Raw genomic sequence first — 134,801 nt, 5'->3', positions numbered from 1 at the left:
TATTGCTTCTGAACCTGCGCAATAAATCTCTCAGCTAAAACCCTCTGGAATTCGTAAGAGTCCTTTCATTTTCCACAAGATCTCCAACCAGATGGAACAAAAACATTGTATTCTGAGAGTTGGAAGGAGACTTTAAGGGGAAAAAGATTCCTAATCCTGCAGATATTTAAAACACACATTTTATCCTTAAAGTGCCTAACCTGTTTTCCAAGTGGGCCCTGATCCCATTTACTCTGGGAGAGCAGTCTTCAACATGTCATTATTTGGTCTTTTAGTGGAAAGAATTGCCCACTTTTTTTGTACAGTTTTTGAACATCCGAGTCATAGAGATATTTTCAATAGATACCACTTTTTACTAGCAAAGGTTTTTGTCTTAGACAAGCTCAGTTCTGTGTCTGTGTCTTCCAAGTCAAATGATAGGCAAGAATGGATTCAAATCAACACCACAGTGGTGGTGATAACTATCCACCCCCCCATCAGTATCTTGATTACTTTGGACACTTTCAACTCTTGACTTTTAGAAAACCATTCATTAATTTAAGAAGATAAGAGTAGGATGCTGCTGACCCAAATCATTGCCATGCCTCAGATAGCATTTTGGCAAACAATGGCAAACGAATGCTAATGTAAAACTCACTGAGCAGGACATAAGGAAGTTCTTTTCCTATAGATAACCATGAAATTTTTCTTTCTTTCTTTCTTTCTTTCTTTCTTTCCCTTCTTTTTTTTCTAGATACACTTTTAATTTGAGTTTTGTTTAAAGAAGGATTTAATCATGTGAACCCAGCCTAAAAAAATTCCTGTGTACCCTAGATAATCAGTTTGTTTTCTTAGTAAGAACTGTGCCAAAATCCTAGACTGCATACCAAATGCTCTTTTGGGGATTGGCTTTTTACAGCTGACTACTAAATAGTTAAGAGGGGGAGTTTAATGTTCTATATTTAAATTATACATTTGAATTATATTATTCTATTCTTTAGTAACTTCTTTGAGCAGATACAGGGTGAGGAAGGAAGGAAGAGAACGGGGAAACTGACTATTATGTTTTCCCTATTTCATCTCATACGTTGCTTTAATATTATTTTTTTAATGGTGCCTGAGGACCTTGTTATTCTTGCTGTGACACCCTGTGACTTGCCTATGGAACTAGAAGCTTCACCTGGGAATGCTAGCTATATGCCATGGCACATGTTTATTCCTAGACCTGTGTGATGGTTATCAAGTGGTCAGAGAGCTGTGATTCTGAATCACTCTTCTGCACCAGAATGAGTCTGGCATGAGATATATGTGAAATATGTCTGATTATATGATGAGTCAAATAAGATTAAGATATGTGTCCTGAGAAACAACACTGCCCTTAAATAAGATACAGTTATCAGGAGAGCAAAGATAAGCATCCCTAAATGGAAAAGCAGGGGATAAGTCAGCCATTCTTTTATCTGCTCCCTTATACTTTGAATATTTCATGTTTTGGTAGTCATGAAACATACAGTCATTTAACTTTTTTGTATATCAGTACAACCCTATAGCAGTGAAACTAATCTCCTTGATGATTACTAAAGGGATGTAAAAGAAATCTGCCAAAAAATATTAAGGGAACAGATCTGCCAAAATGGACTCTTCTCTGGTATAAATAGCAGCCCTGAATATGGTCTGCCAAGATCCATTAAAATCACTGGGAAAACATTCATAACGTTTCTATTCAGTGGCATTCAGTATTGCCACCTGGGTGGATGGGAAGAGTATAGGTAATGTAGTTCTTATGATCTCATATGTCCCCCTACATATGTATTATCCCACCTTCCCCTTTCACCCCTATTTATCCCTTCTTGGCTCTTTTCTTTTTCTTCCTGGTACCCATTTCCATTATTGTGCATGCTCACATGTACCCACAATACATTCCAACTCTCCCCCACATTCTCCTTGTAATCTTTCCCTCTGTATCTTCCAACAGCCTCTCCACAGTTGCCTATTGACTTCACCCCTTGTGCTGATACTATGGTCATCTCTCCTTCTTGTTACTCAGGCTTTCCCACAGCCTCTCCCTTTTATTGGTCTTGCATCCCCTTTTGCTCTAAAGCTCCATAAGTAACAGGATAGAAAACAAACATCAACATAAATATTTCAATATTTTTGTAAAATTCAAATTTATAGTAATCCTTGCAGTCCTAATTACTGTTTTCTTGGACTAGGAATCAGGAACTCCCTCTTCATTTGTTTTTTTTTTTTTAGTTCTGATTATGGCATACCACTGTCACTGCAACTTCATGGAATGTCCATAATTAATATTTGCTTGATTTGACTATTGTACACATTTGTCAAGTGGAATGTCTCATCATCAACAAAATTCCATTGGAGCTTTAGAAACCATTAGACCCATTATGGCCAAATAGAACATTGCAACGTTTTGTTCAACTCATCCTAATGGCCTATCACTTATAAAGGGAAACTATTTTGGATAGTATCTCCATAATAAGAGTAGTAAATGTTCTGCAGCTTTAAGAAAATAGTTGAAGACATTGTATAATACTGTGCTCTCAGTTAAGAGAAACAGTGGAACAGCTTACCCCCAGAAATCGTGGGTGCTCCATCACTGGAGATTTTCAAGAACAGACTGGACATTCACTTGTCTGGGATGGTATAGGTTCTCCTGCTTGAGCAGGGGTTGGACTAGAAGACCTCCAAGGTCCCTTCCAGCTCTATTCTATTCTATTCTATTCTATTCTATTCTATTCTATTCTATTCTATTCTATTTATTTGCTTTTATATCTCAAATACCTCATTCCTGAGGTAGCTAAGGATTTATTATAAACTTTTCAAAAAACACAATTTAAAACATCAGTAAAAAGAAAGGATGATCATCGTCAATTCTAATTCATTCCAAAAGTATTTCATCTTGTAGTTCTGTACCAGTGAGGCATGAAGTAGATGGAAGTCCCAAGGGAGGGAGTTGTATTTTCAGGAACCTACATCAGAAAAAAACCCTTATTTTATTTAATTATTTTTGTATAAAACATTTTAATACTGCTTCCTATCCAAAGAAACATTTGCAAATTAAGCATGGCAATTATAATTAAAAACAGCTAAAACAATAAAGATATATAAGACATTTTACAAAATGCACAATAAAAGTCAACATTATTCAACATTATTCCAACATACATTATTCAAAAAAATCAACATTAACTTGGTTAGAGAAAATAAAAACAGAAATAATTTTTAAAAATATCACAACATTAGCCCACAATAAGAAGCCCTGGCAGAATAAAATAAAATAAAAAAGACAATAAGGATTGTGCTAAGACAATGGAGAACATTCCAAAGGTGGGGAAGGGGCTAGTATTGGAAAGCCATTCGCCATATTTTAGTGAACCAGAGTACTTAGGTATGTATACAAACATACATATTAATTAACTTCTTTTCACTGCAGAGCGGAACAGATGAGTTCAAGTTCAAGTTTATTTGATAAGTGATGACCTAATCAATATAATCTATTAGAGAGAGATCAGACAATGTTTCAACCAATCTTACTGTATTCTAATCATATGACTACTGAACTACAGATTGCTATATCACTTGCAGCTGCCCCCTGACTAGCAATTTGATGAGCTCTGGGAAAAGACTGGCACTGCTGAGATCAGAAAATGAACAGTCTCTTTCCCAGTGTGATTGGGCTCTCCTGGAGCCCATCAAGCAGCTAATTGTCAACCTACTGGGAACAAAGGGCTGTGCAAGGGGTTAGAGCACTAGCAGTCAGATTTATACTGTCTACTACAGGTTGCTCACCTGTAAGAAAATACTAAAATAGGAAACAGTCCTTGGAAACAGGCCTCAAACTGATATGAGAGTGTGTGTATAAACCTAGGAAGAATTTTAGGCTGTACAAGTTTCTAATTTTTTTCCCGTGGCATATTCCTCTCCAACAAATTTCAAGAATCTAAGCTGGATTTGAGCAAGCAATTTGTGATAAGAAACCACAAAAGGTACAGTGGGTACTTCTGACTAAATTATACAAAACCTTTCCACCTGCAGCCATCATCCATCCGATCTCCCAAAAGCAGAACCAAATCTAGGAGCACTTCTAAACTGGTTCTAAATCTGCCACAGAGCAGCTTTTCTACACTCACTGAGTCATTTTTGCCTTTTTGCTCTAACTTTCAACTGATTAGCTTACTTTTAGCTTTTCGTAGATATCAGATTATTTATGTATTTGTTTGTTTATCACATATGGCTGCATGTCTCTCAAAAAAATGACTCTGGACAGAATACAACAATCAATAAAATAGCAATGTATTAAAAACAATTATAAAAATATAAAAGTCGTTAAAAACCAAAAAACACTATAAAAATTAAAATATACAAACCACATGGGAAGAACTAAAATGGAGCCATCTAAGAATATCTCCCCTTCTAGATATTGATGGAAAACTCTGCTTCTTTAAACTGAAAAAATCTGTTAGATTTGAGCATCATATCGGTACTGAAATCATAGTGAAGCCAAAATGTTCAAATTCTCCCTGTAGGTCCACAGAAATGTTTAAATATCCCCAGAGTTGTTCTGAGAGTGAGATAGGCAGTTTTTAAATTTGATAAATAAATGAAAACTAAACTAACCAAAACAGGTACAAACTGAATTTATATGGGACCTTATCAATTAGTGATCATATGTTGAGCAATATTTGCCCAGACCTCCTACTGAATCCTAGGATGGCAAACCAAAACAATGATAGTTGATATTTTCAGCCCCACTGTGGTTCTATGACCCAAAAGATACCATTGCTGATGGAAACAAAAACAATTGAAAGATCCAGCAGCCTCAGTGTTTCCCTCTTCCCCCAATTCTGATTTAGCTTCTCCATCAGATGAACTAAAGATCTTCATCGGCAAACCAGTTTAAAAATGGAAAAGTCTAAATAATTACCCCTGTATGGATTTGAAATTTGATTAATGATGGGCTTGTATTTCTTATAATAATTGGATAATTGAATTAGGTTATAATGCCAGATGGGATCTAAATATGGTTTATTCGGTAAGGTGTTAGCTGAGTTTTCTTAAGAAGTTTTGGTATATTTGGTATATTTGCATCACTTGTATCAGTTATGAAGAATGGAAAGGATTGGAAGGAAAAGGCTGATTTCATATCTCCAAGGATGCTGTCCACATTCTAAAACGGCAAAGGTGAGATCACCTGTTGAGGCAAAGGTGTATCTGCACTTGCTATTTTCTGGTCTTTTAAAGAAGTGGCAGTGTTGCCAGCTTTGCTAATAAGACATCCCTCGTGCTGGAAGCAACACAGAATCTGGCATACTCAAAACAGCTTCCAGCATAACAATCCCTGGGCATAACCTGTTTTCAGGTAGAGACTATCCTTACTAAATCAAAGGCAAATATAATTTTTAATTTTTGCTGAAATATAGTAGGTTCCCCTGTCCTGTTGTATTCAATTATAGGGTGCAGTGCTCATTCTCCATTTCTTGACCAAGAGAGCTAGCATAATTCAAAAATGTTTCTGTGGTCATGTGTTCACCATGATTATATGCCGAGGTGCACAGAACACTGTTTCTTTCCCACCCAAGTGGTACCTGTTTATCTACTCACATTTTCATGCTTTTGATCTGATAGGTGGGCAGGAGCTAGGGCAAGTAACGGGAGTTCACCCCACTGCACAGCGCTTGGGTCTCAAACCCAGCTGACAGCTTTTCAGATGACAAGCTCAGCATCTTTAACTGCTGAGCCATTGCACACCCTATGGAATATAGTAATCAAACTATAATAATCAGGAGATAATAATAATAGTAATGCTACCAACATGCATGACTATATAAGAAAAGCAATACTGTAAATTGTGAAACAAAGGAATATGATATTGTGCTATATAAATAATTAGATAGAAGTGTGAGTATGTCTCATAATAACTATAATTAAAGAGCTTTTCATAGTCTTTGTTAATTGAAGATCATTATAATTTCCATCTATCAGCATGTCTACATTAAATATTGATTGATATAACAGTGACAAAACTTAGACAGATTTTTATCTTTAATTTACTGAATTATATTTTAAGATAATATCCCCTATCATTGTAAGCCATACATTTAGAATATGCATACACTGTTAGCAAGGCAGTCTTTAATCTTAAAGAAAAGAATTTTTAAAAACTAACTAAAAATACAAAAGAAAAACAAAAGAAAGAAGACATATCTATGTTATGTTTTATACTTATAGTTACTGATTTACTAATGAATTCACTACTATAACAGTACAAAATATTGTTGTAAGATATCACAAAATACATGTATCTGCCATTGTAACAAATATTGCTGTATCCTTTGATTAGCAGAAAATGTGGCTTTTTCCACAATAGATAAATCATACATTTTTGACAATCATTCCTTGGTATCTAGAATATCACATTCCCAATTTTTAAATAGGATTCGTTTAGCTACCCCATGCTCGATATTGTCAGAATTCCTGATAAACATTCATATCCCAAAACTTTAGTATATACAGGTAGTCCTCAAAATATAACCACAATTCAGTCCAAAATTTCCGTTGCTAAGTGAGACAGTTGTTAAATGAGTTTTGCCTCATTTTACAATATTTCCTGTCACAGTTGTTAATTAGTAACACACCTGTAAAGTGAATTTGGCTTCCCCATTGCCTTTCTATGTCAGAAGGTCACAAAAGGTGATCACATGTCCGCAGGACACTGCAACTGTCATAAATATGAACCAGTTGCCAACTGGCTGAATTCTGATCATGTGACCACGGGGATGCTGCAATGATAGTAAGTTTGAAAAAAAAAAGTCATAAGTCACTTTTTTCAGCGACGTTATAATTTTGAATGGTCACTAAACAAATAGTTGTAACTTGAGAACCACCTACAGTTCAACTTTACCTTAACATCTTTAACATTTAAAGATTTTCCCATAAATCTACTTATATATTGTACATGAACACATTCTCCCCAAAATATATCAAATGACCATATCAGATGGCTCACTGAACTCTCCAATATGTTCACGTCCAGCATAACAAAATCTGATTCCCATCCTTTCAAAAATATTATTTGAGGTGTCCAATATGACCTAAATACATTTTTTTGAAGAATAAACCTAAATCTCAGATGTATTGATGCCATTTTAACATTTTTAAGGACACGAGTCCATTGATGGGACTTTATTGGAGATTCTAGTTCTTTAGTCCATGTTTGGAATATCCCAGAAATGTTCACTTTAAAAACATTTTTAAGACTTTGATCGAGATATCCTATAGGTTTTAATTTTTGATGGATTTCATCAAGTCAGAAAGCAGCTCAGGTGCCTTTGAAGCAGATAAAGTGTCTGGTCCATATTGATCTTCTAAGCATGCTTAAGTTGAAAATACCACTACTATCTTTACAAGCCATAGATATCATCATTCAAGTAGACAAACATCATTAAAGTAGAGTGTGTATCAAATGCAGCTGCAGTAATAAACACTTCCTACATCAAAAAAAAAAAAAAGACATAAACTAATTTTCTTTCCCAACAGTTTTTTGGGAAAATTTAAAAATGGCCAAGAGAAGACATGATGTAAGAGGAATACAGAATGAAACATAAATATTCAAATTAGAGATTGTTTTTTAATTAATACAGTGTTGGGAGAAATCATGACTATTAAGACATAGGAGGTTATTAAGTCCCTTTGTGAAATGTAACATTATGGAAGTGGTCCTGCATTAAAATTATTATCGTTATTATTTCCCATGAAATCATGAGGAATCTATATCATACTTTATGATATCTAGCCTTCTACCACCTCTGGTCATTGTGTGCACATTCTGTGTGGAAACTCTGAAGATGAACCACCAAGCATAACTGTGTAAGAACTAATCAATGACAAAAAACAAAACAAAATAAAGAGGAGTCCAACACTTCGTTTGTGTGCCATTAATCAGACTCTAGTGTTTTTCTTGCCATTCAGGCAATCAAAGGAAGAGCTTGGAGCACAAACACAGTTAAAGACATGAAATCACTAGATTGTTTACATGTTTGGATAATTAATGAACCTCAATGAATCTGTGTATTATACAAGGATGTGCTAGGGCTCCTAGGCATGTGGATATGACAGGTCATTGCTTATTTGCTGCTATGCAATTTCTGGATCAGTGTGGTCTGTGGGGGGGAAAAAGTCCTTAATCCTCACTCTCCTTCAAAAACATGCTGAGAAAAAAAATATGTTATCTGTAGAAAACAGCACAGACTTCCTGTAATAGGCTTCTCCCCACTGCTTTCCTGGGCAGCTTCTACTACCCCATGGATTTCCTACAAATCCATCCCCTGCTCTGTGAGTTGGGGAAGGGCTAGCAGCTCCCCGCAGCACAGCCTCCTCCCTCAGCTCCAGCCCTAGGTTAGGAAGAACAGTGAGTAGTTGCTTTTTCTACCAGCAGATTATGATTAGTGGGAAGAGAAATTCAGCCAGGAGGCAACCTGCAGGCATTTAAACTGTAAGAATAGCAACACTTGTTGGGCTGATTACTGAGGAAGAACAGAACTGGACATCATGGCACCAACCTTTCCACCAGCTTATTTTTCTTTTTCTAGGACTGATGCATTGCATGTTAATGTGGTTGTTGAGTTGTACCCTAAATGGAACTTATTCTGGATATGCTCAAAGCTTTGACCCATTATTTTCATCACTATTTTTCCATAAAATTTAGTCTCCATTTTGGATAAGCTTCTTCATTCTTCTTTGGTTTAGTCCTCTTTCTCTAAATTGAGTACTCATCCATGTTTCTCTGTGCTGTTGCACATAGGAATAAAGGAAATACTATTTAAAACAGATATTTTTGATGCCACTTTGTGTCCTGGAGAATGTGCTCTGGTAACATATCCCAGGTCTCTACAAACTCATTACCAATTGCTGGGATGAGATTAGTTTTCTTACAGAAAAGGGTAAAGACTTCAACTTTCTGACTGCCTTCCTCTTTGCTTTGAGGAGACTGAAGAAGGAAGGTGGCAGCACAAAAAAAGGAAGAAGCTCTGACCACATTCATGTCCTGGTGGGGCTGGCAATTCTGGTGAGTGAAAATCATTCTTTTTAGATAAATATCATTTCTATTATATGAGCCAGCAGTGTGTTGCAGCTGCCAAAAAAGCCAACACAATGCTAGGCTGCATTAACAGAGGGATAGAATCAAGATTATGTGAAGAGTTGATACAACTTTACAATGCCTTGGTAAGGCCACACTTGGAATACTGCATCCAATTTTGGTCAACACAATATAAAAAAGATGTTGAGACTCTAGAAAGAGTACAGAGAAGAGCCACAAAGATGATTAGGGGACTGGAGGCTAAAATATATAAAGAATGGTTGCTGGAATTGGGGATGTCTAGCTTAATGAAGAGAAGGATTAGGGGTGACATAATAGCAGTCTTCCAATATCTCACTGGAAGTTTTTAAGAAGAGACTGGATAGCCATTTATCTGAAATGGTATAGAGTTTCCTGTCTAGACAAGGGGTTTGACTAGAAGACCTCCAAGGTCCCTTCCAACTCTGTTATTCTAATTCTAACTTTAAAAACATTTTAGATAAAAATCATACAAGTCATTATCATTCAGTGACTGCCTCGTATAGGGACCGTTTGCTAATGCCAATTGTGGTTGTTAAACAAGGACTAGCTATAATAACTGTTCTCCCTCAAAACATTAGATTGGGCCTGGCTCTGCTGGTGTTTTGTAAGGCACTAAAGACGTCGTTTTATGCCCAGGTCTTGAGCCCCATGTGTATGAAGAGACCCATCTCCTGGTTGTGGTAATGATTTTTGTATCTCTCTTGGCTATTATGTATTTTAAAATTTGTAAATGTGATTTTGAATATTGTTCGCTACCTAGAATTCTTTGCTAAGAAGGGAGACAATATAAGTTGGCCAAATAAATAAATACATAAATAATATGTAACTAAATATTAGTTAAACCTGTGATAAATGGTTTCATTTCTACTTCTTGATTTGGTAAACTGATATAAGAAATGTCAAATATATACCTGAAGTTTCCTCCATGGCTGTAAAGAATGAAAAGCTTTAGCAAAATTGGCCAAATAATCATTTCCAGTATTTGCATGCCTACTGTGCAAAAGCAATCCCTGTCTGTAAAAACAAACATTTTTGAAGATCTGAGTCTACCAAACAAGAAAGTAAGTTGGACTGCCATCTTAATGAATGGCCTGAGCCAATTTTAACAGTTCTTAATAATTTTACAAAGGTAATAGATTAAAGTTAAGTCATACCTGGTGTATTTCCCATATTGAATAGCTGAATAGCACATTGAACATTTTTGGTTGTATAAATATTTTCTTCTTTTCCACGTGAATATATTTAAATAAAGAGCTGAATGTAGACTGTCTGAAATGGCAGTATACATTCAGTCACTACATTAATGGGAATGAATCCACTAATGCAAAAAATACAAAATACTTCGATACTTTAAGAAATCAACCTCTGTGATTCGGACACCTCTATTTATTTATGAATTTGTTCACTGTTATCCTTTTCCTCTGCTCCACTCCTCCCTTTTTTCTTCCCCCATGTTATACCTGTACGTATTTAGATAAAAGCACTTGGAGAATCAAAGCTTTCCTTTTTTTTATTGGTGCTATCTCGTAAAGCGTCATATATATGGATGATAAGATATCACATCATAACTGATAACAGACTGCCTTTTAGATTCCTTGCCTATACATCAGACTGGAAGCCTGCATTCATTTATCAGCTCATGATCATTTCATTTACATTCTCTTCATATGTCCTGACACGATTAGCATGTGAAAGAAGCATCACTGGATGTTACTAGAACTTAATCATGCAGCAACCTAAGGCCGAGCAAATTCAGTTCAGAGGAAATTAACACATAGGGAACTATCCAGATGGATACATTAAAGTTTATCCACCAGTCCTTGAGCCTCCAAACGGGATAGACTAAAAGAAGATTCTACCTCCAACCCAGGTGTAGCTTGCTCCTTCCTCTTCAACTTTGTCAATTTTAAGGTTAATTTTTCTAGTAATATTTTTTATTTTGTTCCTTTTACTTGTTGTAAGCCACCTACCTTGCCTCTGGGTAAGATGAGCTGCATATAAATTTCATAATAAAAAAAAATGCCAAAAGTTTGCTGCCACAATCACGGAGCCTTATAGTGTCACTATAATGACGCTGACCACATGTGCTGCCCTTCACTTTCCACTGCATCACAACCACATAATCAATGATGTGTGCTAGATTGTATCCATAGTATAAATTGTTCAAAAGAAAAGTTTTTACTTGAAAACTGGAACAGCCAAATGAAGTTGTCTCTGCTATGGACTGGAGATGAGATGAAGGAAAGGGCATTAAAAATGGTTATCCCAGTTTTCCCACAATTTGGGAGACATGAGATGAGCCTACAAACTGTTTAAGAAGTTTTTCTGTTTTTTTTTTAAAATCGAGACCAAATATAAAATCACAATAGATATGGTTAAACCTGGTGCATTTGCATATGAGCCGTGGTGGCGCAGTGGTTAGAATGCAGCATTGCAGGCTAATTCTGCTGACTGCCAGCAGTTTGATTCTCACCGGCTCAAGGTTGACACAGCCTTTCCTCCTTCCGAGGTCAGTAAAATGATAATCCAGATTGTTGGGAGCAATATGCTGATTCTGTAAACTGTTAAGAGAGGACTATAAAGCACTATGAAGTGGTATAAAAGTCTAAGTGCTATTGCTATTTCTGTATGTTCTTAAAGAGACTTCCCAGTAGACACAACTATATAGAAAATGGAATAGAAAAGCAGCATGGTAATTAATAACCATCTTAGACAATTTTCAGCCTCTCCAAGAGTCACTATTTTTAATATCAACATCCTAGATTTGTTGCTTAGAAAGTGTTGGTGAGGGGTTGTACAATTAGAAAAATGGGATAGCTCTGTTAAAGTGATTCTTTAGTAACAAGTCACATTCAGGGCAAAGGGATGATGAGAAGGGTAGGTCAACATGAGAACAGATACAGCTCCCACATAGCAAGCCTTCATCAAACAAAACAGACAAGAATAATTTATGGTACAGCATTGCTGTATCTCAGCAAAAGATTTCTTAATCAGAATTCTGTGTTTAAATTTGTCTTTTCATTTTTTAAAGCAAGGGGTAGGTACATACAATGTTATATATGTCGTGCTATCACAGCTTGGGACTCCTAGTTGCAAAGATTTTTCTTCAGATTTGACTTGCTTAATCTTTGAGCTTATTCTATGTGTGTTCTCACAGACTACCTGGTATGTATGCTGATGTGTCTATGAAATTTGGACTGAATTTACAACTTTGAGATAAACCTGATAATTTATTATATCCATAAAACAAATAAACATTGCCAGTTCAAGAGTTTTGGACAGTAGCTGTTTAAATAAACTTATAAACATGTATAAATTTACAAGCACGGAAAATAAAATATAACTATATAAATCTTGAAGTTTCTTCCTGAAAAACTAAGATTGTAGTTTTTTCTAAGATAAATATTATTAAAATACCCATACGTTGTTATAACTTAGTTGGGTTTTTTTTCATCTGTATACTTCCCATTTATTCAAATATTAAACACATCTTGCCTAGGACAAGATCTGTTTAATTTGTACATATTTGTATGTATTTTAATCTTTTATTTTATATTTTAAATTTTAGGTCATATAATATGCCTTATTTTAATTGTGATGTTTCTGACATGAATAAACAAACAATCCAAATATTTAAGAAGGGGAACTACCACCAAAATGCAAAATATATAAATCCTCCACTTCCTATAGTAGAAAAGCTACTATAACGTTTAAAAACAGTATTTATGTAGGATTAATGAGTTAGCTATTAACACACTTGCCAAGAAAGTCTAAAATATATAAACAATGCAGAAGTGAGATGGTTTATACAATAACTCAATCTTGAGTTGCTAGGACTTTGGATAGCTTGAAGCTGGCTTGGCAGCAATGTGCCACCAGTTCACAATACTGTGTATATTTAGCATGGCACCCCAATGGATCTCATACCTTTGAATAAAACACACTACAGAAATCTAATTTTGTGTTTGGCAATGCCTAAAACACAGCAGCTAGTCTGGTTTTCAAGAATATATACGTTTGGGGTATAACTAAAAGGAGGTCATCCAGGAGCAACTCCAAACTGCAACTTTGTTCAGGAGTGCTAGCCAGAAAACAGAGATTCTCTTAATTTTAAAATCTGGGAATAGCTCCTATTCTCAGTTTTAACATATTAACTTCACCTAAGCTCTAATAAGAATCTTGAAAGCTGGATCACTGATTTCACTATATAAACCCTCCTTTCACACAATTTAAAAAATAATTGAATTATAATTAATAAATAATATCAAGTAACTAAATGACATAAGTCTGATGCATAAAGAAATAAGATATAGAAAATACAAATTTACTGAAAAGTAAATAAAATGACAGATACAATACACATACGGATTTATCATATTATGGTTCATTGCTATTAAAATAATACTATAAAATCTACCCAAATTTGATAAACTTATAGTTCCTGGTTTAGATGTACCCTTATTTTAATTATGTGATGATTTTTTTAATGTAGCAATTGAAGAAGCCTTACTAATCTATATCACAATTGTTATATTATCTAGAGTTTTCCAATGTTGGGCAATTATTATTTCAACTGCTAAAATTGAGTAAATAATAAATTCCTTATTTTTAAGCCTGAAATTTGGTCCTAAAAATAAATATAGTAAGCCTACCTTTAGCATTCAATTATTTGTTTAACAATAATAATTTGTAATTATTATTTAATAATCTCCAAACCTTTTATGCAAAAAGGGTACACTGTGTATACCATCACAAACAAAAACTTTTTTATAACCTCTCCAACATTTGAAAGAATAATTCTGATATATATACATGTGCAAATCTAAAAAGAATCAAGTGCCAGCAACATACAATTTTCCACTGCAGTTCTTGCATTGAAGCTGAAGCAAATCCACCCAATTTTCATAACTCTTACTTGTATGAGTTTACCAAGATTAGTATCCTAAACTTGGAGTCAACTCCTATTTCTAATTGCAATAATAACTTATATTTTTTGAGATTGTTCCTTTTGACTGTTCTAAATCAGAGGTGTCAAACTCAATTTCACTGAGGGTGGGTGTGGACAGGGTGGGTGCAGCCTACTGGGTGGGTGTGGAGTGGGTGTGGCCTACTGGGTAGGCGTGGCCAGTTCTACATCGTTCGCATCAAGGGTGCCTGTGGGGGCCTGGGCAGGAGTGGGACAGATCTGAGGGTTTCTGGCAGAAGGGGGTGGGACCAGGGCAAGTGCCAAGGCATGGTCCACTGAAGAAGCCTCACTATTCCTCTCAGGCCATGCGGGGGCGGGGGCTGGATGGTGGTGTAGGCTGCCCAGAGCCCTGGGCAGCAGAGGTCAAACACCCAGCCTGGCTCTTGAACACCCACAGCACCAAGCCCAGCCCCACTTCCCCAAGGGGGTGCCCAGCTGCACTTACCTCCTCCTCAAGGCTGCTGCTGCGGTGCTTGCTCTCCTTACCCAGGTTGCTCATGATGGGTACGAGGGCAAAATCAGAGGGAGGCCCATTCCCTCTCCATGGGAGGAGACCCGGCTTTGTATCCAAAGCTTCCTTAGCAATAGGATGGGAGACCCCCAGGATAGGCCAGGAAAAGGGAGCAAGGGCAGCAGGGCAGGACTAAGGCAGGACTTCCCTCAGACCCTCCCTTTCCTTCTTTCCTTCCTTCCTTCCTAAGTACAGAGTGGTGGGAAAATATTTGAGATGAGGGAGGGAGAAAAACAGGCAAGAAATGCAGCTGGGGAGGTGTCACCCTTCGTGAGGAATGAAGAAATGCACCATCACCTGGAAGTGGCCAGCACATGGCCCTCACCTACTTCACATATCTGGCTTGGTGGGCTCTGCGGGAGGGGATGCCATGAGCAGCGTGAGAATTAACGTTACCTGCTCAATGCCCTCCAGCTCTGAGCCTGCCCGGTTTCGGCAGGCAGAGGGGCACTTTCCTCACAGTGCTGAGAGGTTGAGCCAGGTGGTGCGAAGCTCGCCAGCTTTGCACCTTGCTACCTGCTGAAACTGGGCAGGCTGGGGGCTAGGCAACATTGCACTTCTCATCAGATTTGCGCCACCCAGCTCAGCTCTTAGCACTGTGAGGAGAGCGCCCCGCTGCCTGCTGAAATCGCGCAGGCTGGGAGATGGGCGACCTCGTGTTTCTTTTGAGATTTGCACCGCCCAGTTCAGCTTCTCGACACTGTGAGAAAGCGCCCCGCTGCCTGCTGAAACCCCTCCCCCAGAGCCCATCAAGCCGGATATGTGAAGTAGGCGAGGGCCATTTGCTGGCCACTTCCAGGCAATGGTGCATGTCTTCATTCCTCACAAAGGGTGACACCTCCCCAGCATGCACCCAGGGGGTGGGGCCGACGTGGCAGGGGCTGGTTCCTCGCTGTTTCCAGACAGCCTTGTGGAACTAAGGCTGAATGCGTTTCAGCATAGATGGTCACCACAAAATTGTACATTGGCTCCCAGCCAGCCTGGGTCAGGGCCAAGGCAGCAGGGAGCGTTCCCTCACCGTTTCCAGGATGGAAACCACTTCACGGCCCCCGGGCCTTGTGTTTGACATGTTTGTTCTAAGTATTTAAGTATTAAATTCTGAATATTGATGTTAAGGTTGAATTGCTGAAGCTTTAATATTCCTATTGCCCAAAAAAGATTTGATTTGTTATCAGAAGAACCATCTAATCACTATTATAACATTTCATCTACTTGTTGCTCTTTCTGATATTTATTGTTAAGTTCCTGTTGCTATTAAAATCGTTTAGTCTGTAATGTTTGCATTCTCTCAAAAGTTTTATTTTAACCAGAGCACAGTGACTGCCCTGAACTATACAGGTAGTCCTTAACCTACGACCACAATTGAGCCAAAATTTATGTTGTTAAGTGAGAAATTTTTTAAGTGAGTTTTGCCCTATTTTATGAGTTTTCTCGCCATATTTGTTAAGTGAATCACTGCAGTTCTTAAATTAGTAACACGGTTAAGTGAATCTGGTTACCCCATTGACTTCGCTTGTCAGAAAGTGGCAAAAGGGGATCACATGACTCCGGGACACTGCAACCATCATAAATGTGAGTTATCAAGCATCTGAATGTAAATCATGCGACAATGGGGATGCTGCAACGGTCATAAATGTGAAAAATGGTCATAAGTAACTTTTTTCAGTGCCTTTGTATGGTCACTAAATGAACTGTCTATGTTACTAAAGGAGTTAAAGAGGTATCCTTTATCAGAGCTACATATTTACTTTTCCAAATTTGAAGCATTACTTTAGTGAAAGCTTTTTCAGTCTTAGCATAACTTTTTCAGTCTGTAGCATGTTAGGGCTGAAAATACCACTGATTTAAATTCTTTGATTCTAAAATAATTTCTATATAGATCTATATAAACTATATAGTATATGTAATTTATAATATAGAGTGTTAGTTTGATGTAGTGGTGAAGTTGCTGGCTTAGAAACCAGAGTTTCTAGAGTTCTAGTCCCACCTTAGGTATGAAAGCCAACTGGGTGACCTTGGGCCAGTAACTCTCTCTCAGCCCAACCCACCTCACAGGGTTCTTATTGTGGGGAAAGTAGTAGAAGGAAGGTGTATTACATGTTTGTCACTTTGACTTACTTATAAAGCAATAAAGGTGGGACAAAAATGTAATAAATATAAAGTTTCAACTTGCATCCATTTTTGGGAAGGTTCTTCCACAATAAATGGAATCATATGCCTTAACTGTGCTGCTTTGATAATATATTCTCGAAATGGACATGTCCCATACCTCAGCATCCTTTTTACAACATTGTTATACAAAAAAACCACCCCAAACCGTCTTCGAATAAACATCCCAGGAAAAAAAAAGTTAAAAGTCATGGGAGGAACGATGCTGCGCATGCAATATTTCGCTTCATACATCCAAACGTTTTGTGAGCCTTACAGTTAATATTGTGTAGTTGAATCGCGTTATGAAGCAGTCTTCGTAACCCTTTTCCCCTTTGCTTTACTGCATCTGACCCAAGCTAGCTCGTTTTAATTAATCGCTACTTTCATGTTTAAAGGTGCCCGCCAAGCCGGCGTAGAACCGTTCACGCTTGGCGGGTCTATCCAGCCTGAAAAACTACATTTCCCATACTCCTTCAGAGGGCGGTGCGTTTTTATGAGATCACCCTATCCCCGCCCCCTTTTATGTATATGTGTGGTGGAGCTACCGCTGACCCAGAGGGCTAGTTCTAGTCTCGAGGTTGGTTGATCGGGGAATTGTCTTCCTTCCGCCTCGTTCCCAGCCACAAAGGGGGCGAGCTACTTTGTTCCCTGGCCCCATCCCCTTCCAAGGGTTTGCAGGCGCGCGGCGGCCGCTTTGGTGCGAGCCGCTGGCAGGATTACCGAAAGCTCCGCTGCAGAATTGCTCTCCCGCCCTGCCTGCCTGCCTCGCATTCGGGTGAGGGTTGTTTTTCCTGGAGGTGATTGATTTACAGCCTTTCCCCCGCCGCCGCCGTTCTGCAAGGGGCCACGGCGGTGTCTTGTCTACCTGGTGTAGCAGAAGAGGAAGAGGAGAACGCGGTACCGAGGGACGCCACCAGTTCATACCGGGTCACTATCCCGGCTCTCGGTCCGTACAAGGTAAGAATGTATCGGTTTGACCGGGGAGGGGGGGAGGAAGGGAGGGAGGGGGAACGAGAGGAAATTTTAGAGCAGGAAGAATTGCTTCCCCCTCCTCCTCGCCGCCGTTTTCTCCTTCCTTGTCCACTCGCCCCCCCCCCCCGTTTGTTTTTAGCCTCCTGTTGTGTTTCTGTGTAGGTTTTGCGTTTGCATGTTCTTTGTCCTCTTTCTCAAAATGGAAATTGCTCAGGCGTCTGAGGTGAATATTTCCACATCCTGTCTTCATCTTTCTATAGCGAAAAGCTGATGGTGATCAGGGAAGGCTTTTGTCAGGGAGTTTTCGGATGGGAAATCTGTCTCCTTTTTTTTTTTCCTTTCTTTTTTGCCTTAGCAGCTTGTCACGGAAAGATACGTGCTTCTTGAAACTCTGAATGCGTTTCCTAATTTGCCGAGGTGAGCGAACAGGCCGAAACGTTAACTGATGCTTAAAAGGGGGTAAAACAAAGGAATCTTGACTCCTTTGTGCTGATGTACAACAACAGCTTGATTTCTTCTGTAGTCTGGTTACCTTTTCACCATCCTTTTGAATCATTACAAGAAATACATTTTTCAAACGATGTGATCTTTATCCTCTGTTTTAGAATTTTTATTTTCACTGCCCTTCATATTCTGTAAAATATTCCTAATCTGATGTGTTGGTAACAAATCTCTATTTTTCTAATTTAGCTAATTTTCTCAAAAGCCTTTAGCTTCAAATGGCTAAATTACTGCAGGGACTATTAGTAATTATTAGTTTTTTCTGCTCTTTTTTTCATGGAAGATGAGGTTGAGGTTTTTTTGTTTGTTTGTTTTACTTTCAGTATTACATCATTTCAGCCTCCAAAGAGACCACACTTTTACTTAAGAAAGAATGCGTTTGAGGATGGTAACTGCTAAATTGTATCTTAATTTTGAATTGTTTAGGTTTTAAAATCTGCAGTTGTTCATTGTAAAGCGTAGAGTATTTCCACGAGGAGATGTATGTAATCATGTACTTTCCCGTGAAGTATATTGTTTACAGGCAGCCTGTTTTGTCTTGGCTGCTAGTTAGCTGGTTACTTTTTGCAATCTTTGTGACAGTGTAGTAATTTTCTTGGTTTCCTACCAACAAAACTCCCAAATTCTCTGCGTTATGCAGTAATAGATTTAGCTTAATGTTTACTTTGAATTTGTACAGGAAGGAAGAAGGAGCCAGAAATCTATTTCGCTGACTTTAGTTTGCATCTCATAAACATAAAGCAGCAGCACAGAATGCATTGTTTTTAAGTCTTGCTTTGTATTTGGTATATGTTACATTTGGGCTGACTTGCTCTCTCCAAAGATCTTGTTGTAATTTATGGATACTTCAGATGTCATAATCTCATTTCATATTAATATTTCTCTGCTCACTTGAAAGCCAATGCTAAAAATATTTCTCTGACATTTGTTTTATTTTAAAAGTAGTGGTTAAAGTAATGCAGCATGGGTTTTAAGTAGCTCCTAATATTTTAAATTAATATGAAGAAAATATTGACATTTTAAGCCTGCTTGTTGCTTCAGTTATTTAGATAATAACTTTGGTTAAGTTATTTCATAGAAGTAACTTACATATTTTCTTTGGGTGTTAAATTAGCAGCTTTTGAAATCAGTCTGTTAGTAAATTTGATTCTGCAATTAATTTGGCATTTCAAGGTTTCTGAATACTTATTGTCTTAAGTGAAAGCCATAAGAAAATGTATTTAAACAAGTTAGAAATTTCTGTTTTCCGCTATGACTGCATTGCTTTCTCAATCCAGACTGAAAATGGAATGTATCTTTAGTCACAGTGTATTTACACACAGTTTTTGTTAAAGGCAAGGATAAAAAATACACCGATACTGCTTAGCAGCAGGGCCTATCCTTTTCATATAAAAAATGCTTATAATACTCATTATCACTGGAAGCCTAGCATTGATAACAGAATTCTACATCTTTTCCCTTTCATGTTTGGCTCAAGTATAGAAGAGTTCTGATTGTGTTCATTGGTCCTAAATAGTTAGCAGCATGACTGGAGCCTGCATTTTGAATTAAAGCATGTTTGAATTAGAACATTTGTTGTGAATCTCTAGCATTTTAAGCTTAGTGAGGTTGAAACTGGTTGCAGTATTGGCAGGCTATTTAAGAGTGTAGAATAGATCATATGATGCAGAATTCTCTTGTAATCCATGTACTGGATGCTAGTTATATAAATGAGGAAATGTGTTCCATTTGATTGATCAAAGCTGAGTATAACATAGGGATTGTATTTCCAGGAATTTATTTCAGCAACAGAAATCTTTACTCCAGCAAAAAGAAAAATGAGCATCAGTCTTAGTTTCATTTTAACTCCTATGTTAGCTGTACAGAGTTACATTTCATGAGTGGGATATCCATATAAATTGTATAAATAAATGTCATCCAGAAAGTTGATAAAATTAACCACAAAGTTTTAAAGTGTGTAAACATAGGACTTCTTGATTGTATGCCAAATCTTGCAGCAACAAGGTATCAGAAGATCCCATACACTAGATTAACAATATGCATGAAAAGATATTAATGTTATTCAAGTTGCTATGCTAAAACAAATATCACTTCCTGTTGTTTTCCCCCAATCTACATATAAAACAAAGTGTGCAAGAATTATAATACTGATTCTGTTGTAGCTTTGTAATGCATATAAAACTATGCTTTTGCAGTAAATCTACAAAAGGACTCTTCTATGTGGTTTGATGAATATCTTGTCAAGAATATAGATCATATTTGTCTAAAGATGCTTCCTAAACAAAAGGGTACATATTTATCACAATATTATAATGCAAATAAATACAGCCCTATGTTAACCCAGAACATCTGCTTACGCTGATCATATGTTTTTAATTCACTACTATTCTACTGTATAATAGCAATAGCACTTAGACATATATACTACTTGATAGTGCTTTACCGCCCTCTCTAAGCAGTTTACAGAGTCAGCCATATTGCCCCCAACAATCTGGGTCCTTATTTTACCATCCTTTAGAAGGATGGAAGGCAGAGTCAACCTTGAGCCCCATCAGAACTGAGCTCCCAGCAGTGGGCATACTTAGCCTGCAATACTGCATTATAACCACTGAGCCATCATGGCTTCTTCTATATTATGTTAATAGTTACATTTTATTAAAGACTGAGGCTACAGTCCTGTATCCAGTTAAGATGCCAAAATTTCAGTGAAGTTAGTTTGACTTCATAAATTGTCCATTTAATGGAGGACTACAAAACCCACAAAGAATGCTGTAACAATGTCTAAGTGGCCTTCAGTATTGATTATTTTTAATGCAGTTTTTGGATGATTCAATATCCCATACACACACAAAATAAAGAAAAGAAAAAGGAGCAACATTCAGAGGCTTTGGTAAAGGAAACATTTGGTGAATTTACCATTGCTTTATTTAAAACTTGTTCTGTTCTTTGATAAACATAGCTATTTATCATAGTTATTCATATTGCTTGAGGAGTTAAAAGGTGAATTATGTTATACAACCAGTGATGCCCCAGTCACAGTAGTACCTGGCCTGCTTTCAAATCAAACAAGATCAGGCCTGGTTAGTGTTGAATGGGAGATCACCAGAAAGTTCAAGTGCTTTGGACTAGAGTGGAAAGTTGAAAACGCATCCAGAAAAGGCCATTCCTTATTTTTGCTATGAAATCTACATGTTGTTCATCTTGACTGGAAGGAATCCTCAATTTTCTTTAATCAGTCATATAGGCTCACTATATATAACATCAGCTTATGTCTCACCAGTAATATTTAGACTCCCGATATATTTAATTGGTAGTCTTTATTCTACAGTTTTAGCTTGCCTAGCTAATTAATATATACTTTGAATTTTCTGATTTCTGCCCCTTATGCTTCACTACTGCATAAAGTAGTGAAGCCAATCACCTTATCCTGGAAATGCATATATTCCCACACTAGATCATCTGTGTTTCTCAACACTAAAAATAGCACTAGTTGCCTGGTACTTGAAGCTGTAATGTTTACATACATTCCTTTATTTTGCTCAATGATCAGCATAGTAATTAGTCTGTTTTGAGGAACATCAGGAATTCATTCACCTTGTTGATTTCTAACATGCCTATGCCGCAGTTTCTAAATACACAAATACCTTCCAGAACAGAAATGACAACAAAGTATTGATGTGTCAAGTAACATTACATACTGACAAGTAATATCTATAAGAGAAGCTCACACACTTTCTTTTGATTCACTGTCTTATCTTATATTTTATTAGATAAGTTGCCTTCTACATTCAGTCTCAATACCCATGTCACAATATATATTCTGAACTGGTGCACTGAATTTGTGAGTTATTTACAGAGTAAACTTCACCTGTCTTTTCCGGGTAAATTGATAAATGCAGGCTAAGACCTTCCATGTTCCATTACCTTCCATATCTTTCCTGGCCAGGAGGAAAGAACTCTAGAAATCAAAATTTCAAGACATATGGGGAGAAACAAATCGGGAAGACTGCCTTAGACAAGAGTTCAGATAATCCAAGCATTTTTAAAGTGATAGCTATTGTTTGATCAGTTCTATGAATTTTATTCTTGCTTTTGGAAGGTGGGAATGGAAAAAAACATTGAAAGAGTGTTCATTAAGGAAATAGTAAAGTTGCGTACTATTTTCCTAAATAGGGAAATGAAACATTTGCTACTGTTTTGAATGAATGCATGCATTAATACTCAAACACATCAGACTGATGTGTTAGATCTTAATGATCAACATCTGGATCTCAAGGTATAATTCAGTAGGATAAATATATGCTGATAAGATAATTGAAATATAAAAAAGATCTTGCCGTTTTTATGGACATACCACTCATTTTGTGAATATTCTTAATGTTGGTTTTAATGATAATTTTAGGATTATAGCATAAACATCAATATAAAATGTGTTCAGACCAAGACCCTTAGTCCTAAACAAATATATTTTTGAACAGGTAAATTTTAATTTCTTTAAAATGAAATTAGCATCCATATAATTTAAGTGATCATTGTTGTTGTTGTTAATTGCGAAGTCGTGTCCGACCCATCGCGACCCCATGGACAACGTTCCTCCAGGTCTTCCTGTCCTCTACCATCTTCTGGAGTCCATTTAAATTCACACCTACTGCTTCAGTGACTCCATCCAGCCATCTCATTCTCTGTCGTTAAGTGATCATAATTTTTTGTATTTTCTAAGTTTTCTATAGTTTTCTATGTTTTTATGTTTTGGAAAGTATTCAAGTATTTTTGGAATTGGAAGAGTTGGAAAACATGCAAGTTTTCCATACAGTCTAAGATGCATGAAGCATCTCAATTAGTTTATCTAATCAGTGAGTTTTGATTGTATGATAAGATACAAATATTCAATTGATTTGCATATGTTGGGATACATCTCCTTTCCTCTTTGAAGTTTTTCTTACTGCTGACAGGTGAAGCAGGCTAGCAAGCAAGCTGCCTTCTACACCTCCCACATTCAGACAGAATTAAAATCTGATTGCTTAGTTGGGATTATGCAAATACTCTGAAGTGATTTACTATTTCTTGTTTGATCTTCAGGATTGGGAGATTATTTACATGTGTGAATGAGCTGTTATTGGTCCAACAGCAGGTATAACATTTTCAAATTATCAAACTATTGTCTTGAATGCAGTATTTACAGTACAGCTGACTTAAATCTTCAGTTGTGAAACTAATGGTATGATCTTGGATTGAAAAGCTGCAGTTATTTCAAACTTAATATCAATATAAACTGAAATAAGAGTATTCAAACTTGTTAAGTTCTAGGAGAAAGTATGTTGAAATAGCAAATAGCTGTACTAACATTTGGCATGTGGCTAAAAAAGCATCACATATGTGGGCTTACTAAAAAAGAATCAATTTTCTTTTAAAACAAGCCATAGCTTTTGTACTTTAGTACTGTATCACTTGGAGCATGTTGTTAATTCTAAAAATGTATCTTTGATTTCCCATCATGTGCTGTAACATCGGTTCCTCCCTGCTTTTAAACTGATTTATGAGAATGTGTATTTCCTCTAATAGATGTTGGCATATAGGATGAAATTTTAGTAATTAAAGTGCCTGCTTCAGAAATCTGTTGTATTTCATGGATCAAGATAACTGTTGTTAAACCTTGCCTACTAACCTCAGAAGCATGTATAGTAGAAGGCATTAAATGTGAACTGTCCTTGGCTTTCAATTCCACTTTGCTTTGCAATCCCAAATTGTAGCTTTTTATTTTCCTATTGTGAGAATGCATTCAACAAAGTTTCATCCCTTTAGTCCAAATGAACACCTCTGGTCACATGAAAACAAAAGAGATTAATTGTGTAAGTCTATATCAGAAATGAGAATAACTACTTGGGAAAGAAGGTTTGTGGTACCATTCAGCTGTGTTACTTGTGTGCATTTGAATGCTTACAGACTGATATTTATAAATCAATGAACTGCATGAAAAACACAAGTAGCAATTCAGTGTAAGAATCGGTTTGATACATCAGTATAGAAGAATTACTTCCTGTTAAATATATTGTTCTTCTTGAAACCTATCAGTTGGCCTGTATTCTGACCAGGGATAATGGGTATTCTAATGCTAGGCATCTCAATGACATTAGGCTACAGAAGTTTACTGTCGCATGGACAAGAGAGGGAATGGTGATGTTAGAGATCATTTATGCCAGAGGTCCCCATGCTTTTGGGCACCAGGGACCAGTTCCGTGGAGAGAGCTTTTTTTGTAGACCGGAGGATGCGTGGTTTTGTGTGCTGCCTGTATCCCACAGATGGGGCTTTGCTTGTTTTTGCGGCCCGGTTGCTGGCGTGCCGTGGCCCTGTCCATGGACCGGAGGTTGGGGACCCCTGATTTATGCAATTTAGGATAACAGTGAACTTGTAAGTTTTAATAGCTTTTTATAACCTCTGTGACTATTCAAAATCACATTGATCAGACCTGTAGCAGTTTATGTACAGCCTTTCATAAAGCTAAAGATAACTCTAAAGTTGTAATGTATTTGGAGTTATCTTGTATTTGTGGTCTTTTTTAGAAAAATACTTCATATGGAAACAATAAGTAGGTCTGTTTTGTTCTTCAATCATAGTTGCTATATTATTGGTTCTTGGCAGACAGTATCTGCAAGCATTTTGTACTCAGTAGTGCTGGGGCCAGTTTTGTATTATACATACTGAAAACATCCAAATCAGAACTTGTTCAGTTTCACATTCTGCATTTAGTGTTATTGAATGGCTTACATTTTCAGTGTGGGGTTCTGGGTTCCTCTGCCTCTTTATGCAATATAGGAAGAAACCAAGCCTACCTCTTAGACAAAATGTAAGACAACTTTAATGGTATAGAAAAACAGGGAGAAGAACCTATCTCTCCCAGGGCATGTAAATTCTATTCTTGGATTGAAAGGCACTGTTCTAAGGATAAAAGGTCTCCTTTAAAATGGTAGAATGGATGGGTAGATGGCTCTTGTAAAACATCTGATTCAACCACCCACTTAATGCAGGAATCTACTAAACCAGTGGTTCTCAACCTATGGGTCAGGACCCCATTTGGGGTCGAACGACCATTTCACGGGGGTCGCCAAACAACTCAATTTGCCATTTTTTGCCCTTTTCCTTAGCTGTGCTACTCCCTTTTATTCTATTGGCTTTTGAAAGCCAATAGAATAGACTCTCTTGAATAGAGTCTAATTCTATTGGCTTTCAAAAGCCAATAGGAATTGTCCAGGCTGTCTCTGCCCTGCTGAGCCCGCCAAAAGTCCCATTCTGCAAACGGTGCTGCACCAGTTGAGTAGTCCTCGACTTACGACCGGTTGAGTAGTCCTCGACTTACGACCGGTTGGGGGGGGTCGCGGCATTAAAAAGGTTGAGAACTACTGCACTAAACCAACCGTGACATGTCCTGTCCTTATTTGAAAACTTCCAATGAGGGGGTGTCCACCCCTGGTTTAGGCAGGTTGTTCCATTATTTTAACAGTCACCATACTATAAAGTGTGGTATCTAAAATTGAGCATAATAATTAAATATAATAGATTTATTGCTCCCGTGTTCTGGACCCCCAATAGCTTTGTTAATAAAGCCCAAGACTGTATTAGCTTTGTTTAGTTCTTGCATCTCACTGCTTGTTCATGGTGGTGATATGCTAGAATTCTTAAATCCTTCTCACATATACTGCTTGCCAAGTCAGGTCCTTTCAATCTGTGGTTTTGATTTTTTTCTATTCAGATATAGGACCACATATTTGTCACAGTTGAGCACTCTACAGTATTGTATTTTATCCAATGAGCAACCTTGTCAAGATCATTTTAAGTTGTGCTTTTATTCCTTAAAATATTACTATATGTAAGTCTGATGACCTTGCCTTCTATTCCATTCTCTAGGTCATTTATAAAGATGTTAAATAACACTGAGATGAATATGGATCCTTGGGGGACTTCATATATTACTGTCCTCCAAGACAATGCTAAACCATTTATGAATGACATTTTGGTGTTACATTACTGTATTATCTAACTTGTTATCACGAAAAACCTTACCATTTTAATGGGATCAAGAAACACTACATCTATATTAATCCTTTCGACTATCAAACTAGTCACTCTACCCCCCCCCCCCAAAAAGAGAAAGTTTGCTCTTGACAAAATTTCTTGAAGTAAAATAATAAATTTGGAAGGCAATAATGTGAAATGTAATCAAACTCCAGAATAAAAAATATATAATTTGTTTCCAGAACTCTGCAGTGCATACGAAAATGAATAGTCAATAACATGGCAGAGAAATGTCACAGGCTGGCTCAATGTATATAAAATGATACCATGAAAAATAAACAATTTCTAAATATTGATTTTTCCTTTAGATAAACTAAAGGAAAAACATTTCTTTAGTTTTAATAGCGACAAGATATTTTCGCGGGGAAATTATTGGAAAATGTCACTAGAGTCAAAATAGATGTTAAGTTGAAAGTTGTTCAAAACACTGTAATTTATTTTTCAGAAGTTGTGTTCCAGATCAATAGTTCAAAAATTCCTTTAAATGTTTCAATATCTAAAATATGATGAGTAAAGATATATGTAGTAAACTCAGAATTTGTTTAAATGAACCATAATTAAAAATATATGGATCTTTTTCTAACTGGTGTTACATTCAGAAGACTCTTGATGAGGCTATAAAAACCTGAGTTAAGGATATAAAAGGCAAGAGTTTTATTTTGGAGACATAATGTTAATTATAAGGGAATCTATATAAAGAAGTTGAAGACAGAATATTCAATAAAACACCAAATGTATGATTTTCTAAGTATATCAGAATAAGGAAGCTCATTGAATAGGCAAGACAACTGCTTATCTAAGAGAATGGGGGGGGGGAGAGATAATTGAAAGCATGACTATAAATTAGTTCTGTATTGGTGAATTTCAGTCTAGGTACATTCTAGTTTACACCTCGGACTTTGTTTTGTTCAACCTCCACTATTCACCTACCTAAGCAAGTCACAAAGACTTATGCCTTATGTGCAATTAACGGGAATCTGCTGATCCAAGAAGAAATCGTATCGAAATTTCAGAGAAGGAATAGCCAGATCCAAAACAATTTGGAGCAGACCAAAAAAAGACTACATATATTGATCTTTCTAGCCTTTAATGGTACATATGTTCTCCAGTACAGGAGATGGATAATCCACGGATAATCCACGGATGGGTTTTCTCTGTCTGCCTGCTCTTGAGACCAAGTAGCCAAAGCTTGACACGCCCCCACTTCCTGTGGAGCCCATTCTTAACTTGGTCTCTGCTCGAGAAGACTCGTTTTGGCGTGGCGCTCAGCTTATCAGGTTAGACAAGAAATCCATTGATTGATTATCCCTTGATAATTGGCTTCCCCTTCCCAAAAAAATTGCCACCTATAGGAATTTAACCACAAAATTTTCTGGGGATCAGTCCTGATCTCAAACCTAAAATTAAAAAGGGGATTGGAGGGGAGGGAAACTTCCCCACAGATATCAGCCAGCCCCAGGGCTCTGGGGGGTGGAAAGGGGGGGAAGAAGGCATCAGCAGAGACTACTTGCTGAACCTTTTCCCCAACCACTAAGTTTTCCTTGGGATCATCCCTGATCCTATATTTAAATTGAAAAAGGGGGTGTGGGGGAGGGGAAACTCCCCACGGATCCCAGCCAGCCCCAGGGCTCTGGAGGTGGAAAAGGGGGGGAAAAGGCATCAGCAGAGACCACTTGCTGAGCTTTTCTCCCCAACCTCCAAGGGATTTTTTCCTCAAATTGGGGGAAAAAATAACAATCTCCAGGTCCGGATTCAAACTTGAATTCGGATCATCGGAGATTCCCTAGCAGCCCAGGGCAACCGCGGGCGCCATTTTAGTTGCCGTTTTCAGGCAACAAAGGCAATCCCTGACTGGGATTCCCTTAAAACGTCACCAGCGCGCCAAATTTAAATCCCCGGGCACAAGCAGCTTCTGGGAGGCTGCGGAGCTTATTTTCAGAGGGAAACGAGCCGCGGCCACCCTCCTTTTTAAAAAGCCGAAGCACAGGAAGGGAGTAAGCCCCAACCAAGAAACGGAGGCTAGAGAACCCTCCTGGGATCCGCAAAGCCCGTTTTCAGGGAGAAACGAGCTGCGGCTGCCATCTCTTGCCAGAGGAAGGCAAACCGAGCTTAAGGAAGCTCCACATCATATCTGGAAGTACTGATAGAGGCAGAATAGGAGCGCACAGCCAGCGCTCCACTCCCGATACACACATATAATAATAGGACAAAATATAATAATAATAAAAATAAATAAATAAATTTTAAAAATAATAATAATAAAAAAAATTAATTAAAGCTAAAAATTAAGCGACTGCAGGGCCAACAGGCCTAAAGGCAGAACACACAATATTATCATCATCACCATTGTTGTTGTTGTTGTTATTATTATTTTATTATTATTGTTGTTCCTATTATTAGTATAATAGTAATAATATTAATAAGAATAAATTCCGCTCTAGGTGACCGCCATTTGATACCTTGTTGTGTATTAAGTCAGGCCTACAGACCCTTTTGAGGTCGCCACTGATATTTTTTGCCTCCCTTTTCCCTTTTCTACTGGTGCACGTTGCCTGGTCACCTAAGGCCTCCGGGCGGAACCCAAAGAGTGGTTCCAAACGTGCCTTCGGTACCTCCCTCAGCTACCGTGACCTTAGCCCAGAGAGAATATTTTTGTTGTGGTCGGGTGATCAGGGGAACAGTCCTGGTACTTGTTCCAATTTCGCTCCCGCCAATACTTGCCTGCCTGAGCGTCTTCTCAGTTTTTCTGGGACTGCTCAAGCGGAATGGAGGGACCCTCGTTGCCTCAATCCATGAGCACGACCCCTCCACCTCCCAATTACGGCTGCAACACACCTTCTGACCAGAAGGCGGCAGGCAAGTGCAAAGCGAAGACAAAACACTCGCTCAAGAGGCCCTCCAAGTTGGCGGAAAAGCAAGCCAGCCGTAGGCACCAGGCCCTGGAGAAGGAGTTCTCCAGAGCGCAGAGGCAGGCCCAATTGGAATTGGTTCAAATAGCGGCCACCGAGATGGAATTACCATTGGGTCCCACCACATCAACCCAGAGCGTGTGGTCCATTCCAGGAACACCGCAACCACTGGATCCGCCATCCACATCAGCCCAACAAACAACCACGGCGGCAGGCACAACCACTGAGTCCACCTCTCCACCTGCGGTCACCACACCCAAAGGTAATGACATAGGGGACATCTGGGCAGATGGACGGCTAGAGGCCCTATTAACCAAAGTGGTGGACCGAGCCCTAGCACAGCACTCCGCCCACCACGACCAGGGGCCCTCCACCTCAGCCATGCCACACTCGGAACTCCCCTCAGAGTCCTCAGGCATTCAGGAACCCATCTCCCCAGCCCAGTCCTCCATGAGTGGTTATTCTTCACCACAAGAGGAGGATCAACCTGGGATCTCTAAGTCAGAGGATGAGGAACTTCCCCCTGAGCCCCCCTCAGGGGGATTATTTAATCACAACCGCTTCCTCACGATACTACGCAAGGCCACAGCCATTGCGGACATGGGGACGGATCAGTTTTCTCAGCCGCAAGCGACACCGGCCACCACATCCAGACCCGTATTTGTAGAAAAGGTGACAACGCAACACCATATACCTTGCCCTGCCATTTTCCTGAAAGGGATCAAGAAGCCATGGGATTCTCCCACTTCCTTCCCATCAGTGAGTGGTACGGACAAAAAATTATACAGCAGTGCCACAGACCTCAATGAGGCCTTAGAAATACCTAAAGTAGATGAAGCCTGGACCCCCTTGGTCTCCCAGACAGCCATGGCTGGGGACCTAGTGAAGGCCCTTAAGGCAGATGACAAAAAGTGGGAACAAGCCTTTCGCAAAACCCACCAGACAGCGGCATGGGCCATCAAAGCAGCCACCTCGGCCTCCTTTTTTGTCCGGGCCACCCTCATCTGGTTGCAACAACTACAAACCATAGTTCCTATGGAGGACATACGAACACACCAGGACCTGGCTAAGATGGTAGCAGCCACGGAATACGCTGCAGACGCAACGCTCCAATCGGCCATTTTTTCATCCAGATCCATAGCATCCAACATAATTGCCAGGAGAACGCTATGGCTAAAACACTGGCAAGCTGACACCAAGGCTAAGTGGCGGCTAGCGACCGCCCCTTACTCAAGCAACGGTCTGTTTGGGGAGGCCTTGGACCCCTATCTTGTAGAGAACAAAGACAAGCGGAAGGTCATGGCACACTTGAACAAAAGGTCAGACAAACGTACCACACCTTACTTTCGTAGGCAGTCCTTTCGCCAACCGACAACCACGCCTATCAGTCAGGCACCCAAGCCATTCACTCCCAGGCAGAACAAACCGTACGGCCGCCCCTACGACAGACCGGGGTTCCAGCCCAGACAACAAAACCAGTCGAGACGACCCTTTCGTGGAACGGGTCGTCCGTACCGGAAGACAAAATGACTCCTACATAGACCTACCCATTGGAGGAAGTCTAGCTCACTTCTTCCACCAGTGGGAGCAGACCTCCACAGACAACTGGGTACTACAAACCATCCAGTCCGGGCTGTCCCTGGAGTTCCTGGTCACACCCCCAGACCGACTCATCAACTGCTCGGTCTCCAGGAACCCCACCAAACGCAAACTCATGCAGGAGGCCATCCAACACCTGTTGGACATTCAAGCCATAGAACCGGTCCCAGTGGAATACAGAGGCAGAGGATTTTACTCCATCCTCTTCGTGGTTCCAAAGACTTCAGGAGGATGGAGGGCAATCCTGGACCTAAAAAACCTCAACCGCTACATCACATACAAAAAATTCAAGATGCAATCCCTTCAGTCCATCCTGGGAAGCATCAGAGAAGGAGACTTCCTGGCATCGATAGACCTCACGGAAGCCTACCTTCACATCCCCATCCACCCAAACCACCTCCGGTTCCTACGTTTCTGTTACGGGGGAAAACACTTCCAATACAGAGCTCTCCCCTTCGGTCTATCTTCGGCACCCAGGGTATTTACCAAGATACTAGCAGTGGTAGCCGCCAAACTGAGAAAAATCCCAATACGCGTCCAATGTTACCTAGACGACCTACTAATCCAAGCAACATCCCTACAGACAGCTCAGGCGGACGTAAGGACCGTCATTCGCGTCCTCCAATTACACGGATTCTCAGTAAACTTTCAGAAGAGCCAGACAGTTCCCTCATCCAGGCTGCTGCATCTGGGGGCCACGATAGACACAACCAACTGTATGGTCTATCTCTCCCAAGACCGGGTGGCCGGCATCAGGGAACTGGCTCGCTGGGTTCACAGGCAACGTTCAGTTCCGATACTAACACTTTCCCAATTATTGGGCAAGATGGTATCGGCCATAGCCATTGTACCCTGGGCCAGGCTCCACCTACGGGAACTACAGTGGTTTCTGCTCCCGTACCAACGGCAGAACACCAGCGCATCCAACCACCTAGTCAGGGTCACGGCACAAATCCGCAGGGCGCTACGCTGGTGGTGCTCTCGGGCCGTGACCAAGGGGTCACCCTTCAAGGAACCAGTCAGAGTTACCATCACTACAGACGCCAGTCTGTATGGTTGGGGAGCCCATCTGGACTCCCGGTTTGTACAGGGACGTTGGTCCGCCACGGATCTGAGAAACAACATCAACTGGCTAGAACTCAGGGCTATCCACCTAGCCTTGCAACAATTCAAAGACAGAATCAGAGGCCACCACGTTCTAGTCCTAACAGACAACGTAGCAGCCAAGGCGCACATCAATCGGCAGGGGGGGACCAGATCAAAAACCCTGATGACAGAGTCACGACTCCTATTCAGCTGGGTAGAGCCCAATCTGAAGTCACTAAAAGCGGAACACATATCGGGGGTCAACAACCAGCAAGCGGACTTCCTAAGCCGCACCACAGTGGACCCTTCGGAGTGGGGGCTACACCCGAACTTGTTCCTAGACATCTCCCACAAGTTCGGGTACCCGATCCTCGATCTGTTCGCATCATTAGACAATGCCCAGCTCCCCAGATTTTACTCTCGTTACTTCAACCCGCAAGCAGAGGGGACGGACGCTCTGAGAACTCAGTGGCCTCAGGGTCTGCTTTATGCCTTTCCCCCACTACCACTCATACCGGCGGTCATCCGCAAGCTGATTCAGGAGCGGGCAGAAGTGATCCTAGTAGCACCATATTGGCCACAGAGACTGTGGTTCGCCGACCTGATGAACCTGTCTCAGTCTCCCCCATGGAACATTCCCCCTCATCAAGTGTCCCTACACCAGGGAACCATCAGTCACCCGGAACCTCAATGGTTACAACTGACCGCCTGGCACTTGAGTGCCAGATAATGGCACAGGAACTCTTCTCTCCCGGGGCCATTACCATAATTCAAGCTTCACACCATCCGGCAACAAACCGCATTTACGACTCCACTTGGAAAAATTTTTGCCTTTGGTGCAGGGAACGGCAGTTTGACCTACACAAACTCTACATCCCTCAGATAGTAGATTACCTCTTGGAGGGACTAGACAGAGGCCTCACCCCCGCGACCATCCGCAGGCAAGTGGCGGCCTTGTCCACCCTCCTCACCTGCACGGATTCGGTTCCCTTAGCTCACCACCCCAGGATCCGCGCCTTTATCAAAGGAGCCTATAACACCAGACCTCCAGTAGTTCACAGGTACCCGTCCTGGGAACTACCGCGAGTCCTTCACGCACTCATTCGGTCACCATTTGAACCATTGGCGACCGTTTCCTTACGACACCTGCCGCTAAAGGTGGCGTTCCTGATTGCCATCACATCGGCCAGACAAATTTCGGAACTGGCCGCATTGTCAGTCAGAAACGACCTATGCATTTTCCACAAGGACAGGGTGGTCCTTAGGTTAGATCCTTCCTTCATACCGAAGGTGAATTCACTCTTTCACAGGACACAGGAAGTAATTCTCCCAAACTTCTGTCCAAATCCAACACATGACCGGGAGCGGCAGTGGCATACATTGGACGTCCGCAGAGCCTTGCGGCGTTATATAAAGCGTACAGAACCCTTCCGCAAATCGGAGGCCCTATTTGTGTCCTTCCAAGCGGGCACCTTGGGGCGGAAAGTTTCCGCGGGCACCATTGGAAGGTGGATCCGAAGCTGTATCGCAGAAGCTTACAATGTATCATCCCTGACGCCCCCAAGTCATCTCACGGCCCATTCCACCCGAAGCACTGCAACTTCGGCGGCATGGGCTACCCAGGCATCAATCGAGGAAGTTTGCAGGGCCGCGACATGGTCCTCGCCTTCCCCGTTTATACGACACTACAAGATAGACCGCTTTGCATCGGCAGACGCCTCCTTTGGTAGGAGGGTCCTCCAGCAAGTTGTCTCAGAGATCAATCTACCGGGCTTATCTGTTTCCCACCCCTTGGGACAGTGAGGCTTTGGGACGTCCCATCCGTGGATTATCCATCTCCTGTACTGGAGAAGGGGCGTTGGTCTTACCTGAACGCCTTTTCTCAGTACGGAGATGGATAATCCACACCCACCCCAAGGCCAGCAGGCCGCTAGTAGGGAGCTGAGAGCCAATACCTCGTCAATCATCAGCCAATTCGCCCTCGTTAAGAATGGACTCCACAGGAAGTGGGGGCGTGTCAAGCTTTGGCTACTTGGTCTCAAGAGCAGGCAGACAGAGAAAACCCATCCGTGGATTATCCATCTCCGTACTGAGAAAAGGCGTTCAGGTAAGACCAACGCCCCTTCTATGTGTTAATGGCTAGTAGGTGTGCCTTGCACGTGCAATCTGCCTTCTATCTCCCTTTTTATTCTCCTCCCATTCAGAATTTCTGAGAGAAAGGCAGTGTTGGCTCTCTGCTCCACTGGCCCTTCCTCACTGCATATTGCATACTGTGAAGATGATGATGACCTTACCTACTCAGTTGTGTCCAACTCTTGGCAATTCAATGGGCCATGTCTCTCCACATCTTCCAGTTTTGCACTACAAGTAGTCCTTGATTTAAGAACCACAATTGAGCCCACAATTTCTGTTGCTAACATTTGTTAAGTGAGTTTTGCCCCATTTTACAACCTTTCTTGCCACAGTTGTTAAGTGAATCACTGCAGTTGTTAAGTTAGTAACACGGTTGTTAAGTGAATCTGGCTTCCCCATTGACTTTGCTTGTCAGAAGGTTGCAAAAAGGGATCACATGACCCCGGGATACTACAATCATCATAAATAAGAGTCAATTGCCAAGCGTCTGAATGTTGATCATTGACCGTGGGGATACTGCAACAGTTTTAAGTGTGAAAAATGGTTGTAAGTCACTTTTTTCAGTGCTGTTGTAACTTTGAACAGTCACTAAACGAACTGTTGTACATTGAGCACTACCTGTACTTTTTTGAGTTTTTTTAAGGCTCTGCTGTCAAGTTTTGATGGTGTCCAGTCACCGTGTTTTTTGATGGATTGTATTCCTTCCCATTCTCTCCAACCAATCAAAGTAGGACAGTGTTTCCCAAACTTGACAATTTTAAGGCATGTGGAATTCTGGGAGTTGAAATCCTCATGCCTTAAAATTGTCAAGTTTGGGAAACACTGAAGTAGGATGTCTGAGAGCAGAAAGTTTCTTCAGGGGTGATCAGGATTGGCTTTTTTATCATTTCTGGCTTGGTGGCAAAAATTATCTCCCTATCCAGTTGCTAGCCACCTATAAGCAAGATTATTGTAAAGAAAGACTAGTTCTTTTGAGCAGCTCTGCTTGTAAGTGACTATTATCTTGATGCAGAAAAGCAGGAATGCTCTGAAGGTTCTGAAGGAAATGGGGGAAACCTTTCAATTCAAAGCTCCTATGGAAATGTTGTCTGTGGTTACTGATTATTTATTACTGTGATTTACAGTATTATAAATTGAGGAAGTGGTAGCAGATAGTAACCTTCACTGGTTTTGGAAGCTAAGAGGAATCAGCTAGGTTAGTACTTGGATGGGGGAATTGGCTGGGAACCTAGTGCTGTTGCTATAGTATGAACTAATTTTTTAAAAAATGCAGAAAACAATGGCAAATCATTTTTTTTTGCCAAAAAAAAACTGTGTAGGTAAGAGTTGGGCTCGATATTTTATCCTTTTTAAACATCAGCCTTAATTTACTAATGATTTGTATTTATAATTAGCAATGTTTTAACTATCTTGATTTGAAATAGGCAAGCTTGCAGAGGAAGTTATTGAAATCCGAGTGAAATGATTGGGCCAAGTCTAAATATTGTGGAAAGATATTCAGCATTTGGTAGAAGTTCAGAAGTAAGGTATTTGTAAATATAATGAAGTGTTGTCCCAAATATCTCCTAATCATGCTTATTCCAGATTTTCTGTGTAGGGACAATTATTATTCCATTAGCAGATAAGAGTTTGAAACTTAACAAACCTCTGCTGTGTCAGTGCTATCTCTGGTGCCATTTGGAGATAATAAGAATGCCCCAATAGTTGAATCACAGGAACCAAATCACAATTTCCATCCATAAGCTGAAGCATATATAAACATCCTAGAACAGTGGTGGTGAACCTATGGCACGCATGCCAGAAGCAGCACTCAGAGCCCTCTCTATGGGCACACGCGCTGTCACCCCAGCCCTGCCTCCCCCACGGCCCCCTCCTCACCAGCAGCCCTCCAGAGGAGAATTGCCCCCGGGCGTAGTCCACGTGGAGCAGTGCAGCCAAGGACATGGCAGCCGGGCAGCAGGGCCAAGACTCCGCCCTCGCGCCCCAACGCGTGCAGATGATGCTGCGGGACATGGGCGGAGGACGTGGCCACCATGGTGCTGCAGGACCATCTGGGCAATCTGCAGCAGGCCATGGAAGCGGTAGGTGGCCCTGCGAGCGGACAGGGTGGAGTGGGGGGTGGAGTAGGGGGGTGGCTGGGGGGACAGGGCAGTTTTGGGGCACTCGGTCTCTAAAAAGTTCACCATCACTGTCCTAGAAAGTATATCACTGAATAACCTCTGGAAGGTTTTGGCATGGTTTTCTGTTTTGTTAATAGACTATTACCTTGACTTTAAGCCTGACTTTTGTCTATGTTTGTTTTAAGCCTTTAGAATTTGCTTTCCATTTTTTTTTTCTTAAAAAGTTATTGAAGGTAAATAAAAAAAACCTTGCTGCTAAATACTTTCAAATCTAACTTGGCTGAAAATGAGTGTTTCCTTCTCTTTTATTTTTCATTTTCAATGGCAGAGTAGTTATCCTAAAGTCAGAGCAGTATGTCAACATTTAACAGACAGTGTTATTTATTGAAGATGAAATTTTGCAAACTTTGGAAATATTTTTTATTCTGACATTACTTTTGGGAGAGGCAAATGCCAAAGGAATGCATTTATAAAACTGGATGAAATACGTTTATGGGTATGTTTGTAATGTTTACATCTCATTTACTTGTAAATTAATTGGAATGGCTCTGCTCTAGCTAATTAGTATTTGGATGGGGAACCACCAGAACAGTCAATGTTTTAAACTATACTGGGAAACTGGAAAAAAACTTATTGGGAGTAAACAATGATAACCTTCTTCCTTATTGTTGCCAACAAAACAACATAGACATGTCCGTGTAGTCATCAGGAGGTGAGCTGGACTCAAGGGACACTTTACCTACCACAATGCAAGTAACTCATCTTGAAAATTCTAGAGTCTAATCTCATACTGTTTAGGCTACAACTATGAAAATGTTAACTTTAGAAGTATTTGAAGTACTTTTCAGAATATTCCCATAACAGAGTTTTTATATAACTGATTAGGAACCTTCTCAATTATATTCTCTTGGTATATGAATTAAGATGGTAAAAGATATAGCAATAGTTGTGGGGTGGGAATATTTATATTATTTTAGCTATCTGTTTTCAAGGAAAAGAGGCTTTCAGATATAACTTTTTTTGATTCCCATATTCAGCGACTGATCATTTTCCCAGAAATTTTGTACACTTAAATACCATGTTTAATAGATTTGGATGTAGCAAGTTTATTTCTTGATCATGGGAGATCAAAGTGATAGGAAAAGAATTAACTCCATCTTTTTTAGTTAGAGAAACCAGGCTGCAATCTCTTCCCTTGTTTATTCAATCTATATGCTAAATATACATTAAAGGAAACAGTTGGAAGTAGTTTAACATGATTTTAAAATTGGGGAAGACTCATAAATAACCTGCACTATGCTGAAGCAGAATAGGAAGAGTATTAACACATTTGAATTTTGTTTTTGGAGAAGATTCCTGAGAATATCATGAAAATCCAAGAAAGCAAATAAATGGATCATGAAACAAATCAATCCAGAGTTTTCAGTGGATGCATGACAGGCTCAAATTATCCTACTTTAATCATATTATGTGATCCTTAATTAACCAGCTAACCATTCCACTTATGAGTTGGATGATCGCATCCAATAGTCCAACTGTCGATGTGTCTACAGAATCCCAAGGGGCAACAGGAAACTTTCCTTACTATGATGATTATGTATCGCAAAGCTCAGTTCTCATACTCCATTTCCCAAGTAACCAAGGGAGAGTAGAAAATGGCCTATGACATCTTTAATGGAAAGCAAATTATATCTTCTACTTATGGAACTATGGAATACCTGGCGATACCTATCCAGAGACTAACTTTCAAAATTGATAGTTCTGGAAAAATCAGAGGTGCTCATAGAGCTCATTGAGCAAAGGAGAGCTCAAGAGTGCAGCTATTTTCTCCAGCATGACGAGTGGAGAATCCACCAATGGGTTAGCTTCATCTTCTGCCCGTATAGACTAAGTCAGCCAAGTTGCCACGCCTCTCTCCCTGGACCAGGAATCCAGTCACAACTTAGTCTGTCACCCGAGACACACGCTTACTTGGCTCTAGGCTTCAAATTGCCACGATCAGGTCGTATTGATCTTATTTCTTATTTCCCTTTAAAACAAAGAGTAGGAAACAAACAGCTGTTCATTCGCTGCAGTGCACAGCCACTCGGAGCAGACCCAGCAGGCTTCGGCTGAAGCCTTAACTTAAATCGGTCACTCGGCAGGCTAACAAAGACCGGTCACCATTTTTGGCACCGCATGGACAAATCAGCGCGGGGAGGGAGGAATTCTTTCCCCATCAGGATAGGCAGCCAGTCCACAGCCTAGCCATCACCGACCCAGTGGATCGCTTCTAACAGACATCGCAGCAAATTCCCATACGGGAGTGAGTTAAAAGTGAAGCTTGCGGCCGCCATTTTTCTCCAGCACCGGAGATGGAGAATCCACCAATGGGTTAACTCTGCCTTCCTGCCCATTAGACTGAGTCAGCCAAATTTGTCACGCCCGTCCTAGGGTAGCCACTCCCCAGTCTTGACTCAGTCTTCAGCCCAGACGGATGTGATAAATTGGCACCTGGTCTAAGGGAGGTAATAGAGATTAAAATATTAGTGGATTCTATTCATCTCACATCACAGCTACTTCAGCAGCTCTGGGACCAGGGCTGTTCGGAATAGCCTATGAAAGGCTTGGGGAAATGGGTTCTTTCCCTTCTAGACCTTCGGCTAGCATTGAGAGAATCACTTTTTCAACCTCCCCTCAACTGAACAGCGCTGGGACCAGCACTGAGGTTTCAGTTCCTTTCTGGTCCCTTTCAGGTGTTCAGCATTGGGACCAACACTACAGCCGGAGTTCTGAGGCTTTAATTCCTCCTAAAGCAAAATTATTCGCCAGCTACTCAGTGTTGGGATCAATGCTGCAGCCGCAGCCCTAAGATCTCAAGCCTCTCTAAGGGAAATCCTTAGTCAGCTGCTCAGCGTTGGAGATCAACTCTGCAGCCGGAGCTCATCCGCACCTCCGGAGGGGGATGGGGATTTCCTCTTCTATTTACGATCAGGAGCGAAGGAAGGAGGGACAGCTGATCGGCGGACGCGGCTTCTGAAAGGATTCCTTGCTGATTTCCCTCCCAAACCTTGTTGTGACCCTGCCGGCCGGCTTTCTCTCTCTCTGCTCATCATTCCCGAGCTGCCCAACCACCTTGTTGCCGCGCTAGGTCATCCCGATTGCCATTTTGAATGCCGGGAAACGTGGAGACTACAGAAGGCACTTCCACCTTCTGCCCCATTCTCCTCAAATCTCCCGCCAGTAGGACGGAAGTCCCCTCGTGACCAATCACAAAGCCGAAAGGGATGCTTCCGTCTTCTCCCCCAGATACAGAATCACCCCGGCCACCATTTTCTCTTGGCTATCGGATCAGGCACGGCAGCAGGCGCAGCAGTCCAGCAAGGCATTAAATTCCGGTGGAGGCTTAAGTCTCCACGGGAATGAAGAAACATTATCGGCTTTCATTTTCACCTCCGATAGGAGAACAGTGCGGCTGTTCAGCGCACAGTAGTGATCCACATCACTCTGCAGCCCCCCCACTTTATCTTCCACCTTCGTTAGTTCAAAAGGATTTCTGAATTAATTAAAGGGGCATAGATATAAAGATTGCTGAATTAATAAAGGGAATAGACGTAAATAATAATAAATGAATAATTAGTTTCAGAATAAGTTAGCAAATTAGTTCCCAAGTCTTCAGGGGATTGGAGGGCGATCCTGGTTCTCAAGGGCCTGAAACATCACATTGCCTATCAAAAGTTCAAAATGCAAACCCTCCATTCCATCTTGGGCAGCATAAGGCACGGGGACTTCCTGACGTCCATAGATCTCACGGAAGCGTACCTCCACATTCCCATTGCCCCCCCCCCCGTCACCGGCGGGTCCTCAGGTTCTATGCGGGACACCATTTCCAGTACATGGCCCTGCTGTTCGGTCTCTCGTCAGCCCCAAGGGTGTTTACCAAGATCCTGGCAGTGCTGGCTGCACACCTACAAACGATACCGGTGCATTTCCAGTGCTACCTGGATGACATTCTCATCCAGTCCCCCTCCCCTCAGGCCGCCCAGTTGGACCTAGCAGTGACAATCAGGGTTCTTTAGGAACACAGGTTTTCAATCAACTTTCAAAAGAATCAGACCAGTCCATTCACCCGTCTTCTACACCTGGGTGCAATCATAGACACACTCAGCGGCCAGGTCTACCTGTCACAGGAGCATCACGACAGCATACGATCCCTAGTCCTAAGGGTACACAGGGAACAAGTAGTTCCACTAGTCATGCTCTCCCAGCTACTGGGGAAGATGGTATCATGCATTGTAATAGTTCCCTGGGCCAGACTACATTCCAGGGACCTTCAATGGTTCCTCCTTCCATTCCAGAGGCCGAAACTCAGCTCTTCCAACAGGCAAGTAAGGGTCCCACCAGAAACATTGTGGTCTCTTAAATGGTGGTCATCACCAGCAGTAGCCAGAGGGTCACACTTCAAGGAACCCGACTGGCTCACATTTACAACAGACGCCAGCCTGTTTGGCTGGGGAGCGCACCCGCAGTCCCTATGAGTGCAGGGACAATGGTCCCAGGTGGATCTGGAACACAACATCAATTGGTTGGAGTTAAGGGCATACACTTGGCCCTCCGCCACTTACATAACAGGGTAGTGGGGCAACACATACTAGTCCTCACAGACAACATGTTAGCAAAGGCACATGTGAACCGGCAGGGGGGCACCCAATCCAGGTCCCTCATGGCTGAGGCCCAAGCTCTGGGATACTGGGCGGAGGCAAACCTCGCCTCCAGCAGGGCCGAACATATCTCAGGGGAGGCGAACAGACAAGCGGACTTCCTAAGCAGGTCGATCGTGGACCACTTCGAATGGTGTCTGCATCCAGACCTATTCGCAGAAATAGCGCAGAAGTTTGGGCGACCAGTCATAGACTTGTTCGCGTCCCCGACGAACGCCCAACTCCTGAGGTTCTTCTCAAGGTTCCCATCGTCGGGAGCAGAGGAAACGGACGCCCTGCATGGCCGAGGGGGCTACTTTACGCGTTTCCTCCTCTTCCGCTGATCCCGGCAACCATCCGCAAGATATTGCAGGAACGGGTGGAGATCATATTTGTGGCACCACACTGGCCACGAAAACCATGGTTCGCAGACCTGGTGAATCTCTCCAGGTCCCCTCCCATGGTAGATTCCCCCAGGCCAGATGTCACTCAGCCAGGGAGATCTGCAACACCCAGAACCCCAATGGCTTCAGTTAGCCACCTAGCACTTGAACACCAGATCTTGAGCGGGGAACCATACCCGCCAAGAGTAATCTCTATAATTCAGGCATCCCACTGACCGGCAACAAATCGCATCTATGACTCCACATGGAGAAATTTCTGCAACTGATGCGAGAAGCGACTACTCGATATCTCGGGTCTGACTGTTCCAAACATCCTAGAATATTTGCTCGAAGGCCTTGACAGGGGCCTAGCACCGAATACCATTCGCAGACAGGTTGCGGCATTATCCACCCTACTTACCTGCACCAATTCAGTCCCATTGGCACAACAACCCAGGATTCGCACCTTCCTTAAGGGCGCCTCCAATGCAAAACCACCCATGGTTCACAGGTACCCTTCATGGGAATTACCACAGGTCCTTCGGGCTCTTACCAAAGCGCCATTCGAACCCATCAAGTCTTGTACTCTGAGGGCCCTGTCCCTCAAAGTAAACTTCCTGGTCGCCTTCACCTCAGCCAGGCGCATCTCTGAACTTGCGGCACTGTCGGTCAGAGAAGATCTTTGCACCTTTCATCAAGACTGGGTGGTTCTTCGATTGGACCCTACCTTCATCCCCAAGGTTAACACCCTGTTTCATAGGGCTCAAGAAATTGTCTTACCGAATTTCTGCTCCAACCCGTCCCATGCCCTGGAACGACAGTGGTACACACTGGACGTTTGGAGGCATTATGACATTATATCAAGCAAACGATGCCCTTCTGCAAGTCGGAAGCTCTCTTCATCTCATTCCACCATGCCTCTAGTGGGCGGAAAGTGTCCGCCTCAACCATAGGCAGGTGCATCAGAATTTGCATTGCGGAAGTGTATCAATCGCTTTCTCTACTAGCACCAGGACAGATCACAGTACATTCCACTTACAGTGCTGCAGCCTCCGCAGTGTGGGCCACACAGGCCTCTATCAAGGAGGTTTGCAGGGCAGCAACATGGTCCTCGCCTTCCCCATTCATCCGACACTACAAGATAGACCGTTTCGCCTCTGCGGACACCTCCTTCGGAAGGAGGGTTCTCCAGCAAGTAATCTCTGCGGACACAGCTTCGGCCTCTTCTGTTTCCCCCCCATTGGGACAGTGAGGCTTTGGTATGTCCCATTGGTGGATTCTCCATCTCCGGTGCTGGAGAAGGGATGTTGTCTTACCTGAACGCCTTTTCTCAGCATGGAGATGGAGAATCCACTCCCACCCTTAAAATCAATTAGCTCATATTAGGGAACCGGGAGCCAACACGTCGAATTGTAGTCAGCTGCTTCGCCTTTGTCAAGACTAGGGAGTGGCTACCCTAGGACGGGCATGACAAATTTGGCTGACTCGGTCTAATTGGCAGGAAGGCAGAGTTAACCCATTGGTGGATTCTCCATCTCCATGCTGAGAAAAGGCGTTCAGGTAAGACAACACCCCTTCTAGCCACGAAATTCAAAAAGCTGAATTGCCAGCTCCCTTTGGGAGACCGACCAGCCGGTCAGCAGTTCACCCTGGATCGCATTGGCGTCAAACCAAAGCTCGCTAAGACCGGCACATTGTTTTTTTACTCATTTCCCTTAAAATTAAAGGCGTACAAACCGGAAAATCATAGACAGGGGGGAGGAGAAAGCATGCCGGCCCCCTCAACAGCACGATTACAAAAATAATCTCATCCCCGTTCCTTCTGAGTCACTGAGAATCCGATCCAAATTTTCAGATTATTGTGCTTTTTTCACATTTTTTTTTTAAAAAGGGAAGAGAGAGAAGGAGAAAGGAACACACACCTTCAGAAACAATCTGAGCCATCTGTCCAACATATTGTGTGCAGGTCGTATCATTAATTTGATCTTGCAGTCACCAACAAGGCAACAAGGCGTTTGCCACTAAGTGGAGCACTGAGGTGTGCCTGTACCATTAAGTTGGGTTTGCCACCTTGGCCTGGTATCAGTTATCACTGCATTCTGTACCATGAAGGCCACCAGGTTGCTCTGGCCTATTACAGGCTTCATCACTACAAGATTCCTCTCAGTCTCTTGTGGCAATGGCAGACACCAACATTGCTCAAACAGCACAGGATACCTCCATCAGTTCCCCTGGACTTAAGAGGTCAAGATCATCCAATCAGTGGGAAGTATCAAAGCCAAAGCAATTTCTGGCAAAAGATCCTCTAAGGCCGCTGACAAGGAGGCAAGACGAAGCACCAGGCTCTAGAGAAACAATTTTTCAGGGCTGAAAAGAGACAAAACACAGCAGGAGACGGACTGGCCTCTCCTGCTTACACAGAGGCTGAGGTATTTGGCCCTGTACAGCTATTCAGGAACCTCTGGAGGCAGAGGCTGACATAGAACAGGCAGAGAGATCCCCCTTAAGTGAAAGGCTGGAAGCCCAGAGGCACCCTTTACAGAGGGACTTCGACCCACAGACAGTCAGGGAGTATTATCATCTGAACACTTGCCATGATATTTCAGGCCATCGCTCAGGGCATAGCTTCCACAATGTATCATAGGCCCAGGGCTGAATCTGTAGTGTCAAGAGGTCGATCCTATCTTTCCCAAGAGAAAGCTATGGCATACCAGGGATCGATTTCTCCATCCCAATCATCTAGAAGCAGGAGATCCCCCACTGGGGACTATGAGCAGACGGATCGGGGGCTGTCAAAGGATGAAGATATATTCCCGGACCTCCCCCCCCACCATTCGTAGGCCTCTTCAATCCGACTCTCTTCAAATCCCTGCTCCACAAGGCCAGTAGCATGGCAAAGATTAAGGGGGCAAGGATCCCTCAAGAGGGACCCTCTACAAGCCAAGACACTAATAGCAGGGTGTTCTCTGAACCCACCTTCACACAGCAATATATTCCCTGCCCTCCTCTCTTTTCCAATACAATCCAGGATCCTTCTCCTCAATGGGGGGTGGGGGGCAGACAGGAAGCTGTTTAACATAGATTCTGCCTTATCAGAAGTGATAGAGGTCCCGGCAGTAGATGAACGCCTAGCAGCTCTATTTTCACCATCCATGGTGTCTGGGCATGTGGCAGAAGCCTTGAGGTCAGAGGACAAGAAGGCGGAACTTACCTTCCGCAGAATCCATCAGGCCTCAGCATGGGCGATAAGGGCAGCCATATCTAACTCCTTCTTTGCCAGAACCTCACTGCTTTGGCTGCGCCAACTCCAGGCCAGGGTTTCCCCAGAAGAGGAAAGAACACACCATGACTTAAAGAGGTTAGTGGCTGCAACAGAATTCATGGCAGATTCATCCTTACACACCGCCAATTCCGCTAGAACAATAGCATCCAATATCACAGCCACAGGTTACTGTGGCTCAGGCAGTGGCAAGTGGACATCAAGGCCAAGTGGTGCCCAACACAAGCGGACATCACAGCCAAGTGGCGCCCAACACAATCCACAGACAAGTGGCCGACCTGTCCACGGTCCTCATGTATGGCAACTCCAAACCACTAGCCAAACATCCCATGGTGCGCTCCTTTATCAAGGGCGCAACTAACAACAGACCACCCGTGGTCCACAGATATCCCTCCTGGGATCTGTCCAGGGTCCTACAGGCTATCACCTCATCTCCATTCGAACCTATCCGGACCTGCATCATACAGTGTCTGACACTTAAGGTCACATTCTAGTCGCTGTAACTTCAGCTAGGCGCATTTCATAGTTGGCAGCCTTATCAGTCAGGGAAGACCTTTGCATTTTCCAACAGATAGGGTAGTTTTACGCCTGGATCCCTCCTTCGTTCCCAAGATCAATTCCTTGTTTCACAGGACACAGGAGGTGGTACTGCCAGATTTTTGCCCTTAGCCTTCTCATGACTTGGAACGCAAATGGCATATTCTAGACATTCGCAGGGCCTTAAGGCAGTATATCAAGCAAACAGCTCCCTTTTGCAAGTCTGAGGCCCTCAGGTCTTGCATAGCAGGAACGTACCAGAAGCAATCGCTTCTTGTTCCAAACCGAATCATCGCCCATTCCACTCGCAGCGCAGCAACATCAGCAGCGTGGGCAACACAGGTGTCAATTGAAACATGCAGGGCAGCAACGTGGGCATCACCTTCTGCTTTTATAAGACACTATAAGTTAGATAAATTCACATCTACGGAGGCCTCATTTGGCAGGAGAGTTCTCCAATGTGTAGTATCAGAGAGTGGGACACATGCCCAGACTGCTTCCCATCCACAGGGACGGTGAGATTTTGGTACATCCCATTGGTGGATTCTCCACTCGTCATGCTGGAGAAGGGGCATTGTCTTACCTGAACGCCTTTTGTCAGCATGACGATGGAGAATCCACTCCCACCCTTAGGGCCTGTCAGGTCCTGTGTCAGGAAATTTTGAGCTAATACCTTGAATTATAGCCAACAGCTGCGCCTCAGTCGTGACTGGGTTCCTGGTCCAGGGAGAGAGGCATGGCAACTTGGCTGACTTAGTCTATACGGGCAGAAGACGAAGCTAACCCATTGGTGGATTCTCCATCGTCATGCTGAGAAAAGGCGTTCAGGTAAGAATGCCCCTTTTCCAGTGCTATCCAAGTGGAACACGAAGTAAGTTGCACAATGGATAGTGATTCATTCTGGCCTTGGAGGGCTTGATTCATCACACCAGTGGACATGAGGGAGGAATACCCATGCCCCTTACTGAAATGATAAAATATTCTAACCCAGGGTGCAACAATGCATCCAGGCTCATTGAGCAATTCCTGAACACAGATCTTCCAAGCTTGTAATAGAGTCTATCTTAATCGTAAGGAACTCTTTCTGTCAGTTAACTATGTGCATATTTGGAACAGTGGTACAAAAGGAAAACTTTTGATTTTCAGGTTTCCTGAAGGTAGGGCTGTATAAAGGAATACAGAGATAACCTCAAGGAAAGGAAGCAAGAAATGTTGAGCAGATTGTCTCAGTCTCGAGAAAAGAAAAAGTACAAGGGAAAAAAAGATAATTCTTCCTTCGTTCTGTTTGGTGTGAGGGGATAGTAGAGGAATATTCCTGAATATCCAAAATGCTGCTGTTATTCTCTATAACAATGAAATGGTGTTCTAATAATCCTTGGGTTGTCTGTTTTGTGATTGGCCTATCTCAAAAGGCTGACGGCCTGAAGAGGAGATAGAGGCAAGCCTGCTGCATTGACAGGCAGCCAGTTTCGATTCCGTACTCCTTGAGAGGCAAAGGGCAGTATTTTCACCTGCACCATTCCTTAAGGGTGTGCTCCTCTCACCTCCAGTGATTCACTGTTTCTTCACATGGGACTTGCCATGATGTCAGAGCCTCAATGACTTCCCTACTTCAAAACTATTAGAACGATCTCCATTACCATTAACAGAGGACTGCTTTTTTGATGGCTCTATTCTTGATTTGGAGAGTTAAAAAGCTAAGGGCACCTTCAGGAGAGATACAGTATACAACTGTGGTCAGTCTGGACAAAATGGTTTTAAAAAATGTTACTTCATGTTCAATTCCAGTTTCACTGAGCACAAGAGATTGTGGTTCTCAGCTTATTTTAGACTCAGTCCTTCCTAGAGGACAGAGGTGGCTCAAGTTGAAGGTTTGGGAGATTCTGACTGTCTACTTCAAATATACATTAAAAGGAAAAAATGCCTATAGACCAGACATGTCAAACACAAGGCCCAGGGGCCGGATGCAGCCCACGACGTGGTTTCATATAGCCCGCGAAGCCATCCTGGAAACAGTGAGGTAAAGGCCCCCGCTGTCTTGGCTCTGGCCTAGGCCAGCCGGGAGCCAATGTAGAATTTTGTGGTGGCCATCTATGCTGAAACCATTCAGTCTTAGCTCCACAAGCTCCTGGGTGCACGCTGGGGAGGTTTCACCCTTTGTGAGGAATGAAGACATGCACCATCTCCTGGAAGTGGCCAGCAAATGGCCCTCGCTTATTTCACATATCCGGCTTGATGGGCTCTGGGGGAGGGGTTTCAGCAGGCTCTTCCAGTGAACTATGCCTTGGCACTTGCCCTGGTCCCAGAGACCCTCACAGATCTGTCCCACTCCTGCCCAGGCCCCCATAGGCACCCTTGACGCAAATGATGTAGAGCTGGCCACGCCCACCCAGTAGGCCACACCCTCTCCAGCCACGCCCACCCAGTAGGCCATGCCCATCCTGGCCACACCTATCTGGCCCCCTGAGGACAACCACAATGCTGATGCAGCCCTCAATGAGATTGAGTTTGACACCCTTGCTATAAACTGTCAAGCAGGAAATCAGGTAAAATGAGTTTCTCCAGCAGGATGACTGTAGAGTCCAAATGGATGGATGAATGAATGGATGGGTTCTATGACGGCCTTCCTGCCTGGCAGACTGGGTAAAAACTTCGGCCACACCCCTTCCTTTGGGCGTGACCCCAGTTTTGACTCAGTCTCGAAGCCTGGTAGAAGTGCGAGAAGCAGCTCTCAGAACAAAACTAACTTAACTTAAAAAGAAAAAAAAAAAAAAAAAGGGAATCCCCTCTTCCTCCAGTTGAACGAAAATTTGTCTGGCAGCGGATAGGACTCGAGAGAGGCAGCCGGGATCGGCGGATTCGTGAGTGGGGCGTCAGGGACTAACGGGAGGCTTGGAGCCGGACCGGATCGCTCGCCCGCCGATAACCGGCCCACCGAGCAGCTGTTGGGGCGGGGGTTTTCACTACCGGATTGCTCGCCGCTCTCCGGGGCCGCCAAACAGCTGAGCGGTTCGGGCGATAGAACTAGGCGCCGCTCAGCGCCAAACAGCTGAGCCGCGCGGAAAGCGTGATTGGGGCCGATAGAACGAGGCGCCGCTCAGCGCGAAACAGCTGAGCCGCGCGGAAAGCGACTAAACCGCGGCGCCGCTCGGCATAGACCAGCGGAGCGGCGCGAGAGGCAGAACCAGCGCTAGAAGTGCCTTCTCCTTAGAGGAGAGGCGCGGTCCCTCAGAGTCAAAGATCCGCCATTGTTTGAACCTCGTGGATTCCCGGGCTAACATTAGGAGGCGTGGTTTCTTCCCCATTCGCCATTTTGAGCGAACGGACCTTCCCGCCGTTTTCCCTTGGGGGCGGGGCCATCCGGACTCCATTCCCTTGCAGACAAAGGGGCAGCCCTTAAGCAAAAATCCGGGATTATCGCAAGAAACTGAGACAGGAGGAAGGAAGAGGGAAAAGGAAGAGAACCTTTCTGATCGTGGTCTGCTGCCACAGCCACAGACAGGGGGAGAGAGAGGTATAAACTGCACTTTCTCTGGACTAAGTGAGGAGGTGAGGAGGAGTATTTTTCTCTGACTGTTCCTATAGTGACCTTTAGTCACTGCCTTGCAGGATCTTCTGTCCAAAGACTCCTGTCTGTCCGGCCATTGTTTGTATAGGCAGAGGAGGGCTCAGCCCCAAACATCTGCATCTGATCTGCGTATCCTGTCCCCCACTCCAGGCACTACCTACTCGGGGTGTCTGGCACAATGGCAGACAATGTCTCGTATTCAGTCACACAGGTCCCTCAATTGTCCCCCCCACAGCAGCAACAAAAACGCAGATCTTCGGAATCTGAGGTGGGGGGGAAGAAGAAAGCTAAAACAAAACACCTTTCTCAGAAGGGACAGTCTAAAACGGCTGAGCGAGAGGCTTTGAGGAGACATTTGGCTTTAGAAAGACAAATTAGCAGGGCACAGAGAACCAATGCCAATGGGACAAATTCGGTTTCCCCTGTCCCAGCGGTGGCACCCAGCACAGACCCTACTGCCGAGGAAGTGCTTAAGACTTGGTCTCCTCCTGGGGAAACTGAACAGTTAGACTCCTCCAACCCCTCCTCACCAGCTTCTTCACCCGACCGCACCCCAGCGCCTCACTCTAACGACAAAGCGCAGGAGGGCATTTGGTCGGCACAATTCCATGCATTCATGCAGGATGCATTCTCCCAGTTCATGGCTTCTAAGGGACAAGTGGCCTTTCACACACCCCGTAAGGGTCGGGCTAGGCCACCCCCTACCAGCACCTCTGAAACTTCCTCTCAACTGGGAGAGGGTGACTCAGTGGACCTCGACATGTCAGACATGCCCCTCTCGGAGGACGAGGAGACGGCACCTGAGCAGGCAACGAGCTCTGGACTCTTTAACCCAGCGCTCCTAAAATCACTCCTGGTAAAGGCTGTTTCCACAGTCAACCTAACATCAGTACAGGATGAGAAGCCCTCAACAAGCAAGGAGGCCAATCCTCTGTTTGCCAAAAAGGTTCCACAAGATAAGTACATCCCATGTGCGGAGGTCTTCATGACCACGCTGGAGGAACAATGGTCCTCACTTGCAAGCCCACCGGCACCAAACAGCGCGGAAAGAAAGCTTTTCAACCTATCTCCCTCCTTCTCTAACATGTTAGAGGTTCCCACTGTCGATAACCCATTAATCTCATTATTTTCTACCTCCGCGATTCCAGGAGACATGGCGGAGGTCTTGAGGCCTGAGGAGAAGAAATTTGAACACTCACTCCGGCGTTCCCATATGGCTGCAGCCTGGGCGGCCAGAGCAGCCACTTCCTCATCTTTCTTCGCGAGGGCCAGCATCATGTGGCTGAGGGAACTGCAAGGCACGGTGCCTCCAGACCAGGTCAGAATACACCAAACATTGGCCAAGCTCCTCGCGGCCTCGCAATTTGTCTCAGACGCTTCACTGTACGCAACAAAGTATGCGGCTAGATCCATTGCGGCCACAGTGGCCTCACGTAGGCTACTATGGCTCAAAAATTGGAAGACAGACCTGAGGTCCAAATGGCGTCTTTCGACGTCCAAATACAGTGGAGTAGACCTATTTGGTTCCATTCTGGACCCACATGTCAGCGAAGGCAGAGACAAGAAAAAAATCCTAGTACACCCATCAAAGAAGTTAGACAGGAGAGGCAGTCAGGACTTCCGGAGACAGGGTTCCCGCCCAGGAAGCCCCTGGGAATGGAGGCAGCCCTTTCGATCAGGGCAATCCTGGGACTGGCCCAGAGGCTCACGATCCTTCTACCCCAGACAGGATCGAACCCAGGATCGCCAGAGCCCGGGAGCCAGGGGCCAGTTCCAGTCCAGACGCCCATATAGGGGAGCGGGAGGCAGATCCTTTAAACGCACCAAGTGACGCCAAACAGGATACTCCCATTGGGGGTCGGTTAGGAAATTTCATCAGGGTCTGGGAGCAGACCACGACCGACTCCTGGGTCCTGGAAACGATCAGACATGGCCTGACCTTAGACTTCTGCTCTCCCCCACCAAACCGGTTCATCAGATGTCCCATCTCCAGAAGAGCACACAAGACGAGGCTGATAACTTCGGCTATAGTCCACCTCCTGTCAATTCAGGCCATAGAGAAGGTACCAAAGGAGGAGGAGGGAAGAGGATTTTACTCTATCCTCTTCGTCATCCCAAAGACATCAGGAGGGTGGAGAGCAATCTTGGACCTGAAGGGCCTGAACTATTTCATAAAGTACAGGAGGTTCAAGATGCACTCCTTAAAGTCCATACTAGCCAGCGTCAGGGAAGACGATCTACTATCCTCAATAGATCTCACAGAGGCGTACCTACACATCCCCATCCACCCCAGCTACCGGAAATTCCTCAGATTTACCTACGCGGGGCGACATTACCAATACAGGGCATTACCCTTCGGACTGTCGTCAGCACCAAGGGTATTCACAAAGATCTTAGCTGTACTAGCGGCCCATCTCAGGTTGATTCCGGTTCGCGTCCAGTTTTATCTGGACGACATCTTGATTCAGTCCAGATCTCGGGAACAAGCAAGGACAGATCTCAAGACCACAATCCGAACCCTACAGGGGCACGGATTTTCGGTCAATCTAAACAAGAGCCACCTCATTCCCTCAAGGAGACTGCAACACCTGGGCGCGGTGATAGACACGTCACAGTGCAGGGTATTCCTTTCCCAGGAGCGACTGATCAGCATATCCAAGCTAATCCACCAAATTCAAAAGATCAGGAGAGTGCCCTTGCTACAACTCTCGAAGCTCCTGGGAAAGATGATATCTTGCATGGGCATCATCCCATGGGCAAGGCTCCACTCGAGGGAGTTGCAGTGGTTCCTCCTACCCTACCAGAGGAGGAACCTCAGCACCTCCAACAGGAGTGTGCTGGTACCAGCACAGGTGATGAAATCACTAAAATGGTGGCTATCCCCCATGACACTCAAGGGGAGCATATTCAGGGAACCGAACAGGGTCACGCTCACGACAGATGCGAGCCTGTTCGGATGGGGAGCCCATCTGGGGACCCAGATAGCACAGGGCCAGTGGGGTCAAAAGGACCTGTCACACAGCATCAACTGGCTAGAGCTCCGGGCCATACACCTGGCCCTCCGTCATTTCTCACACCTAGTAACGAGGAGACACGTCCTCGTGCTTACAGACAATGTAGCAGCCAAGGCACATGTAAACAAGGAGGGAGGAACGAGATCAGTGGAACTAATGAAAGAAGCATTGGTTCTGGCTCGGTGGGCAGAAGCCAATGTGAGTTCCATCAGAGCGGAACACATCTCAGGGGAAACAAACACCCAGGCGGACTCCCTGAGCAGAGCCAAGGTGGACCAGTCGGAATGGCGTCTGGACCCGGCTCTCTTCGAGGAGATCTCCCGGAGGTTCGGACAACCGCACCTAGATCTATTTGCCAACCACAAGAATACACAACTCCCCAGGTTCTTCTCCAGATTCCCGTCCCCGGGATCGGAGGGAACGGATGCTCTCAGGTGCCGGTGGCCGGCGCAACTCCTGTACGCCTTCCCACCGCTGCCACTAATACCGGCAACCATACGCAAGATGATCCTGGAGGGCGCAGAAATGGTCTGCATTGCCCCTCACTGGCCACGGCGCCCGTGGTTTGCCGACCTCGTGGACCTTTCGATATCACCTCCGTGGAGGATTCCCCCGGACAGGGTAAAACTCAGTCAGGGCAAGCTTGTACACCCAGATCCCCAGTGGCTACAACTAGCCGCTTGGCATTTGAGCGGCAAAGCTTAACTAAACAATCTTATTCTGCAGGGGTGATATCGATCATACAGGCATCACGAAGGGCGTCCACCAATAGGATTTACGACGCTACATGGAAGGGATTCTGCAGGTGGTGCGCTTCGCTTCACCTAGACCCGACCGCAGTATCTATCCCCAATATCCTAGACTACCTATTGGAGGGTCTTAATAGGGGCCTGTCAGTCAATACCATCCGCAGACAGATATCGGCCCTCTCAACCGTACTCTCCTGCGACAACTTAACTTCCCTAGCACAACATCCAGCGATTAATGCCTTCTTAAAAGGGGCGTCTAACACAAAGCCCCCAGTCATACACAGGTACCCGTCCTGGAACCTGCCTAGGGTCCTTCTAGCCTTGACATCTGCACCCTTCGAACCTCTTGAAACATGCTCACTCCATCACCTATCACTGAAGGTAGCTTTCCTTGTGGCAATTACTTCGGCAAGGAGAATTTCAGAACTAGCAGCTCTGTCAGTAAGGAAGGATCTGTGTACCTTTTTCAAAGACAGGGTCGTTCTTAGACCAGACCCGACCTTCATCCCGAAGGTAAATAGCACCTTTCACAGATCTCAGGAACTTACGCTTCCTGATTTCTGTCCAAGACCCAAACATAAGCTAGAACACAGATGGCACAAGCTAGACGTACGGAGAGCACTGTGTTTCTACGTGAAACGCACCTCGGCTTTCCGAAAGACTGAAGCATTATTTGTGTCCTTTCAACCATCAACTATGGGAAAGAAGGTATCTTCTTCCACCATAGGCAGGTGGATCAGAGCCTGCATAGCGCAGGCCTACGTCTCACAGGATTTGCCAGCACCCACTCAGGTGACTGCCCACTCAACTCGGAGCGCAGCCACATCTGCGGCGTGGCTAACGCAAGCTCCGGTGGAAGAGATTTGCAGGGCCGCAACCTGGTCCTCACCTTCGGTTTTCATTCGACACTACCGTTTAGACTCCCTAGCAGCAGCAGACGCGGCTTTTGGCAGAAGAGTTCTTCAACAGGTCGTATCTGCTCAGAGTTCGGTAGCCTAGACATTCCCTCCCAGGGGGACATGAGGGCTTTGGTATGTCCCATCCATTTGGACTCTACAGTCATCCTGCTGGAGAAGGGGCGTTGTCTTACCTGAACGCCTTTTCTCAGCAGGATGATGTAGAGTCCAAGCCCACCCAGAGGATAGGTCTAGGCAGGGATATAATAAAGATATAATAAAGAGCTGCAAGGTTAATTCCAACAAAGTTTCTCGCCTAAGTCAAAACTGGGGTCACGCCCAAAGGAAGGGGTGTGGCCGAAGTTTTTACCCAGTCTGCCAGGCAGGAAGGCCGTCATAGAACCCATCCATTCATTCATCCATCCATTTGGACTCTACATCATCCTGCTGAGAAAAGGCGTTCAGGTAAGACAACGCCCCTTTTCTACTTCACAATTAGTAGATCGGTTGAAAAATGTCAACTTCTTCCAATGTGAGAGTTAGTTTCCACACAACTGGAGGAACACAATCTGGTACCAGATCTATTTGATATCAAAACAAAGAGATAGATGGAAATTGGGCCTCCAAGCCATTGCTTAGCTTGGGCTGGTGAAAGATGAGCAAGAATGTGAACATTGATTTCCTTATAGATAAGATTTTTGTTTGAAAGATAGCAGCTACCGCAATTCTATTGTAATGGCTTCTTGGCCATTTTCTGCAATGAATCTTCTTATCAACGGTTCTGGATTACAGTTTTCTTGTTTAATTGGTTCCAGTCCAACTTTCCAGGAACTCAGTATACTGAACATAGGACATTTAGGTTTCTGCCTTTTAGCTTGAGGTGATGGAATTTCATATTGATTCCGTCTTCTGGTAACCAGAAAAACACATCATAGAAGTCCAACTACTATTTACACTTTATATAGTGCTATACTTCAGAAAAAAAGTAGAACTTTTAAATAGTCATTCATATGGCAAGAATATTGTACTATTTGGTTGAACAACTTCATGTGCTACAATTTAAATACAGATCAGACATCATGCTGAACATAGACTTTCTCAGTGACATAGGCTTACTGTACATACTGTACATACACATATTTCACAAACACATTCCAGAAATAAGTATCTCAAGTTTTCCATACCCAAAATGTCATAGTGAAGGTAGGATTTTGATTCAGATTGCTTTTTGAAGGACACACTACAATAGAATTAACTTTCCTCCCTGAATGTAATAGTGATATGCTTGGGGATTTGATTGAAGCTAGGGGATTCTGATTTTTGGCTGGAAGAACAGGCTTCATGTTTTTGGGAGGGGGGGTTCTTCCCCAGTGCCTTCCATTGTAGTAAGATCGTAAGCTCCAGATAGTATGTTCTATATGTTCTATCTTTATACATCTGTTTCTGTTAACAACATCATCCGAAAAGACTGTCTAATCCAACATTCTTCTCCTGGAGTGCTTAAAAAATGTCAATCCAATCTTGTTGCTTGATTTCCCCCCCCCCCCCAAAACGCTCACACCCTTTTTGCTGTCTATTCCTAGCCATTGGATAAATATGGGAAAGTAGAGGGTTTCCCCCCCTGAGGAGCAAGGTTTGTCTTGTTTTCCAGGGGTACAGGTAATCCTCGATTTACAACCACAGTTGGGATCAGAACTTTCATTGCTGAATGAGGCAGTTGTTAAGTAAATCAGGCCCTATTTTACTACTGTTTTTGCCATGGTTGTTAAGCTAATTACAGTAGTTGTTAGGTAAATCATGTTGTTTTAGTGCATCCTTCTTTTCCCATTGATTTTGTTTGTTGGAAGCCCTTGAGGAAGGTCATAAATGATGATCATGTGACCCCAGGATGCTGCCACTATTGTAAATATATGCCAATTGCCAAGTGCACAGATTGTGATCACGTGACTGAGGGAACAATGTGGAGAAAAGCAAAGTTTTACATTTAGGGAGGACAAATCAAAGATACAAGTACAGATTGGGTGAGACCTGGCTTAAAAACAGTAATTGTGAGAGGGACGTTGGAATCCTAGTGGACGATCACTTGACTATGAGCCAGCACTGTGCAGCAGCAGCCAAAAAAGCTAATACAATCCTGGGTTGTATAAACAGAGGCATAGAATCAAGATCATGCGAAGTATTAGTACTGCTTTATAAAACCTTAGTAAAACCACACTTGGAATACTGCAGCCAATTTTGGTCACCATATCACACACAAAAAAAAGTTGAGAGTTTGAAAAAAATTCAGAGAAGAGCAATTAAGATGATCAAAGGCCTGAAGATTAAAACATACAAAGAACAGCTGTGGGACATGATAGCAGTATTCCAATAATTCCAATAATTGAGGGGCTGCCACAAAGAAGAGGGGGTCACGCTATTCACCAGAGCACCAGAGGGAAGGATGAGAAATAATGGTTGGAAACTGATCAAAGAGAGAAGCAACCTGGAATTAAGGAGGAAATTCCTGACAGTGAGGACAATTAACCAGTGGACCATCTTGCCTCCAGAAATCGTGGGCGCTCCATCACTGGAAATTTTTAAGAAGAGACTAGACAGTGTAGGATGATATAGGTTCTCCTACTTGAGCAGGGGGCTGGACTAGAAGATCTTCAAGGTTCTATTCTGTTCTGTTCCGTTCCGTTCCATTCCACTTTTTTCAGTGCCATTGTAACTTGGAATGGTCATTAAACAAAAAATTCTTAAATTGTGGACTACTTGTGTTTGTTTATTGATTCTGCTATTTGTGGTTACTTTGATTGCTGATACCTCGCCTTTGGATGTACACTATATAAAAATGAGCAGAGATGACAAGAATCAGTATTAAAAGGATTAGAGGGAATAATTAAATTTGTTGTGTGAACTCCATTGGGATCAAATCTCTAATTACTTTCCAAGCTTTTTACTTGAGAGTATGCTTTGTGTATTTCATTATTTATCGCTGTGGGCTTACTTGGAATACGTTTCTTTGTGTTAAATAGGACTTTCCATAGAAAAGACTAGTATTATAAGTGTTTGATTTTCTGTATTTATCTATATTGCTACAGTATTGTGAAATATTTAAACACAAATAAAACCTTTTTTTTTTTTTTTTGGTAAAAATTGATTCTTGGTAATTGTTTGAAGATGGGCTAGCAAATATCATCTAGGACAGAAGCAAGGGGTCTTTTTTCTTGTCCAAAACATTTTTTCTGCTATAATGAAATAACTTTGAAAGAAGTGGTGATGTACTCCTCCTAAAGAAGCCTGTTTTGGTAATTTTATGTAAGGCTGGAAAAGATTAAAAAAGATTGTTGAGAAAGTGGTAGGAACGCAATTACGTCCTAGGTGAGGTGGATTGTCTTGACCCCTTTCAGCAGTAAAGATTCAATTCTGATCATAGATTGGAAATATCATTAATTGCTCTAGATGATGATCTTTCTTGGAACTTGGCTGAGAGATTGCATCCCTCTTGGTCCTTTTAGATTTCTAAGTCATCAACCAGAGCTAAATGATGCAAAGGTTGGAACAGGGACTGTGGCAGACTGATTGAACCCTAATCTTTATGGATCTTCACATCCTCACCATTCCTCCTGCTTTGGGATAATGGCTTGGTAAATCCCTTTGTCCCATCCTATTTTCCAAGGGACAATTTCCATGGCTTCCCTCCCATAACCTAGACATAAAGATAGGTTCTAAGCTGGAGAAATATTCCCATTTTGGGCACTTCTCTCATTGGTTAAAAGAATGCCCCCCCCCTGAGAACTTCCAACATAAGCATACTGGAAAATAAAATGGTTTGTGAAATGTTTCAGTTGCTGAATTTTTTTTCACCTTAATCCTTTTCTCCTTTCAGTAAGTCTGAATAAAGAAGCCTCCAAGAGAACTTTATTTTTTGGGTATACAGTAATGAGCTATCAATAGCTTGACAATAGAAGTCTTATAATCTGTATTGCATTTCTGTTGATTCAAAGTAAACTTGCCCAAAAAATAACAATTCAGTAGTGTAAGCCCCCAACAGTGCAGCATAGAGGTAGGTGACTAAATGATTCAACCTTTCCTTGCTTCCTTGGGCTATAGAGGAATATCACCAGAGATCAACAAATCAAATCTTATTAAACAGAAGAAAACATAACACATAAAACACTAAACAGAGTATGAAAATGCAAACATTCAAAGAGAAAGAGAACAAATTCCAGAGCTGTTCACATGCCAGTAAAGCAATTGGTTAAAAGAAACAGAAAAGAAAATGCAATGCTCTAGGCAGAGCACAAGATTAGACTAGTTTCCTACAAATTATTAAAATGATGATGGATAGAAGTTTCAAATTAATGTTAGCAAATACAGTAACATTCATAGAAAATTTGTCTCCATACGCAGCCTGACAAATGAAAGAAAGGTTAAGGTAACATCCTTAATTTCATAATTTGTTCAGAGGAATAAAAATATTAAACTAGCACAACACAGAATAAATTAAGACCCTAATGCAAGTTCCTGTCTAGACTTACCTATTTCTTCTGAAATAACAGTACTTATAGCATCTGTTCCTCCGCTTCAGTTTTCCTGAATTTCCAAACTCTGGGAAATTCCAAACTTTAATTGGAAGCTGCTTTGAGATGGTAAACTTTACTCATTTCCAGCTTCAGCTAACGGCTTTGCCTCTGATTTAAAAAAGAATAAATCTTTTTTTCTATATTCAGCAGAAGGAGGGACTGGAGTAATCTGATTTGGTATATAATTAAGAGCCAACTCTCAAATTGAGAGAATGTGGATTGAATATCTGAGCTTGTCTTGCAAACAAATTGCACACAAACCAGAGCATTACGATGCTTCTACTTTACTTTGAATGGGCAATTTTAGTTGTGGGAAGGGGAAATCAAAGCAATAGTTACTGCCTTGGAATATGCTGTAGCATGTACTCTCTCCCCTGCCCCATCCCACCCCCAGCATAGCAGAATGAAGAAGTGATAAGTAGACCAGCTCTTCATAATTTCTTTCTGAACAAGAAGATGACTTGAGATTGCCCACAAGTGGTGCAGACAGTTTCTCTTTGAAGGAGACTGCAAGAGAGGGGTCTCCAGAGGGTTTAGAGCTCTGGGATATGAGGAAATATCCATTTGTAATTTTTAATGAAATTACTATTAAAAATACAAAAATATTCATTAATCAGTTCAGTGTGAGGTATTATTAAAATGCAGTTGATACTCAGATATACATCTCGACTCTAGGCAAGAGATGTGAAGGAGGTTCTGACTGTACGTTTAGAGGCTGTGAAGGACTCCATAGGAAGATACAAGCTGAACTGGAATCCCTCAAGGCACTGTTTGTCAATAAATTTTTGAAATAATGCTCTTCCTGAAGGAGCAAGTCTGCCCTCCTAGATTCATGGTTGCTAGACAAGCAGATGGTTAGTTGGGTTTTTGTTTGACTTTAGCTAGTATATGCCTTGTCTGAAGTCGGAGATACTGTCACCGGTTATCCTGACTGTATGGAGTCCAAGACTTGGCTACTATAATGCAGTACATACTACATTAAATACACAGCTGACTTTCAAGTTAGCTCAGAATGCAGCCATTTTGTCTATGGATGGGCAAGAGCTTCCAGTATCACACATCATCAGTGCAGTGATACTGCTTTGACTTCCAGTAGGCTTCTGAATTTTTGGTTTAGACCTATAAAACTCTTTATTGCTTGGGGACCTGATATCTACAGAAACCTCCTTTTAAACACATTCCTCCTTGTGCATGTTAACATTTAGAACTTTAATATGTTTTTTTTTATGTTGAAGAAATCTTGGTATTCATTCTGTATACTACCCACAGTATAAGAATGTATTCAAATTTTATTTCATGCTCATACTATTATCTAGATGTAGGCAGCAGTACAAACATTTGAGAATACATAGTAGTGTTACTTGAGAAGCTTTTGGTGTGAGCATTTTCTTTACTTTATAATCTGGTTTGAAATAATGTAATGTCAATGTAACATATTCGTTGAGATGTAGAAAACATGTTTTTTCTCCCTCTCTGGCAGGTACACATGGAAGAAATAAGCAGCATAGCAAAGTGTTTGTAAACTGTGATAAATGATTTATCAAAACAAACCAACCAGTGACCCAATGGTTTGAACCTGATTTATTGAGTTATTAATTAACTACTTAATTAATTAACTAATCATAGTTTTTAATTCACTGGTTTCCTAGGATTGGATATAACGCTAAAACTAAAATTCGTCAAAATGTAAGTGTCTTGTTGAAAAGAAGAGTACTATAGAAGAAATTTTGACCGGTTTTGTTTACATAATGCTAAACCATACTTTTGCTTTATGTTTTAACAGAGCCATTGATCTGGTATGAAGATTGGATTATGCCATAATATTTGGTTTTGATTTAGCCCACTGCTGTCTGAATATGGTCGATTTTTATTCAATAAACCATAATGCCTTAGTGCAATGTATGAACCCAATTATTGAGTCTTTTATCTTTCTAATAGTCTGTATCCTTTTAAGAAAATTAGAGCTAGAAGAAACATTTTCAATTTGCACTACAGCAGCTCTTTAAAATATATCAAAGCCTAAACAAGGATGGTTTGGGCTGAATGTGTTCTTTGTTTAGAACCTGGAAGTTTGTGGAATCTCTTACCATCTCTGGAGTGTACGGATAAATAAAATTGCTCCTAATGCCCTTTGGCAAATCTTAAGCTACATTCCTTTGAAACAGTTTGAAACCAGAGGTTACATCCAACAATGCCCCTGTTGGCTTTGGCTCTTGTTCTGTAATGAACTTTTCCTGTCTTTTCCTTGCTCTGACTTGCATGGCTGCAAAATCTGCTGTGGAGATTCCTGCAGCCCCAGAAAGAGACTAAGGACTCTAGAAAGAAATTATGAAAACAGAAGGAATCTGCTGTGCTGCTAGATCCTACTGTCAGCTGATAAACACAATAAAAGTTTATTGTATGCATACAATACAGTCATGTGATACCTCCATTTTTGCTTTTATACCTGAGGTGAGGAAGCCTTTTTCAACAGACTTTGGAAATTCAGTATATACATTATATAACATTAACTGTGGAAGCTGCCTGTTGATTTGGGATACCGCTACACGTTGACATCAGAATTTTGTCCTCATGTTACAAAAGCTGTGCTACCTTTCTTCACCTTGCTCCAAAGGATGCTTTGCAAGCTAGTAGCAAAAGGAATCAGAGGCACAAACCCCCAGGCTTCAGGAATGAGTGGGAGTTCATACTGATGAACAGTCTTGAAGCAGGTGGTGTGTAGGCCTTTCCTTCTGTGCAGTTGCTGGGGAATTTTTCTGTAGAGATACTGAAGAAGTGGGTGGAGAGAGCTGGTGGAAATAGAATTGTGGGGAATCATGCAGTGCACATTTAGGGATCATTTGCGCTCTTTTGGACTTGTGAGTTGTTTGGATTTCTGATAAGGCTGAATGCATAGAGTGGGTCATGTTAAGGACACCAATGGATCTTCCTACAGGTAGGGCTGTCATCTTTCGTTTTTCATTCTAAGTTTGCACCTGAGGAGAAGGGAATTGAAAGAGTTTATTTCTGGCTGTATATTGCCCACAGGTTATTAAACCTGGATGGGAAAAAGGTTGACTTGAGAGGATTTTTCTTCCCAAAGTATTGGCTTCCAGCAACGTTGTGTAAGTGTAAGCATATCTGTGCTGAAATACCTTAAATTGCTACTCGTATTCATTTCAGTTTCTGATTTAATTTTCATTGTTTAGGGTAACTCTTGATTCAAGCAATATAAAAAGTATGGGAGAAAGATAACAAATACTGCTTTTTAAAGGATGGGTATCAGTTTTACAACAGTTGCAGCATCCTGGAATGATGTGATCACCATCTGCAATCTTCCCAACTTGCTTCAGACAAGCAGTCAATAGGGGGAATTGGATTCACTAATGTCTGCATGATTCACTTAACAATTGCAGTGATTTGCTTAACAGCTATGGCCAAAAAGATAATAAAATTGGGTGTGGTTCACTTAACAGCCATCTTGCTTAACAACAGAATTCTGGCCTCAATTGTCATAAGTCAAGAGCTACCTATATGTAGTCTCTAAGAGCTGACATTGATTTGATAGCACACAATTATATTGCTGATATACTGTTGTGCTAAAAGTGTATGAATCAAGTTCAAATGAGAATGTATGATACTCTGCCACATCGTTCCAGGATCCATCCTGTTGTTGCAAACAAACTAGCCTCTCTTAGGACATGAAACCAGCTATTCATTCCTGAAGCCCTTTTCTATAAACTAATATTCAGAAGAATGCTACCTCAGACCCTAATAATTTTTATGATTTATGGCTAATGTGCATAATTAGCCATAATTAAAGGGGAAAGCTAACACAAGTGAGTTGGGCTTAATTCAGCCACTCATTCAATGGCTGAATTTACGATAGTGTTGAACAAATAGTAGCTACAACCCAGACTATGGGCAGCTTCCCCATAATCATGTGGAAGAGTCCTATGGTCACACGTAATAGTCTTCCAATACTTTAAGAACTATCAGAGGAAAGAGATTGGATTTATTCTCCTCAATTTAGGACAAAAACCAATGGTTCTGGACAGTATTTGTCCCACCAGACCCAACAGGGTAGACCCGCTCTACATCCTTTTATGACAAAGGATAAGTTACGCTGTGATGTTATTCGTAAGTATCTTGTGTGTTCCAAGTGATATGTTAATACAAAGGGATTTGCTTTATAGTAGAATATATAGTAAGGGAGGCACTAAAGATTAGTACTATGGAATCAGTTGTAGCTATTTTTAAAAGGGTGCTGAATAAAGCAGATTAGCTTGCCTGCGGGTTCCTGGTGAGGTTCACAATCGTTTGATTTGAACCTGTGTTTTCCACTGCCCTGAAGCCACAGCATTTGGACTGGAACTTCACATTGCTCACATAATGGTACATTTATTGACTAATGTTGAAACAGCAGACACGTCAGACTGGTACTTGATACGTATCTGCAAATGATGTAAGTTAGTTTTCTGGAAATGCTGGTTAATCTAGTTTAGCGGTAGGTCATTAACTGCAAAGTCTGCTGGAACTGAAGGCACTAATGGAAATTAACCCAAGCCTATTTTTGTGATATACTAAACCATAATCACTCTAGCCTGAAGACGTTTTTAAGCTGCTCTAACAAGAAAGTAGTAAATGCTTTTAGATATCTAATTTCATAATTGTACAGCACATAAAATGGTGATAGCTAGTAAGTACATGCAGAGAATTCAAAGTAAAAAGAACAGGGAGATGGCCAGTAAGTTCTCTGGTGAGGAATTTGGTGAGGCTTCAGAATAATTTGGAAACCTTTTCCTTTCATTGCAGAAAAAAAACTTTGGGGAGGGGGAGGAATTAAAACTCGAAAGGAAAAACAGAGTAGCTTTGATTTTACCTTTTTGATTTTGCTTTTAAATGTCAAAGAATCAATCATAATAACTCTATGATGATATCACTATTAATAGGTGCAGGTCCACTTGCTGTGAGTGCTCACAATTTATCTCATTGTTGCATTCATTCAGAACCTGCAGTAGACATCTTGGTGCTTAGGCAGAGTCATATTCTGGCACATATCCTCCCTACCCCATCCCCACAGTTTGATTCATCATCCAGTGTTATTAGAATTTCAAAAATGTGCCCCTTTACTTCTTTTTTCTTTGAGTTTTGAAGCTTTTCACTTACGATTTTTACCCCATGCATTCTTTCCTTGCGCATTTTACCCTATTTTCACAGTAATTTTAATTACATCAACATCCATTTTTGTCATATGGTAACAATTCTGAAAATTGTATTTAGCTTTAGAGCAGGTGCATTAGCTCATAGAGTATGCTTTTTTGTGTGTGCTCTTATGAAATCTTTTCCATTCCTCCCCCCCAATTTTTTTTGCCACCCCCCTCAAATATTATTTCCAATGTTCTTGTAGTCCTTGCAGTCCTGAAAACATTATAAAACTTTACAAAAGTAAGTTAATGAACATCGGCTTTATTCTCCTGATAAATTCATAGTGTGACCTTAGGTTCTGTTCAAATTCTGTCAGTAAAAATAGTCCTTTAAGTTTTTACTTTACTGCATATTAGAAATGAGGCATGCTTGACTCAGTCTTCTGGCAGTAGGATCACAAATTTGTCTGTTTCAAAAACTTCACTAATTCCTGCTTCTGATGACAGCTGAACAGCATGCCATTCAGTTGCTATATGAACATAATAGTGTGATGATGGCATATAAAAATTTCCTGTGGGTTTAAGCCAGTGGTTCTCAACCTGTGGGTCAGGACCCCATCTGGGGTCGAATGACTATTTCACGGGGGTCGCCAAACAACGCAGTCCGCCATTTTTTTCCCCTTTTCCTTAGCTGTGCTACTCCCTTTTATTCTACTGGCTTTTGAAAGCCAATAGAATAGACTCTCTTGAATAGAGTCTAATTCTATTGGCTTTCAAAAGCCAATAGGAATTTTCCAGGCTGTCTCTGCCCTGCTGAGCCCGCCAAAAGTCCCATTCTGCAAACGGTGCTGCACCAGTTGAGTAGTCCTTGACTTACAACCGGTTGAGTAGTCCTCAACTTATGACCGGTTGGGGGTCGCGGCATTAAAAAGGTTGGGAACCACTGGTTTAAGCAGTGCATTTGGAGCATGAAGGACCATAGAACTGACCTTCATGGAATTAGTCTAGCCCAGGGGTCTCCAACCTTGGTAACTGTAAGACGTGTGGACTTCAACTCCCAGAATTCCTCAGCCAGCCAAGCTGGTTGAAGAATTCTGGGAATTGAAGTCCACATGTCTTAAAGTTGTCAAGGTTGGGGACCTCTGGTCTAGCCTATTGAGCGCCTCTGAAACATTTTCTGTTTTCATAAGGCATACCATGTCACAAGCTCACTTCTTATTCAAGAACCTTGGAAATGATTTTTTAAAAAATTCTGCAACAGTAGGACCTCATATTTCCAAGGGAACAAGATTCAATCTTTTGAAATTGTTTGATTTGGAAATGTGCATGAGTTTTAGTGTGAATGGTAAAAATAAATCAGTCCATGTTTTGTTTTGCAATGAACAATGCTTCTGTATAAAATGTTTTCTTAAAAACAGGCAGAAGTAAAGTTCTGTACCAGCAGTTTTATTTACTGCTGTTTTCAGCTTTCATTCTTTGGCTTTTGAATTGTTGTAAAACTTCTTAACATTATTTCTAAAATAAAATATACTTTAGCTCTTCAGTTACTTTTCTGCCACACTGGTGAGTGCAAACTTTCTTTCTAAGTCTCCAAAAGGTTCATTTTGAAAGCATTATTTTATTGTCTGTGGGTGTTCTATTTAGATCAAATATATCAAGTCACATATCTATTTTAGTCTGTTTCTCTACTGTTTTGATCAACTACAGTACATCAATTGCATGTAGTCAATAGCTACTTCCATTGTGGTTTAGATCATTTAGTTCTCCTGCTTAGGGGAAAGTATTAAGTATTTTGAGAAGGATGGTAAGGCTTTTGACCACTGAATTAGTGGTAATGAATGTAGAATTCTTCTTATATTTCTACACTTATACTTAAAATTAGCAGCATTTTTCTGCCCTCGCCATGTATTTATGTAGCTGGTCAGATACAGTTGTTGTATATAGTATGTATGTATATGTTGTATATATGTTTAGGTGTGTATCATGTATGTGTTCACTTTGAGAGAGGCAACTAAATTTCATTTTTGATGTGTATCATTGTGCCCACAGTAAAAAATGACAATAAAGGTTATCTTGTTAAACCTGGCTGAACCTGACTTAAAGACCAAGGCTAAAGCTTATTGAATGGTCCTAATTTATTCTTTAAATTAATGGGATGGGACTAGAACAAAAGGCAAATAGAAAAATAAAGGACATGGAGTTCAGAATGATTCTAGATAAAAACACAATGATTCCTCAAGGCTTCAAAAGGAATCAGCAATAAATGTCTAAGGTTACTGAAGAAGCAACAATTCTGCTTCCCTGATGCTTGATTCAATGCCAAGTAATGACATTGATGCATAATGCTTTAAAGTGTAGTGTAAGATTGAGCCTTATATGCTTTTAAAATTATCTCCTCTACATTCTGCTTTGAATCCTATGGATTTAGAGACCACTGTTCGGGACTGGAATTACCTGGGACCCAACCATACAGAATAACAAGAGATGGAATGGTCCGTGAAGGTCTTCTAGTCCAACCCTCTGCCCATACAGGAGACCCTATACCATTCCAGACAAATGGCTATCCAATTTCTTCTTAAAAACTTCCAGTGATGGAGCACCCACAACTTTTGATGGCAAGCTGTTCCCCTGATTAATCGTTCTCACTGTCAGGAAATTTCTCCTTAGTTCTAGGTTGGTTCTCTCCTTGAGAAAAATTTCCATCCTCTATTTCTTACCTTATCCTCAGAGGTTTTGGAGAGTAGGTTGTCCTCTCTTCTTTGTGACAGTCTTTCGAAGATTGGAAGATTGCTATCATATCACACTTAGTCCTTTTCTTTGTTACACTTTATACAAAATTCCTGCAGCTGTTCATCATATGTTTTAGCCTCCAGTCCCCTGATCATCTTTGTTGTTGTTCTCTGTGCTCTTTCTAGAGCAGTGGTTCTCAACCTGTGGGTTGGGACCCCATTTGGGGTCGAACGACCATTTCACGGGGGTCGCCAAACAACACAGTCCGCCATTTTTTCCCCTTTTCCTTAGTTGTGCTACTCCCTTTTATTCTATTGGCTTTTGAAAGCCAATAGAATAGACTCTCTTGAATAGAGTCTAATTCTATTGGCTTTCAAAAGCCAATAGGAATTGTCCAGGCTGCCCTGCTGAGCCTGCCAAAAGTCCCATTCTGCAAACGATGCTGCACCAGTTGAGTAGTCCTCGAATTATGACCGGTTGAGTAGTCCTCGAACCACTGTTCTAGAGTCTCAGCATCTTTTTGTATCATGGTGATTAGAACTGGATGCAGTATTCCAAGTGTGGTCTTAACAAGGCAGTATATATCTGTACTGATACTATTCCTCTGCCGATGCAGCCTGGGACTGCATTGGCTTTTTTGGCAGCTGTAGCACACTGATGGGACTACTTAATTGGTTGTTCACTAGGACTCCTAGATCCCTCTCACAGCTACTGCTGTTGAGCCAGGTGCCACTTATTCTACCCCTGTGCATTTAATTTTCTCGCCTAAATGTAAAACCTTACTGAATTGAATTTTGTTGGATAGGACTTAGTGTTCAAGTCTGACAAGATTCTTCTCTCTTTACCAATCTTCTAAAGTGTTGGTTATTCACTCTTAGCTTCTCTTATAAATCATTTATGAAGCTGTTGAAGAGTACTGGGCCTATGACAGAAGCTTGGGGTACCTCACTGCTTCCTTCCTTCCATGTAGATGTAGTTCCGTTGAGACTACACCTATCTGGTGTGGATGCTGTCTTACCAAGAAGTAGATTATGGTCTACTTTGTCAGATTCCTTACTGAAATCCAAGTATACAATGTCCACAGCATTTCTCTGGTCCACTAATTTAGTCACTTTGTCAAAGAATGCAATAAGATTTGTTTGGTGTGATCTGTTTTTGATAAAATCCATGTTAGCTTCTAGTAGTAGCTTTGCTTGTTTTTAAGTGTTTGTAGATTCATTGCTTGATTATCTTTCCCAGGATCTTCCAAAGTATTAATGTCAGGCTGATTGGTCTGTAATTTCCTGGATCCATTTTTTCCCTTTTTTGAAGATGGGAACATATCGGCTCTTTTCTAGTCCTCTGGTAGTTTCCCAGTGTTCCAGGTTCTTTGAAAGATGTGGTGCACTGGTTCCAATATATGTCTGCCAGCTCCTTCAAAACTCTGGGATGTAATCTGGTCCTTGAGATTTGAACTCATCTTGAGTGGACGGGTGTTGTCTTACCATTTTTTTTTTTTTTGCCTATTTTGGCTTGTATTCCTAGTCTGTCTTTTACGGTTCTGCTTTTGGTAGATTGGGCTGCTTTTTCCTTTTTGCGTGAAGATAGATGCAAAGAATGAAGCAAGCATTGTTGCTTTCTCCCTGCTGCCTATCACTTCCTTGCCATCTTCTCCCATTAGTGGACCAATTGTTTTCTTGACTTTCTTCTTTTTTACATGTTGAAAGAAACTTTATTATTTTTGACATGTATTGCAAGTCTTAGTTCATTCTGAGCTTTAGCTTTCCTGACTTCATCTTTGCCTATGCTGATAATTCTGCCTTAGTTATGTGTTCCTTTTTTAGTTCTTATATTTGTCTTATGCAACTGTGCTGGCTTTTTTCTGGATCTCTTTTTTTCTCTCTTTTAGTGCTATTTTAGTGTGACAATATCATTGCTTTTTCCTTTTATATTAACCCAAATGCATTCAAGAAGGTTTTCATAATTTTTCTTTTTTGCATTTCTGTAGATGTGTAGCTATCTTAATGCAACTCCACAATTTTAACCCTATCTGAAAAATAGTATTATTCATTGTTGAGGACCACTTTCCAATTCTATATATATACCGGTAGTAGGTTCAAGACAACTTTTGGTTTGCTTCATTAGTTTACCTACTGACTTCAGAAGATGCAAGATTGGGGAAAGCTGGTCATCTAGTACATCTCTTTTTAGAACTATAGTTCTCCAGCACTGGAGATGGATAATCCACTCAGTGGGTTGAGACTGTATTCCTGCCCAATCAGATCAGTCAGCCAAAGTTGCCACGCCTGTCCTGGACCACGACTTCCCAGTCTTGACTGATCTTGCCCAGAAGATAAACGTCTCAACTTTGGCTCCTAGGCAGGTATAGTTTCTTTCCATTGGGGGATTATCTTCTAGTAGCTGAAATTGCTTAGTTTAAGAATTAATTGGAGATAATTTAATTCAATTTAACTGATTATTCTAAAATATCAAAAAAAATTCCCTTTACTAAATTGTAAGACTCAGGAAGTCATCCCTAACTCCCCTCCCTCACCTAACCCCCAACACCCCTCCCTCCCACATCGGGAAGCCAGAGCAGCCGACAGCTGCCTTAAACGAACGGGGAAGCTCTTGCAGCCCCGCACGTTGTAAAAAAAAAAAAGAAAGAAAGGAAGGAAGGCAAGCGATTAGCGAGAGGAGCGGAGGACAAAGGGAACACATGCTGGGAGGGAGATTGATTACGGGAAACAGCTGGCGAGCGAAGGAGCAGTCTCTTTCACTCACCAGGCTTCTCAGAGTCATTTAAACGAGGCGCCATTGCCTGGGCAGCTCGGCGCACGCGCGGCTCTTTGTTACAACCGCACGTGGCACAGGCAAGAGGGGAGACTTTCTGCGCATGCCCAGCAGCCTTTTTAGCACATGCGCAGTAGTCTCCTGCCTCTTTAGCATATGCGCAGTAGCCTCCTGGCCTTTTTAACACATGCGCAGTAGTCTCCTAGCAGCGGCAGCCATATTTTCGTGCAAACAAAGGGGGACTCAACACTCCCTGAAAAGCCTTTTCTCAGCCGCTGGAGTAAAGTAAAAGGCAAACAGTACCTAAGGTACTAGAGCACCTACTATTCATTTAGAGACATTCAAATCAGACACATAGCTGCTTGCTTCAGGACTTGGTGCCTTCAACCCAAAATAAATAAGAGCCTTTTATAACTAACTGAATTCTGTTGCCTCTAGCTCCATCCGGACTTTGGGCCCCCCATCAGCGGCCCGTATCCTTCTTTCCGGATTTAGCGGTTGGTTCCAGGCATCCCCAGTCACGTGCCTGTTCTTATCCACCACAGTCAAGCCGGATTCCAGGCATTCCCATTAGCGTGCCTGTCCTTATCCGTGCATAGTGACCAGCTCTGACCATTTGCAGAGTCTGTTCCTGAGTTCCAGACGCCCCCTGTAGTGTGCCTGTCCTTACTCAGTGTTGGAACTCTCCTACTACCTGGGTCCCCCTATCGTGGCCCGGTATTAGTGGAGAATGGAGGAAGCAATCATTCCCTCTACTGGAGCCTTGCCTTCAACCTCTGGAGCACCCGCTTCAGAGGATTCGGAATCCTCTGCAGCCCCTAGAAAGGCTGCAAGGAAATCATCAAAAAAGGCTGACAAACAGGCAATCAGAAGGCACCAAGCCCTAGAAAAAGAATTCAACAGAGCCCAGAAAAGGGCCAGAATTGAAAATAGGCAGAGCGGGGGGATAGCTCCTGAACTACCACTGGGACTCTCTTCATCCCCACGGGCCGTTTGGTCTACAGGGAACTCATCCCAGTCCCAAACAGAGGGCGGGATAGGCGAATTCTCATCGCTCTCCCAATCACCCTCTCCACGGAGGATACAAGAAACTCCGGTGACCACGCTAACCACAGCATCAGCAGGGTCGCAGGCAATAGTTACTCCTCCTGCATTGACGGGGGATCTACTAGCTACCCTAATAGCACAGGCAGTAGACCGGGCATTTGAGGCCAGGGCTCAGACCTCCAAGGTCAAGCCTCTAAGGCTTAGAGCGAGGCTTCGGGAGGAAACAGAGGACCATCAGGACCTCTCTTCCCTCTCAGACTCGTCGGTCTCCGAGGAACCTTACCTGGACCAGCCAGGTACGTCACAGGAGATCCAAATGTCCGAGGAGGAGGACAACTCACCTCAGGTACCGTCCTTCAACGGCCTTTTTAACCCTGCTCTTTTTGTCACCATCTTGCGCAAGGCGGAGGCCACAGCCCATCTTGGGCATGGAACAACAGTGGAACCTATCACAGTCGATACGGAGGCGGAGCCAACATTTGCCGAAAAGGTAACCACTCAACATCGCATACCATGTCCGACCATGTTCCTAAACACAATAAGGAAACAGTGGTCAGCACCTACCTCCCTACCTCTTCCCAGCAATGCTGAGAAGAAGCTGTTTAACGTAGTAAAGGAGCTGGAGGGAACCTTGGAGGTACCGGTGGTGGACGAACCCATAGGACCCCTGATATCGGACACAGCCATATCAGGAGATTTTGCAGAGGCTCTTAAAGCTGAGGACCGAAAGGGTGAATCCAACTACAGGAGAACACACCAGGCAATAGCATGGGCTACCAGGGCGGCTACCTCCGCATCCTTTTTCACCAGAGCCACACTCTGTTGGCTCCGAGAGTTACAAGGCCGGATTCCCATGGAGGACATACGTACTCAGCAGGAACTCAGCAAAATGGTAGCGGCCACGGAATATGCGTCGGACGCGACACTCTTAGCGACCAAATTTTCAGCCAAGGCAATGGCGGCAAACAACACGAGCAGGCGCCTCCTCTGGCTAAAGAACTGGCAGGCTGATACCAAATCCAAGTGGAAATTGGCTTCGGCTCCGTACCAAGGGGAAAAGCTGTTTGGTGAGGCGCTAACGCCATACCTAACGGAGAACAAGGACAAGCGCAAGGTCCTCAAACACATGCTTAAAAGACAAGACAAGAGACCCGGTTCCTGGGGAAGGAAACAATCCTTTCGTACGGAATCCAGGGTCAACTACTTTCAAAATTCCCAACCCTTCCAAGCTAGGCAGGATAGGGAAAAACAGGGGGACAGACAGAACACAAGACATAGGCAGATGCAGGGAAGATGGCCCTTTCAGGGGAACAACCGCCCTTTCCGCCGTACCAGATGACTCCCACCCAGACCTTCCCATAGGGGGCAGACTAGCAGGGTTTGCTCCCCAGTGGGAGGAGACCACCAAGGATGTATGGGTCAGAGACACCATACGTCACGGCCTATCTCTAGAATTTCTCTCAAAGCCCCCGAACCGCTTCCGCCCATGCCCCTGCCCCACAAACCCAACAAAGAGGAGGCTCATGAACGAGGCCGTTCAGCACCTCCTAAACATATGGGCCGTAGAACCGGTGCCTGTGAACCAGAGAGACCAGGGGTTTTATTCTATCCTCTTTGTGGTCCCAAAACCCTCGGGGGGTTGGAGAGCCATTCTGGATCTAAAAAGGCTAAATTTCTACCTAAAATACCACAAATTCAAAATGCAGACACTACACTCCATCCTTGGAAGCGTAAGGAAAGGGGATTTTCTGGCATCGATCGACCTCACGGAGGCATACGTGCACATCCCTATCTCTCTGGCTCACTGCCGCTCTCTACAGTTCGCCTACAGGGGGCAGCATTTCCAATACAGGGCACTTCCATTCGGCCTGTCATCAGCGCCCAGGGTGTTCACCAAGATTCTGGCGGTTCTCACAGTACACCTAAGGAACATCCCGGTCAGAGTCCAGTGTTACCTGGACGATATTCTAATCCAGTCATCGTCCGCCCAACAGTCTCAGGCGGACCTAAAGTTGGTGATAAAACTGCTGCAGGACCACGGCTTCTCGGTGAACTTTCCAAAGAGCCACCTAACACCAACTACGAGAATACTCCATCTGGGAGCGGTCATAGACACAAAGGAGTGCAAGGTGTACCTATCACAGGAACGCCTCAGCAGCATAAGGAAAACTGTAAAACAAGTAAGCCGTGGCCAGTCAGTGACGCTGGTCGGCCTCTCCCAGCTGCTAGGGAAGATGATATCGACCATAGCAATAGTTCCTTGGGCAAGGCTGCACTCAAGGGAACTGCAGTGGTTCATGCTCCCGTTTCAGAGACAGCAACTCAGTGCATCCCGAGAAGGGTAGGCATACCTCTGGGAGTACGACACTCCCTCAGGTGGTGGCTATCTCCGGCCCTCCTCAGAGGGTCTCCCTTCAGGGAACCAGACAGAATAGTAGTCACGACAGATGCGAGCCTATTCGGCTGGGGAGCCCACTTGGGGGCCAAGTGGACACAGGGCCGCTGGTCAGCGGTGGACCTCTGACACAACATAAACTGGCTCGAGCTACGAGCTATTCACCTAGCGTTAAGACATTTCCGGAGCAGCATAAAAAGCAAGCACGTACTAGTCCTGACGGACAACGTGACAGCCAAGGCACACATAAACCGTCAGGGGGGCACACACTCTCGCTTGGCCGAAGCCCTCCTACTGGGGGCCTGGGCGGAACAAAATCATATATCGGGGGAGGCAAACATCCAGGCAGATCTGTTGAGCAGATCAACAATAGATCACTCGGCAACTACACCCGAGGATCTTCAGGGAGATCTGTCACCGCTTCGGGCTTCCCCAAGTGGACCTATTTGCCTCTCCTTCCAATGCCCACCTGACTCGCTTCTTCTCCCGATTCCCATCCAGGGGAGCAGAGCAGTCGGATGCGTTACGGAGCCCATGGCCAAGGGAACTCCTGTATGCGTTCCCACCCTTACCTCTCCTTCCGGCAGTAGTATGCAAGATTCTGCGGGAAAGAGCCGAGGTAATCCTTGTGGCCCCTTATTGGCCAAGGAGACCTTGGTTCGCAGACCTGAGGAGTCTCTCCCGCACGAGTCCATGGCGGATTCCTCCGGAGAGGATCTCCCTCAAGCAGGGGGAGATTTCCCACCCAGAGCCACAATGGCTACAACTAGCCGTCTGGCACTTGAACGGTCAATTTTAGCCAAGGGGTCTTGCTCACGGTGTAATTAGGGTCATACAGGCATCAAGGCGCTCCTCCACGAACCGTATCTACGAGGCCACGTGGAGAAGCTTCCAATCATGGTGCTCTAAACAGGAATTGTTACTCAAAAGGATCACAGTCCCCAAGATCCTAGAATTCCTACTAGATGGTTTAGAGAGGGACCTGTCGCCAAACACGCTGTGCAGGCAGATCGCCACCCTCTCAACTATACTTTCAGCCAGCCCCGGTGAAACCTTGGGTAAGCATCCCTTAATACGATCCTTTCTCAAGGGAGCTGCGAACATCAGACCACCAACCGTGCACAGGTATCCATCGTGGGAACTACCACGAGTACTACAGGCTCTTACCAGAGCGCCTTTCGAACCACTCAAAATGTGTGACATTCGCTACCTGACCCATAAGGTAGCATTCTTGGTAACTATCACGTCAGCTCGACGGATATCCGAGTTAGCTTCTCTCTCAACGAGGAAGGACCTGTGCCACTTTCACAGGGACAAGGTAGTCTTAAGAATAGACCCTTCCTTCATTCCAAAGGTCAACTCCCTTTTTCACAGGGCGCAGGAAATAGTCCTACCAGACTTCTGTCCAAACCCAGCTCATGCCCTGGAGCGACAATGGCACACCTTGGATGTACGCAGGGCACTAAGATGTTACATTTCACGCACAGCGGAATTCCGATGCTCAGAAGCGCTTTTCATATCCTTCCACCCCACCACTAGGGGCCGGAAGGTCTCGTCCTCTACCATCGGTAGGTGGATTAGGGCATGCATCACTGGGGCATACCAGGCGGAATCCTTGCAAGTCCCCAGGCATATCACGGCCCACTCTACAAGGAGCGCTGCCACCTCAGCAGCATGGGCCATGCAGGCTTCTATTGAAGAGGTATGCAGGGCAGCCACTTGGGCCTCGCCCTCTCCATTCATTCGTCATTACAAAATTGACAAGTACTCCTCTGCAGAGGTCTCCTTCGGTAGGAGGGTTCTCCAGCAGGTTCTAGACCAAAGTTACACACGGGACCAGTCTATTCCCCAATCCAAGGGACAATAGGCTTTGGTATGTCCCACTGAGTGGATTATCCATCTCCAGTGCTGGAGAAGGGGCGCTGACTTACCTGAACGCCTTTTCTCAGCACGGAGATGAATAATGCACACCCATCCTTATAGACAAGGATAATAGGGTATATTTAGTTTGAGCCAAAACGTCTTACTGTCAGTCAATGGCTTCGCTCGTGTCAAGACTGGGAAGTCGTGGTCCAGGACAGGCGTGGCAACTTTGGCTGACTGATCTGATTGGGCAGGAATACAGTCTTAACCCACTGAGTGGATTATCCATCTCCGTGCTGAGTAAAGGCGTTCAGGTCAGTCAACGCCCCTTCACTGATCAACTCTTCCTTCTCCGCATGTAAACCTGTGTTCTTCTATGTACAAATCAGATGTATAGAAACTGAACATTCAGCCCAGAAAACCAGGAACTGTCAGGATAGTTTCTTAAAGTCAAATGTTTTTCAGTAATGAAGTGTGGACCTAGACATAGCTTCTGATAACTAGGGGTGTATATATTTATTGAAATGGATGAATGCTACATATCTGTGATTCACAATGCCTAAGGTGCTTTTGCTGCCTTTTAAAAAATATCTACTCATAAGAGAGCCATTGATGATGTGGGAAGTGAAGAAAGCTTATTTGTCTAGTAAATGCTAAATCATGTAGTGTGTATTGGTACAGTTACATAACATAAACTGACAAGGAAATAGAAGAGTCTCTCCAGCATTTTAATCCTGGCAAGCTACTATGTCTTTAGGAAACTTGCATTCTACAACCTCTGCTTCCTCCTTTCCCTTTTTGAAGTCTGAGATTAATTTTAGGAAGGCAAGCAAGATGCTAGCTTTGATCAATCAAGCTAAGCAAAATCTTCTAACGTCCAAGTGGTTATCCAGTTTGCAAAAATCAGACTGGTCTTTTTTTCAAGTCATCATGTATAAGCCCAATGGCTAAAGTAAAAGACACAAAGAAAGACTGACTGGAGCTGCCTGGAACATACCTGAGAATTGTGTAGATTTTATCTCTCTTTTTCATTATTTTTAAATGCCTGACTTCCCTTCCACTCCATTTTTTTCACTGACACAATATGAATGTTTTATATAGGGGATATGCAGGAACATAATAGGAAGGGCCAAAGATACTCAAATAAGTTTCTCAGTACAAGACGTTTTTCTGTAATTTGCTCAAAGATCCTGGGCAAATTAAGAACATTACTGATTATAAAAGGTATATGAACACAGGAGCAGATTTCATTTTTCTAATTTGTGTTCTAAATCAGTGGTCTCCAGCCTTTCTGGCTCTGTGGACCAGCAGCAACAGTGATGCATTATTTAATAATAATAACAATAATAACAACAACAAATAGCCTTACTAGGAACTGCTTCTATCCTGTGACGATATCTGTAATACCATCAAACATCTGCATCTGCCTATCCCAGGCAGACTCGATAGGTAGACAAAAATGCCAAATCCAGTCTGAACATCTGGCTGACTGTGCGATCATCATCATCATCAACAACAACAACAATTATAATAAAGTTGGAAGGGACCTTGGAGGTTGTCTAGTCCAAGCCCCTGCTTCTTAAAAACGTCCAGTGTTGGAGCATTCACAGCTTCTGGAGGCAGGTTGTTCCACTGATTAATTGTTCTAATTGTCAGGAAGTTTCTCCTTAGTTCTAGGTTGCTTCTGTCCGTGATGAATCTCCATCCGTTGCTTCTTTTCCTGCCTTCAGGCGTCTTGGAGCAGAGGTTCCCAACCTTTTTGGCATCAGGGTCTGATTTCATGGAAGACCATTTTTCCATGGACTGGGGGAGAGGGCGGTGGTTTCAGGATGATTCATTATATTCTAAATTTTCTAAATAAACAAATAAATAATGCACTATATTTCTATTATTATTGTATTAGATTAGATCAGTGACTTTCTGCTTCTAAGAAAGTGGGAAGGAAAAGAGGCAATCCTACAGTAAACTCAGCCTTCCAGCAAAACAAACCAAAGACCCAGCACATTGAGGAAGTGCTGAGAAAACCATTCAAAGAGGAGGGTAAGGAGGGAGGGAAAGAGGGAAGGCACTGCGCAAGCCCAGGAGCCTTGGAAAAGTTGCAGATGAGAGAGGGATTCCCTTGGAGACACAGTGTTTAAGGAGAAATGTAGCTTCTCTCCCCCCTCCCCCACTGCAAGCCAGGTAGGAGTGCGCTTGGCTTGCAAACTTGAGAACTGCACGAAGAAAGGAGTGTGAACACACACACACACAACAAATTAAATCACAAAAAGCAGGCAGGAAATTGCCAAAACATGAGGCACCTGGAGCACCATCAAAACAAAAGCAAAAAAACCTCAGCAGTTTTAGAAAAGGTGCAAACGAGAGAGAGATTCCCTTGAAGACGCAGTGCTTAAAGTGAAAGATAGCTTCTCCTTGCCCCTATTTGCATCCTGAGAATGCACCCTCACAAACACATACCTTGGGGATACACCGCCAACGAGGTTTTGGGGAAGCCCCCGGTTGTAAGCTGGGCTGGTGCGCACTTGCCTTGCAAACTTGGCACGAATGTATTATGAGCCCAGCTGGGTACTGGGAGAGGGAGAGGAGGAAAGCGAGGAAGAAGAGGAGGAACAAAAAGTAGCAGGAGGGAGAGGAAGCAGGAGGAGGAAGGACGCTGAACTCAGAAGTTTCAAGCCAGTTGCAAGTGCAGCTGCTGGAGAACCTTTGCACTGAGCAAGCTGGCTTCTGCTCTGCCACTCTCCCGCCCCTGCCCAGACCCCTGCAGACTCGCTGCATTCCTCCAGCTGTGTGGCCTGGTTCTTAATTGGCCATGGACTGGTACCTGTCTGCGGGCCAGGGGTTGGGGATCCCTGCTTTGGAGAATAGCTTGACACCCTCTTCTTTGTGGCAGCCCCTGAGATATTGGAACACTGCTATCATATCCTCCCTCATCCTTCTCTTCATTAAACTAGACATACCCATTCTCCAGCACTGGAGATGGAGAATCCACCAATGGGTTGAGACTATTCCTGCCCAATCAGATCAGTCAGCCAAAGTTGCTACGCCCGTCCTGGACCACAAGATCCCAGTCTTGACTGATCTCGCCCACTGGACAGATGTGCAATTTTGGCTCTAGGCAAGTACAATCTCCATTGGTAGATTCCTTTTCCGCAGCACAGTTAGATGAATTATTTTCTTTAAATTAGATCTACTTACCAAATTCTAAATTACTAGAGACAGCAGATTCTCCACATTATTGAGGAGGTATCAGACCTTCATTAAGTATGAGTCTCCTTCCTTCCCCCCCACCTCCCCACATTCCCCCCCACCATTCCAAAAGGGGGGAGCAAGCCCCTGAACTAACAGTCTGGACTAACGGCCGTTAGTCCAGCCAGTCGGGAAACGCGTTCGGGGAGAGGAGCTTGCGGCTGCAGCTCTGCCGAAGAGTTTAGTCACAGGGAAGGTTCCTCAGCTTACTCAGCAGCCGTTCGGGGGGCCGTTCTGGACCCACAAGCGTTTTTTCGGAGGGGCAGAATCTGCTGGCGAAGAGGGGTGCGCACGCAGGCTATCACGCGGAACAAGCGCGGATCAGCTGTCGGGCGGCTACGGGGAAGCCAGAAACTGGGACTGTTCCGTTTTTCTCCATTTAAGCAACTAGCTTCCAGGACGCTGGGAGAGCATTCTCTCCACGCGGGCCGCCATTTTAAAATCGGTGCAGTGCACACACGACCCCTTTGTTAGACGCACGTAGCCTGGATAGGCCAAAGAGTGCAAGCTCGGACAAGAGAGACACTGCGCATGCGCAGCCGCCATTTTGCGCATGCGTAGCCACCTATTCATCGCACGGCCTACTTAACTAAGCCTACCGTGCAGCCTACATAGGCCGACAGGTCCAGCAAGGGAGACACTTCCCAACCACCGCAGGGGGAGAACCCTGAGGCTAAGGCCTCACCAGGTGACAGTGCCGGACAACATTATCTAAATTAAAAGGTTAAGCAATTAGGCTTGAAACTCCACCGCGGGGGGGGGAGCGACCTCATCTGCTGACAATTTTATAAGGGCTAACCAAGGCAAATGGAGGCCTACCCTCAAAAAAGGACTCTAGGCTTCCCTAGCCCCCCCCCAAGGGCGATTAGATTGAGGTACTCCCTGGTACTCCATCTTTCAGGCCCTGGTGTCTCCTGGCTCCTATCCCATCAACATCTATGGATTGGCTCCATCCGGATTCCAGGCACCCCCTGTATTGTGTCTGTCCTTATCCGGTTAACAACTGCATGGATTCCAGGCGCCCCCAGTCGTGTGCCTGTACTTATCCACAGCTTACTAAGCTGGATTCCAGGCACCCCCAGTAGTGTGTCTGTCCTTATCTGTGCATAGCCATTGTGGTTTTCAGGCGGCCCCCATGCGGAGGCTGTACCTGGGTTCCAGGCATCCCCTGTAGTACGTCTGTCCTTACCCAGAGTTATATTCTCCAGATACCAGGGGCCCCCCTACCGTGGTCCCTGTACTATCGGAGAATGGAGGAAGCCATCCTCATCAGGTTTACCTGGTCCGGAAGGCATTGATAAGTCGACGGCCACTAAGGCCAGGTCTACCAAGAAATCTTCCAGAAAGACAGAAAAACTGACCAGCAGGAGACACCAGGCCCTAAAAAAGGAGTTCTCCAGAGCACAGAAGAGGGCCAGACTAGAAAGGATTCAAGCTGGAAGCATAGCCCCCGACTTACCCTTGGGGGCCCCAACTTCCCCCCTGGGAGTTTGGTCAACGGGGAATCCTTGCAGTCCCCGGCATGGTGCGGGACAGGTGAGTTCTCTTCTCTCTCCCAATCCTCTTTCCACGGGTGTCTCCCGAGGCCACCTTCACACCCACGGCAGCAGGGATACGCCCTAGCGAGACGGTCCCCTTACCCTCGGAGGACCGCTTAGCCATACTGATCTCACAAGCAGTAGACTGGGCCCTCGAGGCTAGGACTCAGGCTCCCAAGCTGGGAATGAGCACGTTCCGCTTCGTTCAATAGCAGGGGACGGAGACCCATCAATATCCCTCTTCTCCATCGGGGTCATATGTTTCCGAGGATTCTTATCTCGACCAGGCCACCATAGAACAAGAGGTCCAAATGTCTGAGGAGGAGGACATCCCTCCTGAAGTACCTTCATTCAGCGGGCTCTTTAACCCCTCCTTTTTTGTCACCCTACTACGTAAGGCAACATCCACCGCTCATCTCGGATCGGGGACTTCAACAGAATCAGTTCCTGTTCTCCCTGATGCGGAGGCGGACCCAAACTTCGTCGAACCGGTGACAGCCCAGCACCGCATCCCATGCCCCTCGTTGTTCCTGAACGCGGTCCGGAAACAATGGTTCTCCCCGGCTTCCCTCCCTCTCCCAGGTAACACCGATAAGAAGTTGTATAACGTAGCCAAAGAGCTGGAAGAGGAGTTGGAAGTACCAATGGTGGACGAATCCCTAGGGCCCCTAGTATCATCCACCGCCATATCCGGGGACTTTTCTGAGGCCCTCAAGGCCGAGGACTGCAAATGTGAGTCCACCTACTGCAGAACACACCAAACAACCGCATGGGCAATCAGGGCCGCAACATCCCCCCTCGTCCTTCTCTTCATTAAACTAGACATACCCAATTCCAGCAACCGTTCTTTATATGTTTTAGCCTCCAGTCCCCTGATCATCTTTGTTGTTCTTCTTTGTACTCTTTCTTGCATCTCAACATCTTTTTTACATTGTGGTGACCAAAACTGGATGCAGTATTCCAAGTGTGGCCTTACCAAGGCATTGTAAAATGGTATTAACACTTCATGTGATCTTGATTCTATCCCTCTATTATATGCGACCTAGCACTGCGTTGGCTTTTTTGGCAGCTGCAGCACACTGCTGGCTCATATTTAGGTGATTGTCCACTAGGACTCCGAGATCCCTCTCACAGTTGCAACTATTGAGCAAGGTACCACCTATACTATACCTGTGCATTTGGTTTTTCTTGCATAAATGTAGAACCTTACTTTTTTCACCATTGAATTTCATTTTGTTAGATAGTGCCCAATGTTCAAGTCTGTCAAGATCCTTCTGTATCTTAAGCCTACCTTCTGGAATGTTGGCTGTTCCTGCCAGCTTGGTGTTGTCCGCAAATTTGATGAGTTCCCTATCAATCCCCTCATTCAAATCCCCTCATTGATGAAGGTTTTGAAGAGCACTGGGCTCAGAACAGAGCCCTGGGGCACCCCACTACATACTTCCCTCCATGTAGATGTGGTTCCATTGAGGACCACACACTGAGTACGGCCGGTCAGCCAGTTACGAATCAATCTGGTGGTGATGCTGTCTAGCCGACATTTTTCTATCTTATCAAGTAGTAAGCTGTGGTCTACTTTATCAAATGCCTTACTGAAGTCCAAGTAAATTATATCCACAGCATTCCTCTGGTCCACTAATTTTGTCACCTGGTCAAAGAATACAATAAGGTTTGTCTGGCATGATCTGTTTTTGACAAATCCATGTTGGCTTTTGGTAATAACTTTGTTTGCCTCTAGGTATTTGCTGATTCGTTGCTTGATTATCTTTCCCAAGATCTTCCCAGGTATTGAGGTCAGATTGATAGGTTTATAGTTTCCTGAATCCATTTTTTTTCCTTTTTTGAAGATGGGAACTACTTCAGCTCTTTTCCAGTCTTCTGGTAGTTCCCCAGTGCTCCAGGATCTTTGAAAGATATAGTTCAGTGGTTCTGAGTACTTCTGGTTTTGAAAAAGTCTGGATTCAGCCTAAATAAATAAAATTAAACTGAAGGCATTATTGTTTACAATGTATTGCTAAGTTGAATGCTAAGAAATTTTCATGATTTCTTTAAATGAACAATTCAAACGCTCTTACTATTCATTTTTAACATTCTTTAGGACTCTTCTTGTAATGTTGGTAAAAATCGCATCACACCAAATCCATGTTGTTAGATCTGTTAGAAAATGTGTATAACTTATGGCTTCTTGTTCCGGATCGCGGCACCAGCAGATGTGCGGGGAGAACTCTCTCTCCACTGTCTGGTTTTTCTTCTTCGGAAGACCCTGGAAAGGATTGAACATCGCCCTGGAGGGATGACCACCATTGAGGAGGACCCTTGCTAGATTGTGGAGGGGCAGCAGCTCCTCCGTTTGATCCAAGGCAACTCCTCAGGACCGAAGAAGAAAAGATTGGCCATTAACATGGCCGATCACCAAGTCGCACCAGCTGAAAGCCAAAATTACAACTAAGCCCAACAAAGCACCATGGAGGATTTGAGTGAGACCCTTCTTTACCTTTCTTTTACCCTAACTACTTTCCTGTGAAAGCCTCCTGAAACTTCTCCCCTGCTCTTAATAAAGCGGTGTTTGCCTACTTTGGGAATTTAAGTCTTGAAAAGAAAAGAATAACTAATCTCAACAATTAAGTAACTGGATCTTTATTTTTTGGATACTTTGGGGTCTCAAAAAGTTCCTGTCATAGAGACCTATCATTTTATCTATTAACTTTGAAAAATATCTTTTTTTCCTTTTTTCTAACTGGATAAAAACTTAATGGGCGTCTGGAAAAAGAATTCTTAGTCTATGGGGACATCTTGTGATGAAGCCTGGTACAGCAACTGAAAATTTCTGCCTGTGAGGCCTGTTGACTCCCTTGATTTGTCCTTGACGTTATCTTAAAAAAAAAAGATAAGAGTTGGAAACAGCTGGGTGATGGAAACAACTTCTAGAAATTGTGGAGGTGGACACTGGCTGACTTGCTAAGCATAGCCTCCACTAAAAGACTATCTCTAACCACTATAGAAATGGAGGAATCTTATCCACAACTTAACTATAAACTTATACTTGAAAAAATCCTTGAAGCTACTGAGCTAATGAACTCCAAAGTGAAAGCCAAAGATGTTACCCCAAAACTACAAATTGAACTCCAGACTCCAACTGATCAACTTACAAGCAAAAAAGCAACAGAACAGGAATAAATTAATACTAAAGAGGATTCTATACAACTAGACACACAACTTATTGAGAACTTTGACAACCAAATACTGATTTCAACTAAAGTACCTATAACTCCAAAAGCAACAGGAACTGAACAATAAACACAATACACTGAGAACCTAGACAATCTAGACAATCAATTAATAACTACAACATCGGATATGATTTTTTACTCTAGTCAGATGAAACTGGAAAAAGAAGAAGACCAGACTGAACTAATGATAAACATTTTAAACCAAACATGGGAGATTGGAATTATTAGGGCAACAATCTAATAACCACAAAGGGTCCAGTTCCTTGGAAAAATTAATAACTGGCTGTTCTCCAGCAGGATGACTGTAGAGTCCAAATGGATGGGTTCTATGATGGCCTTCCTGCCTGGCAGACTGGGTAAAAACTTCGGCCACACCCCTTCCTTTGGGCGTGACCCCAGTTTTGACTCAGTCTCGAAGCCTGGTACAAGTGCGAGAGGCAGCTCTCAGAACCAAACGAATTTAAACTCAAAGAAAACAGAAAAAAGGAATCCCCTCTTCTTCCCTTTGCAAGAGAAACTTCCTGGCAGCGATTAGAACTGAGAGAGGCAGCCAGGATCGGCGGACTCGTGAGTGGGGCTAGCTGGGGAGGCTCGGAACGGGCCGGATCGCTCACCCTTTCTTCCGGCCCGCCGAGCAGCTGTTTGGCGCGGGGGATCTCACCGGGTTGCGCGTAGCCCCCCGGGCCCTCCCAACAGCTGAGCAGCCTGGCCGAGGGAGCTGAGCGCCGCTCGGCGCGAAACAGCTGAGCCGCGCGGGAAGCGGCAAACCAGGTTGCCGCTCGGCTGCGATCAGCTGAGCGGCGCGATAGACAACGCGGCAAGAGCAAAGCCGGCGCTGAATTTCCTTCTATCCAGAGGAAAGGCGCAGCCCCCTCATGACTAGAGGAGTCTTCCTGATTGCAAAAATCAGGATCCGCCATTGTTTTTGAACCTCGTGGATTCCCGGGCTTCCATTGGGAGGCGTGGCTTCTTCCCCATTCGCCATTTTGGAAATTGATCTTCCCGCCGTTTCCCCTTGGGGGCGGGGCCATCACCCGGACTCCATTTTCCGGCAAACAAAGGGTTTTTTTCCCTTGCAAGGATCTGAGGTTACCCAAGGAAATTGAGACAGAGGAAGGAAGAGGGAAAGCAAAAAGAACCGTTTTCCTATCGTGGTCTGTTGCCACAGCCACAGACTGGGGGAGAGAGAGAGATATATAAACTGCACCTTGTCTGGACTAGGTGAGGAGGTGAGGAGGAATATTCTTCCCTAACTGTTCCTATAGTGGCCTTTAGTCACTGCCTGGCAGGATCTTCTGTCCAAAGAATCCTGTCTGTCCGGCCATTGTTTGTATAGGCAGAGGAGGGCACAGTCCCAAGCATCTGCCTCTGATCTGCATACCTCATTCCCCCATCCCAGGCATTTCCTACTCGGGGTGTCTGGCACAATGGCAGACAATGTCTCGTATTCAGTCACACAGGTCCCTCAATTGTCCCCCCCACAGCAGCAGCGAAAACGCAGATCCTCTGAATCAGAGGTGGGGGGGAAGAAGAAAGCTAAAACAAAGCACCTTACTCAGAAGGGACAGTCTAAAACGGCTGAGCGAGAGGCTTTGAGGAGACATTTGGCTTTAGAAAGACAAATTAGCAGGGCACAGAGAACCAATGCCAATGGGACAAATTTGGTTTCCCCTGTCCCAGTGGCGGCACCCAGCACAGAACCTACTGCCGAGGAAGTGCTCAAGACTTGGTCTCCTCCTGGGGAAACTGAACAGTTAGATTCCTCCAATCCCTCCTCACCAGCTTCTTCTCCCTCACCCGACCACACTCCAGCGCCTCACCCCAGCGACAAAGCGCAGGAGAACATATGGTCGGCACAATTTCAGGCATTCATGCAGGATGCATTCTCCCAATTCATGGCTTCCAAAGGGCAAGTGGCCTTTCACACACCCCGTAAGGGACGAGCTAGGCCACCCCCTACCAACATCTCTGAATCTTCCTCTCAACTAGGAGAGGGTGACTCAGTAGATCTTGACATGTCAGACATGCCCCTATCGGAGGACGAGGAAACCGCACCTGAGCAGGAGACGAGCTCTGGCCTCTTTAACCCAGCGCTCCTAAAATCACTCCTGATAAAGGCAGTTTCCACAGTCAGCCTAACATCAGTACAGGATGAGAGGCCATCGACAAGCAAGGAGGCCAACCCTCTATTTGCCAAAAAGGTCCCACAGGACAAGTACATTCCATGTGCGGAGGTCTTCATGACCACGCTGGAGGAACAATGGTCCTCACTTGCAAGCCCACCGGCACCTAACAGCGCGGAGAGGAAGCTTTTCAACCTATCTCCCTCCTTCTCTAACATGTTAGAGGTTCCCACTGTAGATAACCCCTTGATCTCATTATTCTCTACCTCCGCGATTCCAGGAGACATGGCGGAGGTCTTGAAACCTGAGGAGAAGAAATTTGAACACTCCTTCCGGCGTTCCCACATGGCTGCAGCCTGGGCGGCCAGAGCAGCCACCTCATCATCATTCTTCGCGAGGGCCTGCATCATGTGGCTGAGGGAACTGCAGGGCACGGTGCCTCCAGACCAGGTCAGAGTACACCAGACATTGGCCAAGCTCCTAGCGGCCTCTCAGTCCATGTCTGACGCTTCACTGTACGCAACAAAGTATGCGGCAAGATCCATTGCGGCCACAGTGGCCTCGCGTAGGCTACTGTGGCTCAAAAACTGGAAGACAGACCTGAGGTCCAAATGGCGTCTCTCGACGTCCAAATACAGTGGAGAGGCCCTATTTGGTTCCATTCTGGATCCACATGTCAGCGAAGGCAGAGACAAGAAAAAAATCCTAGTACATCCATCAAAGAAGTTAGACAAGAGAGGCAGTCAGGACTTCCGGAGGCAGGGCTCCCGCCCAGGAAGCCCCTGGGAATGGAGGCAGCCCTTTCGATCAGGGCAATCCTGGGACTGGTCCAGAGGCTCACGATCCTTCTACCCGAGACAGGATCGAACCCAGGATCGCCAAAGCCCGGGAGCCAGGGGCCAGTTCCAGTCCAGACGCCCATATAGAGGAGCGGGAGGCAGATCCTTTAAGCGTACCAAGTGACGCCAAACAGGATACACCCATCGGGGGTCGGTTAGGAAATTTCACCGAGGTCTGGGAACAGACCACTACCGACGCCTGGGTCCTGGAAACGATCAGGCATGGCCTGACCTTAGACTTCTGTTCTCCCCCTCCAAACCGGTTCATCAGATGTCCCATCTCCAGAAGAGTACACAAGACAAGGCTGATAACTTCGGCCATAGCTCACCTCCTGTCAATTCAAGCCATAGAGAAGGTACCAAAGGAAGAGGAAGGAAGAGGATTTTATTCTATCCTCTTCGTTATCCCAAAGACATCAGGAGGGTGGAGAGCAATCTTGGACCTGAAGGGCCTGAACTATTTCATAAAGTACAGGAGGTTCAAGATGCACTCCCTAAAGTCCATACTAGCCAGCGTCAGGGAAGACGATCTACTATCCTCAATAGATCTCACAGAGGCGTACCTACACATCCCCATCCACCCCAGCTACCGGAAATTCCTCAGATTTACCTACGCGGGGCGACATTACCAATACAGGGCATTACCCTTCGGACTGTCGTCAGCACCAAGGGTATTCACAAAGATCTTAGCTGTACTAGCGGCCCATCTCAGGTTGATCCCGGTTCGCGTCCAGTTTTATCTGGACGACATCTTGATCCAGTCCAGATCTCGGGAACAAGCAAGGGCAGATCTCAAGACCACAATCCGAACCCTACAGGGGCACGGATTCTCGGTCAATCTAAACAAGAGCCACCTCATTCCCTCAAGGAGACTGCAACACCTGGGCGCGGTGATAGACACGTCACAGTGCGGGGTATTCCTTTCCCAGGAGCGACTGATCAGCATATCCAAGCTAATCCGCCAAATTCAAAGGATCAGGAGAGTGCCCTTGCTACAACTCTCGAAGCTCCTGGGGAAGATGATATCTTGCATGGGCATCATCCCATGGGCAAGGCTACACTCGAGGGAGTTGCAGTGGTTCCTCCTACCCTACCAGAGGAGGAACCTCAGCACCTCCAACAGGAGTGTGCTGGTACCAGCACAGGTGATGAAATCACTAAAATGGTGGCTATCCCCCACGACACTCAAGGGGAGCATATTCAGGGAACCGAACAGGGTCACACTCACGACAGATGCGAGCCTGTTCGGATGGGGAGCCCACCTGGGAACACAGATAGCACAGGGCCAGTGGGGACAGAAGGACCTGTCACACAGCATCAACTGGCTAGAACTCCGGGCCATACACCTGGCCCTCCGCCATTTCTCACACCTAGTAACGAGGAGGCACGTCCTCGTACTAACAGACAACGTAGCAGCCAAGGCACATGTAAACAAGGAGGGAGGAACGAGATCAGTGGAACTAATGAAAGAAGCATTGGCTCTGGCTCGGTGGGCAGAAGCCAATGTGAGTTCCATCAGAGCGGAACACATCTCAGGGGAGACAAACACCCAGGCAGACTCCCTGAGCAGAGCCAAGGTGGACCAGTCGGAATGGCGTCTGGACCCGGCTCTCTTCGAGGAGATCTCCCGGAGGTTCGGACAACCGCACCTAGATCTATTTGCCAACCACAAGAACACACAACTCCCCAGGTTCTTCTCCAGATTCCCGTCCCCGGGATCGGAGGGAACGGATGCTCTCAGGTGCCGGTGGCCGGCGCAACTCCTGTACGCCTTCCCACCGCTGCCACTAATACCGGCAACCATACGCAAGATGATCGTGGAGGGCGCAGAAATGGTCTGCATTGCCCCTCACTGGCCACGGCGCCCGTGGTTTGCCGACCTCGTGGACCTTTCGATATCACCTCCGTGGAGGATTCCCCCGGACAGGGTAAAACTCAGTCAGGGCAAGCTCGTACACCCAGACCCCCAGTGGCTACAACTAGTCGCTTGGCATTTGAGCGGCAAAGCTTAACTAAACAATCTTATTCTGCAGGGGTGATATCGATCATACAGGCATCACGAAGAGCGTCCACTAATAGGATTTACGACGCTACATGGAAGGGATTTTGTAGGTGGTGCGCTTCGCTTCACCTAGACCCGACCGCAGTATCTATCCCCAATATCCTAGATTACCTATTGGAGGGTCTTAATAAGGGCCTGTCAGTCAATACTATCCGCAGACAGATATCGGCCCTCTCAACTGTACTCTCCTGCGACAACTTAACTTCCCTAGCACAACATCCAGCGATTAATGCCTTTTTAAAAGGGGCATCTAACACAAAGCCCCCAGTCATACACAGGTACCCGTCCTGGAACCTGCCTAAGGTCCTTCTAGCCTTGACATCAGCACCCTTCGAACCTCTTGAAACATGCTCACTCCATCACCTATCACTGAAGGTAGCTTTCCTTGTGGCAATTACTTCAGCAAGGAGAATCTCAGAACTAGCAGCACTGTCAGTAAGGAAGGATCTGTGTACCTTTTTCAAAGACAGGGTCGTTCTTAGACCAGACCCGACCTTCATCCCGAAGGTAAATAGCATCTTTCACAGATCTCAGGAACTTACGCTTCCTGATTTCTGTCCAAGACCCAAACATAGGCTAGAACACAGATGGCACAAGCTAGACGTACGGAGAGCACTGTGTTTCTACGTGAAACGCACCTCGGCTTTCCGAAAGACTGAAGCATTATTTGTGTCCTTTCAACCATCAACTATGGGAAAGAAGGTATCTTCTTCCACCATAGGCAGGTGGATCAGAGCCTGCATAGCGCAGACCTACGTCTCACAGGATTTGCCAGCACCCACTCAGGTGACTGCCCACTCAACTCGGAGCGCAGCCACATCTGCGGCGTGGCTAACGCAAGCTCCGGTGGAAGAGATTTGCAGGGCCGCAACCTGGTCCTCACCTTCGGTTTTCATTCGACATTACCGTTTAGACTCCCTAGCAGCAGCAGACGCGGCTTTTGGCAGAAGAGTTCTTCAACAGGTCGTATCTGCTCAGAGTTCGGTAGCCTAGACATTCCCTCCCAGGGGGACATGAGGGCTTTGGTATGTCCCATCCATTTGGACTCTACAGTCATCCTGCTGGAGAAGGGGCGTTGTCTTACCTGAACGCCTTTTCTCAGCAGGATGATGTAGAGTCCAAGCCCACCCAGAGGATAGGTCTAGGCAGGGATATAATAAAGATATAATAAAGAGCTGCAAGGTTAATTCCAACAAAGTTTCTCGCCTAAGTCAAAACTGGGGTCACGCCCAAAGGAAGGGGTGTGGCCGAAGTTTTTACCCAGTCTGCCAGGCAGGAAGGCCGTCATAGAACCCATCCATTTGGACTCTACATCATCCTGCTGAGAAAAGGCGTTCAGGTAAGACAATGCCCCTTCTCCCTTGACTCAAACAATATATGTAGGAATGAAAGGAGACCTATTTGAGGATTTAAAGGCACTGGTATGGAAACCTGCCTGGCAAAAAAAGAAAGCCAGAGTTAGGTTTAAAAATGGGACTCTTTTCTTTTATCTTTTTTTTCTCTTCTTCTCCTTCCCTTCTTGATTGATGATGGAATAGCTCAAAATTCTGTTTAACGGGTTGAGATTCTTAGAGATATTGATTCATTTAATATTTAGGACCTAGATTTATAATGGAAATGAAAATTAATTGATAGATTATAGTTTTGAAGTGTAATATGGAAATGGGTTGGTGACACTGAAAGGCATTTTATTAGCAAATGAGCTATCAGGACGAGAAATAGAATATATTTGTGAAATAAAGTAAGAATTTAATTTTCGGAATAACGTGTATTCTAGATACGATAATTATTTGGTTATGAAATGAGGGAAATTGGGGTTACCCGAAGTTTAATTATTATGGTTATTAATGGCTAAATTGGAACATGGTAATTGGAATTAAGTAAAACTTAAAAAACAGGATTTGGATATGTATAAGTAAAATTTTACTGATAAATGTATTGATTGATTGAGCTCCATCTAGAAATGTATTAATTTGATATAAAATTTAAGGGAAATAGAGAGAGAACTTTTAATGAGATAACCTGAGATATATATGAATAATTCTGTTATTGGATTTTTGATTACCCTATTCCCATGCTGCTTCCTAATTACTTGGATGTAAAAATTGAAAAATTAATAAAACTTGTTTAAAAAAAAGAAAATGTGTATAACTTATGAAGAAAAAAGACACGTAATTGGTAATTTCCTTTCTGACTTTTGTATTATCCCGGAACTAAAGTGCAGCTCCATTTTCAGTTTCTCTCCACTGTAACATCTAACTTTCTGAAATCCAATCATCACAATATGTCTTGCTCCCCCCACCCCACCCACTATTATTTCTCAGAGGTAGTATGTTTCTAATCAGATTTTAATTTAATTATTTCAGTTTCATGACCACCCAACTCCAGTGATGCTGCATACAGTTAAAAAAGAATTTAAAAGAAAGCTATATATATCAAAGAAAAAGGAATACAGCTAGCAGGAAGACCAGCCTTATAATCAAAAAGACCAAAAGGATACCAAAAAACCAAAGGGGTTTGCTTACTATCCTTAACCAAGGACTGAAAGAACAATGGAAAATAATGGAAAAATATATTTGTGCCTACTCTTGCTATCATGTTGTTGATGTATGATAGTGTAACTATTCTTTGAAGGAGATTGTTAAGAAACTTAAATGAATTCTTTCCAATGAATTATTGCAGAGCATTTCAAATTTGAACCATTGTTTTCAAGGGGCAAATTAAAGCCATTGTTTTAGTAAGATTGATTCCCAAATAGAAATGCATGGGGCTAAATTTGGTGATGCATAAGATCACATACACATTTGATAGCACATCAGGGAAAGAATCAGTCCATTTGAATGGTAACTTCATAAATTAACCAATATCATTATATGAATGTCATTCACATAATACAGATAGATCTACTAAGAGTAGGCAATCTTGGCTCTTTTATGACTCGTGGACTTCAACTCCCAGAATTCCTGAGCAAGCATGGCTGGCTCAGGAATTCTGGGAGTTGAAGTCCACAAGTCATAAAAGAGCCAAGGTTGCCTACCCCTAACCTAGACTTATGACCATTCATTTAACAACTGTTCAAAGCTAGGACAGTGCTGAAAAAAGTGACTTGCAAACATGCCACCCTTGCAGTGTCTTCACAGTCATGTAATCAGAATTTGGGCACTTTGCAACCAATATGCATTTATGATAGTTGCATCATCACAGAGTCACATGAACACTATTTGCAACTTTTCCGGAGGGTTTCTGACAAATCAATGGGGGAAGCTGGAGTTGCTTAACAACTCACTTCCTGACTATGGCAAAAAGGCCATAAAATCAAGCACAACTCTCTTAACTAAGCGTCACTTAGTGATGGAGGTTCCAGTCCCAATTGTTTATATATTCTGTAGAATTATAAAGAACTCACATTTATTCAAGAAAATAAGTAGAAGGATAATATCGAGATGCAACGTGCAGCTATAATGACTGAGTTGGTCAAAGGATTAGACTAACTCATTGTCCACATGCTCAAATACCGGGGAAACACAACAAAGGAAGACTGTTGCCTTCATGTACACTGATCTTTCTAGAAGGATCTAGCTATATTTGCATGACTTAGGATCCAAAAGAACTTTTACGTTTCTTTGAGAGAGCTGTTCGGACAGCCCTATGTAATTTGCTCTCATTTGGTAATAATTGTTGTATAGAATATTTTGCATGACTATTCAAAGACATTGTTAATCTGGGGATGGGGTGGGGTGGAATTGAAGCATAGTACGTAGCCATAATATTCTGATACAAAAATAAAATTTACTGGTAGATGATAATATCAGGCTAACAAATTTAAAATAACCTTTCTGTGCAAAAAAGATTTGTAATTTTGAAAATCTGTCTGTGGGAAGTCGAGAACATTACATATAATATGTATGATGATATGTGGTTTCCTCAGAAGAGGATCAGCTGTTGCTCTTTCATAATTGGAAAGTGTTCTGTGGCTTTTCTTAAAACACAGTTTGTTTTGCTTTTTGTCCTAGTTACTTGCCCAGTTTCCTGACGTTAATATTTAGAACAAGTTATATTATAAACCAGTAATACGGCTGTAAGCTCCCAGAACCATTGCCCTAGCATAAGGCTCTTATATACTGATTACTTTGAAATAGTGAGGTATAATTTATGGAAATTGGGTTCTACTGTTTGCACGCTGTCCTTTCTTTCTTAATGGCCATAAAGAATAGATCAGAGTAGTTTATATACAGGTAGAGCCATTATATCAGAAAAAAGATGTCTGAAACCCAAGCAAACTTTTTAACAAGGGGAACATGCATAAAATGTGAAATGCAGTGCTGCTTGCTGACTTACCATCTGAGTGTATTGTATGCTGTTTGTATTCTTGATAGTTCTGTTTTTGTAGAAGTAGCTCCCCCCCCTTTAGAATGCTGAGACCACACTGATTGAAAATGATGGGATTTGAAACTCAGCATACCTAGAGAACCCTACATGGGGAAAATTTATAATAGATTCCTTCCTAGCCTCTCATTCATATGCCCGAAATCTGCTGGATTCAGAAACCAAGCTCTTTGTCCCTGCTTGATTTTAATGAATACTATCATTTTTTCAAAGCTATGTAATGGTCAGCATTTTTGCATGTAGTCACTCAGCAAAATAAGTCATGGGACTTTTTTTTTTTACATATTTGCATACCTAACTTTTGGGCTCTCAAAGTGAAGAAAGCCTTAATTACAATACTATCAGAAAACTATTTGGAGGGGGAGGGGAATCAACCAGTTCTTAAAGTTTCAGTAGCATCCAACAGAGTATAATAATGTTTGGATCAATTTAGAATCTAAATTTATCTAAATTTTAGATAATAATGGAAACTGTACTTCCAGGGAGTTTAACATATGATCGGTTGAGTGGTATTTCCATTGTAGCCTCAAGAAACAACTTGAACTGATCTGGCAAATTATAGCATTCTTTTTCTTTTTTCTTTTTTTACTTCTACAGGTAGCCCTTGATTTATAACCATTTGTTCATCAACCATTTGAAGTTACTTTACTGTTAAACAAAGAGACTTACAACTGGTTTGTCAGTGGGAGCAAGAAGAAAGCTGGAGCAGCAGAGTGCAGGGTGGCAGGGGGCTCAGAGTGCAGAATGTCGAGGGTGACTCTGGCAGGGACTGAGCTGGGATTCCCAGGTGTCAAGAAGCCCCTTTGCACCATGTTGCTGGATCAGGCTGAAGCTGAGCTTCACACTGCAACACAGTGCAAATTCCTTTGCGTCCAAAGCCCAGCCCCAGCCTAGCTCAGCAGCACAGTGTAAAAAGGTAGTTGTTGCTGTGCTGCAGCTCTGGGGTGGCAAAAAGCCCTTTTGTGCTGTACAGCTGTTCTGTGCTTTGCGCACTTGCTTTGTGTGGCTTGGAGTTCTTGCATCTCCAGAACCACACTGCACTAAGAAGCCCCTGAGCTGCAACCTCTTCTTTCTTTCCCCCCAGCTCCCCACACTCACATGCATGCGCATACCCTACTCCCTCTTTCCCTGGTCTCCCTGAACTTGCACTGCACTGCAACAAGCCCCCTTCTTTATCTGCACCCAGGGCCTCCCCTGTGGCACCTCCAAACTCCTTATTCTGGAACTTGCTCCGCTTTCCACTTAATGAATCAGATGTCTGGAGTTATGGCAACCGAGATGCAGTCACTTAATATTATACTTTACAACTGCATTGATTAGCAGCAGTAATTTTGATCCCAATTATGGTTGTAAGTCCAGGACTAATTTTATTAAGTTTTAGAACATCTTTTTGGCGGTCTTTCATGCTTTCAACTAAGAAGGTATTCTGATTGAATCTAGTTTTAGTTAAAGGAATCTTTAAAACATAGATCTAGTAGTACTAAATATCCAAATGCAGATATTATAATAAAGATTTTAATTTGGTATATGTACATCTTTTTTAAAAAAAAACAAATTTTATTGTTTTTTTAAGTTCTTAAAGCAACATATTCGGGACACACCATGGTGTTGGAGTAATCAAACATCTTAAAACAAGACATATATACATAATATAATCAATACGTCAAATATTCCCTCTCTTTTCCCCTCAAATAGCATAAAATATTTAGAATATCCAATTCTAGCTTAAATTTATTCAACCTGAACCTGTTTTTAAGCTTCATCAATTTCTACCACAATCAAATTAACTTTAAATAAAAACATTTTCAATTCAAATATCCCTTCCACATATGTTCTACTTTCTTAATTTTATCAAAATCTTATTTGTTTCTTCTTCCATTATTCTCCCTTATTTAGAGTAATTAATCTATCCTGTACCTATCAAATCTATCAATTGATCTATCTCTTCAAGCTAAAAAATAATATCATACCTTAAATCATGTCATTCTATTAAACAAAATTCAAATCTCCAATTAATTATCATGAGTAATAACATCCATATCATCAGAAAATCATATCTTATTAAATTTCAATTAACTATTAGTTCACTTCAAATCTGAAACATCTCTTCAATTTTCGTCATTCCATTACATCATAATTTTCATAGAAATAAACCTAACATTCTAAAAGAAACATTCCTAGTATTCTAAATTGTCTTTAATCCCTTATATAGAAAGATATCTCGTTTTTAAACAAAAATATTAATCTGTCCTAGACACATCTAAATGTATGTATTTATCAAACTATTCTATAGATATCTAATCCTTCACTTAATCAATCTCTTTGAATTAACAAATTAATATCAAACCTTAAATCATTTCAATCCTTTAAGTAAAGTTTAAATTTCACATGTTATAGGACAAACAAGTCATCTTATTTAATTAACATTCAATTAATTATTGATTCACTCCAATTCTAAGACATCTTTTTACTTCTAATTCCAAATCTCAGTCCTTACATTAGTCCATAGTTCTAGATTGCCTTTAATTCAATTTAAGAAATTTTAAATTTCATTTTTGAATCTTATTCTAGCTTTCTTCTTTTTCCAGGTCGGTTTCCATAACAGGGCTTCCCTTCCATATAATAGGTCTCTTTTTGTTGCTTGTAGTATCACTTGATTCGATACCGACCATCTTGGTCTCTGATTTAATCCTCTGTTTCTCTTATCCATAAAGCCTCATTGCTTCAGAAGTCCAAAGTTCGGTCTTTGCTTTTCCTGGTCTTGCTTTGTAAGGCAAAATAAGATTCTCCTTATCCTCAGTTAAAACTTCTTCTTGTATAGTCTGTTTTGTAGAGTAGTCAAGTGTAGTCTGCGAGTCAATTTTAAGTTTTAAAGTAGAGATTCTGGCTCTTAGTTCTGTAGTAGCCTCTTTTATTGTAGTACATATTTCTTCTTTAGCCTCATAGATCTTTTCCAGTATAAGTTTACAGTTTAAGTGTGATTGAGGCTTCTCCATTTTAGCAATAGTTGAAGAAGAATCCTTTTCCTTTTTAGTGAAGGTTACAGCTGAACATTATCCACCACCACAGATCACACAACTAGCTCAAATTATCTTTTTTCTTGAAAAACAGTGTTTGTTCCCACGATTACTAAAACCGCTTTCTCCAGATGGGGAAATAATAGCAGAAACAGCTTCTACAGGAAAAAACAGCAGGGGTATGGAGAGGAACAAAAGGGATCTCACCTGGATCATCCACGGTGGGTTGTTAGCACTTAGATGACGATGTGACTTTTGGCTGGTGTAGCAGGGTGATCAGCCATCTTACAGGCCGATCTTTGCTCTGTCGGCCCTAAGGAGAAGCTGGAGATTCGGGGGAAGCTGCCGCCCTCCCCTATCTACCAGCTGGCCTCCTCCTCAGTGGTCGCCCCTCCAGACCCTCGGGGGTCTACCGGCGAAGGAAACTCCGGACGGCCTGGAGAGAAGTTTCCAGGTGCGACCGGCGTTGCCGCGTTCCGGAACCGGAAGTCTAAGCAAGATATCTAGAGACATTTTTCTTGGTATGGTATTAATGTGAGTTGACTTCCCCATTCCACTATGAAATTGAGTGGCACTTTCGTAACAATTTTGATGTTTGCTTTTGCAACAGAGTGGTCATTCTCTCAATCTTAAATTTTTTACTTTACCACTTTGAGGACACTATGGTATGTAGCAATAAGACTGTAAAACTCGTGTCTTTAACCTGCTGTTCTAATGGTTATAATGGTTTTAAAATACCGGGGGTGGGGAGTGGGTTTGATTGTTCATGGACATAGAAAGTCATATGCAATCAATTTACAGGTGTGTATCGATCTATATGGTAAGATAAATAATGGCTGAAATGTTTGTTTCTCTTTGAGCCACCAGTAAAACAGATTGTAACAATTTAAGCTTGGACTGACTTCAGTTGTAAAACTTTTGGAGGAAAAATGGGGTGTAAATCTGTGACCACATGTGTGAATCAGATGGTATGCATTTATGTCAAAAGACTGCCTTCCCCTTCCCAGGCTTTTACTGTGCACAGATTTTAGTTTCAGAGCAAAAGAGTAAAAATACTTATTCAAACTTAATGATGTGATTTAGAGAACTAATTCTAAATACATGAGGGCAGAAAAATGCATATTGAATTCATGCTTGTTTGTTATATGTTCTGTCCTGCACAGTAGAGTTAAAGCTGGTAGATACGAAAGGAAAAAAAAACTGTTCTAGTGTTTGAGAAGAAGTCAAAACTGTTTTTGCTTTTAAATTGGCATATTTTCTGTTTTTTTAAAACTTATTTATTAAAATACAGGCAGTTCTTGACTTACCACCACAGTTGGGATTAGAATTTTGTTGGCTAAGCAGTCACAAAGCAAAGCATCATGTGATCATATCACTTAGTGACTGTAATCCCCTCAATTCCCATTGCCCTCACTGAGCAAATTTTACCATTCATTAGCCAAATACCGAAATCCAAGCCATTCCAAACTTGGTCCCTCCCAGCCTCAACAGTTTGACATTGCCACCAACTTCCCCCACCTACCTAACCCCTTTCTCCTCTGCCCTTTTGGCCCTGCCATCCTGCTCTCTACTGCCCCAGCTGAGCTGAGCTGCCATTTTCTTACTGGCAAGGCATGCCCAGCCTGACTGCTGGGTTGTAGGCAACTGGCTTTTCAAAGGGGGGAAAAAAGAGGGGGGGACATCTTAAAGAGGCTTGAATGTGCCAAAGCGCTCCTTTGCACTATATTCCTAGCCCTAGGCCACATGGGGCTGATTTTGCACTATGAAAATGGGAGAAAAAAGCCGAAAGCAAACTGCCATCCTTCTTTCTTTCTTTCTTTCTTTCTTTCTTTCTTTCTTTCTTTCTTTCTTTCTTTCTTTCTTTCTTTTTTTTTTTTTTTTTTGCACCACAAGGCCAGTCTTACTCAGGAGCTCTTTGCAAAGTTGCAGTGCAGGCAGTGGTTTCACCCAATGGGAAAAAGCAGGATTGGCTTAGCTTCTCTTACATGTGACTCCCTGAGCCAACCCCCAGCTGTTTCCTATTGGGTGAAACCACTTCCTGGCATTCTTATTTTCACTGCACTGCTGGGCAGTAATAATAATTGTTGGCTATGGAGACCATGAGGAAAAAGAAGAACGAACAAGAGGCAGGCCTGAGGTGAAAGCAGAGCAGTAGCGTTATGGAAGTGGCATGGCCAGCCAATGAAAAGTGGGGAGGGGGAGAGGAGAGTGAAGGTCAGCTGGGTGCATCAGAATCTGTGGAGTGTGTGGCAGTGGGGCTTTGCACTGTGGCACTGGAGTGGCTAGGTATGGTGTGGAGCTTGAGGCGGCACTCAGCACCGACACTGGGACTGAAGTAGAGGCCTGGGAGCTGTGGCAGCTGGCTGAGACTGCTGAAGGCCCTGGGTCTCTAATTCAGCCTCAGTGCTGATGCTGCCAAGGAATGCCTCTGTGCAGGGCACCAAAAAGGGCAGAAATTGGGTGAATATAAGCAGGTGGAAGGACTTGAAGCACCCCTGTGGTCATAAGTATGGGTGGACTACCAAATGCCCAAATTCTTTTTTTAATAATATTTTATTAATTTTCCAATTTTACATTTAAGTATTTAAAAAGCAGCGTGGTGGCTGGGTTAATCAATAGTTTAATAACATACAAAAATCTTTAGTACAAATCTCAAGTTACAACGTCAAATATTTCCTCTCTTTTTCCCTTGATATCTACTATCTCATATTTAAGCTAATACAATTCTTATTATATCAACTGAGTAAAAACATAATTATTACATTTATCAATAATTTTTAGCTTATACATATCTTAATTACTTTTACATTCAATCTTTATAAACAATCAATGTCCTGTTATTGATTTTTTCCCAATTTTTAGTTTCCCATCAATATTCAGATTTAACATTTGATATTTATAATTTCCAGGCTTTAGGTAACCAAATTTTCCCTTATCTCAATTCATAACAGAATCTAATATTCAAAATACACATCTTATCTATTTGAATATAGTCTTGTTCTATTTCCTAAAAGTTATCTATTTCCCACTATATTAAATCATCTAATTAATAATACAGAAAATAGAGGTAGAGGTATGGGACCTCTACTTCACATGTTTATAGGTAGTCTTTATAGTAGAATTCGTTTGTCAAGTAAGATTTTATAGTCCAAGGTATTTCATCATCTCATATAATAACCAATGTTTCTCAAATAAAGAAATAGAAAGGCAATTCCCCACATATAACTCTGAAAGTCAGTAAAGGTTTACATTTATAGTTCAAGCAGGCCAGTGGATGGCGCCCAGAAGTTCTCTTTACAGCTGAGTTTCTCACAGGTGGTATCAAGGTCGAAAGAGTTTTATTTAAAGTCTGGGCTTCAAGTCAAGTCTCTTTTTAGGCAATAACAAGTTGTAATACCAAAGTTCACCACAAGATGTCACTGATGCTGTTTAAAACTTTTTAAGTCCCTGTTTTTGTAATAGTTTTTCAAAGTTTATTTCTTTTTTTTTAGATAAAAATCAACGTATCCAGTAGAAATAGGAATAAGAAAACTTGTAAGAAAAATTTTTAGTCCCCAAATTTTGAAAGTTTATTCATCCAATTAGATTAAAGTTATTTTTATAATTGCTTTGTTTCCCCTGGGTAGTCAGTTGCCGCTGTTCTTAGAGGGTGGGGCAGGAATTCCCTTCCCTCTCTCCTCACAGGGGGAAAAATACTTAAAGCAGCTTTTGCAGGAAAGATATTTAGAGTCTTAAAGAGAAGATCAGATCGCACCCAGTTTCACCCGCGTTGCTTTAAAGGTGCTTGGTAGTAATTTTGACTTTGGCTGTCAGCAGCTTAATGATGAGCCATATTGCTATCACCGGTCTTTCCCCTGCTGGTTTGGAGAGCTGCCCCAGATCCAGCGGAAGGGCTGCCGTCCTCCCACGATCAAGCGGGGATCCCCCTCCTCGCTTGTCGTCCCTACAGGGCAACTTTCGACCCTTTCTAGAGTCCCCCAGTGGGATGAAATCGGACGCTGAAGACTGAATTTGCCTCCATGCATCCGCCGGAGGCGCCAATGGCAAACCGGAAGCCCCCAAATGCCCAAATTCTGATCACAGGGCCACAGGGGTGCTGCAACAACCTGTAAGTTTGGATGCAGTTTGTAAGTCCCTTCACTGAGCACTATCATAACTTCGAACAGTTGCTGAATGAATGATAAGTCAAGGACTCCTGGTTTACTAATTGAAACCATCCCCTGTCACTTGAAACAAATTAGGAAGAGTTGTCATTTTCAACTTTATGTAGCTATATAGTGCGATCTCTGTATCCAGCAAGTGATAAAATTAACACAAAGACACTTCTAACTTATTTAAAAACACAACATACTTTAGGAATCTCATCTGAAATTTGTATAGGTCATATTAGCTTGTGGATTTTGTTTACATAATACCGGAATCTAAGATCTAAGAATCTAAGATCATATTTCTTCTTTTTGTTTAGGAAATGACAAAAGTGTGCCAAGATTCTTGATTAGAGAAGTGGAATTTGAGAAAAGGGATCTAACTAGGCTCATGTTTTCGCCTGATCAAGAAAATCATCCATCAAAAGCACCAGTGAAATATGGTGAACTGATTGTGTTGGGGTAAGTATTCTGACATCTGAACCTCTAAAACAGGGGTGTCAAACTGCTGCCCCACAGGCTGGATGGGGTCAGCACAGGAGATTATTTATTCTTTAAATAAAAGTAAAATGAAACAGTGGCTCAATTTTCCCCATTCTACAAATTATACAGGGTATATAATGAATGAAAACTAATTGAAAATGATACGGCATTCCTATTACATTAGGCCAGTGGTTCTCAACCTTTCTAATGCCTTGACCCCATAATACAGTTCCCCATGTTGTGGTGACCCCCAACCACTTATACATCACCGAGTGCCAGGGGCATGGCCAAAGGGGGAAAAATGGCGGACAGCCTTGTTTGGCGACCCCCATGAAATGGTCGTTCGACCCCAAATGGGGTCCCGACCCACAGGTTGAGAACCACTGCATTAGGCAAATCTGTGATTTCGGCATTCATTTTGAACCTGTTTATGATATGTTTTAGGAATGCATAAGACTTTATATTTAGTAGATTTAACAAAATACTCATGTAAAGTATATAATTTGAAAAGTGTTTATTGGCTTTTTTATAATAACATCACTGGATGTGTACCATCAAAGCAATCTATTTCTGACAAGACTTTTAGCAAATATTTCATAAATTGGTTGCTAAATAGGAAAATATAATTGTAATTCTGCAATACAAAGTGCTGTATCATTTTCATATTTGGCTCTTAAATGCATCTATGCACCTCTGACATTTTGTAGTTTGTTGTTTGGTTGATTTTTCTTTAGAGATATGTGTTCTTACCATCCATTATGGACATGTTCAAAAAGTATCATGCATACTGCAGTAATATTTTAAAATATTTAGAAAGTTATACTTTATTTCTAAAATCTTCAGTTTTGCAGTATTATGTACAAATTAATTCTGAGCCTTTGTCACCTAGTAACCCTCCTACCTCTTTAATTCTTCCTGCTCTGCTTTCTACAGATATAATGGCTCCCTGCCAAATGGAGATAGAGGAAGAAGAAAAAGCAGGTTTGCTTTATTTAAAAGACCTAAAGCAAATGGGGTGAAACCTAGTACAGTGCATATTGCCTGTACACCTCAGGCAGCCAAGGTAAGCTTGATTAATGAGGTACCATCAGGAATAGCAGACTTTTTTTTTCTTCATCTACCACTGTAAATTAACAGCAGTTTCTATCAATGAAATTGTATTGTGTGTGTTTTAAGATGGCATCTGGCAGGCATTATGTTGAAGCTGATAGTGGATGATTGTTTGGGGTGAAGATGTTGTGGTCAGATGATGATGGATAAATGGATATATAATTGCTAAGTGCAGTGAGTTAATAGAAATTCATCTTTAATTGCGTACCCTGCCTAATATTATAGAACAGGCAGAGTTTACTCTTAGGAATAGAGTATTCTTTGGAAAATTGTGGAGACCAGAACTAGGTCATCTTAAACCAGTGTTTTTCTACCTTAGCAACTTTAAGATATGTAGACTTCAACTCCCAGAAATCCATACATCTTAAAGTTGCTAAGGTTAAGAAACACTGTCTTAAACAGTTCTCTCTGTCTTTTCTGATGCTGGGGTTGATAGGCAGACTGTGATCAAACTTCTGGAGTGCTGATAGCAAGTAAGTCCATTTTTAACTGTTGACCGAGTGCATGTTGCATTTTAATTTCACTGTAAGTTTCTGTGTATTGTGATTAAATTATGCTTAATTCCTGCCCATTTCTTTGCTTCCTTTTCTTCACGAACAGCAATTTAATTTTTGTTGAGTGTGGTTTATCATATTGTTCAGCCTCAAAAACAGTGGTTAAACCGTTTAAGCCATGGCTTAAGATAGCTTCTTATAATACAGCATACTTTATTAAGCAGTTTAGGTTTTGCATGCCATATCTAAATATTACATGAGGGATGCCAGACTGCACATGAATAGGGGAGGGAGAAGTGTGTAAGTCTTGAAGGCCAGTGTTGGTAATAAATAATAAATACAATCATATCTGCAGACTAAAATAGTTCAGTAATTAGAATTATTTCATATGTAGATAAGAAATAGCCCTATTAAGGAAAACCTTCATATACATGAATACAGTATGTAAAAGTCATATTGGTTGTACTCAAGTAACCTTTGCATATAGAAGGGTTCATTTTTATTAGCTTTGGCTGCTGTAATCAGAAATGAAGATTATTATTTTGGATAGTGATGTTTAAACTAAATAAAGATTTGTGTCATATTTCCCATATAACTTTATTCCTTTATCTTGTTTCTTATTTATTTATCCTAAGTGTTTATGCCATCCCATAATCATAAAAGAGGCATGAATACTAATATATGGGGCTCCAACAATATGAGTACAGTATTAGTAGTAAGAGGAGAAGACCTTTTGGATGGGGCAACTCTTCAAAAGAAAAGCTCAGTGCCATTTACTGGCAAAAGACCCCATCTTCTTACTGCATTTTTCAGACTATAAGCTTGAACTCATAATGGCAGTGACCAGCTATAAATGAATCTGTGGTAGCATCTCACCACCTATAGATGAGTCAAGATATCTGCCACAGCCCAAGTTATACAGCTTTAGGCTGTCAGATAGCTTTATCTGTGTAATAGCTCTTTCCCCCCTTTGAGGGAATTTCTATTGCCTTTATTTCATAATAGCACCCTTTTTGTCTAATTAATGTACTAATCACATTTTTTAAAAGCTGCTTAACTTTAAAACCTTCTTTTTACCCCAGTGTTCTGATAGGATGGGGTGGAGGCAACTTGACCCATCATGTTCAGGGCCTCATCTTTTTGTGCCTCGTTTTTGTGACATATGAATGCCTTGAGAATCTTAATCATTCTCCAGCAGGATGGCTGTAGAGTCCAAATGGATGGGTTCTATGACGGCCTTCCTGCCTGGCAGACTGGGTAAAAACTTCGGCCACACCCCTTCCTTTGGGCGTGACCCCAGTTTTGACTCAGTCTCGAAGCCTGGTAGAAGTGCGAGAAGCAGCTCTTAGGAAAGAAGAGTTTTCACAAAGAAAAGAATATCCTCTTCCAGTTTTTTTTTTTTTTCCCCCCTTTTTGCAGCAGCAGGGATCCCGGGCAGGAATAGAACACCGGCCTCCCAGGGGATCGTCGGGTGTGGTGAGGAGCCAGGGGCGGTTAGCCAGGGGGGCTCGGGCCGGTCAGTGATCTTCCGGATCCCGCCAAACAGCTTTTTTGGGGGATTTTCCCGGACCACCCGCCGGGCAGCTGAGTGGCACGGAGGCCACTCGGTCCGGCGGAGGAGCTGAGGCGCCGTTCAGCCCAACCAGCTGAGGCGCGGGAAAACAGCGATCAGCTGAGCGGCGCGAGAAGCGCAGCGCGCCCAAACCGACCGCAGAGCCTCAGCCGTTTTTTCTCCCCAGCGGAGAGGCCAGTAAGGACAAAAGAGCCATTCAAGCCGGTTAATTACCCTATTGCTGGCTATTAAAGACCCGCCATTGTTGGAGCCTCGTGGCTCATCCGGCTACTATTGGGAGGCGGGGCTTCCTCCCATTCGCCATTTTAAACAAGCAGTTTAGCCGCCGCTTTTTTCCTTTACATTAAGACACTTGGGCAAGAGGAAGGAAGAGGAATAAAAGATTAGAACCTCTATCAGTTCTGAGCGTGGTCTGCTACCACAGCCACAGACCGGGGGAGAGAGAGATATAAACTGTACTTTTGTCTGGACTAGGTGAGGAGGTGAGGAGGAATATTTTTTCTTTTCCTAACTGTTCCTATAGTGACCTTTAGTCACTGCCTTGCAGGATCTTCTGTCCAAAGATTCCTGTCTGTCCGGCCATTGTTTGTATAGGCAGAAGAGGGCACAGCCCCAAGCATCTGCATCTGATCTGCGTATCTCATTCCCCCTTTCCAGGCATTGCCTACTCGGGGTGTCTGGCACAATGGCAGACAATGTCTCGTATTCAGTCACACAGGTCCCTCAATTGTCCCCCCCACAGCAACAACAAAAACGCAGATCTTCTGAATCAGAGGTGGGGGGGAAGAAGAAAGCTAAAACAAAGCACCTTTCTCAGAAGGGACAGTCCAAAACGGCTGAGCGAGAGGCTTTGAGGAGACATTTGGCTTTAGAAAGGCAAATTAGCAGAGCACAGAGAACCAATGTCAATGGGACAAATTTGGTTTCCCCTGTCCCAGGGGTGGCACCCAGCACAGAACCTACTGCCGAGGAAGTGCTCAAGACTTGGTCTCCTCCTGGGGAAACTGAACAGTTAGATTCCTCCAATCCCTCCTCACCAGCTTCTTCACCCGACCACACTCCAGCGCCTCACCCCAACGACAAGGCGCAGGAGAACATATGGTCGGCACAATTTCATGCATTCATGCAGGATGCATTCTCCCAGTTCATGGCTTCTAAGGGGCAAGTGGCCTTTCACACACCCCGTAAGGGACGGGCTAGGCCGCCCCCTACCAGCATCTCTGAAACTTCCTCTCAATTGGGAGAGGGTGACTCAGTAGACCTGGACATGTCAGACATGCCCCTCTCGGAGGACGAGGAGACCGCACCTGAGCAGGCGACAAGCTCTGGCCTCTTTAACCCAGCGCTCCTAAAATCACTCCTGATAAAGGCAGTTTCCACAGTCAACCTAACATCAGTACAGGATGAGAAGCCCTCAACAAGCAAGGAGGCCAATCCTCTATTTGCCAAAAAGGTTCCACAGGATAAGTACATCCCATGTGCGGAGGTCTTTATGACCACGCTGGAGGAACAATGGTCCTCACTTGCGAGCCCACCGGCACCTAACAGCGCGGAAAGAAAGCTTTTCAACCTATCTCCCTCCTTCTCTAACATGTTAGAGGTTCCCACTGTAGATAACCCCTTGATCTCATTATTTTCTACCTCCGCGATTCCAGGAGACATGGCGGAGGTCTTGAGACCTGAGGAGAAGAAATTTGAACACTCCCTCCGGCGTTCCCATATGGCCGCAGCCTGGGCGGCCAGAGCAGCCACTTCATCATCATTCTTCGCGAGGGCCAGTATCATGTGGCTGAGGGAACTGCAAGGCACGGTGCCTCCAGACCAGGTCAGAGTACACCAAACATTGGCCAAGCTCCTCGCGGCCTCTCAATTCGTGTCTGACGCTTCACTGTACGCAACAAAGTATGCGGCAAGGTCCATTGCGGCCACAGTGGCCTCGCGAAGGCTACTGTGGCTCAAAAATTGGAAGACAGACCTGAGGTCCAAATGGCGTCTTTCGACGTCCAAATACAGTGGAGAAGCCCTGTTTGGTTCCATTCTGGACCCACACGTCAGCGAAGGCAGAGACAAGAAAAAAATCCTAGTGCATCCATCAAAGAAGTTAGACAGGAGAGGCAGTCAGGACTTCCGGAGACAGGGCTCCCGCCCAGGAAGCCCCTGGGAATGGAGACAGCCCTTTCGATCAGGGCAATCCTGGGACTGGCCCAGAGGCTCACGATCCTTCTATCCGAGACAGGATCGAACCCAGGATCGCCAAAGCCCGGGAGCCAGAGGCCAGTTCCAGTCCAGACGCCCATATAGGGGAGCGGGAGGCAGATCCTTTAAGCGTACCAAGTGACGCCAAACAGGACACTCCCATCGGGGGTCGGTTAGGAAACTTCATCGAGGTCTGGGAGCAGACCACCACCGACGCCTGGGTCTTGGAAACGATCAGGCATGGCCTGACCTTAGACTTTTGTTCTCCCCCACCAAGCCGGTTCATCAGATGCCCCATCTCCAGAAAGGTACACAAGACGAGGCTGATAACTTCGGCCATAGCTCACCTCCTGTCAATTCAAGCCATAGAGAGGGTACCAAAGGAAGAGGAGGGAAGAGGATTTTATTCCATCCTCTTCGTTATTCCAAAGACATCAGGAGGGTGGAGAGCAATATTGGACCTGAAGGGCCTGAATCATTTCATAAAGTACAGGAAGTTCAAGATGCACTCATTGAAGTCCATCCTAGCCAGCGTCAGGGAAGACGATCTATTATCCTCAATAGATCTCACAGAGGCGTACCTACACATTCCCATCCATCCCAGCTACCGGAAATTCCTCAGATTTACCTACGCGGGCCGGCATTACCAATACAGGGCCTTACCCTTCGGACTATCTTCAGCACCAAGGGTATTTACCAAAATCCTAGCTGTAATAGCAGCCCATCTCAGGCTGATGCCGGTTCGCGTACAGTTTTATCTGGACGACATCTTGATTCAGTCCAGATCTCAGGAACAAGCAAGGGCAGATCTCAAGACCACGATCCGAACCCTACAGGGGCACGGATTCTCGGTCAATCTAAACAAGAGCCACCTCATTCCCTCAAGGAGACTGCAACACCTGGGCGCGGTGATAGACACGTCACAGTGCAGGGTATTCCTTTCCCAGGAGCGACTGATCAGCATATCCAAGCTAATCCACCAAATTCAAAAGATCAGGAGAGTGCCCTTGCTACAACTCTCGAAGCTCCTGGGGAAGATGATATCTTGCATGGGCATCATCCCATGGGCAAGGCTCCACTCGAGGGAGTTGCAGTGGTTCCTCCTACCCTACCAGAGGAGGAACCTCAGCACCTCCAGCAGGAGAGTGCCGGTACCAGCACAGGTGATGAAATCACTAAAATGGTGGCTATCCCCCATGACACTCAAGGGGAGCATATTCAGGGAACCGAACAGGGTCACGCTCACGACAGATGCGAGCCTGTTCGGATGGGGAGCCCATCTGGGGACCCAGATAGCACAGGGCCAGTGGGGTCAGAAGGACCTGTCACACAGCATCAACTGGCTAGAGCTCCGGGCCATACACCTGGCCCTCCGTCATTTCTCACACCTAGTAACGAGGAGGCACGTCCTCGTGCTTACAGACAATGTAGCAGCCAAGGCGCATGTAAACAAGGAGGGAGGAACGAAATCAGTGGAACTAATGAAGGAAGCATTGGCTCTGTCTCGGTGGGCAGAAGCCAATGTGAGTTCCATCAGAGCGGAACACATCTCAGGGGAGACAAACACCCAGGCAGACTCCCTGAGCAGAGCCAAGGTGGACCAGTCGGAATGGCGTCTGGACCCGGCTCTCTTCGAGGAGATCTCCCGGAGGTTCGGACAACCGCACCTAGATCTATTTGCCAACCACAAGAACACACAGCTCCCCAGGTTCTTCTCCAGATTCCCGTCCCCGGGATCGGAGGGAACGGATGCTCTCAGGTGCCGGTGGCCGGCGCAACTCCTGTACGCCTTCCCACCACTGCCATTAATACCGGCAACCATACGCAAGATGATCCTGGAGGGCGCAGAAATGGTCTGCATTGCCCCTCACTGGCCACGGCGCCCGTGGTTTGCCGACCTCGTGGACCTTTCGATATCACCTCCGTGGAGGATCCCCCCGGACAAGGTAAAACTCAGTCAGGGCAAGCTTGTACACCCAGATCCCCAGTGGCTACAACTAGCCGCTTGGCATTTGAGCGGCAAAGCTTAACTAAACAATCTTATTCTGCAGGGGTGATATCGATCATACAGGCATCACGAAGAGCGTCCACTAATAGGATTTATGACGCTACGTGGAAGGGATTTTGTAGGTGGTGCGCTTCGCTTCACCTAGACCCGACCGCAGTATCTATTCCCAATATCCTAGATTACCTACTGGAGGGTCTTAATAAGGGCCTGTCAGTCAATACTATCCGCAGACAGATATCGGCCCTCTCAACTGTACTCTCCTGCGACAACTTAACTTCCCTAGCACAGCATCCAGCTATTAATGCCTTTTTAAAAGGGGCATCTAACACAAAGCCCCCAGTCATACACAGGTACCCGTCCTGGAACCTGCCTAAGGTCCTTCTAGCCTTGACATCAGCACCCTTCGAACCTCTTGAAACATGCTCACTCCATCACCTATCACTGAAGGTAGCTTTCCTTGTGGCAATTACTTCAGCAAGAAGAATCTCAGAACTAGCAGCACTGTCAGTAAGGAAGGATCTGTGTACCTTTTTCAAAGACAGGGTCGTTCTTAGACCAGACCCGACCTTCATTCCGAAGGTAAATAGCATCTTTCACAGATCTCAGGAACTTTCGCTTCCTGATTTCTGTCCAAGACCCAAACATAGACTAGAACACAGATGGCACAAGCTGGACGTGCGGAGAGCGCTGTGTTTCTACGTGAAACGCACCTCGGCTTTCCGAAAGACTGAAGCATTATTTGTGTCCTTTCAACCAGCAACTATGGGAAAGAAGGTATCTCCTTCCACCATAGGCAGGTGGATCAGAGCCTGCATAGCGCAGGCCTACGTCTCACAGGATTTGCCAGCACCCACTCAGGTGACTGCTCACTCAACTCGGAGCGCAGCTACATCTGCGGCGTGGCTAACGCAAGCTCCGGTGGAAGAGATTTGCAGGGCCGCAACCTGGTCCTCACCTTCGGTTTTTATTCGACATTACCGTTTAGACTCCCTAGCAGCAGCAGACGCGGCTTTTGGCAGAAGAGTTCTTCAACAAGTCGTATCTGCTCAGAGTTCGGTAGCCTAGACATTCCCTCCCAGGGGGACATGAGGGCTTTGGTATGTCCCATCCATTTGGACTCTACAGCCATCCTGCTGGAGAAGGGGCGTTGTCTTACCTGAACGCCTTTTCTCAGCAGGATGATGTAGAGTCCAAGCCCACCCAGAGGATAGGTCTAGGCAGGGTTATAATAAAGATATAATAAAGAGCTGCAAGGTTAATTCCAACAAAGTTTCTCGCCTAAGTCAAAACTGGGGTCACGCCCAAAGGAAGGGGTGTGGCCGAAGTTTTTACCCAGTCTGCCAGGCAGGAAGGCCGTCATAGAACCCATCCATTTGGACTCTACATCATCCTGCTGAGAAAAGGCGTTCAGGTAAGACAACGCCCCTTCAGTGTGTCTAGGCCAACATATGGCTAATAGTAGCCATGACTAATGGGCTTATCGCACAGCAACATATGTTCTATTATGAAATATTAAATGTGACCAGTTGGGATTGTTTTCTTGAATACATCAGTCATGCATTAAAAAAAAGTTTCTCTACAGTTCATTGTTTTGAAGTGACACACCTGCACATAATTAGCATCAGTAAGTTCAGAGTTTCAGTAAGCATAACAAGAGGCCAGTAATACTAATTTCAAATGCAAGCTTTGCATATGGTTGTGGACTGGGAAATAATGAAGGGTCTTTATAGCAGCTTCTGAAAGGGCTGGCACCCAAAGCACAAGAATACATGTAAATTACCTGTTTGTAATTCACTTTCCTTTGTTTATGTCACAGAATTCTGTTTGGAGATGATAATGCCGTAGCATTTCCTCCATAGTTGAATAAAATACGCTCATTGTAATTTATTTCATGATCCATGGTTTTCAGGAAACTTACTTTGGAGTCTGAATCCTGATACCCTTCATTGGTTTTCCTCAATTTGGTGCCTTCCAGCTATCAGAATAAACTAGTACAGTATACAGAGGTTGTTTCGGCCTTGTAAGGAATTTGGTACAGGAGAATTGCACACATTGTAAAATCCTCTGTGATTTGCAAAACATGAGCCTTCCTTGGATGGTTTGCACACTACATTAAGTTTAAAAACAGGTACCTATCACATTAAGGTTTGGCGTGATGTATGGGCTTCTCAGGATACCATAGTCACAGTGATTCAAAATCAACAAAATGAAGGGTTATAATGCAGAAGTCTGAACTCAATTTGCTTTGGGCTGTCAGTATTGTGAACTTCAAAACTTGATTTGCCAGAAGTGGGTGGGAATAATGTAGTGAATAATGTCACAGCTAGTGGCCACGTAGCAGGAGTGAGAATGATGATAGTCATATTGCAGGACAACAATTTATGAGTGACTGGTTCACAGCATGAGAAATGGGGAGAGACCAACATACTTAGGGTGGTTGGCATTAGTAACAACCATAACATGCTTCGCAGAATTGCTCAGAAGAACAGCTGCCTTTATGATGGAAAAGTGGGGGAGTGAGTCATGCAAAGAATGACTGGTTTTGTTACATTACAAAGGAACAGCCATAAAAAGCTGAGGGTTAGCTCTGAGAGAAGATGCTCTTTAAAAGTTTCCTTCCAAGAAACTGCCACAACTCCATGATTGTGCATCTTATTAAATATCACACACACACACACACACACAAATAGGATTTTTATAGTAATTATAGGATTTTATTTTATTTTATTGACTGAAATAACATGTTCAGGTGTATTTTAACTAGGGGAAGTAGATCAGATGGGAGTAAATTTACCATGCCAAATCATGAATTATTTCACCTAGTAGGACTGTACTCTGGTGTACTGTTTTACTAATCTATATATTTTGTGGATTTATATTGCTGAAATAGCCCCTCTTTTCCCTTTTTACTAGGCAATAAGCAACAAGGACCAGCACAGCATATCTTACACCTTGTCTCGAGTGCAAACAGTGGTGGTTGAGTATACCCATGACAGCAACACTGATATGTTTCAGGTACTTTATGTAAAGTATTCATGTACTGGGAATTGCATAAATTGATGAATAATATGGATAAAACTGCATAAATGTATATTGGAAACATAACATTGTAGTTATGCTAATAGGAAATAAAGAGTTTTTACTCCTTTGTTCAGGCCACTGATAAAATTTCCACAACTCTATTCCCCTGAACTAGAGTAAAAAGATCTGGGGATTTAAGATTAGGAATGGCTGGTAGAAACAGGAAGGAAGTGCTTCCTGATCATTTTTATTACAAACATCCATCTAGTAAACATTTTTGAGAACTCTGTTTTGACCTTCTTTATCTATGCTCTGTCTACATTTTCTGTTAACATACTCAATTCGGAGTAAACTTTAGCCCTACAACAAGTAGCAACTTGCTATCTAAATATATATTGGGCATCTATTTTTAAAAAATTGCTAGATTTTAAATGATAGACTCCAACATTGTTTTTTTTAATGAAAGTTTTTTATTTTTTCCATATAAACATTATATAAAAAAAGTATACAGTACAATTTTAAGATAAAATAAACATTATTACGACCTGCGCACTCCCCCCAGGCCGCGTCCACCCTCTCTTAAAACAGTCCCTACTTCCCTCCTCTTTCTCACCTCCCATCCTACTCTCTTCCCCTCCCCTTTTCCTCTCACTACCCTACTTCCTCTCTACACTTGCCCACCTCTCATCCCTCTCAAACCCATGAACGCAGCATAAGGGGAGTGCCCAGGCCGCACCCCTATAAGCAACCATTATCTATATTACACTTACCCAGACTCCAACATTGTTCTAGTTGGATAAAACATATCTCCAATCAAAATTTGATTAATATTTTTCACATAATACACTCCTCATGCATATTATTTCTTTTGGATTCTTTATTACATACTTTCTGGGAATTCTCTTTCTAGTGCTTCTTCCCCCCCCCTCCCCTGTACTTTCCCAGATGTTGCAATTTACATTTCAACAAATAATTCATGTTATAAACACATTTTCTTGTGCTCAGTGTTTAGTTTTGAAGTATACCATTGCTTAATAAAATATACCATGTAAAGTATAAACTGGTAAATATTTTTCTGAAATCGATTGCTTCAGCCTTCAACATATTCATCTATTGTCATGGTTAAAAAAACCCTTGCATATAGAATAGTAGCAAAAAGAGGCATTTATTTAGCTTTACTTGACTTAGCATAGTCATTTTTTATGTGTAAGGAACTTGAGCGATGTAAGCAAGTCATGTAACATAACCCAAAGCAATATATTTACTAAAAACAAATATCCATTTGAATCTTTTTGATTGTATTGCTGAGGCTATGCAAGTAAGAGCTGAATTTTATAGCAGAGAACTTACCCAAAACTTCTAATAGTTAAATAGTTTGAATATTTCCAAATTCTTCTTGGTGATCGTGACAGTGAAAGGCAATAGTGTACAAAGAGTATAGCTAATTCAAGTCCTTGTGAATTATAAACAATGTCCCCTTGTTCCTTTCAAGTTATTAATTAAACTAGACTATTTAAACAACTTATCGACAACAACACTAATAATGGAATAAAGACATAAGTTGTCTTTGTAACTCACAAGAACTAAATTAGTTACACTGAAATAAGTTCTGCTTTGCTTCATTCCTGTGATCTCTCTTTGAAGGCAAATGATTTGGTTTTGGATTGAAAAGTGATAGTTCCCTTATCATGTGGAGTTTTTCTGAGTTTAGCCAAGAAAAATAAACTATTCTTAGGCTGTTGTTTTTAGTCAGAAAGGTTGTGTTTACCTTGCATTATATAGTGTACATATGTCCTCTGTGTATACTATCTAAAGAATAGTGATGCAATGAGGTACCGGTAATTTTAAATTCCAAATATATTGCATTTGATAAGGTGGTATGTTAGGCCAGAGGTATCCAACATTCAAAGGCCACGTGTGGCTCACAACTCTCCTGATTAAAGCCAGATTAAAATGCATTTGGGCAATATTTAACAAAATAAAGCAAAACATACTTAATATTACATTTTAAAATTAAATAATAATAAATTTAGTCCCCAACTACCATAAAACCTTTTTTTTATATAAAGTGAGCTTAGAGTTCTGCATAGGTTTTGTTGCCTCAGCTTAGCTGGAGCCCTGACGATTACTTGCTGCTGCCACAGCACAGATGACCCAAAACTCAATGTGATACAAGTTCCCTTTCAGTCTCGCTGCAGCAGTGCTGCTGAAGTTATTAAATTAGGCAGTGAGCTTGTGTTTTTTCACCAAGACAGCAGGCAGGAAGCCCTGCAGTGGTAACTGACCTGCTCTGGACCCACCTCTCCAAAACAGGTTGAATTCTGTGGGGTCCTTGAGGCTCTGTGAATTTGTTTTCCTGCAGACATTTCCCTTCTACTTGCAAAAATTTTTTTAAAAAAAAATCCTTCTAAAACTGGTAAAGTGTGCTTCTGAGTGTAATTCAAGGTGCTGGTAGTTACCTTTATGGCTTAGGACCAGGCTACCTACCAGACAATCTCTCTCAGGTTGTTTCCATCATCGCACCTGGTCCAGCAAGAGGGGCAGCAGTGTCAGCTGACGTGGCCCAGGAGAAGGGATTTTTCTGCTGTGAAATAGGATCACCATTCCACCTGAGGTTAGGTTAGCCCTGACCAGCCTGTCCTTTCATAAGACCCTCCAAAACAGGTTGAAATTTATTTTAATCCAGCCTCCAAAAAAAGGTTTAATTAATATCTATTGATATGACCATGATTGTCATCTACTTTATAAAAAAAATATTATAAAAAATAATAAAGTTATTTATTATTTATTTATTTATTTATAAATACATGCAGGGAGGAAAGAATGAGGGAAATGAAATAGAGGGGGCAATCTAAATGCTTTTTATGTAATGCCTTGCTTTCTTTTTTTAATTTTTTCTTACGATACCAAATTCAAGGAAAGAAAGAAATTGAAATGTTTACAAAATATTGATTGCAGCTAGCAGTGACTAGTGAGTTTATATTATAATCTTGAAAGATGTATGTGTGGAGCCAGTTGGTGTAGTGGTTAAGGTGTCAGACTAGAAACCAGAAGACAGTGAAGTTAGTCCTGCCTTGGGCACAAAGCCAGCTGGGTGAATTTGGGGCAATCAGTTCTCTAACCAGTGGAAGGGAAAAAAACCTGCCAAGTCATTTCTGAAAAGTACTGCCAAGAAAAATGGGGAGAACACTTGCCAGGAGTCCAAAATTACTTGAAGACACACCTTCCAAGTGTCTATATTACATGCTATTTCTAGTTTCTATACTTTAAGAAATGTATAAATACCTTCACAGGCCACTCTTGTATGTATTTACTTAATTAAATATGTAATTTACTCACATTCTTATATTGTGGTGCACAATTTGTGCTTGGTTTGAGAAAAGCTGCAAAAAAGCATTATTTTCCATGCACAGCATATCAGAAATTAGAGGGGATAAGTAGGAGTATAAGGTGTGGAGATGGTTTTTGTGATTATTTGGCAATAGGAAGCTGGGAGGAACCTCAGAGTTGGGTGGTGGAGATACACACACGTTGAAAAAACAGTCAAACTTGTATTGTTTTTTTTTTTACATATTAACTATATTTAGTTCCTATCTGATGTTTATATGTTGATATATTAATAAAAAGAAATATATAAATGTGGTTTTCTAGATCAGCATATGGTCTGCAGCTGTGGTGGGATTCAAATATGTGAACAACTGGTTCTCTGTATGGATGCCGCTTCCGGAAGTCCATTCTGGGCCTGGGCAACAAAAAATTAGCTACCGGTTCTGCTGAAGTGGTGCAAACCAGCTGAATCCCACCACTGGTCTGCAGGAACCTTATGTAATGGCCCACATTTATATTTGAGCTTGATGTCACTATGTTAGAGTACAACCCACACACTCTTTACCCATGATGATCTATGCTCTGCAGGCTGGAAATTTTACTTCAACACATCTGGAGGGCACCATGTTCATTTATTTTGTTCCGTCGTATATTGAAAATTGAGATTTGCAACTGAAATTATTTAGTCTTGGATCACATTAACATATTTTAAAAACTAACAGAGTGCTTAAAGTTTTCAGCCAAACAGAGCAGAGGCCTCTTTAAACTCTATTTAGAGCCCTTTTAGAAATGTAGATGCAGTGCTTTTTTTGTAAAAATAAAAGGTGCCAGAACTCACATGTCATACAACCTGCCTTGCCTACCCTACAAGGTTACATCCCAAAAAGGTGCCGGAACTCCGTTCTGGGCGTTCTATGACCAAAAAAAAGCCCTGTGTAGATGTATATAAAATCTATAAACAAATCCAAAAATGATGAGATATTTTATGAAAACAATCACCTCACCCAGTTGTGCTGCAAAAGAAAAGTTCTATCAATTTTACTTTTTACTCAGAGGAAGGTAAGAAGGCTCCAGTGAATATTGCATGAAAAAATAAATTTTTGCATTCTTTTAACTGATTCTTAATGCTAAAATAACAGATGGGTAGTTTTCAGAATATTGGATGTTTGCGATATGTGTGTATATGAAAGATTAAATTCTGGCTTGATACAAATACTTTAATTACTTTAATAACCAAATCTAAATTCATTTTATTTTTGCTAGATTGGGAGATCAACAGAAAGTCCTATAGATTTTGTAGTGACAGATACTGTTCCTGGAAGCCAGAGCAATTCAGAGACTCAGTCTGTTCAAAGCACCATCTCAAGGTTTGCCTGTAGGATAATATGTGAACGAAACCCACCTTTCACAGCAAGAATATATGCTGCCGGCTTTGACTCCTCCAAAAATATTTTTCTAGGGGTAAGGAGCTTCTCTCCCTCTACTGCTCAAGGCAAATGTAACTTTTCAGTTTGCTTTCCAAACTTCAAATAGTAGTAACTTCAAAGCAGTTTTTAGACATTTGTTATCTCCCTCTAGGAAAAAGCTGCCAAGTGGAAAACACCTGATGGACAAATGGATGGATTAACCACAAACGGAGTCCTTGTTATGCATCCACGGAATGGCTTCACCGAAGACTCAAAGCCAGGGGTGTGGAGGGAGATATCTGTATGTGGGAATGTGTTCAGTCTTCGCGAGACAAGATCTGCTCAGCAGAGGGGCAAAATGGTAAGTCTAAGAAAGACTGAGGTTCTCAAGCAGGCCTTGATGACTTCCTGGGAGATTGTGAGCAAATTGGGGAAGCAGGAGACTTTTTCAACTTGACCATACAAAGATGGATCATTTTAAGTACTTTGCTCCAGATGTGATGAGAATCCTCCTCCTTTATTAGTTCAGCACAAGAGTTATAAGCTACACTGAAGTGGTTAGCTAAGTTGGGAAGGGTTACTTTGCCTTTTCCCTGTTGGCTCAGTGAGATTTGCACATACGGGAGGTGCATTGTGTTCTCGCTGGTGGTGTGGAGAAATGCTTCCTTTGGGTTGTGCAGGTGCTGGCACTGTGCAGGAGGCTTTCCCAAATGCACCTGTCTCCTTTACCTTTGGAGGTAAAAGGGATGGGTGGATCCAGCATAATGGTGATGAAGAGAAGTGCTCTCTCCAGGGAAAAGAATGAGCAATGAAGACAGTGGATTCTGGAAATGGAGGTAGTTCAGAATGCTTACTTGCAGAGAACCTCCAAAAGCCCTTATCTTTTGTGATCTACTCCCATCAATGATCCCAGGAGCAGAGAGTTACAAGAAGGGTGTTGCTGTCTTGCATGGGGTGTCAGGATCCCAGACAAAGTTGGGGTAAGGGTGGGGGTTGGTATGAAATGCACTGGGAGATGAGAATTGCATCTTTGGCTCTTTGTGGCTTCTTTTCCCCTTCTCATTTCTTCCTTGTGTACTGGAAGACTGCCTGAGTTAAGAAGCATAATTTAGAATGTTATCTCATTCTTTTAGCATGCCTTTGTTTTACCACAGCCTCCAGTTTTAGGCAATACCATCTTCCCAAGCTGGATTATTGGTGATGGGAGTTTCTATTCCTCCATGTGATGCTCCCTATGGCAGACTGGCTTTGCACACATTGAACCAGAGCCTTATATTGGTTGGTACTATTCTGCTTAGACAGGCCATGTGGTCTCATTTTAACAATGATGTGGAGCCCTGGGAGAATAATGGCTTGCATGTGAAAAGCTGGATTGCTGACAGATTTCCCATTTTGTCTGTTCAAGCCAGCAACAGGACTGAGTTCTCGCAAGGCTCCACTTTTCATGCCTAAGAAGGAACGGTTTATTGGTTAATGTTGTACACTGCTGTAATCACACTGTAGAATTCTGACAAATAAGGAATGGGATATGGAACCCATTGAGAACTAAACTGATAGCTGGAGCATTCACTACTATGAAATGCAGCTTATTAATTTCATTCATGGAGGGTCACTCGTGCAATTATTCCCTTACTCTCTTTAGGTTTAGACCTCTGCAGGGAAGTTTCTAGCTATTTCACTGGTTTCAGTGCTGTTACCTGGTTTCTCCACTATTAGACATGATAGTTAGACATCCGCTATTCATTTCTTATGTAAAAGGCATATAAGAACAAAATCAACTGGATTTTTGAAATAAGATTGATTTGATTTAAATCTCTGCATATTTCATGGATTCTATATTAAATCTTCCAGGTTGAAAATGAAAGCAACCAACTTCAGGATGGTTCACTGATAGATCTCTGTGGAGCCACACTTTTGTGGCGTACAGCAGAAGGACTTTCACGCACTCCAACAGTGAAGCACCTGGAAGCTCTCAGGCAGGAAATCAATGCAGCCCGGCCTCAGTGCCCTGTGGGCTTTAACACATTAGCCTTTCCCAGCATGAAGAGGAAAGATGTTGTTGATGAAAAACAACCCTGGGTTTATCTGAACTGTGGCCATGTGCATGGATACCATAACTGGGGAAATAAAGAAGAGAGAGATGGCAAGGATCGGGAATGTCCAATGTGCCGCTCTGTTGGTCCATATGTGCCTCTCTGGCTTGGATGTGAGGCTGGATTTTATGTGGATGCAGGGCCTCCAACTCATGCATTCAGCCCATGTGGACATGTGTGTTCAGAAAAGACAACGGCCTACTGGTCTCAAATCCCTCTTCCTCATGGTACCCACACTTTTCATGCAGCATGTCCATTCTGTGCACATCAGCTTTCTGGTGAACAAGGCTACATAAGACTTATTTTCCAAGGACCTCTTGATTAATGCACACGTGTTATTCAAGGACTGCATATAAATGCATAAATTAAGGAATTCTGATTTCAAGTGAACTGTTGTCTTAAAATCAACTATATTTCTTCTCTGGGCTTTGACAGTTTACTTTGAGATGAAGAATACTTTTATTAATATTAACATCATTATTTCAGTGGTTAAGTTCCTCTGTAGATAATGAAAGAAGTTGCTATGTAGAAAAGACTGGTGATGGGTAAGTAGGATAAATGGGAGGTAGTTCCAGCTCATCTTTTTTTTTTTTTGAAATGGAATTGATAAAATTATTTGCCTTCATTGTAATGTTTTGAATAACATGCCTTTAATATCTAAACAATCTCTCTTTTTTTGTAAGTACATATCTGAGGGTAAAAGTGATCAGTTCAGAAGGACATATGTTTACAGCTTGGATGCAAACATGTAAAATAGAGCAATCTGTATATTAACTCCTTTTTATATTTATCTTTACTATGAGTAATTATCCTAGATGATTTGGATAGAGTAGCAGGGTAGTGTTGTTACATCCATTGATGGGATGTGTAGCTTAGTTCTTGATGAGAAAAGTTAGAAGGGGAAATGGTAAAGGAGCTTTATTTTGTAAAAGTCTAGAACACTATTGAGCTGATGGCTAAGCAGGAAGTTATAAAAATCAATCAAAGCATATTGCTTTTATATGCTTTTTAAAAAAATCCTTAAATATACATCAGATAATACAGATAAACACTTTGGTGTTTCTTTTTCTCTGTCTGATGGAAATGTAACACCTGGTCATATAACATTTACCTGATACTTGGAATATGCAATTTACCCTCGGTGAAGTTATTTTTTCCCCTCTGTGTTAAATATTCTGTGTTTGTTTTGCTTTTAGTTTTTGTTTTGCCTTTTTTCAACTCAGAAGGGTTTATGTTTATTTAAATAATAAAAAAAAATAACCAAGGCACCTGAGGTTGGTTTTTTTCTGCAATATTAGGAAAAGGGATGTATGCAGTCAGCTTCTGTACATTATATTGGTAGCTGACCAGTGTAATATGTTTTGAAGATATATTGCAAACTTCCTAAAGTCCTGGGATTAGGATGTAAATAAAATATAAATTGATATAAATAAAGGTAGGTACAGATTTAGAAGCAAGTTGTATTCTGTTCAGTGGGTCTGACTCCAGGTGAGGAAGTAAATTTTATAAAAGAAGCCGCATTCAATTTATGACATAATCCATCACAGGTTATAATGCAGGCAAGTTCAACCTGTGGGCCGCATGCAGCCTCATAAGATTGTAAACATTTGACATATGATTTTTAGCAATATTAGTATATGTTAACTAAATGATATATTTTATACATGGTCCGAGACAATTTTCTTCACTCAGTGTGGCCCAGGAATGCCAAAAAGTTGGACAGCCATATTATAATATACACATTTTAAGCCAATGCAGCACTAGTAAGGTACCAGGAGCTGCTAAAACTCCATCACGTTTTTGTTTGTCTCCTTGTTTGAATAATCTCAGTATTCACATGATTAAAGAAACGTAAATCATTAGTGTTCTACATAAATGACTGATAGCAGTGAAACCCTATCAGAACAAATATAAGAGGTTTCTTGAATTTTTCTTTTCACAAGACTGGCTATTATGCCAGCAGAATAAAAATTATAAGCTTATTTGCTTAATGTTTGTTCCTTTTAAATAATTGCAAAGCAACATCAACACCAAACTTATGAAGTACTTTGAGAGACATGGATATTCCCTGCTGAAGAATAAACCACATTGCTTCAATAAAAGGAAGCAAAAATCCTTTTTGGTACCTGAATTCCAAACCGTATAATAAAGTTAAAGACAAAGTTGAACATAACAGAACATAATGGAAAATATCCCAGATGAGGAATGGGGCTTCTTAGTTCCCCTTTAACTACTTTAGCCCTCACTCAAACCTAGTAATCGCTTTAAACTCTTGAACTGATCTTCAGTTTTCTTTGAGCAATTCTGCCAATGCAATCAAAACCAGTAAAGTGCTTGTTTTTCCGTAGCCCACATTCTAGTTTTTAGCACAAGCTTTTTGTTTCAGTCCTAATAATAATTTTGAAAAAGCAAGGGTTTGAGTCATAATGCATGACTAGCTTTTAAGGTGTGGTTAGAAACTTCTGTCAAGTAGCTTTGCAAGCAGATTAGCAAAAATCCACCTGCGTTTAAATAAAAAAAAGAAAAAAATAAATTTCTGAGTTACTTAAAATGGTTTTTCATGAGAACACTTCAGAATATACATCAAAAGTTCAGTTATTTTAGCCCACATTTATTTTTTTAAGTGAATAATAAAAATAAAATTGGAAGCTTCTGGCCATGAGTACTGAGTAATCAATGGAAACCAAGATGAATATTTCTGGAGATTTTTCTTCCCCCTGTAAAAGATCAGCCATATTAAAATGTACTGCAAATAAAGGGGCAGAATCTCAACATATTGCACATCTATAGGAATAATTGACTAGAAAGGAGAAATTCTCTTCCATCATCACCACCCAACATTGGAAAAAGTAAAAAGGGCAATGTCATTGCTGGTATCCTGGAGATTTTTGAAATCCCCAGTATTAGATATATCTCCTATATGAATATGTTTAACAAGGAAATCAAGGAAAACATAGGAAGCAATAAGGAGAATGCAGTAAGGAGCATAAGAATATGAAAGGCTGGCCCAAATCAGGACAAGAAAGGAAGCCAAACCTGCAATCAAATATATCTCTTCCTATTTTGTACATCACTCAAATAATTTAAACCAACATTTTTTAAAAAAAAAATTACAACAAAAATAGTGAATTAATTAAAGGTGAATGACAACATGACAACAAGTGCAAGAAAAAGACACTGCAGAACAGTAGAATTTTGTCTCCGTGTGTAATCTTCAGTGAGAAAACCACAGGGCAAATACCTTGCTTGAATTGAATTTCAGGAAAAAAAATCTAAAGAATGAAGGTTCCCAACTACTATTTTGCAGTCGCTGGAGGCCCATCTGATTGCACCACTAAAATTCAATACCGTGGTTTTCCAATAAAAATCACTACTATTTCCAGTGCTGGATTTTTCTTAGTACTTTAATGAAAAAAATATGTTTACAATTATTTTTCTTCCACTTGCGCTTAATTATTTGGATTTTTTTTTCACCTGAGTCTTTCTATTTAACATCAAGGCTCTGCTTATTGGTGACTTCGACTAGGGCAGAAAAAAATTAAAAAGTGGCCCAACACTACAGAAAATTGTCCCTCTCTGTTCTAAGTCCTTGGAATAAAATCACATCATCATCATCATCATCATCATCATCTACTTGGCTTGAATAATATTTACCAAAAAAATTCTTAACTTTTATCTGAAATTGCTGTGTTCAACAACAGCAAAAATAAATTAGTCTACATTCTGGCTTTTGAATTACAAAAGAGTTTTATTATTTATTTATTTGGTGTTGGTTGGGTACATGTCTGAGCATTTCTAGTCTTGACTTGCAAGACAAATCAGTCAAGAGTTTAATGTATGTAGAATATATTCCTTACTTATAACTGATAATTAAGGGAAAGGCAAAATTCCATGTATTTTAAAATACAGTATTAGACTGCCATCTGCTGACATATATGAACATTGCTAGAGACCATGTATTTTGTCTTTCAGTTGAGTATTATGTTTTAAATGAAATATGGAGCTTTGATATATATATTCTTTATTAGAATATAAAAATGGCATGTGCAAGAGGTTGACATACATTATGAACCAGTTTTGGTTTTGATCTGATAATCTTGAGAGTTCTGTTGAAATCAAATGGTGTAATTTCACATAATTTTGACACAGGAAACACAAACTAGAGTGAAAAAGTTTCATTCATTTTGAATGAAATACCCTACCTGCATTGTTAAAAAGTTTGACATGATATCATCTAGGTTATTTTGGGTGTGACTGAAAGTATAAAATCCTTATGTTGGTGACAGTTACATGTTATGCTCTAGCAAATGGTTAAGACTGGAAGAACCAGTGATGACGTATGAGGAAAATGATGATTAAACATTCCAAAGGAATGAAATCCAGGGGGGAAATGTTATGCTACTAGATGACATAAATGTATGGAAGGGTAGGAACAAGATGAGACAGTGTAGTAAAAGTAATCAGGCATTTTTGAAGACCCCAAAATTAAGAGAATGATGACTGTTGATGTAGAGATTTAGTGATCTTTGGAAAGCTAGGCATAGGGAGCAATGGTGACATAAACAAAAGCTTACTTTAAGCCTGGCAATATTGAAAGTGTAAGGAATAAGCTTAGATTGACTCCTCCCTAATTCACTATAGCATAAGGTAAAAGGAGAGGACAATTCAGTCAGGCTTTCAAGTTTCTGTTTACTATCCTCTATATCACTAGTGTGATTCCAGTCAGATTTATAGCGTCTGTTTCATTTTCTTTCTTTCTTTTTTTGTTTATAACATTTTATTGGATTATAAAATAAAATACAAAAACAAATAGTAGGGTGCAGTGGGGAAGGAAAAGGGAAAGAGAAGTGAGGGGGAGAAAGGAAAAAGAAAAGAAAGAGCATTGACTTCCGACTTCCTCTGTTGCAGTAGAATAAAGCATTATCATCGAACCTCCACTTTTTACTACCCATTTCTATAACAACATATCAATCTAATAAGTAAACCACAAGATCAAAGTTTCATTTTTCTCCACCTCAAGCACAAAATCCAGAAGCAGTTTCCATGTGGAAACAAAAGTACTTATGTTCTTTTCTTTAATCAAAACAGTCAATTTAGCCATCTCTGCCAACTCCATCAACTTTTTCATCCATAGTAGGAATTGAAATGTCCTTCCATTTTTGTGCATACAATAGTCTTGCTGCTGTTGACATATATAAGATCAAAGTTCCAATTTTTTTTCTAAGTCTTCTTCCATTAAGCCCAGAAGGAAAATTTCTGGTTTCATCTTTATCTTTACTTTAAGAATTTTCTCTATTAAGATATGTATCCTACTCCAATATTTCTTTGCTTTATCGCATGTCCACCATAAATGAAAAAAGGTCCTTTCTTTACATTTACATTTCCAACATTCATTTGAAATACCTTTATACATTCTAGACAACTTATTTGGTGTTAAATACCAGCGATACATCATCTTATAAAAATTGTTTTAAGTTATAATTCACTGTAAATTTTAAGCTTTTTATCCATATATTCTTCCATTGTTCCAGCATCACATTATATCCAAAATTCCTTGCCCAAGTGAATCATAACAATGTTTTTACATGTTCACTTTCCAAATTCAATATCAATAACATTTTGTAAACCTTAGCAACAGATTTAGGGAGTCTTTTTTCTTGATCTGGACTATCATAGCAGGTATCAAACAAGGAGAGTTATACCAAATGAGATGTAGGACAAAAGGTGCTTAGCGGAATGATGAAGTGAAATAGGATGTTGATAAGAAAAAAAGGCATGCCGCAGAATCCTATGACAATGATAATCAAATAAAGCTACATTGTGCAAAACGTATGAAGAGAAAAAGATTATTGCAAAGAATATGATCAAGAAGAGCAAGGAGTTATTAAGATAAAGAAAATACAGAGTTATTTTGGTGGAAATAAAGCATTGTTCTGAAAGTCAGTACAGAAAAATAAATGAGCCTCTTGCAGACTGAAAGGAATTAAAAACAAAAGTGACGTCATTTTCAATGATATTTATGTAATAATAAGATGAAGAAAGGAAAAAAGGACCAAAGAAAGGAATTGAAATTAATCAAAATGAATGTTAGAAATTCAGTGTCCAAGAAAAAAAAAAGGATGATAAAGGAAGTAGTAAATACTATGAAAATGTTTTTTAAAAATATTAAGGAAATTATAGGTAGTGTAACTGCAGAAATGCTAAAATAAGAAGAGATATGACACATGAGCAATATTTGTTAAGTGCAGTGTATAGATTAGATTTTGTGCTATTAACTTTCATTGAGAAAAGCTTGAAGGGAAGAAAGAATGTTTATTTTAGATTTGTTGATTTAGAAGAAGCACATGATCAAGCAAAAGAGCTTGAATTATGAAATGTTTTACACAGATATGGAGTTGAAATGTGGTTGCTAAATCTGGTAAGAGTAGTATATGATTAAACTAAAGTGTCATGGTTCCGACAGAGGAAACTCTTCCAAAGAACTTCGAGGCATTGTTTACCTTAAAGAATCTTTTATTTGAAAAACAAAGTATCAGCACTACATAGTTAAAGCCAAAAAGTGAATTCCCCTCCCCTGTGCACAAAGTAGCAAAGCACAATTCCCTCTTCCAATTAACAGTCATAAATCATATTCCCCAATTAGCTTGATGCATGGGCTTTCTCCCTAGCTCTCCAGCGTGCCAAATCTTTATCAACTCTGGGTGCAATAACCTTGGATTCCCGTGGCTGAGTTATTATTGTTATGACTAACTAGACTCTCATCCACATCCCCCGCATCAACTAATTCTAAAAGTGAAAGAGAAAAGATGGCTACATTTCCATCTGTTGTCAAAGCAAGAACATCTGATGTTAGCAGCGTTGACATAAAGCATTCATGAGAATAAATGGAATATTTAGAAAATGGTTTAACAATGAGGCAGAAATAAAAATAAAAATGCATGGTGTTCTCTAGGTTGCTTAAGATATTTATGGATAAATGAGCAGGGAACATTTGTGATGATGATAGAAGTGTATTGCTTGGGAGCATGAATGAATGTGTACACTTGTATGCAGATGATGCCATGTTGGCTAAGAACACATGATTTTCAGGGAACATTTGAAAGACTAGAAGATGTAATTGAAAATTAGGGAAATGAAAGTATTGACTACCAAGATAACTGTATTAAACAGGGAAAAGTGAATGAATAATTACAATGTAGACATTTCACAGTCAAAGGCCTTTCCGGAAGGCCACTGCAGCTGAGAACCGAGACATAGATTGAATCCATACCTTGCAGAACTGAGCTATGGATTGAATCCATAGCTCAATTCTTGGCTACAGTGGCCTTCTGGAAAGGTCTCTGACTGCGAAATGCAGGCCTGGGGACACCACAGAAGAAGTGGGAGGGCAAGGAGAGGTAAGGTAAGTGGGTGTGGAGCTGCCCCAGGTGCCCCACCCCCATTCTAGTTTGATTTTTAGGTGTATGCCTCACCCCCAAACCAAGGCTTATTTTGGGGGCAGAGCTTATATTAGATCCACCCCCAAAAATCAAGCTAGGGCTTATTTTCGGGGTAGATTTTACTTTCGGGAAAACACAGAGAAACTTAAGCATATGTTGACTGCTACAGGAATGGTTACTTAAGAATTGCGGATATAAAATGAGAAGATATAAGGTTAAAAATGTAGGTGTGCTGAATAACATGAACTGGATACAAAAGTAAATGAACTGGATACAAAAGTAGGAAAGATGAAGTGCTTGATGATATAATGAGAGATGAATGGGTTGAGGAGAAGAGAAAGTAAGTCATGGCTGGATGGAATTGATGATATCCTTAAAAAAGAGAAAGGTAAGTGGTTGTGTTAAAGAACAAAGGAAATGTACAAAACCCATATAACTCCAAAGACTCACTAAGAGGAAAGTGATTTGTACTTGCTTTCCCAGCATGAGTGAAAGAATAAAGAGGCCAGGGAATTCAATCAAGGACTGTGGTAAGAGAGGTCTGGATAGAACACAAAGCCATCAACATGGCTAAAGCAGAAGCAAAGTGATTTAAACTGGCTCCATTTTCATCTAGTTTATACAGAAATTCAAGCAGCTTAAGGCTGCAATGCAGAGAAATTTATAGAGGATGATCTTGCGGTAAACTAATTTTAGCTGTGTTTCCTTTTCCTTATTTCATGCCTTTAATACCTTTGGCTCATTATTTCTTACTTGTTTTCTGTACTCTGCACTAAAAGGAAATAATATGTATGATGAGTACATATGTATGTAAGTATTGCAAAAGAAACAGCATTGAGATGTAGACATTACCTCTCCTCTTAATGGAGCAGGATTCAGTTACCTCACTTACATAAAGGGGAAAAATAAGACAATTTAAAAACTAGAACAAAAAATCCCATGTAGATAAAATACTCTGAAATACACATAGGAAATACCATATTATACACATCAGTTCAGTTGAAATCAGTGGGTTATACTTTCTCATAAGTGTATTTAACAATATAGTTTAATTCTATAAATCTGCTATTTGAAACAAATAATTTAAATGAAAGTTTTTGAGAATGTATTAATCCACTAACAGTTATGTAAGGTGTAATTAATCCTGTTGGTGTATTTTTGCTTGCTTCCTTTGAGAACATCCACCTTAATGTTGACTTTTATGCTTTTTATTTTCCAAAACCAATAAAATCAAAATATCTGTCAAATCATTACTTTGGCATTTCTTGTGGCAATGAGGATCATGCATAATCCCATTGTTAACATAGACAAAGACAAATCTAAACCTCTCATTTCAGAACTTCTAATAGATTACACCTGCTACAATACTTTTTAATGCCCTTACCACTATCACACACAAACCAAATTAGGCCATATGAAAATTGCTAGGGAACATGTTTTGTTCTGTATATCGAAGAGTATAGTTAACTGTTGTTTTAATAATAATTTTTTTCAACGACAATATGAAATTATGTAAGTCACGGACTTCAGACCAGAGTATTAAGAAGAGAACCGTTAATTTTTTCTTCTTTTAGAAAAATAGTAAGAATTCTTATTAATAGTTGAAATTCACAAGCTCTAAATCAGGAAATTGTTAATCCAACCACAATCCTTGACTGAATTTCTGTGCTTCTTTATCCCTCCTGCTTATATTGGGAAAACGAGTACAAATCACTTTCCTTTTGGCAAGTCTTTGGGGACGTGTGGTTTCATTTATAGACCTTTTGCATGACGTCATCTTTGTTGACTCCTTAACTTTTGGTCAAAATGATTTTTATCTAAGTTGCCAGAAAAATAGATAAAACGGATGTTCTTAATTGTCCAACAATCTGAGTTTGGGTCACCTGCATGGAACCCGTGGTCTGACAAGTAGTATAGTCAATTCTAATCATGAAGCCACTAGGAGTTGAGCTTAACTTGAAAGTTCCACTTTACTTTGTTACTTTTATTCAGCTATCATGCTCAACCGTAATCAACATCTAAAAACTATGTCTCAGATTGCTCTACAGTGGTTATATAATAGGGAAAAAACATGTTTTCTGCTGCTCAGTATTAGCAATCTGATCTAAGCAGGTATTTCACAGTCATAATCAGAAGATGTAAAAACAAGATGTCTTGCAAAAGCTTAAATAAAAGGAAATAGATCTATAAGTATTTTTTTTACCCAATTGCTCTCAAACCAAGGAAATAAGTACAAAATATCTGTCACAATTTTCAAACTAAAAGCTTAATGCCATCAGTTTATCCTTTATATGGGACATTAATTTCTATCCTATTGTACAGTACAAGTTGTATACAACTTGCCATTTATGGTCAACTGGAATATCAATTGTAATGCTACAATTGACAAGAGATCCTCTTTTTATGTCATTGATTAACAATAGAACGTACTTTTTCTTGATCCTAAGCAATATCAGCTGTTTTTCTGTTCCATTCACTGTTCAAAATACCAGACTGCACAATTATTGTATTCATATTAAACTAATAAATTGCATGTTTTTCTGATGACTGAAATGCATTAACTTTGTTTAAAAAAAATGAAAACATACAGAAAAACAGAAAAGAACTATTTGGGTTTTAAATGGTTGTTTCTGAAAACATGTTATTACAAGTAGTATTCAGTTAATGATTCAACAACTGTTAAAACTTGTAATAGAGCTGAATGAGTGGCATCAACAAGCAGTCATCAGAGTTCTGGCCATCAGTATCCTGTGATCATGTGACTGCCATTTGTGACATTTGCAGACTTCCAACAAGCAGTCAATGGGAAAGCTGGCAGGAAATTACAAATAATGACCTGTGACATCTTCGGTTAACAATCCACGGAGATTCACTCAATCATCTCAATTGGGAATTGCCAAGGCTAAGAAGCATGTTCATGTGACATTTGCTTTAGAACCCAATTACTTAGTGGTGACTATTCTGGTCCCAACTACTGTTATTAACTGACTTTAACTGTTTAAATCATAATTAAAATCAAATTATTGATTTATGAATACCACTGAATATAAAGATTTTTCCTTGTCAGAGTTAGGCAATCACAAATCCCATATTGCACGTCCAGAAAACGTATAACCAAATTTGACAAAAAACCCCACAAAGATCCAATGGTTCAGCAGTATTTAGTCTTAGTAAGCCAAGTCCTTCTACAGTTACATCACTGCTGCATCACAGCAATCCCTAATGCTGAAAATAAAAAAATAAGAGTAATCCCCTACCATCACAAGATTACCTAATGTGAAGATAATCCTCTTGAAGTCCCTTATTTATAGATTAGTTCAATATATTTGGTTGAAAGAAAATCTAATGTATTTCATTGAAACTTATCTTCTTTCACATATGCAGCATTGCATCCCTGAGTAACAGGTAATAATATACATATTTCTAGTAATCTTTGATTATACCTTTAATAAACTGATTTTGAAATTGCAACATAAAATCTTATTTAAAGTTCAACCAGGAAAATATGAGTAGAAGCCATCTACCCATTTTTGCAAGTCAATATTCTGATTTCTACTCCACAGTACTCAGATGAGATCTTTGTTGATTAGGTCTTGATACATTTTTGTTGCCATCTGGTTAATCAAATAATTTGTTTGCAGTGTGCCAGATGGTAAGATCATAACCAATGTAGTCAATCTAAGCACATTCAGTAACAAGTCACAACATTAACCCATATTTCATAATCAGTGGAGGATGGAGCCAAGCTGGCAAGACTAAGCATGTGAAAAGACTTGGTACTTGCTTTGATATATATTTTACTGCACAGTTTAATTGGCCACATGTAATATTTGTGAGTTATCATTTCAGAATTCTAATTCAAGCCACCTTAAAATAATTTGATATTGTTTATTTTTTAAAACAGTGCTTTCCAAACCTGGGTAACTCCATTACCCAATCACAACATGAACATTTAAATTGACTTAGAAGTATTTTATCCTGTGGAGTAAAAAGGCCTTTCTGATAAGTGGTTTGGAGTAATGAAAGAAAAAAAATCGGAACACTATTCTAAAACACATCCCCAAGTATTTTTGTTAATTGCAGAAGATGGCATTTTGGTAAAACGAAATCATTGCTTGGTGGTAAACAACCCTTTTAACTTCCTTAGTTTTGTTTTGCGTGTTTGCGTTTGTGTGTGTGTGTTTGTCTGAAAAGAATTTAAAGATGGCAATACTAATTTTAGTACTATGTCTATACTGTTGTTTCTGGAATCTTAAACACTTTATTACTATTTTATACACATACATATACGAGGCAGAACCACAATTTTATATTTATTGTATATTATTTAATAAATAAACATGTTCTTTTCCAAATACACTGGCAATTTCTGAGTTGCATAAATAGTAGGTGCTTACTGTGCTTTCAATTTAAAGTATTTTAATTCATTTGTGCAATTATGTCCAAGCAGAAATGGAGTGTTACTTTACTGTACTTTAAGAACACTTCTGTGGAGCCAGTGAAGGAGGAAGCGTAAACTACAAGAAGGAAGCAGAGTGGGGAGTAGAAATAAACAACCCAACCCAATGATTTTTTTAAAAAAACAAATTCAATTGATTTGAATAGAATTCTTATCAGGTCACAAAAGGTGATCACATGACTTTGGGACACAGCAACTGTCATACAGTGCATTCAGAAAGTATTCAGACCTGCTTCACTTTTGTCAATTTTTTTATGCCAATGTGATATTTCATTTTTTTCTTTTTAATAAATGTACATACATTTCTAAAATTCTGTTTGTCATTATGGGGTACTGAGTGTAGATTAAGGATCAAAAAAAGAATTTCAACAACTGTAGAATCAGGCTGCAGCATAACAAAATTGACAAAAGTGAAGGGGGTCTGAATACTTTCTGAATGGACTGTAAATACTCCCAAGAGGCCAAATTTTGATCACATGACCATGGGGATGCTACAAAGGTCATACAAATGGAAAAATCCTAAGTCACTTTTTCAGTGCTGTTGTTAAGTTCGAATGGTCATTAAACAAATAGGTTGAGGATTGCCTGTACTGTTGCCTTTGAAAACTGCAAAGAAAGACAATGTAGTTAGTCCACAGGACAGCCCCTGGTTACATTACAGTTGGGCCCACCGAGCATGTTCCTCTGAATCTTGAACTATTGCACTGCCAATAGAAATCAGTATATTTTGGGCCCAATTCAAAGTGGGAGACTAGGTTTGAATAGAAAGCCTTTCCCTCGGAAGACGAAGTAGAGTAAGGTGGCTCCACGAGGGTGGGCCATCGAGGTTGTGACGTTAGTCTTTCCCTAGACTAGAGAGAAAACAATGCTCTTCCACTTAAGGGAGGTAGGGAGGGCAGGATTTCCTCAGGCCGAACCACGGAGTAGCAGCAAAACCGTGGCGGGCTCATTCCTCGCTCTGGGAGAAAAGAGCTTCGGTGAGAAAGGAAGGGCAAGCGCGGTTAGGGCCGGCTTTGGAGAGCGTCCCATCTCTGGCCGCCATCCTGGCCTCCTCCGTAGCTACGGAGGATCTCAAGTGAATGCGGGAGGAAAGAGAGAGGGAAAGGGCGCGGAGCCGCAGCCACAGCTCGGCGGCGGCACCGGAGTTGTACGGCTCCTCCTCCTCCTCCCAGTCACGGCTGCGACGAGAGGCGGCGCTTGCCTGCGGTCGGCGAAGTCGTTGCTCTGTCGCCGGCCGAGTGGCTCGGCCCAGAGTCGCCCATGGTCGCGACGTGTCGCTTTGGAGGCGCCGGGAATTACGCTAGGCCGCGTCCGCTGCTTCGGCCTTTCCCGCCGCTCCGACCGCGACACCTGCAGCCACCCGGCGTTGCTGCTGGGCGGAAATCCCGCCGGTCCCTCGGGGAATTCCAGACCGAGAAGGACGAAGAGCGCCGGCGGCTGCTGCTGCTGTTGCTGCTGCCGCCGCCGCCGCTGCTTCTTCGTGCTGTTCCCTTAACACTCGGTCAGATCCCCCCCTGCTAATACCGGGGAGAGGCGGAGAAAGAGCGCAGCAAAACCTCGCTAAGGTAGGCCGGGTTCGGACGTCCCCTTAGAGGCAGAGGATGGTAAATTGCAGGGGCGCGTCTCCCCCACCCTCCGCTTTTCCCGCATTTCCTTGGTGCGGTTTGCAGAGGACGGGCTTTCCTTCCCAGGCATCAGACTGCGTTTACTGGAGCCCTCCCGTCATTTGGAGAAACAGATATAATAACCCTGTCTTCCCCCCCCCCAATACTTCTTCCTCTGTGCGCCCCCAAGATAACCTCTTCTCAAAGAGGTGACTTCTCAAATCCCAACTGTGAGGGGGGAAAAGGACTGGGTGTCTTTTTCCGTCTCCATCTCTTAATCCCACGAAGATTAGGAATCCCACTTGTCCCTGTTCTGTTTCTCTCCCTCTCCTCTCCTTTCAATTGAAGATTATGTCCTGCCAATTTCAGGAAGATGACTTTACTGGAGCAAGAGGAATATGCTCTGGTTCTTAATCTCGAGGAAACAATTGATAATCTTCACCCCCTATATGGGTATACATAAAAGGACAGAAGCTGCTTTCAGGCCAGAGAAAGTCAGGTCTGCACTGTATCTTCTTTGTCCCGTCAGAGGCACCCCTTTGCCCAGCTAAGTTTTTTAAAAGGAAAAGAATAACACATTTTGTATAGTGTCTTCTTTTTAGAATATGACACGGTTCACAAGGGAAGACACTTGTAAAAATGGATTCACTCCACATTACCCCCTTAGCCCACTAGGGCTACCTATTCAAGCTATTAGCTCAGAATTACTGTTAAATGTTTTCCTATGAGGTATAAGCCTGGCAGTATATTTAAAGGAGATGTATGTTTCACAAAATTAATTAACACAATTTAGGGCATAAGCATTTACTTTAACTTTTATCCAAATATAATGATAAAGGGTGTCCTTTACTATAGGGAGTATGATTGAAAGAAAAAAAATGCAAAATAGAAAGAGTGATAATTATATTGGTTTAAATAGGTCTGAATTAATTACAGTTACCTTACACTAATTTATAAAATAATACTGATTGATGCATTGACTTTCATAAATTTGATTAACTTTTTAAAAAAGCTTTTTGTTGCTTCTGGATCAGTGGCAAAATTAAGTCATACTGAGTGACATTACATGCAGAATTTTTCTTAGCTGTCAAATAGCATCACAGATTTTTTTTTCTAATGGATTTACTTTCTGATATATGTCAAAGTCATGGGGAATGGAATGGTAATATTTGTAGATTGTCTTGGAAGGGAAACTGGCATCCTTTAGAAATATCCTAGATGTAAACATACAGTATATTCCTGCATTGTGTTTTAAATGCAAGTTATGTGACAGGTGCTCATGTTTCATCCCTCTTATGAGAACTACGGTTAAAAACTGCCATGGACAAATCATTTAAATTAAAATGATTTATTTTCAGGATTTTACTTCCTTATCTTGGTATGTATCATGAATGGTTTTACAATAAAATTCTTAATTATATTTTAAGAAACCGTGAGATATCTATAGGTACAACGGAACTGCATACATTACACAGACCTTGAAGTAACCATCCTGCCTTATCAAAAGGGAAAAGTTTAGTTTAACAAGTTACAAGAAACGATATTATATGCAGTCTTTGAATTATATCTTTGCTTTTTAAATTAGTATTTTAAATTTGGAATTAATAATTTGATACTTTTTTTCTATCTATGTTTTTTTTGTTTAGAACTTGAAAAACAGTCATGTATATTATAGTCTCGTGATTTTTTTTAACAAATGAAACTGGAAGAGATATGAGGTCTGCCTTACTGGAATCTTCTTGGAATACTGTTGTTAAGGTATGCAAATTAAGTGGTTGTTATTCTTTTTCATTTGTCAAGTACTTACAGATTGTGGTCAGTATTTTCTCATATCCAGTAGATATTAATAATGTGCTAAAACTGTGTATACTTAAAATAAAATGTACAAACACAAGTTTAAATAACTTCCTGACTTAATCTTTATTTTTATCTTCAAGGGTAATTTCCTCTTTGATCATAAATGAGCATCTCTTGAACTAGACAGCCATAAATGTCACAAATTCCAAAGTATTCCATACAGTTATACATTTTTAGAGTTGATCTTTTTAGTAACTAATTATTTTTAATAAAGTAGAAGATATGTATATGAAAAATACTATGACTTAAGCTAATTGTTATGATAAATGCCTAGAAACCCAAGTTATTTAACTAAATGAAGATGAAAACAATCAGAATTGTTTCTTTATCACATAGAAAGTTAAAGCATTGTAAATTACATAATAATACATAGATATAATCTAAAACAATGGTCCCCAATCTCTGGGCTGGAGCCCACTACTGGGCTGTGGCCTATTTGCAATTGGGCAGTGTGAGCAGTGGGCCGGTGCACACATGCGCTCGTGCAAGTCGAGCTGCACATATGCACATGCGCACTGGCCCACCACTGAACCAGCCCTGTTCTCCTCTTCCCCTGTAGCCGAGCCACAAAGTGTGGGGACCGCTGATCTAAAATACCACACAATATATAGCTTCTCACATAGCAATAACCTTCTATTACCTCCTTTAAAAAAAAAATTCCCTCCAATTAAAGTATTTCTTCTAACTTGTTTGTTCAAGTACAATCATCTTCATTAATATCAATGGTTAAGAAAAATTCGTAAAACTGATGGAAAAAAAATATTTTTCTCTTGGGAAATTAACAAAGGTGCCCAAAGAATAACAAAAAACTATTTAGAATAGGCATGTCAAACTGCTGGCCCGCGGGCCGGATGTGTCACACCGAAACAGCGCCTACCCCATTGCCGGCAATGGGGGAAAAGGTCATGATACGTTGTGCGATGTCACATGGCATTGTGAGTTTGACATGCCTGATTTAGAAAGTAGCAGATTTGAGTTGAACATTGAAATACTTCAACAAATACACAGTCAGCACTTTTCATATGAAACACTGCAGCAAAAACATTAGATCTTTCCAAAGTGAAAAAGAGGTTTGAAACAGGGAAGAAAGGATTAGTTGCCATTGTCATTTACATACAAGGTTGTAAAGTGCATCATATAGGTACAGAGCCAAAAATGGGAGGAAATGACCAAATACCAGAACTGAGCAATTAGGGACTGATAAAATCCTATTGCCTCAATATATGTGGACTAAATAAATTGGAGGGAGGTTAGTTAAGGTAGGATGACCAACTTTTTCAATCTAGGACATAAACTCTTCCTCCATCTTCATTTGCAGAGGGCTAAGAGACAGAGATCCAAATTCATATGCTTTCTAAAAAAAAGATGCCTTGATTAATGGTACTGAAAGTTGCCTTGTAAATGTAGAGCAGTTGCCAAGCATTCAAATTGCAATCATGTGACCATAGGTATGTTGCGATGGTTGTAATTTTGAGGATGGGTCATAAGTCACTTTTTCTGAGGCCACTGTAACTTTGAACCATCATTAAATGAACAATCATAAGTTGAAGGCTACCTGTTTACCCTGCCTATGTAATAGGTTGGGTAGAGAGATGGCTACTGGTTCAAAGTAATCCATCCTCAAAGTAAGTAAGTACACAAAATACTGAAATGTTTTCAGATATTGTCAATCTTGTAATAATTGATTTATTACTAAATGTAGAGCCTATCTTTCTACTATAAGTGATATTCAAAGCATCTTTCAGTATATTAAAGTGCAAACTGAAATTATGAATGAACATAAAAAGTAAGATAAAGAGGAAACAAATATCCACAATTTAAAATCTCTTCAAACAAATACCTTAAAAGCCAAATTCCTGTTTGAATTATTTTTTTTCCTTTTGCTTACTAGTAGATAGACAGTACACACACACACATAATCCAACAGGGATGAGAAAGAAGTGTCTCTATTAACAATTTTAAAAATCTCACATGGTCATATAGGAAAATAGGGTTTTTCAGTAGCCTACTTCAAAGAAGCGTCAGATTTTATAGATGGACTAGAATAGAGCTGGAAAGGATCTTGGAGGTCTTCTAGTCCAGCCCCCTGCTAAAGCAGAAGGACCTATATCATCTCAGACAAGTGACCGTCTAGCCTCTTCTTAAAAATCTCCTGTGATGGAGCACCCACGATTTCTGGAGGCAAGCTGTTCCACTGGTTAATTGTCTTCACTGTCAGGAAGTTTCTCCTTAATTCCAGGTTGCTTCTCTCTTTGATCAGTTTCCAACCATTATTTCTCATCCTTCCCTCTGGTGCTCTGGTGAATAGCGTGACCCCCTCTTCTTGGTGGCAGCCCCTCAAATACTGGAATATTGCTATTATGTCTCCCCTATTTCTTCATTTCTTTAAACTAGCCAAATCCAAGTCCTGCAGCCGTTTTTCATATGTTTTAGTCTCCAGGCCTTTATTCATCTTAGTTGCTCTTCTCTGAATGTTTTCCAAACTCTCAACATCTTTTTTGTGATATGATGACCAAAATTGGCTGCAGTATTTCAGGTGTGGTCTTACTAAGGTTTTATTAAGCAGTACTAATACTTTGCGTGATCTTGATTCTATGCCTCTGTTTATATAACCCAGGATTGTATTAGCTTTTTTGGCTGATGCTACACACTGCTGGGTCATAGTCAAGTGATCGTCCATTAGGACTCCAAGGTCCCTCTCACAGTTGCTGTTTTTAAGCCAGGTCTCACCTAATCTGTACTTGTACCTTTGATTTTTCCTGCCTAAATGTAAAAGTTTGCTTTTCTCCACATTGAAACTCATTTTGTTGGATAGGGCCCATTATTCAAGTTTGTCAAGATCTTTTTGGATCCTGAGTTTGTCTTCTGGGGTGTTGGCTATTCCTGCCAGTTAGGTATCATCTACAAATTTGATGAGTTCCCCTTCAATTCCCTCATCTAAGTCATTGATGAAGATATTGACGAGTACTGGGCCTAAGACGGAACCTTGTGGTACCCTGCTACTTACTTCTCTCCATGTGGATGTAGTGCCATTGAGGACTACTCGTTGAGTACAATTTGCCAGCCAGCTACAGATCCATCTAGTGGTGATGTTGTCTATTCCACCTTTTTCTAGCTTACCAAGGAGTAAGTTGTGGTCTACTTTATCAAATGCCTTACTGAAATCTAAGTATACTACATCCACAGCATTTTGCTGGTCTACTAGTTAGTCACTTTATGAAAGAATGAAATAAGATTGGTTTGGCATGTTCTGTTTTTAACAAACCTGTGCTGGCTACTAGTTATAAATTCGTTTGCTTCTAGTTGTTCGCAGATCTGTTTTTTGATTATCTTTTCTAGGATCTTCCCAGGTATTGATGTTAAACTGATTGGTCTGTAGTTTCCTGGGTTCATTTTTTTTCCCT

At 42.1% G+C, this 134,801-nt stretch overlaps 2 protein-coding genes across 2 annotated transcripts in view; both read left to right on the top strand.

The window, feature by feature from the left end:
* The first annotated feature begins 17,292 nt into the window (after positions 1–17,292).
* PELI1 (pellino E3 ubiquitin protein ligase 1) lies at positions 17,293–118,020 on the top strand. The gene is made up of 7 exons (XM_039343019.1): positions 17,293–17,700; positions 98,648–98,789; positions 99,744–99,873; positions 109,105–109,206; positions 113,803–114,000; positions 114,118–114,306; positions 115,797–118,020. The coding sequence occupies exons 2-7, from the start codon at positions 98,719–98,721 to the stop codon at positions 116,361–116,363; spliced, it is 1,257 nt and encodes a 418-aa protein (XP_039198953.1). The 5' UTR covers positions 17,293–17,700; positions 98,648–98,718; the 3' UTR covers positions 116,364–118,020.
* Positions 118,021–128,918: 10,898 nt separating this feature from the next.
* VPS54 (VPS54 subunit of GARP complex) overlaps positions 128,919–134,801 on the top strand; it is a 41,458-nt gene continuing 35,575 nt past the window's right edge. Inside the window, exons 1-2 of the mRNA XM_039343012.1 lie at positions 128,919–129,501; positions 131,187–131,298. The gene's annotated coding sequence lies outside the window, so the exon portion shown is untranslated. The remainder of the gene's footprint in view (positions 129,502–131,186; positions 131,299–134,801) is intronic.

The sequence above is a fragment of the Crotalus tigris genome, unplaced genomic scaffold (assembly GCF_016545835.1).
Source record: "Crotalus tigris isolate CLP2741 ecotype Arizona unplaced genomic scaffold, ASM1654583v1 scf7180000017831.1706817, whole genome shotgun sequence".
NCBI lineage: Eukaryota > Metazoa > Chordata > Lepidosauria > Squamata > Viperidae > Crotalus > Crotalus tigris.
This window is presented reverse-complemented; position numbering and strand designations above follow the sequence as displayed.

What these genes read in the sequence shown, in the direction of transcription:
- PELI1 (XM_039343019.1), top strand. Translation starts at nt 98,719, where the DNA reads ATGTTTTCGCCTGATCAAGAAAATCATCCATCAAAAGCACCAGTGAAA. An exon ending in GGTGAACTGATTGTGTTGGG is followed by an intron (nt 98,790 to 99,743) that starts GTAAGTATTCTG and finishes TGCTTTCTACAG; the next exon opens with ATATAATGGCTCCCTGCCAA. An exon ending in CCAAAAATATTTTTCTAGGG is followed by an intron (nt 114,001 to 114,117) that starts GTAAGGAGCTTC and finishes ATCTCCCTCTAG; the next exon opens with GAAAAAGCTGCCAAGTGGAA.